Source organism: Eumetopias jubatus, unplaced genomic scaffold, assembly GCF_037043125.1.
Source record: "Eumetopias jubatus isolate StellerSeaLion01/CBP00866 unplaced genomic scaffold, mEumJub1_p1.0 scaffold_8, whole genome shotgun sequence".
Taxonomy (NCBI): Eukaryota; Metazoa; Chordata; class Mammalia; order Carnivora; family Otariidae; genus Eumetopias; species Eumetopias jubatus.
In genome coordinates this window covers 38891120-39035298 of record NW_028274814.1, presented here as the reverse complement: position 1 = coordinate 39035298, position 144179 = coordinate 38891120, and the positions used below count along the sequence as shown (strand labels likewise).

General features: G+C 38.6%; 1 protein-coding gene and 1 pseudogene across 1 annotated transcript; one reads left to right on the top strand and one right to left on the bottom strand.

Moving 5' to 3' along the window:
- Positions 1-43126: 43126 nt before the first annotated feature.
- ADIPOR2 (adiponectin receptor 2) lies at positions 43127-142330 on the top strand. The gene is made up of 8 exons (XM_028121118.1): positions 43127-43303; positions 97267-97520; positions 127681-127800; positions 131770-131941; positions 134674-134860; positions 135128-135315; positions 137474-137667; positions 139463-142330. The coding sequence occupies exons 2-8, from the start codon at positions 97350-97352 to the stop codon at positions 139589-139591; spliced, it is 1161 nt and encodes a 386-aa protein (XP_027976919.1). The 5' UTR covers positions 43127-43303; positions 97267-97349; the 3' UTR covers positions 139592-142330.
- Positions 46927-48500, bottom strand: LOC114222505 (protein SDA1 homolog pseudogene; annotated as a pseudogene).
- Positions 142331-144179: the final 1849 nt, after the last annotated feature.

The window sequence follows — 144179 nt, the reverse complement described above, 5'->3', positions numbered from 1 at the left end:
AATTCTATTCTGGAGTTAAGTTCGTGAGGAGAGGAAATCTGAAAATGTAGATCAACTTTGTCATGATCTAGAAATGGGTGGATGGAGAGCAAAACTGGTGGATATCCTTCCATGGAGCAGGTGCCTAGCTCCAAGAAAATCCACATCTTAGCAGGGATTATTTAAACATCATAGATGACATTAGGCCAAAATTTCAGATTGGTTTTGGACTCCTTAATTCTTCTTTCAAAAAATGTATATAATTTTCAGACATTTGTAAGATATTTTTAAAATTTAAGCACAGATAACAATATAGAAAACACAAATAATACAACAAACCCCTCTCTTCTCACAATCTAAGATTTGTAACTGTTATACTTTTGTCCTATGTGCTTTATCTTTTTTCTTCTGAAGAAATAAAATTATGAATGTAGATAAAAATCTCTTTACCATCTTAGTTCTTTTCCCTCTCCCTCCCCATCCCATGAACATATAAGTTCTTTTTTTCAAATCAATGCCATTTACCGTTCAAGTTGTTTTACAAACTTGTCTTTAGTCCATGCATTTTTGAGATCTCTACACACTACTGAACTGCATGTATCTAGTTTATTCCTTTTAATGACACCACTGTATTACACTGTATGCATATGCCATATTTATATCCATTCATCTACTGATGTGTATTTAGTTTGTTTCCAGTTCTCTTGTTATTCCAGAGAATGTTCCAAAACCATTCCTGTACATGTTTTCTAGTGCACCCCATAGGAGTTGAGCATGTTACTCAGGATCTCCCACCCCCTTTTGAAAAATACGAGAACCTTAGCACCCTTTAATTCTATACAGCACCATCCTATCTTTCTTTAAAAAAGATTTTATTTATTTATTTGACAGAGAGAGAGAGAGAGCACAAGCAGGTGGAGTGGGAGAGGGAGAAGCAGGCTCTCTGCTGAGCAGGGAGCCCGATGTGGGACTTGATCCCAGGACTCTGGGATCATGACCTGAGTTGAAGGCAGATGCTTAACCAACTGAGCCACCCAGGTGCCCACAGCACTGTCCTATCTTACATGCCATTTTTTGAGGCACTTTAGTTCCACTTTCTTTATATATTCATCATCAGTATAATATACACTTAGACAATGAATGCATATTTAGATTTATCTAAAGCTTTATCAGTTTCTTTGCTCACCATTTTTTTTTCCTTTGGAGAGGTCATTTATTTTTTCTTTTGTATGCATATGTATGTGTGTGAGAAATAGATCATGCAAATAAAACTATACAAAAATGTGCAAGTACTACAGCCTTTATGTATGAATAATATATGTGAGATACCCTTCAAAATAACCTGGGAGGGGAGAAAGTTGGTGATGCTGTAGATGAAGTAAGATTGGTTGTGTACTGAAGATTATTAAAGTTGGGTTATGGATATAGGGAGATTATGCTATTTGCTCTATTTTTGTGTATAACTGAAAATTTTCATATATGTTAAAGAGCTAAAAATTTTTTTTTAAGATTTTATTTATTTGTTTGACAGAGAGACACAGCGAGAGAGAGAGCACAAGCAGGGGGAGTGGGAGAGGGAGAAGCAAGTTTCCCGCTGGGCAGGGAGCCCGACACGGGGCTCGATCCCAGGACCCTGGGATCATGACCTGAGCCGAAGGCAGATGCTTAACGACTGAGCCACCCAGGCACCCCTATGTTAAAGCATTTAGAAAATAGAAAAAGCACTATGCTGGCAGCAAAGGTCCTGGGCTCCCAAACTCATTCTGCAGCTGACTAGCTGTGTCACTTTTTATAATTCCCTTCCCTCCTCTGGGCCTCAAGTTTCTTCTTTCTAAAATAAGAGTTAAACCAGATGATATTTAAAATCCCTTCCTGCTTGGATATGGTAAAAGACACCATAAATCTTTTTCATTTTGCTATTTTTTGTATTTTTATTGAGATATAATTCCCATACCATACAATTCACCATTAAAAACATTTTTTTTTGATGTAGTGTTCCATGATTCATTGTTTGCATCTAACACCCAGTGCTCCATTCAATACGTGCCCTCCTTAATACCCATCACCAGGCTAACCCATCTCCCTACCCTCCTCTCCTCTAGAACCCTCAGTTTGTTTCTCAGAGTCCACAGTCTCTTATGGTTCATCTCCCCCTCCGATTCCCCCCCTTCACTTTTCCCTTCCTGCTATCTTCCTCTTCTTCTTCTTCTTCTTTTTTTTTTTTTAACATACAATGTATTATTTGTTTCAGAGGTACAGGTCTGTGATTCAATAGTCTTACACAATTCACAGCGCTCACCATACCACACACCCTCCCCAATGTCTATCACCCAGCCACTGCATCCCTCCCAGCCCCCACCACTCCAGCAACCCTCAGTTTGTTTCCTGAGATTAATAATTCCTCTATCAGTGAGATCATATGATACATGTCTTTCTCTGGGATTGACTTATTTAGCTCAGCATAATACCCTCTAGTTCCATCCACGTCGTTGCAAATGGCAAGATGTCATTCTTTTTGATGGCTGCATAATATTCCATGGTATATATATACCTCATCTGCTTTATCCATTCATCTGTCGATGGACATCTTGGCTCTTTCCACAGTTTGGCTATTGTGGACATTGCTGCTATAAATATTGGGGTGCACGTACCCCTTCGGGTCCCTACATTTGTATCTTTGGGGTAAATACCCAGTAGTGCAATGGCTGGATCATAGGGTAGCTCTATTTTCAACTGTTTGAGGAACCTCCATACTGTTTTCCAGAGTGGCTGCACCAGCTTGCATTCCCACCAACAGTGTAGGAGGGTTCCCCTTTCTCTGCATCCCCGCCAACATCTGTCGTTTCCTGACTTGTTAATTTTACCCATTCTGATTGGTGTGAGGTGGTATCTCATTGAGGTTTTGATTTGGATTTCCCTGATGCCGAGCGATGTTGAACACTTTTTCGTGTGTCTGTTGGCCATTTGGATGTCTTCTTTGGAAAAATGTCTGTTCATGTCTTCTACCCATTTCTTGATTGGATTATTTGTTCTTTGGGTGTTGAGTTGGATAAGTTCTTTATAGATTTTGGATACTAGCCCTTTATCTGATATGTCATTTGCAAATACCTTCTCCCATTCTGTCGGTTGTCTTTTGGTTTTGTTGACTGTTTCCTTTGCTATGCAAAAGCTTTTTATCTTGATGAAGTCCCAATAGTTCATTTTTGCAATTCACCATTTTTTTAAAAGATTTTATTTATTTATTTGACAGGGAGAGACACAGCGAGAGAGGGAACACAAGCAGGGGGAGTGGGAGAGAGAGAAGCAGGCTTCCTGCTGAGCAGGGAGCCCAATGTAGGGCTCGATTCCAGGACCCAGGGATCACAACCTGAGCAAAGGCAGATGCTTAATGACTGAGCCACCCAGGCGCCCCAATAAATACAAATCTTCAAAAAAAAGAAAGCTATAAAGTGTACCTAAGCCATGATATAGAACATTATTATACTTCAAAAGCCACTTGTATGCCACTCCTTGATCAAATTTTCTCATCATTTCTTTGCTGTCTCTTTTTTTTTTAGAGCGGACTGTTTATCTATCCCAAAACAGTACATTAGTTAGTTTTGCCTATTTTTAAACTTTTGTATAAGTGAAATCATATTGTATGTACTTTACTGTGACTTGCTTATTTCAAAATACATTATGTTTTGCAATTCACTTATGCTAATGTAGCTTTTTAAAATTGAAGTATAGTTGACACACGACAGCATATTAGTTTTCAGGTGTACAACATGATTTGAAATTTGTGTACATTGCAAAATGATCGCCACAATGTCTAGTTACCATCTGCCAAAAAATCTTTTGCAGTAATTGGTATATTCAGATTTTTTTTTTCCTGCATGGATCAGTATTGGAAGACTATATGTTTCTAGCAACTTACCTATTTTTTTCTAGGCTGTCAAATTTGTTGGCATATAATTGTTCATAGTAGTCTCTTATGATACCTTGTATTTCTTTTATATCAGATGCGAAATGTGAAAAGTTATGGGGAGGTGTAAAAATGTAGAGTGTTAGAATGCATTCAAATTTGTTATCAACTTAAAATAGACTGCATTTGATGTCACAATTTACATCTTTTTATTTTGTACATCCCTTAACTAATCATTGTGGTTATAGTTATTTTTGCTACTTTTGCCTTTTAACCTTCATACTAGCTTTACAAATGATTAACCCACTACATTTACTATATGTTTACCATTGAGATTTTTACTCTCCATATGTTTTCTTCTTACTAATTTGTGCCCTCCTTTTCTTTTCTTTTCTTTTTTTTTTAGCTTAAAGAAATTCCTTTAACATTTCTTGTAGGGCCAATTTAGTGGTGACGAACTAATCCTTTAGGTTTTGTTTGTCTGGAAATCTCTTTATCTCTTCTTTAATTCTGAATGATAACCTTGACAAATAGAGTGCTCCAGGTTGGAAATTTTTCCTCTTCAGCACTTTGAATATATCATGACACTTTATTCTGGCCTGAAATGTTTCTCTTTTACATAATGATTTGTTTTACTCTTGCTGCTTTTAAGACTTTCTCTTCATCTTTAACTCTTGATATTTTAATTATAATGTGTCTTGGTGTGGGTCTCTCTGGGTTTATTTTTTTCAGAATTCTTTGGCCTTCCTGAATCTGGATGTCTGTTTCCTTTCCCACATTAGGGTAGTTTTCAGCCATTATTTTCTCAAATAAATTTTCTGCTCCTTTCATCTCTCTCTTCTCCTTTTGGGACCCCTCTAATGTAGATGTTATTCTGTGTGATGTTATCTCACTTTTAAAAATTATTTTTTCTTTTTGCTGCTCTGATTGGGTGAGCTCCACTTCCCTCTTTTCCAGCTCACTGATTCTTTCTTCTGCTTCATTGAGTCTGCTGTTGAACCCCACTAAGGTATTTTTTCAGTGCAATTATTGTATTCTTTAGTTCTTTAACTTCTGTTTAGTACTTTTTATATTTTCTATCTCTGTGTTGAAGTTCTCGCTATGTTCCTCCATTCTTCTCCCGAGTTCAGTGAGCATCTTTATGACCATTATCCTGAACTCTTTATCAGGTGTATCTCTTATCTTTGTTTCTTTTCTTTCTTTCTTTTTTTTTAAGATTTTATTTTTATTTATGTGATATATATATAGAGAGAGCACAAGCAGGGGGAGCAGCAGGCAGAGGGAGAAGCAGACTCCCCGCTGAGCAAGGATCCTGATGCAGGGCTTGATCCCAGGACCCTTGGATCATGACCTGAGCTGAAGGCAGACGCTTAAACAACTTAGCCACCCAGGTGCCCCCTTATCTTTGTTTCATTAAAGTTTTTCCTCCCTTGGGTTTTATCTTGTTCTTTTGTTTGGGACATACCCCATCTCCTTATTTTGCTTGACTCTCTGTTTCTACACATTAAGTGAAATAGCTATCTCCTCCAGTCTTGAAGGAGTGGCCTTCTGTAGGAGAGAGAGCTTATCATTTAACCTTGCCTTAGCTCTTGGTTGTTTCTCAAACTTTAGTGATTGTCTAAGTAACCTGATTTATTCCTGATAGGTCCCAGTTATTGAGAGACGTCCAGTTCCAGAGGGAAGGGTCTCAGCCCCTAGATTCAGGCTGATTGGAAAGTAGACCCTCAGGCAGCAGCTTTTAAGGTATGTACAGTCCTGTGGTACCATAATTGTAAACCCTGCAGGCCTCCAGACCAGGCAATCTGGAGGTGTCTCCTTGGAGACAGTTGCAAAAATTGGGGCTCCAGATAAGTCCTTTCTGCGAGGCACAGAAAGTTTTAGCAAGGCCAAGGGAAAGTACAAAGTTGCCATCCCCTAGGCTATATTCATTTCCTGAGAGCATCTCTGTAGCCTCTGGATGTAGTAAACCCAAAATGTGCCCCTCAGGTTGAAGCTCCAGTACAAGTAAATAGGCCTTTTTCACAGAAAGACTGGAGATGTGTTTTGGTCTGATGTCTGTGAAGTGCCCTGGGTGTGGTAGCCTGCTAAGAACTGTGTCTTCAATTATTTCAGGCCTGTGAGGCTCAGAAACACAATCCTCCCTGGCCACCAGAGCCAGGCAATCAAGGGGCTTCCCCTATGAGGCTGAACACATCTGCTGGCTCTGGTAGAGCCAGTGCGCAGCACTCAGCAACCCTGCTCTGGCAAGGCCACACAGGTGGTGTGGGGTGGGGTGTACCCACCAGTACTAGCTGGTTAGAGGGACAGTGCAAAGATGTTGCCTGCCTGTGCCTGCATCCCTGCAGAGAGAGTCCTAAGAGGCTCCGGTCCATCCAACATATGCTTGAAGATGAGCAAATAAATCTAGTACACATATCTTGGAACTTTTCGAACTGCTACTTTTGTGCTGGGTCCCAAGGTGAGTGAGTCTGCATACAAGCCTTTTAAGAGTAGCTCTGTTCCCTATAGCCCTATGCTTCTCTTGGATATAAGCCCTGTTGGTTTTCTTTTCTTTTTTTTTTTTAAAGATTTCATTTATTTATTTATTTGAGAGAGAGAGAATGAGAGAGAGGGAGCACAAGAGGGAAGAGGGTCAGAGGGAGAAGCAGACTCTCCACTGAGCAGGGAGCCCGATGTGGGACTCGATCCCAGGACTCCAGGATCATGATCTGAGCTGAAGGCAGTCGCTTAACCAGGTGAGCCACCCAGGCGCCCAGCCCTGTTGGTTTTCAAAGCCAGACATTTTGGGGGCTCATCTCTCCATGCAGATCCCAAGGCATGAGGTGCCTGACGTGGTGCATAAACTCCTCACTCCTCAGGGAGAAACTCTGTATTTGTGAGATCCCTCCTGATTGTGGGTCACTGCAGAGACCATATCTCTGCCCCTCCTACCTATCTCCATGTGGCCTTTTTGTCTGTTGTGGAGGAGGTGCTCAGCTATCTTTCAGGTCTTTATCAGAGGGAGTTATTTTATATGTAGCTGTAGATTTCTGTGTCCAGGTGAAGAATTAAGTTCAGGATCTTCCTAGCCCACCATCTTGAACTGCCTCCTTCTTGTAGCTCTTGTTTATTAATTAATTTTTCACAGTTTGTTCTATTATGCAAATATACAGGACCTTATTTATCCATTTGGGTTGTTCCCATGTTTTTGTTATAATAACACATGATGCTATATATTCCTGTATGTCTTCTAGTACACACGTATTAAGTGTTACTATACCTAGCAATGGAATTTCTGGGTCATAGGATATTTGAATATTAAACTTTACTTAGTAATCCAAGCAGTTCTCCAAAGTGGTTATACAACTTGACACTGTCACCTGAAGTAGGTGAGAATTCTCACCACTGTCTTTTACATTTTATTCCTTCCCTCTGGGTTCAGTATCCTTCTCCTTGAAGAATACATTTTAGTTGTTTGTGTTTTTTCTTTTTTTTTAAGATTTTATTTATTTATTTGAGAGAGAGAATGAGATAGAGAGAGAGAGAGAGAGCATGAGAGGGAAGAGGGTCAGAGGGAGAAGCAGACTCACTGCTGAGCAGGGAGCCCGACGTGGGACTCGATCCCGGGACTCCAGGATCATGACCTGAGCCGAAGGCAGTTGCTTAACCAACTGAGCCACCCAGGCGCCCAGTTGTTTGTGTTTTTTCTAATAGAAATTCTGCAAATGTTAAGCTCTCCTGGTATTTATTTTATTGAAAATGTTTCTGTTTTATCTGCACTGTTGAATGAGAATTTATCTGAACATAAAATTCTATATAGACAATGGTTTTTGTTTTTTGCTCATCATCTTTGGGCCTTTGTTGTTCCATCTATTTGCAATTCCTGTCTTCTGTCTCTGGTAGATTTTAAGATCTTTGTGCTACCTACAGTTTTGCCATGATGTGTCTAGGTGTGCATTTCTTGTTTGTTTATTCTACTTGGCACTTATTTTGATCCCTGAATCAGAGGATTCATAGCTTTCATCAGTTCTGAGAAATTATCAGTGGTTATCTCTTTGAGTTTTGACGCTCCCCCATTTTCTCCCTTTTCTCCTTTTTTTTAAATTTAAATTTTAATCTTATTTTATTTATTTTCTAAAAGTTTTAATTTTAATTTACCAGGGCTCATCACAACAAGTGCTCTCCTTAATCCACATTCCGGATTTCACCCAAACCCACCTACTTCCCCTCTGGTAACTATCAGTTTGTTCTGTATAGTTAAGAGTCTGTTTCTTGATTTGTCTCTCTCTTTTTTTCCCCTATGATCTTTTATTTTCTTTCTTTTTTTTTTTAAAAATTTATTTATTTATTTGAGAGAGAGAGCACGAGCTGGGAGAGTGGGAGAGAGAGAGAGAGAGGGACCCCTGTTTTCTTTCTTAAATTTCACATATGAGTGAAATCATATGGTATTTGTGCTTCTCTGACTGACTTATTTCTCTTAGCTTTATACTCTCTATCTCCATCCATGTCACTGCAAATGGCAAGATTTCATTCTTTTTTTTTTTAAGATTTTATTTATTTATTTGAGAGAGAGAATGAGATAGAGAGAGAGCATGAGAGGGGAGAGGGTCAGAGGGAGAAGCAGACTCCCTGCCGAGCAGGGAGCCCAATGCGGGACCCGATCCCGGGACTCCAGGATCATGACCTGAGCCGAAAGCAGTCGCTTAACCAACTGAGCCACCCAAGCGCCCCAAGATTTCATTCTTTTTTATGGCTGAATAATATTCCATTGTATCTATACCACATCTTTATCTATTCATCTATCCATAGATACCTGGGCTGCTTCTATAGTTTGGCTATTGTACATAACACTGCAATAAACATAAGGGTGCATGTATCCCTTTGAATTAGTGTTTTTGTATTTTTTGGATACATACCCAGTATGTGATTGCGGGATCATAAGGTAGTTCTATTCTTAACTTTTTGTGGAAACTCCATACTGTTTTCCACAATGGCTGTACCAGTTTGCATTCCCACCAACAGTACAACATCCTTGTCAACACCTGTTGTTGTTTGGTGTTGTTGAATTTTAGCCATTCTCACAGGTGTGTGGTGATATCTCACTGAAGTTTTTTTTTTAAGGTTTTATTTTTAAGTAGTCTCTACACCCAAGGTGGGCCTCAAACTCACAACCCTGAGACCAAGAGTCACATGCTCCCCCAACTGAGGCAACCAGGCAGCTCCTCATTATAGTTTTGATTTGCATTTCCCTGATCATAAGTGATGATGAGCATCTTTTCATGTGTCTGTTGGCCATTTGTATGTCTTCTTTGGAGAAATGTCTATTCATGTCTTCTGCTCATTTTTTAATTGGATTATTTGTTTTTTGGGTGTTGCATTTTACATATTCTTTATATATTTTGGATACTAACCCTTTTTTGGATATGTCATTTGCAAGTATCTTCTCCCGTTTAAAAGGTTGTCTTTTAGTTTTGTTGATTGTTTCCTTCCCTGTGCAGAAGCTTTATAGTTTTGCTATCATCTCAATAGTTTGTTACTGCTTTTGTTTCCTTTGCCTCAGGGGACCTATCTAGAAAAAAGTTGCTAAGGCCAGCACAGTCTGTGCTCTCTTCGAGGATTTTTGTGGTTTCAGGTCTTCACATTGAGGTGTTTAATCCATTTTGAATTTCTTTTTGTGTATGGTATAAGAAAATGGTTCAGTTTCATTCTTTTGCATGTTGCTGTCCAGTTTTCCCAATACCATTTGTTGAAGAGACATTCTTTTTCCGATTGGATATTCTTTCCTGCCTTGTTGAAGATTAATTGACCATATAATTGTGGCTTCATTTCTGGGTTTTCTATTCTGTTCCATTAAGCTATGTGTCTGTGTTTGTGCCAGTACCATAATATTTTGATTACTTCTGCTTTGTAATATAACTTGAAATTCAGAATTGTGATGCCTTCAGCTTTGTTTTTCTTTTTCAAGATTGCTTTGGCTATTCAGGGCCTTTTATGGTTCCATATAAAGTTTAGGATTGTTTGTTCTAGTTCTGTGAAAAATGCTGTTGATATTTTGATAGGGATTGCATTAAATGTGTAGATTGCTTTGGGTAATACAGACATTTTAACAATATTTGTTCTTCCATTCCATGAACATGCAATGTCTTTCCATTTCTTTGTGCCATCTTCAATTTCTTTCATCAGTGCTTTATAGTTTTCAGAGGTCAGGCCTTTGGTTAGGCTTATTCCTAGATATCTTATTATTTTTTTGGTGCAATTATAAATGGGATTGTTTTCTTTCTATTTTTTTTTATAAAGGCGATTTTAGAAAAGATTTATTTATTTATTTAGAGAGCGTGAGCAGGGGAAAGGGCAGAGGAAGAGGGAGAAAGAATCTCAAGCCGACTCCACATTGAGCTTGAGCTCATGATCCCGAGATATGATCTGAGCCAAGAGTCGGACACTTAACCAACTGAGCCACCCAGTTGCCTCTTGGGATTGTTTTCTTAATTTCTCTTTCTACTTCTTCATTACAGGTGTATAGAAATGCAACAGATTTCTGTAGATTGATTTTGTACCCTGTGAATTTACCGAATTTGTTTATCAGTTCTAGCAGTTTGGTGGAGTCTTTGGGGTTTACTTTCTTTTTTCTTTTCTTTAAGATTTTATTTATTTGTTTGACAGAGAGAGACATAGTGAGAGAAGAAACACAAGTAGGGGGAGTAGGAGAGGGAGAAGCAGGCTTCCCCACGGAGCAGGGAGCCCGATGTGGGGCTCAATCCCAGGACCCTGGGATCATGACCTGAGCCGAAGGCAGACGCTTAACGACTGAGCCACCCAGGCACCCTGGGGTTTTCTATATATAGTATCATGCCATTTGCAAATAGTGAAACTTTTACTTCTTCCTTACCAATTTGGATGCCTTTTATTTCTTTTTTGTTGTCTGATTGCTGTGGCTTCTGGTACTGTGTGGAGTAACTGTGGTGAGAGTGGACATCCTTGTCTTGTTCCTGACTTTAGGGGAAAGGCTCTCAGTTTTTCCCCACTGAGGATGATGTTAGCTGTGGGTTTTTCCTAGATGGTCTTTATTATGTTGAGGTGTGTTACCTCTAAACCTACTTTATTGAGGGTTTTTACCATGAATGGATATTGTATTTTGTCAAATGTTTTTCCTGCATCTATTGAAACATTCATATGATTCTTATCCTTTCTCTTATTGATGTGATGTATCACATTGTTTGATTTGCAAATATTGAACCACCCTTGCAATCCAGGGATAAATCCACTTGACTGTGATGAATGATTTTTTTAATGTATTGTTGGATTTGGTTTGCTAGCATTTTGTTGAGGAATTTTGCATCTATGTTCATCAGAGATATTGGCCTGTATTGTTCTTTTTTTGTGGTGTCTTTATCTGGCTTTGGTATCAGGGTAATGCTGGACTCATAGAATGAATTTGGAAGTTTTCCTTTTTTTTTTTTAATCTATTTTTTTTGGAATAGTTTGAGAAGAATAAGGATTAACTCTTCTTTACATGTTTGGTAGAATTCACCTGTGAAGTCATCTGATCCTAGACTTTTGTTTGTTGGGAATTTTTAAATTACTGATTTCTTAATTTCTTTGCTAGTAATTGGTCTGTTCAAAATTTTTATTTATTCCTTTTCATTTTGATAGTGTATATGTTTCAAGGAATTTATCCATTTCTTCCAGGTTGTCCAATTTGTTAGCATACAGTTTTTCATAATATTCTCTTACAATTGTTTGTATTTCTGTGGTGTTGGTTGTTTTCTCTCCTCTCTCATTTGTGATTTTATTTACTTGGGTCTTTTCTCTCTTTTTTTTTTTTTTAAAGATTTTATTTATTTATTTGACAGAGAGAGACATAGCGAGAGCAGGAACACAAGCAGGGGGAGTGGGAGAGGGAGAAGCAGGCTTCCTGCAGAGCAGGGAGCCCGATGCAGGACTCGATCCCAGGACCCTGGGATCATGACCTGAGCCGAAGGCAGACACTCAACGACTGAGCCACCCAGGGCCCTCTTTTTTTCTTGATAAGTCTGGCTAGTGGTTTATCAATTTTATTCACTTTTTTTTTTTTTAAAGAACCAGCTCCTGGTTTCATTGATCTGTTCTATTGTGTTTTTAGTTTCTATATCATTCATTTTTGCTCTAGTCTTTATTATTTCCTTCCTTCTGCTGGTTTTGGGTTTTGTTTGTTGTTCTAACTCCTTTAGGTGTAAGTTTAGATTTTTTATTTGAAATTTTTCTTGCTTCTTAAGGTAGGCCTACATTGTTATAATCTTCCCTGTTAGAACCACTTTTGCTGCATCCCAAAGGTTTCAAACTGTTGTGTTTTCATTTTCATTTGTTTCCATGTATTTTTTCATTTCTTCTTTTATTTCCTGGTTGACTCATTCGTTGTTTAGTAGCATGTTATTTAACGTTTCTAGATATTTTCTTATGGTTGATTTCTAGTTTCATAGCACTGTGGTCAGAAAAGATGCATGGTATGACTTTAATCTCTTTAAATTTGTTGAGGCTTGGGACACCTGGGTGGCTCATTCAGTTAAGCATCTGCCTTCAGCTCAGGTAATGATTCCAGCATCCTGGGATAGAGCCCCACATCAGACTTCTTGCTCAGCAAGGAGCCTGCTTCTTCCTCTGCCTACCACTCTCCCTGCTTGTGCTTGTTTGCTCTTTCTCTCTCTGATTGATAAATAAATAAATAAATAAATAAATAAATAAATAAATAAATAAATTTGTTGAGGCTTATCTTGTGGCCTTATATGGGATCTCTTCTGGAGAATGTTCCATGTGCACTTGAAAAGAATGTGTATTCTGCTGTTTTAGGATAGAATGTTCTGAATGTATCTGTTAAATCCATCTGGTCTACTGCGTCATTCAAAACCATTGTTTCCTTGTTGATTTTCTGTTTGGATGATCTATAGGTGGGGCGTTAATGACCCCTACTACTATTATATTGTTATTGATTAGTTTGTTATTAACTGTTTTATGTATTTGGGTGCTCCTATGTTGGGTGCATAAATATTTACAATTGTTATATCTTGTTGGATTGTCCCCTTTATTATTATATAGTGTCCTTCTTTGTCTCTTGTTACAGCTTTTGTTTTAAAGTCTATCTTGATAAAAGTATTGCTATTCTGGCTTTCTTGTGACATCCATTTGCATGATCAATTTTCTCTATTCCCTCCCTTTCAATCTGCAGGTGTCTTTAGTAGGTAGCATATAGATGGGTCTTGTTTTTTAGCCATTCTGTCATCTTACGTCTTTTGATCAGAGCATCTAGTCCATTTACATTCAAAGTGATGATAAATATGTATTTATTGCTGTTTTATTCCTTGTTTTGTGGTTGTTTCTCAAGGTTTTCCCTGATCCTTTCTTGTCTTTTCTTCATGGTTTGCCGGTTTTCTTTAGTGATATATTTGGATTTTTTCTCTTTATTCTTTGCATATTTATTAGTGGTTTTTGATTTGTGGTTACAATTTAGTTTGTATATAACATCTTCTGCATATAGCAGTCTATATTATGTTGATGGTCATTTTTTTTAAGATTTTATTTATTTATTTGACAGAGAGATACACAGAGAGAGAGGGAACACAAGCAGGGGGAGTGGGAGAGGGAGAGGCAGGCTCCCCCACTGAGCAGGAAGCCTGATGCAGGGCTCAATCCTAGGACCATGGGATCATGACCTGAGCCAAAGGCAGACGGTTAACGACTGAGCCACCCAGGCGCCCAAGTTGATGGTCATTCTTTACTCCTCTCCTCCCCATGTTTTAGGTATATGGTGTCATATTGTACATCCTTTTATTTTGTGATTTCTTTGACTGATTTTTCACAGAAATATTAATTTTTACTGCTTTTGTGTTTCTTATCTTCATATGGTCATTTTTGGTCTTTCCTTTACACTCAAGAATCCCCGTTAGTATTTCTTTTTTCTTTTCTTTAAGAGGAAGGTCTTTTTTTTTTTTTTTAAGATTTTATTCATTCATTTCACAGTGAGAGAGAGAACACAAGTAGGGGGAGTGGGAGAGGGAGAAGCAGGCTTTCCTGATGCGGGGCTCGATCCCTCATGACCTGAGCTGAAGGCAGATGCTTAATGACTGAGCCACCCAGGCGCACACCTCCCCCAACCCCCCGTTGGTATTTCTTGCAAGGCTAGTTTAATGTTCATAAACTCCTTTAGTTTTTGTTTGTCTGGGAAATTCTTTATCTCTCCTTTTCTGAATGATAGCCTTGCTGGATAGAGTATTCTTGGCTGCAGGTTTTTCCCTTTCAGCACTTTGAATATATCGGGCCAGTCCTTTCTGGCTTGGAAAGTTTCTGCTGAAAAATCCACTGATAGCCTCATGGGGTTTCCTTTGTATGTAACTTTCTTTTTATTGTAGCTTTTAATACTTTTAAAAATCATTATATTTTGCCATTTTAATTACAATATATGTGGGTGTGGATCTGTTTTGGTTGATTTTGTTGGGGGTCCTCTGTGACTCTTTGATCTGGATATCTATTTCTTACTCCAGATTAGGAAAGTTTACAGCTATTATTTCTTCAAATAAATTCTCTGACTGCTTTTCTCTCTCTTCTTCTGGGACTCCTGTAATACAAATGTTATTAGATAAGTCTAATTTCGTTTTGCATAATTCCTTTTTTTCTCTTTTGTCCACTTGATTACTTTCCTCCACTCTGTCTTCTAAGTCATTAATTTGTTCCTCTGCTTCTTCCAGCCTGTAGTTCATTCCATCAAGTGTGTTTCTCATTTCATTTATTGAGTCCTTTGTGTCTGCTATGTTATTCCTTATTTCTGTGTTAAAGGTCTCACTCATGTCCTCCAATCTTCTCAATTCCAGTGAGTATCCTTGGGATGATTGCTTTAAATTTTCCATCAGGCATGTTCTTTATATCTGTTTTGCCTAGATGTCTGGCCATGGCCTTGTCTTGTTCTTTCTTTGTGGACAAATTCTTCTGTCTTCTCTTTTTGTCTAAGTCTCTGTGCCTGTTTCTCTGTGTTAGGAAAGTCAGCTATGTTTCCTGTTCTTGAGGGTAATGGCTTTGTGAAGAAGCGGTCTGTAGTGCCTGCAGCATAGTGTCCTTTGTTCTCCAGGGCCTGGCACTTCCAGGAATGTCTCCAATGTGTGCTGCATGTGCTCTGCTGTTGTGTCTTGGTCACTTTAACCTTTAGGCCAGTTGTCTGCCGAGGCTCTCTTTGCCTGTTGTGGGCAGTGTTTGGTCCCTGGCCTGCATGTGGTGAGTTTTAACTATGTGTGCTCTGGTCTGCTTGTGAAATGAGACCCATCACCACCACCACCAGAACCAAGGCCTCAAATAACTCTTGGGTCAGGATACACGGTGTTGGGAATGGTCTAGGCTGGTCTTCTGGGGGAGGGGCCCACTGCATTGTGACTGAGGTAAGTATGACTGAGAAGGGTGGTTCTTCTGAAGTGTGTGTGTGTGGGGTGGGGTTTGGGGTAAGCAAGTTAGATGGTGAATGTGGGCGCTGTGCTGGTTCCCACAGGTGGTTCTGTGCTTATGCTGAGTGGTGGGGGAGGGAAATGGCACCAGCTAGCTCCTTTGTTTCTGAAGAGGTCTCTCCATGTATGATGCCTCTCTGGGACATGCTCCAAGATGAGCAACTAACCTCATTACTGTGTGCCCCAGGCATTCTTCAGATCAGTTTCCATGCTGTATGTCCATGAGTTGTTTGCTTGTCTTCTCTCCAAGAGCAGTCCCAATGGCCTCTGAGCTCTCCTAGAATCAAGCATACTGACCTTTAAAACTCCAGGCTTTAAGTCCCACTGGCTGTAAGGACTCACAACATTTGGGCCCTTTTATTTTACAAGACAATTGCTATGGGGATTTGTTTTCCCATGTGCTCCCCTGTATGCTAGTTTGTTTCTCACCGTTTTCTGAGGCCACAGCCCCCTCCCTACTGCAGTGGCCACAATCTGTTTCTCTCCCAAATCATGTCTCTGCACTTCCTACCTTCTTCAATGTGGCCTCTTCATTACCTTTATTTATTTATTTTTTAGTTCTTTCTTTCTTTTTTAAAAATTTTAAAAAGATCTTATTTATTTATTTGACAGAGAGAGACACAGTGAGAGAGGGAACACAAGCAGGGGGAGTGGGAGAGCGAGAAGCAAGCTTCCTGCGGAGCAGGGAGTCCAATGTGGGGCTCGATCCCAGGACTCTGGGATCATGACCTGAGCCGAAGGTAGATGCTTAACAACTGAGCCACCCAGGCGCCCCTCTTTCTTTATTTTTAAAAAAATACTTTATTTATTTGAGAGAGAGAGTGAGAGAGAGAGACCACAAGCAAGGAGGTGGGGTAGAGGGAGAGGGAGAAGCAGGATCCCCGCCGAGCAGGGAACCTGATGTGGGACTCAATCTCAGGACCCCGGGATCATGGCCCAAGCCGAAGGCAGATGCTTAAACGACTGAGCCACTCAGGCACCCCTTAGTTCTTTATTTAAATTCAATTTAGTTAACATATTCTGTATTATTAGAATTTAGTGATTCATCAGTTGCATATAACACCCAGTTCTCATTACATCAAATGCCCTCTTTAATGCCCCATCACCCAATTACCCCTACCCCCCACCACCTACCTCCCCTCCAGCAACCCTCTGTTTCTTGGAGTTCAGTGTCTCTTATGGTTTGCCTCCCTCTATTTTCATCTTATTTTATTTTTCCTTCCCTTCCCCTATGTTCATCTGTTGTGTTTCTTAAATTCCACATATAAGTGAAATCATATGGTATTTGTCTTCCTCTGACTGACTTATTTTGTTTAGCATAATACCCTCTAGTTCCATCCACATCATTGCACATGGCAAGATTTCATTCTTTTTAATGGCTGAGTAATATTCCATCTCTTAACTACCTTTAGTTGTGGATTTTGTTCTGCCTGTCTGCAGGTCAATTTCTGGAGTACTTAAGATGACTTGGTAGTTATCTAGTTGTATTCATGGGATGAGGTGAGCCTGGGGTCCTCCTACTCTACTCCTATCTTCCCTTCTCCCTTTTCTCCTAGATCACCTATTATTAGAGTTAGAGTGAACATATTTTCCTCTTTTCTCTAAATCTCTATTTTTTCTCTTTCATTCTGTGATGCCTTCTGGGTTAATCCAGTCGGTCTCTTGATTTTTCTCTTTAGTTATAGCTAATCTACTGTTCAATTTATTCATTAAATTTTTATTTATAATTTTTAGAATTTTGTTTTGCATTTCTACTTGTTCTTGTTTCATTTATTCTTGTTCTTTTAGAGAGTTTATAATTTTAATGAAATTTTTTTTTATTTTTTTTAAAGATTTTATTTATTTAATTGACAGAGAGAGACAGAGAGAGAGGGAACACAAGCAGGGGGAGTGGGAGAGGGAGAAGCAGGCTTCCCGCCGAGCAGGGAGCCTGATGCGGGGCTCGATCCCAGGACCCTGAGACCATGACCGGAGCTGAAGGCAGTTGCTTAACCAACTGAGCCACCCAGGCACCCCGAGAGTTTATAATTTTAAAATACCTATTTTTTCACCTCAATAATATTGTTCTACATTTAAATCCTAGGCTTATATGGTTATTGCAAGGTTATTAATTCTTCAGTGACTGCTTTTTTCTTTCCCCTCTTCCCTATCTTCAGGGGCAAATGAAGCTTTAATTCACATTTACTACAGTGGTTTTCTTTTTCTTTCTTTCTTTCTCTCTCTGTCTTTTTTTAAGATTTCTAAATTATTTATTTATTTATTTGAGAGAGAGAGAGAGAGAGAGAGAGCACAATCAGGGGGAGTGGCAGAGGGAGAGGGAGAAGCAGACCCCATGTTGAGCAGGGAGCCTGACATGGTACTTGATCCCAGGACCCTGGGATCATAACCTGAGCCCAAGGCAGACGCTTAACAACTGAGCCACTCAGGCGCCCCTACAGTGGTTTTCATTCCCTTTGTGTTTCTGAAACCTGACAATTTAACTTTCTTTCTTGAGTATTCAGCTTTACATTTAAAACAAAGCTTTTAAATTTATTCAGCAGTTCTAGGTGTTTATCACAAGAGAATTTTCAGGTTATCTGGTCTGTCAACTTGCCAAACTTGAAGGTTATTAATTAACTTTGTGTGTGTGTGTATGTGTTTTAATTTAAAGGATTTTTAAATTGTGGTAAAACACAGACCATACAATTTATTAATTAGCTTTTAATAGGGTGAATAAAACTGCAAAAAGAATCCCCATTTTTAGTTGCAGTATTAGAAAGGACTTCTTAGTACATTAGTAGGAAGTGAAGGTTTTCCAAGGGAATGAGAGACAGAGAGGCAGAGATTGGAGGACATATTCTGGGAATGGTAAATAATTGGTTTGGCTGGGTGGTAGTACATGGTATCTGGAATGATGTGAACAATTTTCTGGAATAGTAAATTAGGGACAGACTGTGGAGGGCCTTGGCTTTCTGCTTAAGGGAATTTGGACTTTGAAATTCTGAAGTTTTCAAAATTAGTTGTTTTTTTTTTAAGATTTTATTTACTTATTTATTTGAGAGAGAGAGAGGAGACCAGGGGGCGGAGAAGAGGGAGAGGGACAAGCAGACTCCGTGTGGAGCACAGAGCCCGACACTGGGCTCAATCTCATGACTCTGAGATCATGACCTAAGCCAAAATAAAAAGTTAAGCGCTTAACTGACTGAGCCACCCAGGCACCCCTCGAACTTAGTTCAATTTGAAGGTTAGTGTTGGTAGCAGTATATAGAATGATTTAGAGGGTGGTGAGATTGATGTCAGAGACCAATTAGGAACTTATTGCAGTAGCCCAAGAAGTTATGAAGACACATAATAGGGTAAGGCCTGACAAAGGCTCAGAGTTGTTGAAATGACCAAAGCATAATTGTAGTTATTAACCAAATTGGGGTAGAGAAAAGATACTGATATAGCCATATGACAGCATTCTCTAGAGCTAAGTTGCTTCCGAATGGAGTAGCATTATGAACTCTTAGAGATGCTATTTATAAAATGTCTGCTCATTAGTCTGTTGTGCTAGTTAGGGCTTTCCTGTGATTGAACCCAGGCTTGAAAAGCATGCATCAGTATAGTTTTAAAAATGGTTTTAAGACAGGGAGTGTCAAGTAAAACAGAATGATCCATAGCTCTACATAGTATAAACAACTGTTCTTAGCATCATCAGTAAGAGTTATAAGTGGTCTCTCATTGTTTGCTTCTGGTGTTAACAAGATCTTCTGAAATCATTGATCTGGACTTTCTATCACCAAATGTCTTAACAGGCCAAATTGATCACCTGTTTCTACTGGGACATATGTCCAGTTGGCATGATGGCAACCCAAATTGTCTTCATTTGAGCTTGTTTTCTTTTTTTTTTAAATAAAGGTTTTATTTTATTTACTTGAGAGAGAGAGAGAGAGCACAAGAGGGGGTAGGGTCATAGGGAGAAGCAGACTCCCAGTCGAGCAGGGAGCCCAATGTGGGACTCGATCCCATGACTCTGGGATCATGACCTGAGCCGAAGACAGTCGCTTAACCAACTGAGCCACCCAGGCGCCCCTGAGCTTGTTTTCTTATTACTCTGGTATGTTCTAAGGTGATTTTCTTATATGTCCTGAGTGGGAGTCTCACTTTCCCAAACTGTTGTGGGTTGTTTTCTAACTTGTTTCTTAATTGGCTAAATTTTAATGAACACCAGCTATTTAGAAATGCCACATTTAATATTTAATGAATGAATAAACTGATGAAAAGCAATAAAATTATGAAGCTAAGAAGTTTATTGGAGAGGAACTCAAATAACTTAATTTTGAGAATGAGTTGTTAAGGTGTGGGTGTGGACAGAGGAAAGAAAGAACCTGGGAAGTAAAGGCAAATATTGATGCTCCCTCACCAAATTTGCAACATCTATATAGATTTTGCTTTCAACCTTTATATATTCCTTTATGTGTTTCTCTAATTGCTAGTTTTTTTTCATCATGTGACAACTTGCATTTCACGTATTTCACGTTTTGGTGTGTTTGTTCCACAGTGCCTTTTGAATTCATGCCCTTGATGCCTACCATGGTTTTATTACATAACAAATATTCAACAAATCTTGTTATATAAATGATTGAATGGGTGAATGCTATTAAAAAGAAGTTGAGGGGCACTTGGTTCGCTCAGCTGGTAGAGCATGTGACTCTCGATCTCTGGGTTGTGAGTTCCAGCCCCACACTGGGTGTAGAGAGTACTTAAAAGATAAAAAAATTAAAAAAAATTAAAAAACAGAAGTTGAATGATATTTTGGAATCACAGTTACTACACTACTAAAGAACATCAGGATACCTTTACATTCCTTTTCTGCCTTTTGAACTTCTATCAACATTTGTTGAGCACTCAGTACAGGTAAGCACCATGTTACATGCTGGAAATTACAGTGATTTGTTCTTTCATCTTGAAATAGTTTGGCAGTTGATGAAAAGCTTTAAAGTTTGTTATTTAAAGGGGCACCTGGGTGACTCAGTCGGTTAAGCGTCTGCCTTCGGCTCGGGTCATGATCCCGGGGTCCTGAGACTGAGTCCCAGGTCGGGGTTCTTGATCAGCGAGTAGTCTGCTTCTCTCTCTCTGCCCCTCCCCCCTGCTTGTGTTTTTTTTCTCTCTCTCTCTCTCTGACAAATAAATAAATTAAATCGGGCGCCTGGGTGGCTCAGTTGTTAAACGTCTGCCTTCGGCTCAGGTCATGATCCCAGGTCCTGGGATCAAGCCCTGCATCAGGCTCCCTGTTCAGCGGGAAGCCTCCTTCTCCCTCTCCCACTCCCCTTGCTTGTGTTCCCTCTCTTGCTGTGTATCTCTCTGTCAAATATATAAATAAAATCTTAAAAAAAAAACTATTAAAAATAAATAAAATCTTTGAAAAAAAAAGTTTGTTATTTAAAAATAGCCAGTTCTTGGATTTGATGACATGGTACAGGTACAAGTGTAAGGCTTACAGTTTTACTATTGTTCTGGGTCTTCACTTCACAGAGCCATTAGATTTAAAAAATTTTTTTGTCTTTGGTAATGACAACTATTTTACAATTTTAAGTGATTAGTGTCTGGAGTAGGCATTTGTAGCCTGAGATTGAGTCATAAAGGTAAACGTATGGTCTTGGAGGAACAAAGGCAGTCCTGTGGCAGTTTGTAAAGATGTGGTGTATATATTTATTTTTCTGAGGGATATAGATTCTCAGAGGACTTCATAACCCCAAAAATGTTAAGAGCAATTCTGTTTACCTTGTTTCATTACGCTCTCTTTTCTACATTGTCTAGAGGTTAAGTGCTTGGGTAATGTAGTCATAGTCTCTGTGTTTGAATCTTCGCTCTGCTACGTAATAGCTGTGTGACCACAGACAAGTCACTTAACCTCTTTGTGCATCAGTTTCCTCATCAGTAAAGCGGAGATAACGATAGTACTATGTCATAAGTTAATATATGTATAAATAACTCAAAAATGTTTAGCACATAGTATATATTCTATATATATTAGCTACTATTATTATAATTATTACATAGATGTGGCATTGGTGATAATGATGGTGAAAATCATGATGACTTATACCTTCCCGAAACCACTTAAGAGTGAATGAAAATAAGCAATCATAAGAAATGTTGCATAACCAGCTGCCATTCTGGGTAAAGCTAAGAACAGCTTTTCTCTTCTTGTTCTACTGTAAGGATAGCCAGCCTCTTAAGCCTGGGTAATCTGTTTCAAATGTTGAGATGAGTATATTCAAGTTGAATTACAGTGGCAAAAGCAGTTTGCCTCTTAGATTTAACCAGCATGTATACTGGTTCTTTTTTTTTTTTTTTAAGATTTTATTTATTTATTTGGGGAGAGGGGCAGAAAAGAGGGAGAAGCAGGCTCCCTGCTGAGCGTGGAGCCTTCACACAGGGATCGATTCCAGGACCCTGGGTTCATGACCTGAACTAAAGGCAGATGCTTAACCGACTGAGCCACCCAGGCGCCCCTATACTGATTCTATTTTTTAGCTTGGGATGGAACTGACTCATTGCTATGGTTCTGTGTTTTACCCCATGGAATGTGCAATGGTGATGCTTTACCAATGACAAACAATGCATAGGGAAATGGGAACCTTTGAGTAGCTGTCCTAAAGCTTTTTGGTTCCAGTTCTCCCACAAAATACTGTTACAAACTGGCAAACATTTTCTTGAAGTCCCCATCTCCACCCACTGACCTCTACTGCTGAAAGGGTTAGTCAAATTAGGTCTTCAACTATTTCTAGCTTATAATGACCAAAGTTTTCTTTAAATAATTGAATTTCAGGGTTATCTTTTTACCTTTGTTGGGTCAATTTTGTCTCCCTTCAAATGCCTGAGAGTGATTTTTTCCCCGTGTATTGTTTTTGAGGTCTCTATTTTTTTCTCCCTTCCTTGCACAAATAATTTCCAATTCCTAACAACTGCCCCCAAGAGGGCGCCTGGGTGGCTCAGTTGGTTGGGCAACTGCCTTCGGCTCAGGTCATGGTCCTGGAGTCCCGGAATCGAGTCCCGCATCGGGCTCCCTGCTCAGCGGGGAGTCTGCTTCTCCCTCTGACCCTCTTCCCTCTCGTGCTCTCTATCTCTCATTCTCTCTCTCTCAAATAAATAAATAAAATCTTTAAAAAAAAAAAACTGCCCCCAAGAATTTGCTTCCTGTCATGATGGCTCCTTCTCTCCCTGGGCTCTACCTCTTGAAACAATCCCACTTAGGAACCCTGGATCCAAAACTGCCAAGTAGAAATTGTGTAAAGTGGTTTTATTCAGATGCTGGGTATCTATCATATGTAAAATCTAATATATCTATAGATAATTGCCTGGATAGTTTCAGTAGTGAAAGCTTGAAGCCTAAGATCTAACCCCTATTGTATTGTTTTCCAAAGTGTGGTCCATGGGGACAGGACCAGTTACATAATTTTCAAGACATATCATAAAATGAACACTGCTGGGAGGAGGGTCTCTTGTTCAAAAGGTAAGAATTTCAACAGCTGCAAGAGAGCATTAAACCCAAGTGAAGAGTCCTTTTGAGCACACAGCCCTGTGTCAAGGCACAGGACTTAGGTCCATGAGGCCAAGCGTGTGTGGAATCTGACTGGTAAATCTGTATCTGGGGACTTCCAGAGAGTTAATGAATTAGAATCTCTGGAGATAGTGTTTGTGAATCATTATTCTTAACAAGCTCTCCAATGTTAATTTTGTACAGTTGATAACCTCTCACCTATTTCTTTCATTTGCTTGGGAAGAAAAAGCAATTTTTTAAAAAAGATTTTATTTATTTGACAGAGAGAGAGAGAGCGAGAGAGCGAGAGTGGGAACACAAGCAGGGGGAGTGGGAGAGGGAGAAGCAGGCTTCCCGCTGAGCAAGGAGCCTGATGTGGGATTCGATCCCAGGACGCTGGGATCATGACCTGAGCCGAAGGCAGACGCTTAATGACTGAGCCACTCAGGTGCCCAAAAAATGCAATTCTATCTTTTAAAAGTGTGTGGCTTGCCTCCCTTGATAGCTACCTGAGGCAGCTACCTTGTACCACATTCAGCTTTTCTTTTTTCTTTCTTTCTTTCTTTATTCTCTTTCTTCCCTTTCCTCTTCTAGTCTACATTTGTTTGTGACCTGTCAGTAGTATGCCAGACTTGGCTAAAGTTGGCTGATGACACCCAAGGCATACGAAAATATTAAACAAAGAAAATTTGAGAGGAGGTGATAAGACTTTCAGTGGTCTAGGCACTTTTTCTGTAGGGATTATGGTGTGTTTTATTTTGTTTTTGCCAGAGCCAAGTTTGCTTTTATTTCTAAAAAAAACAGAAAAGGGAAAAAATCAGAGAAACAATGTGAGAGCACCCCATTCCCACACCCCCCTCCCTATTTGGTCACATTCATTGTAGTTCGATTTGAGATCAGTCCATTTGCTCCACAGTAAATGCCTGTCAGTTCTTGGAATTTATTTCTACAAACTGTCTCTTCACTAAATTGTAACCCCAAGGGCTCAGGAATTCATCCTGGGTAACTTCATGAGAGAATTCTTATCAAATTATCTTGAATACTTTGTTTTAAGTTCTGAGTTTAACTGTACATCATCAGAATAACTCAAGTTTAATAAACCTCTTTATATTATGGACCTCAATGTTTAGCACAACAAATGCTCTTTTTTTTTCTTTTTGGCTCACAGTTTTCTCTGTGTGGGTGACTGCTTAAGTAGTCACTAAGCAGAACAGATGCTGTCTTGAATTTTTGCTTAATAAAAAGCTGACAGATTTTTACTAACAGGTGCTTCTAAAGTCCTTTTGAAAATACTTTCTTCTTTATTGATTTTCACCTCTATTTCCTGTTTTTTTCTTAGCACTTGTAGTTTTTTAACACAGAGCTTTATTACTCTCCGTTTTTAAAGTAATGTAAACTTTTGTGTTTCTATTTCTATTCTCAAAGCAAATGAGAGACTAAATGAAAACAACTCTTCATGGGGCGCCTGGGTGGCTCAGTTGGTTAAGCGACTGCCTTCAGCTCAGGTCATGATCCTGGAGTCCCGGGATCGAGTCCCGCATCGGGCTTCCTGCTCGGCGGGGAGTCTGCTTCTCCCTCTGACCCTCTTCCCTCTCGTGCTTTCTATATCTCATTGCCTCTCTCTCTCAAATAAATAAATAAAATCTTTAAAAAAAATATTAAAGAAAACAACTCTTCATAACTTTGAAATATTATGTAACCCTGATGTTCTTTTTTTAAAGATTATTTATTTTAGAGAGAGAGAGAGAGCAAGCACACATGAGTGGGAGAAGGGGCAAAGGGAGAGAATCTCAAGCAGATCCCACTGAATGTGGAGCCCGAATTGGGGCTTGATCTCATGACCCACGAGATCATGACCTAAGCCAAAACCAAGAGTCAGACACTTAACTGACTGAGCCATCCAGGTTCCCCCTATAACACTGAAGTTCTTAAAAAATATTTCCTGCTTGTTTTTTATTCTCACAAAGGACTTCTATGCAAGAATATGTAAAGAACTCTTACAAATCAATAAGAAGGGAAACAATTCACTTTAAAAAATAGGCAAAAAATTGGAATAGACATATTACAAAAGAAAATATAAGAATGCTGTACATCAATAACAAGACAGAAGAAAGAGAAATTAAGGGATTGATCCCATTTACAATTGCACCCAAAACCATAAGATACCTAGGAATAAATCTAACCAAAAAGGCAAAAGATCTGTACTCAGAAAACTATAGAATACTCATGAAAGAAATTGAGGAAGACACAAAGAAATGGAAACACGTTTCATGCTCATGGATTGGAAGAACAAATATTGTGAAAATGTCTATGCTACCTAGAGCAATCTACACATTTAATGCAATCCCTATCCAAATACCATCCACTTTTTTCAAAGAAATGGAACAAATAATCCTAAAATTTGTATGGAACCAGAAGAGACCCCGAATAGCCAGAGGAATGTTGAAAAAGAAAAGCAAAGCTGGTGGCATCACAATTCCGGACTTCAAGCTCTATTACAAAGCTGTAATCATCAAGACAGTATGGTACTGGAACAAAAACAGACACATAGATCAATGGAACAGAATAGAGAACCCAGAAATGGACTCTGAGCTCTATGGTCAACTAATCTTTGACAAAGCAGGAAAAGAATGTCCAATGGAAAAAAGACAGTCTCTTCAACAAATGGTGTTGGGAAAATTGGACAGCCACATGCAGAAGAACGAAACTGGACCATTTCCTTACACCACACATAAAAATAGACTCAAAATGGATGAAAGACCTAAAGGTGAGACAGGAATCCATCAAAATCCTTGAGGAGAACACAGGCAGCAATCTCTTCAACCTCAGCTGCAGCAACTTCTTCCTAGAAACATCGGTGAAGGCAGGGGAAGCAAGGGCAAAAATGAACTATTGGTACTTCATCAATATAAAAGGCTTTTGCACAGCAAAGGAAACAGTCCACAAAACCAAAAGACAACTGACAAAATGGGAGAAGATATTTGCAAATGACATATCAGATAAAGGGCTAGTATCCAAAATCTATAAGAACTTGTCAAACTCAACACCCAAAGAACAAATGATCCAATCAAGAAAGGGGCAGAAGACATGAACAGACATTTCTGCAAAGAAGACATCCAAATGGCCAACAGACACACGAAAAAGTGCTCAACATCGCTCGGCATCAGGGAAATCCAAATCAAAACCTCAATGAGATACCACCTCACACCAGTTAGAATGGCTAAAATTAACAAGTCAGGAAACGACAGATGTTGGTGGGGGTGCAGAGAAAAGGGAACCCTCCCACACTGTTGGTGGGAATGCACGCTGGTGCAGCCACTCTGGAAAACAGTATGGAGGTTCCTCAAAAAGTTGAAAATAGAGCTACTGTATGACCCAGCAATTGCACTACTGGGTATTTACCCCAAGGGTACAAATATAGTGATCTGAAGGGGCATATGCACCCCAGTGTTTATAGCAGCAATGTCCACGATAGTCAAACTGTGGAAAGAACCAAGATGTCCATCAACAGATGAATGGATAAAGAAGATGTGGTATATATATACAATGGGATATTATGCAGCCATCAAAAAAATGAAATCTTGCCATTTGCAACAACATGGATGGAACTAGAAGGTATTATGCTGAGCAAAATAAGTCAATCAGAGAAAGACAGTATCATGTGATCTCACTGATATGAGGAATTTGAGAAACAAGACAGAGGCTCTTAGGGGAAGGGAGGGAAAAATGAAACAAGACGAAACCAGAGAGGGAGACAAACCATAAGAGACTCTTCATCTCAGGAAACAAATTGAGGGTTGCTGGAGTGGAGGGGGGTGAGAGGGATGGGGTGGCTGGATGATGGATATTGCGGAGGGTAAGTACTATGGTGAGCACTGTGAATTGTGTAAGACTGATGAATCATAGACCTGTACCCTTGAAACAAATAATACATTATATGTTTATAAAAAAATTAAAAAAAAAAGAAAATATAAGAATGGCCAAGAAGCACATGAAAAAGTTTCAGTGTCATTTGTCATCAGAGAAAGGCAAATTACAATAAGCTAATACTAACATAGCCACTAGAACAGCTAAAATAAAAATATCTGACCAAACCAAGTGTTGTCAAGGATGTGGAGCAACTAGGAATCTCATACATTGCTGGTGAGAGTGTAAAATGATTCAGTTATGTTGAGAAACAATTTGGCAGTTTCTCATAAACATGAGTTTAAATATAAAGTTACCATATAACCCAACTATTTCATTCCTAGGTATTAACCCAAAAGAAATGAAAATATATGTCTTCTCAAAGATTTATACATGAATGTTCATAGCAGCTTTATTCACAGCAATCAAGAACTGGAAATTACCCATAAATTCATCAATGAGTGAATAGATGAAACTGTGATATATGCACACTACTTAGCAATAGAAAGGAATGAACTACTGATATGTGCAGTAACATGAATGAATCTGAAAAATATTATGCTGAGGGGCATCTGGGTGGCTCAGTCAGTTAAGTGTCTACCTTTGGTTCAGGTCATGATCCCAGATCTCCCTCTACCTGCCGCTCCCCCTTGCTTGGGCTCTCTCTCTGTCTCTTTGTCAAATAAATAAATAAAATCTTTAAATTAAACAAAACAAAACAGAAACATTATGCTGAGAGAAAGAAGCCAGACTCAAAAGTAATACATATTGCAATAATTCCATTGATTTGGATTCTAGAAGAGGCAAAACTAATCTGCAGTGACAGAAGATCAGTGCTTGCCTGGGGCCAGGCTTGGGAGGGGGCTATTGAACTCCAAAAGGGCATGAGGGAATTTTGGGGGGGTGTTGGGAACTTTCAATATTTAAAAAAATTTTTTTAAATATTTTTTAAATTTTTATTTATTTAATTATTTGAGAGAGAGAGAGAGAGAGAGCATGAGCAGTAGGGAGAGGGAGAAGCAAGCTTCCTGCTGAGCAGGGAGCCCAATATGGGGCTCAATCCCAGGACGCTGGCATTATGACCTAAGCTGAAGGCAGATGCTTAACCAACTGAGCCATTCAGGCGCCCCTGGAAACATTCTATATTTTGATTGAAGTGATGCTTCCATGAGTGTATACCTTTGTCAAAACTCATTTGAACTGGAAGGCTCCTGAACTCCCCTCCTCTCATGGACACACTAAATACATAGCTACACACAGAGCAATACCTCAGAAAGAAATCCAGAGACTACCTACACATTGGGTAAATGAGAATATATCCATATTAGAATGTGTAGGAAAGGGTGAAACACACTCACCATAAATCCCACCCCCAGCAGGGCATCATACAATTGGGAGGGAACTCCCAACTCCCAGCCTCTCCATGAGGAGCAAAGGATTTGGATTTCACATTTAGTACCCCAACTTTTAAGATTCCCACCTAAGGGATGGGATCCCAAAACACGTAGCTCTGAAAGCGAATGAGGTTTGCATCCACAAGACCCACAAGAGTATAGCAAACAAAGAAGCAGTTGTTAACTGGCATTCAGTACTCACAAAATGGCTATCCCCCTAGGCTCAGAGCAGAGAGAGTTGGCAGAAATGTTCATATATCAATCTTTCCCTGAAAGGGGTCCATTTGTTTACTTTGAAAGCCTCTTCCTGAGGGTCAGGCTTCTAATTTAGCACACATCTAGGGGCTGGCTGTGACTTCCTTAGGGACAAAGGAAACTGGTGGACGCCTCCCCCACTATCTCTCTCCAGATTACTCCAAGTTGCCAGTATCTCCTTTGAGTGACTGTGTACACACTGTGCTCCAGCTTTTGCAGCTGTTGCCCAAAGGAAAGGTTTCTGGATCACCTGTCTCTCTTAGACAATGGGACTTCCATTCATGAGTCCCATAGGACTACAGCAAACAAGAAGTAGTTCTTAATGGGTACAAGAGCATGTCCTTGTAACTTTAGACCTGGGCCCAGGGCAGAAGGAGCAAACAAAAACATCCATCTCCTAGTTTCTTCCTGGAAGGGGATTAACTGCATACATTTCTAACTGCTGCCTGAGGGTCTGGCTTCCAATCAGCCCTTATCTAGGTGCTGAATGAGATCCTTCCCTTTGGGACACTGATGGGTCTTGGCACACTCTCAACTACTGGAAGCCACTAAGAACAAAGAAGGTGGCTTGAATAATCACAAAGGTTTGGGAGACAACCAGGAGCTCAGGCTGGGCTGATTGACAAGTTTGACGTCCTACATGGGACCACTCTGTCAAAACTGGAAGAGGTGGCTGTTTTATCTAAGATGCAGAAACCAACACAGAGTCAAGGAAAATGAAGAAACAAAGAAATTTGTTTTAAAAAAGAGACAAATTTCCAGAAAAATATGTAAATGACACAGAGATAAGTGTTTTATCTGGTTGAGAGTTCAAAATAATGGTGATAAAGATGCTCGTCAAGGTCAGGAGAGTAATGCATGATCAAAGTGAGAATTTTAACAAAGAGTTTGAAAATATTAAAAAGTACCAAACATGGGTGCCTGGCTGGCTTAGTCAGAAGAACATGTGATTCTTGATCTTGGGGTCATGAGTTCAAGCCCCATGATGGGTGTAGAGATTACTAAAAAAATAAACTTAAAAAAATATAGAGCTGAAGAATACAATAACTGAACTGGAAATTTCAGTGGAGGGGTTTGACAGAAGACTACATTGAACAGAAGAAAAGTATCAGCAAACTAGAAGGCAGGGCAGTGGAATTCATCCAGTCAGAAAAGCAAAAAGAAAAAGGAATGAAAAAAAGTAAATATTCTTTAAAGAACTTAATAGATAGCATCAAGCAGATCTATATATACATTATAGGTCTCCCAGGAGAAGAGACACAGAAAAAGGCAGAAAGCTTATTCAAAGAAATAATGGCTAAAAACTTCTTTAATCTGGAGAAAGACACAGACATCCAGATCCAGAGCATTCCAAAAAGATAAACCAAAGAGACCCACACCAACTGACATTGTAAGGAAACTGTCTAAAGTTAAAGACAAGGAGAGAATCTTAAAGACAGCAAGAGAAAAACAAGTTTTTAGGAACAATGGAGCCCCCATGTGACTATCAGTAGATTTTTCAGCAGAAACTTTGCAAGTCAGAAGACAGTGGCATGATACATTCAAAGGGCTGAAAGAAAAAAACTGCCAACCAAGGATACTTTACCTAGCAAAGTTGTCCTTCAGAATCAAAGTAGTTATAAAGTTTTCCAGACAAAGAAAAACTGAAGGAGTTCATCACCACTAGGCCAGCCTTATAAGAAATGTTAAAAGGAGCTCTTTAAGCTGAATTAAAAGGACCCTAACTAGTAACAGGAAAACATACAAAAGTATAACACTCACTGGTAAAAGTAAATATACAGTTGACCCTTGAACAACATGGGTTGAATTGTACAGATCCACTTATAAGTGGATTTTTTCAATAAATACAGTACAGTACCATAAATGTATTTTCTGTTCCTCATGATTTTCTTAAAAGCATTTCCTTTCTCTAGCTTAGTTATTATAATAGATTATATAATACATATAACATACAAATACATGTGTTAATTGACTATGTTACTGGAAAGGCTTTCAGTTAATAGTATGCTATTAGTAGTTCATTTGTTGGAGTCAAAAATTATACATGGATATTTTCCTGCATGAGGACTTGGTGCCTCTAACTCCCATGTTGTTCAAAGATCAACTGTAGAGTTAAATTCAGAATGCTCTAATGTTATAATTGTTGTGGATAAATTTCTTATACTCTAGTTGGATTATTAAAAGACAAAAGTATTAAAAATAACTGTACTACAATAATTTGCAAATGGATAAAGATGTAAATTGTGACACAGCATGGGTTTCACAAAATGGGGGGAGTGTATAATAATGTAGAGCTTTTGCATGTGTTTGAAGTTGTTATCAGCTATAAAATAGACTTTTATAAAGATAAGAGTTTTATGTAAGCCACATGATAACCACAAAGCAAAAACCTACAGTAAATACACAAAAGATAAAGAGAAATGACTCAGAGCATACTACCATAGAAAATAATTATACCACATGTACACCTGAAAACTCACATAACATTGTGTGTCAACTATATTTCAATAAAAAAAGAAAAAAAGAAATTCATTAAAACATGAAGGAAGGGACAAACAAAATAAAAGAAATACAAAACAACCAGAAAACAATGGACAAAATGGTAATAGTAAGTTCATATCTTTCAACAGTTACTTTAAATGTAAATGGATTAGATTCTCCAATCAAAAGACAGAATGGCTGAATGGATAAAAACAAGACCCAGCTATGTCCTGCCTACAAGAGACTCATTTCAACTTTAAAGAAAAAAAAGATTTTATTTGTTTATTTATTTATTTGAAAGAGAGAGAGAGAACAGGAGCAGGAGGAGGGGCAGAGCAAGAGAGAGAGAGAGAGAATCTCAAGCAGACTCCCTGCTGAGTGCAGAGCCCAACTAAGGGCTTGATTTCAGGACCTTGAGATCATGACCTGAGCAGAAATCAAGAGTTGGATGCTCAACCAACTTAGCCACCCAGGTGCCCCTCATTTCAGCTTTAAAGACACACAGCCTGAAAGTGAAGAGATGGAAAAAGATAGTCCATGCAAATGAAAACCTAAAGAAAGCAGAGTTAACTATACTTACGACAGAAAACAGACTTTAAGGCAAAGACAGTAGCAAGAGACAAAAGCCATTATATAAAGGAGTCAATTCATCAAGATGATATAACATAAGGAATATTTATGCTCCCAACATAGGAGAACTTAAATATATAAAGCAAATGTTAACAGATTGATAGGGAAAAATAGACAGCAATACAATAATAGTAGGGAACTTCAAAACCCCATTTTTAACAATGGATAGAGCATCCAGACAGAAAATCAATATGGAAACATTGGATTTAAACTACATATTTGATCAGATGGATCTAACAGGCATTTTATAAAACATTCCATTGAATAGCAGTGGAATATACAGTCTTCTCCAGCACACATGGAACATTCTCCAGGATAGATTTTGTTTTAGGCCACAAAACAAGTATTTATTTTTTTATTTTTTTAAAGATTTTATTTACTTATTTGACAGAGAGAGACAGCAAGAGAAGGAATACAAGCAGGGGGAGTGGGAGAGGGAGAAGCAGGCTCCCTGCTGAGCAGGGAGCCCGATGTGGGGCTCAATCCCAGGACCCTGGGATCATGACCTGAACCAAAGGCAGATGACTAACAACTGAGCCACCCAGGTGCCCCCACAAAAAAAGCCTTAATAACTTCAAGAAGATTTAAATGATGTCAAACATCTTTTTTGATAATAATGGTATAAAACTGCAAATCAATTACAAGAAGAAAACTGAATAATTAACCTAATATGTGGAGATTAAACTATATGCTACTGAATAATCCATGGGTCAAATAAACCCAAAGAGAAAAAAATATCTTGAGACAAATGAAAATGGAAATAAACTTACTAAAACTTATGGGATGCAGCAAAAGCAGTTCTAAGAAGGAAGTTCATAGGGGCGCCTGGGTGGCTCAGTTGGTTAAGCAACTGCCTTCGGCTCAGGTCATGATCCTGGAGTCCCGGGATCGAGTCCCACATCAGGCTCCCTGCTCGGCAAGGAGTCTGCTTCTCCCTCTGACCCTCTTCCCACTCGTGCTCTCTATCTCTCATTCTCTCTTTCTCTCTCAAATAAATAAATAAAATCTTTAAAAAAAAAAAAAAAGAAGGAAGTTCATAGTGATAAATGCCTACATTAAGAAAAAGAAAGGTCTCAATTAAACAATCTAACTTTACACTTTAAGGCATTAGAAAAGGAAGCACAAATGAAGATCAAAGCTAGTAGAAGGAAGAAAACAATAAAGATCACAGTGAAAATAAATAGAGACTGAAAAGACAATAGAAAATGTAAATGAAACTGAGAGCGTTTTTTTTTTTTGGAAAAGATAAACAAGATACACAAACTTTTATTTTTTTATTTTTATTTTTTAAAGATTTTATTTAATTGACACAGAGAGAGAGAGAGAGACAGAGAGAGAGGGAACACAAGCGGGGGGAGTGGGAGAGGGAGAAGCAGGCTTCCTGCTGAGCAGGGAGCCCAATGTGGGGCTCGATCCCAGGACCCTGGGATCATGACTTGAGCCGAAGGCAGTCGCTTAACCAACTGAAGCACCCAGGCGCCCCAAGATACACAAACTTTTAGCTAGATTTACCAAAAAAACCCAGAAAGAGAATGCAAACAAATAAAATTACAAATAAAAGTGGAGAAGTTACAACTGATACCAAACAAATATGAAGGATCATAAAAGACTGGTATGAACAATTATATGTCAACAAATTAGACAACCTAGAAGAAATGGATAAATTCCTAGAAATATACAACCTACCGAGACTGAATCATAAAGAAATAGAAAAATCTGAAGAGATCAATTATTAGTAAGGAGATCGAATCTGTAATCAAATACCTGGGGTACCTGGGTGGCTCAGTTGGTTGGGCGACTGCCTTCAGCTCAGGTCATGATCCCGGAGTCCTGGGATCGAGTCCCGCATCGGGCTCCCGGCTCAGCGGGGAGCCTGCTTCTCCCTCTGGCCCTCTCCCCTCTCATGCTGTTTCTCTCTCTCTCTCAAATAAATAAATAAAGATAAAAAATCTTAAAAAAAATAAAAAAAACCAAATACCTGACAATAAACAAAAGTCCAGGGTGAAATGGCTTTACTGGTGCATTCTACCAAACATTTAAAGAAGAATAATACCAATCCTTCTCAAAGTCTTCCAAAAAATACAGGAGGAAACACTTCCCTCATTTGAGGCAGCTAGCATTACTTTGATACCAAAACCAGACAAGGGCACTGCATGAAAAGAAAATTAGAGGCATGGGGCACCCGGGTGGCTAAGTTGGTTAAGCGTCTGCCTTAGGCTCAGGTCATGATCCCAGGGTCCTGAGACTGAGCCCTGCATTGGGCTCCCTGCTCGGTGGGGAGCCTGGTTCTCCTCCCTCTGCCTGCCACTCTGCCTACTTGTTCTCTCTCTCTTTCTCTGTCAAATAAATAAATAAAGTCCTTAAAAAAAAAGAAAGAAAAGAAAATTAGAGGCCAATATCACTAAAGAACATAGATGCAAAAATCCTGAACAAATACTAGCAAACCAAATTTGACAGTACATTGAAAGGATCAAACTCCATGATCAAGTGGGATTTATTCTAGAGATACAAGAATGGTTCAACATCCATAAATCAATCAATGTGATATACTACATTAATAAAAGGAAGGATAAAAATCATATGATCATCTCAATAGATGCAGGAAAAACATTTGACAAAACTCTCAATAAACTTGGTATAGAAGGTATGTACTTCATCATAATAAAGACCATTGTATCAAGCCCACAGCTAACATCACACTCAATGGTAAAAAAGCTGAAAGCTTTTCCTCTAAGATCAGACAAAATCTGCTAGAACTAATTAATGAATTCAGCAAATTTACAGGATAAAAAAATCAGTATACAAAAATCAATTGCATTTTTATACATTAATGATAAACTATCTGGGAGAGGAATAAAAAAATCTCATTTACGGCGCCTGGGTGGTTCAGTTGGTTGGGCGACTGCCTTCGGCTCGGGTGGTGATCCTGGAGTCCTGGGATCGAGTCCCACATCGGGCTCCCTGCTCAGCGGGGAGTCTGCTTCTCCCTCTGACCCTCCCCCGTCTCATACTCTCTCTCTCTATCTCATTCTCTCTCTCAAATAAATAAATAAAATCTTTAAAAAAAAAATCTCATTTACTATAGCATCAAAAATAATAAAATACTTAGGAATAAATTTTTTAAAAGATTTTATTTATTTACTTGTCAGAAAGAGAAGGAGAGAGACAACACAAGCAAGGGGAGTGGCAGGCAGAGGGAGAGGAAGAAGCAGGCTCCCCATTGAGCAAGGAGCTGACATGAGACTTGATCCTAGGACCCCGGGATCATGACCCGAGCCAAAGGCAGATGCTTAACGAACTGAGCCACCCAGGCATCCCCACTTAGGAATAAATTTAACTAAGGAGGTAAAAGTTCTGTATGTTGAAAACTATGTCATTGCTGAAAAAAATGGAAGAAGACACAAATAAATGGAAAGATGTTTCATGTTTATGGATTGGAAGAATTAATATTGTTAAAATGTGCATACTATCCAAAGTGATCGGCAGATTAAATGTAATCTCTATCAAAAATTTTTTAAGATTTTATTTATTTATTTGAGAGAGAAGGAGAGGCAGAGGGAGAGGCAGAGGGAGAGGGAGAAACAGGCTCCCCAATGAGCAAGGAGCCCGATGTGGAGCTCGAACCCAGGACCCTGGGATCATCAACTGAGCTGAAGGCAAACGCTTAATCGACTGAGCCACCCAGGCACCCCTCTATCAAATTTTCAATGACATTTTTCACAGGATTAGAAAAACAATCTTAAAGTTTATAAGAAATCACAAAAGACACTGAATAGCCAAACAACCTTGAGGAAGAAAAACAAAGCTGGAGGGATCATGCTTCCTGATTTCAAACTATATTATAAAGCTATACAGTATTGTATAGTTTTGGCATAAAAAGAGACACAATAATCAAAAGAACAGAATAGAGAGCAGAGAAAAAACCCCATGCATATGGTAAATTAATTTTTGACAAAGAAGCCAAGAATATACAATGAGAAAAGGATAGTCTCTTTAATAAATGGTGTTGGAAAAATTGGATATCAATATGCAAAGGAAGGAAACTGGACCATTATCTCATATGATATACAAAAATCAACTCCAAATGTATTAAAGACTTGACCATAAGACCTGAAATCATAGAATTCCTAGGAAGAAAACATAGAGAATAAGCTCCTTGACATTGGTCTTGGCAATGAATGTTTGGATTTGACACCAAAAGCAAAAATAAGCAAGTCCACTACCTCAAATTAAAAAGCTTCTGCTCAGCAAATGAAACCATCAACAACAAAATGAAAAGGAAACCTATGAAATGGCATAAAATATTGGAAACCACATATCTGATAAGTGGTTAATATCCAAAATATAGAAGGAACTCCTAAAAAAAAGTAACTCAATTTCAAAATGGCCAAAGGACCCAAATATACATTTTTCCAAAGAAAACATACAAATATCCAACAAATACATAAAAATCTCAACATCACTAATCTTCAGGGAAATGTAAATAAAAACTTATTTAACCTCACACCTGTTAGGATGGTTATTATAAAAAATACAGGAGCTAACAAATTCTATCAAGAATGTGGAGAAAAGGGGTGCCCGTGTGGCTCAGATCGTTAAGCATCTGTCTTCGGCTCGGGTCATGATCCCAGGGTCCTGGTATCGAGCTCCACATCGGGCTCCCTGCTTGGCGGGGAGCCTACTTCTCCCTCTCCCTCTCCTGTTCTCCCTGCTTGTGCTTTCTTGCTCTCTCCGTCAAATAAATAAAGTCTTAAAAAAAAAAAAGAATGTGGAGAAAAGGAGGCAATTGGTTAAGTGTCCAACTTGATCTCACCTTGGGTCTTGATCTCAGGGTCGTGAGTTCAAACCCCGGTTTGGGTTCCACACTAGGCACCGGGCTCCACGCTGAAAAAAAAAGAGAGAGAGAAGGTGGAGAAAAGGGAACCCGTATATGCTGCTGGTAGCAATATAAATCAGGATAGATGTTCATCAAGAAATTAAAAGTAGAACTACTGGGGCACCTGGCTGGCCTAGTTGGTAGAGCATGTATCTCTTAATCTTAGGGTCATGAGTTTGAGCCCCACACTGGGTGTAAAGTTTACTTAAAAAAAAAAAAAGTAGAACTACCATATGATCCAGCTATCCCACTTCTGGATATGTATCCAAAGGAAACAAAACCATTGTTTTGAAGAGATATTTACACTCCTGTGTTCACTGAAGAATTATTCACAACAGCCAAGGTGTAGAAACAGCTTAAGTGTCCATCAATGCCTGAATGGATCAAGGAAATGTGCCATATATATATAATGGAATATTATCATCCTTAAAAAGAAGAAAATCTTGGGATTCCTGGGTGGCTTGGTGTGTTAAGCATCTGACTTCAGCTCAGGTCATGATCCTGGAGTCCTGGGATCGAGTTACCCACCAGGCTCCCTGCTCAGTGAGGAGCCTGCTTCTCCCTCTGCCTGCCACTCCCCGTGCTTGTACTCTCTCTCTCTGACAAATAAATAAATAAAAATATTTTAAAAAACGAAGAAGAAGATCTTTTTATTTGCTACAACATGGACGAAGCTGGCGTTCATTATGCTAAATGAAATAAGCTAGACAGAGAAATACAAATACTACTGCATGGTATCACTTACATGTGCAATCTAAAAAAAAAAAAGTTGAACTTGTAGAACCATAGTGTGGAAAAGAGGTTGCCAAGGACTACAGGGTAGGGGAAAGAGGGAGAAGTTGGTAAAAGGGTACAAACTTTCAGTTATATGATGAGTAAGCTCTGAGGATCTAAGTTATAAAATGGTGACCATGTTTGATAACACTGTATTTTATCATTGAAACTTGCTAAGAGAGTAGGACTTAAATGTTTTCACCAACACACACAAAAGTAAATATGTGAGGTGACATATGTATTAATTAACTTTCTGGTGGAGGCAATCCTTTCACAATGTACATGTATATCAAATCTTCATGTTGTAAACTTTAAATGTCTTACAATTTTGTTTGTTATACATCAATATAGCTGAGAAAAACCTGTTATTTGAACTGTGCACAAAAAATCGTGTACTTCAATGAAGTTGATTTTTACAAACCACAAAAAAAAAAAAAAAATGTTTAGAGAACGGACCCCTAGGTGGCTCAGTCCATTAAGTGTCTGATTCTTGACTTTGGCTCAGGTCAGAGTCGTGAGATTGGGCCCTGCATCAGGCTTTGCACTGGGCGTGGAGCCTGCTTAAGATTCCTAAGGTTCTTTCTTTCCCTCTGCCCTTCCCTACCCCATCCCCTGTCTAAAAAGATAAAATAAAATAAAATAAAATAAAATAAAATAAAATAAAATGCCTCTTAACTCAAAAGTGTGTTTAAAAAAAATGTTTGGAGAAGACTCTAACACACATCCATGTACACATCACCCAGGATTAATAAATGTCAAGCATTTGTCATTTGCTTTATCTGTCTTCATAGAGTGGAAATGAACTATTACCAATGAAGGTGAATTCTTAGTTCCCAGACCTATTTTCCACCCCTTCCCACTTCAAGTACATTCATAACGTTATGTGTTTCTTTTCTCTGTCCTTTCAAAAAAATGTATTAATAGACATCTTCATTTCATTGATGAAGATACCAAAGCTTTACAGGAACTGTGCATCGGTCACAGTTGTACAGTGAGTCCGTTAGCAGCACAGCCAGGATGTTTGTCTTCTGCTCATTCCCCAGGGCTATGTTACTTAACCTGTGTTTGTGGAACTGGTATTCTAATTTATGTAATTATGAGAATGTTTATACTGTTCTTTATCCTCAGTTTTATTTATTTTTCAAAGATTCCATCCATTTATTTGAGAGAGAGAGAGACAGAGATAGTAAGAGAGAGCAAGAGCATGGAGGAGAGGGAGAAACAGGCTCCTTGTTGAGGAGGGAGTCAGATGTGGAACTCGATCCCAGGACCCTGAGATAATTACCTGCGCCTAAGGCAGACACTTAACCGACTGAGCCACCTAGGTGCCCCATCCTCAGTTTTAAACATTACTGAAATGTGGCCCAAATGGAAATTTAGTGTGTCATGATGTTTCTCTAAGTGGTTTTTTTTTTTAAGATTTTATTTATTTATTTGACAGAGAGACACAGCAAGAGAGGGAACACAAGCAGGGGGAACGGGAGAGGGAGAAGCAGGCTTCCCACTGAGCAGGGAGCCCAATGTGGGGCTCAATGTGGGGTTCGATGTGGGGCTGGGTCCCAGGACCATGGGATCAGGACCTGAGCTGAAGGCAGATGCTTAACGACTGAAGCACCCAGGCCCCTCTCTCTAAGTGTTTAAAATGGCCTCCTCGAAAACTTTCAAATCTAAGACTAATGTGATATCTATCAATATATATTTGATATCATTGTAATTGCAATTAAGCCAGAATAGAGATATTTATGTTTTTCACTGTGCTATATAGATTACTAGATTATTTTTAAAGCAACTAATACCTTTGAATCCCTATGCTTCAAAATCCAGTTAGCTGGCTGCATTTGACTGTTTTACATTGAAGGGGTTCAGAACGTGCCATCCCAAAATATGACACTTTCGCATGTTGATTATTTTGAACTGAGAGCACTTGAGAAACAGCAGATGCATGAAGGGCTCTCTACCCTTCCCCTTTCTATCTAAAAACAGGTCATAAAATTTCCCATGAGAAAGGTACCCTTTCTGTGCCAGGAAGAGAACATTATTTTTTTTTCCCTCCCAGTTTTATTGTGATATAATTGACATTTAATATTGTATGAGTTTAAGGTGTACAACATAATGATGGGATATATGTATATGTTGCTAAATGATCACCACAATAAGTTTAGTTGACATCCATCCCTTGAGATGAACATTCATATTAGCAGAGATTGGGATTCAATGCTAAAATAGACATGTACAAACAAACCTACTAAAGTAACTCTTAGTTTCCCCAGTATAGTTCCTAGTCATTGCCCCACAATTTACTGTTCTTAGCAGAAGTCCCTTTGTCTTGTCACATAACTACAGTTTTTCATTTTTTGTATAAAAAGTTTATAAGCTTTTCTGTCTACAGTCTTCCTCAGGGACCCCTGGGTGGCTCAGTCAGTCAAGCATCTGCCTTCAGCTCAGGTCATGATCCCGGGATCCTGTGACTGAGTCCATGTATGGGTCCTTGGTCAGCGGGGAGTCTGCTTCTCCCTCTCTCCTGCTGCTCCCCCTGCTTGCACTCTCTCTCTCTCTGACAAATAAATAAATAAAATCTTCAAAAAACAATAAAGTCTTCCTCAGGTCTTCATTTTCTTTCTGAAGATACTTGAATACACATAAAAATATTAAATACATTTGCATGCTTTTCTCCTCTTAATCTGTCTTCTGTCAGTTTAATTCATAGGCCAGCCATGGAACATACGGGGATAAGAGTTTCTCCTCTCCTACAACATATATATGAGAAAGATTCCTTGCTTTTTCTTTTGCTTTATCTTTTTTTATGGTCCGACTTCTATATTGTCCAGATTTTTCCTTCAGTTCTAATGTTTATATTTCAAACGTTTTTTTTTTTAAGATTTTATTTATTTGACAATGAGAGAGGAGCACAAGTAGGTGGAACAGTAGAGGGAGAGCAGGCTCCCCGCTGATCAGGGAGCCTGATGTGGGGCTCGACACGGGCCTTGATCCCAGGACCCTGGGATCATGACCTTCATAATCTGAAGGCTGATGCTTAACAACTGAGCCACCCAGGCGCCCCTCAAAAGCTTATAGATATTGGCAAAGAAAAGAAGAGTTTAGGGGCCTTTAAGTATGTTGTAGTAATGAAGCTGATTTCCCTTTGTAATCTTTTGGGGGAAAGTCATGGAAACAATTCAAAGAAGACTACTAATTTGGTTTTCTCTAGCAGATAATTTGGCTTTTTTTTCTTCTTGAAAATAGCAATTGTTCTGATTAGAAAAATAATGAATGGGACAATTCTTCTGCTCTTTATAGAAGTAACAAAAACCAGTTGTGGACTCAGTTTAAGTTCACAATGGAGTCCAGAGGGCTTTTTTTTTTTTTAACCCTTTAGAATTTGAAAGCTGCACCTTCATTTGCTTGTTTTAGATACATCTTCAACTCCCATTGGCTATTGACTTGCATATCACAATGGAAGCTAAGTCTGTTCCTAGAACAAAGTCCAATATTACCATTTCAGCAACATACTGTAATGTCACTGAAGCCTCATTCCAGGATGGCCGCAACTAGATTATGAATGTTACTCATCCAGTGATGCATTCTCCTTGTCAACAGCATCTGATAATTGTGGAGATGACTACATCAGACTAGCTGTGCCACAGGGCACTGTTGTGTCACTGGTGACTAGTATGGGGTGTAGGGGTAGAAGGGACTCTTGTCTTGGTGCTGCAGAAGATGAAGAACTACACTCTCCTGTGGGGAAGTGTGACACGATAAGAATGGAGAGAGCAGAGATTCTAAAGATCCACAGCTGACACTGGAGGATACAGAATTTTACTGAATTCTCTTTGGGTTTTGGACAGCTAGTCATAGGATAATATATATAAGGATTATTAACTGAAGTACAGCCTGGGAGAGAGGCCTGAGAAATCTGCTTTGGAACATTTAATGGTGACATTTGGGTAAGGGACGTGGATGAAGCCAGCATAGACATCTGACATGTATGGGAAGTATGGTGGCAATATCCTCATCAGCTGAGAAGGTGTGAGCATTTTGAAGAAATAATGTGGTTTATTTTATCATTGAAAGCATCAGGAATTGGCAATAGTGATCTGGGAATGGGATCAAGGTGACAGAGAATGAGAGGTAAAATCTTGGTGGGAAAATGAGAACAATCTTTCTCACATGTTTTAGCATATAAAGTACTGTTCCAGAGGAAGTTTCTTAGAGGAAAGCACTTTGTCAAAGCAAATCATTAAGAGACAAGGATGATTTGAGAAAAGATTTGAGATCTTCGAACAATCTCTTTTTAAATTATCTTTCTTATATGGCTCTGTCACCTCTACCAGACCTTTTATCAAGCCTGAGGCTCTTGTTCTTCTCATCTTTTTGCTATGTGAGTTGGTATACTGGGTCAAATTTGCTATCCAAAGGTGCCTGTGTTTTGTTTCTGATGTGCTGTGGAAGTGTATGAATGTCTTCCTTGATTTCAATCTCAAAAGCTTTATGTCTTTACGTCTGGAAAAATAGAAGTCATTATTGCTATATCTTTACAAATTACTGCAAACTTAAAAAAAGGTAATTTATATTTTCAATGTAAATCACTCCTTGAAGGGAATTTCGTCCTTTACATTTAATTTCTATAATTTAATTTGTATTAATTTTATGTCTTGCAAGCTTAACTGGGTGGTCTAAAGTATTAGTATTAAGATCATCTTATTCATGCTTTTTGTGATTTTAGTAACTTTAATCACTTCTAGGATTTACATTTCCAGGGTTGAAGAGTTCTCTATTTTTGGGGGGAGGGGTGTTTCCCTCATACATTAGACTCTAGGCCTTTTGATATGAGATCTGTGAAACTTTTTCCAGAATTCTTTGTTTTCTCTTGTTGTGGATCAAGGGAAGGACAAACAAGGTATGCACATAAGCGTTCTTGAAAGCTTATGGATTTTCTCTAATCATTAACAAGAGTTTTTACTATTAAGGCAATAACCTGTTCAGAGGGTGATAAATTCATCTTAGAGCTGAACGTGAGGAAAACACTTTTATATTCCAACCAATTTTTATCCAGGTTTCACCCGGCTATCCGAAAATACAGCGCGTTCTTATGAAGCCTTTCTCAAGCTCAGGCGAAAGGCAAAAAACAATTACCATTTTGGAAAAGCGGAAAATTCCCTCTTTGTAAATCTTTCGGTTAGTGAAAAACCGAACTTTTGGATGGGGGGTTGAGGGCTTGTACTTCCTTTTCTTATAGAAATAGTATGTAACCAAACCATTCTTTGATTTCTAAGAAGTTAGAGCTCCGTTGAAACCTCAAAGGTAGAAAATCACTCACCCTGGGAAATGGACACAGTATTTAATGCTGAATTAGTTTCTGACCTGCTATTACATTAAAAACATTTTACAAACCATTCTGAATTATATGTATTCTAAGAGTGAGTGGGTTCACATTTGTTTTTGAGGAGTAGGGCATAAATCATAATACCTTAACAAGGTAATAAAAGGCAAACGCTACTGTTTTGTACAAGACTTGGCTAATGCTTTCGGATTTATTTCGAAAGCTTTCACAGACGACGCCTAGCAATATATTGGCTGTTGGCAGAAACACGATCCAGCCTAAATCCCTAAATTTTGGCTTCCGCCCAAGGTGTGTAGCCCGTATCCATAGAGACCGGAAAAAGCGTCCCCAAGCTGGGGCGGGCCCCTGACTCTTCTGATCGAAACTGCTTCCGCTCTTGGTGGGAGAAAAAAAAAAAACGAAGGGGATTTGTGTGCGCTCCCATGGAGCACTCTTTCTTTCGGTCCGTTGATGCTCAGTACTGTTTTCGTTGAGTTCCTGGTCGAACCACAACTCCCAGGATGCATCCACGTTCTAGAGCGGTCAGAAGAGCAGTTTCCGGTTTGGCCCAGTGCGCCTGCGCACAAACTGTGGTCTTATTGGTTCGAACCGCCTCGTGCGATGCGCGTCACGGCGACGTGCAGTCGTGGGGGCGGGAAGACGCGGCGGCGGCTGTCGCGGCGGCTCTAGCAGGATTTCAGACGCGGTATCGCGGCGGCGGCAGCGGCGCGGCTCCACCGGGTCCCCTCCCTCCTCCGCTCCCCTTTCCTCCCCTTCCCCTCCGCCGTGGTTCCCGAGGAGTCCGAGACCTGCGACGAGGCGGCGACAAGCTCTGGGTGAGGGTCTTTGGAGTGTTAGCTCTGTTTCCCGGGCGAAGGGAGAGACCCCGGGGTCGAGGAGGAGGTGAGGGGCTGAGGCGGAGAGTGTCCCCGGCGCGGGCCGGGGAGCGCGCGCTCGTCCCAGCCTTCAACTTGGCCTCCTTCTTACCTGACCCGCCGCGGGGCACAGCGCGCAGTGCAGTGGCCCCAGGGGCCGACCGTGAGGGGCCTGGATCCGCTCTCCTTTCAACTGCTGTCTGTAGCGCCTGACGCCCCCCACCCGCCTCGCCCCTCCCGGCACGGGGTCCGGAGCCCTCTCTCAGCTCTTCTTTCGCGTGCACTTGCCCTTCCTTATTGCCCAGCGAGAGACTGCCCTCCCTTTCTTCATTTCCGTCTCTTTTATTAGTTCTAGGAATTTCTTTGGTGGCAGGCTTCGAATGGGTTCTGCTTGGTACTACTTTTATAGTCCCTGGGGTAGGAAGATTTTCCTTCCTTACCTTTTCTTCGGTGGCGCTCCAGGCAACCTACTTGGGATAGAACCTTGGGCCCTTGTTTCCTAAGTCTGTCACTGTTTGCTTCTTTTAAAACTGATGGTAACACGGTTTAAGTCAATCCTAGGGGTCTCTGAGAGAGGTCGGATTGGAAACTAATAGGTAACTTCTTTTCTCCCTCTGGCTTTTGACAGTAAATATAAATGTTTGCCTCTGGAATTTGACAACTTCATGAGACGGCCCAACTGTGACTTTTGGTAGAAAGATTCAAATGTCCGACCGGAATTTTACTAGCTATGGTGACTTTAGTGCAGGTTCTTGGCATTTTTTTTTTTTTTTTTTTTTTTTTAGTAGCATGGCCTTTTAATATTTTATTCGTAGATTCTGGATTTCTCAGCCTTATGTTAATCCATTAGATCTCTTCCAAAACAGCCCCCCCCACCCCCAAGAAACCGTTTAAAACTTGAAGAAATCTGTTATAACATTTAAAATCATTTGATCACAAAACTCACTGAAGTGTTAAAAACAATTTCCTTCAACCCAAAGCTTTAATTTTGGAGGGGAGATCTTAAACTGTCATTTCTGAAGTTTGAAGTGTTCTCTTAACAAAGGCCACCCATTGTTTCCTTTCACCACCCTCTCACTCTCAATCTGTTAGAATTTGATAGATTTTTTCAGTCCTAGTTTTTTCATTTCATAGAAATTTAAGATTTTCATTTGCTGACTGACAGTTTGTAACTAAAATAATTTCATCACTAGTTGGGACTTCCACTCATGTGGTGGCAGCTGCTTGGTGGTGAATTATTATAAACTTTGAAAAAAATTCAGATTGGTATAAATATGAAAGACATTTCTTTTAGCTTCTATTTGTAACTGCATATCCACCAGTATATGTTCATATCTATACTTTACAGGCTACTTAGTAGCAAATTTTCTCTTATCTGAACACTAATGATGAGATTTCCAGAGCCTAAAAGAGAGTTTGTGTTTTTCTACCCCTAGACTAATACAAATAATAAACGGATGAATCTTTTTCCACCGGTAGCATCAATTTAGCCAATGCACTGTCTTTAGTATAAATCACATCTTGTGTTCCAAAATGAAAATAGTTTTATTCGTTATCTCAGGGGCTTCAAACTTTATAGCTTGTGGGGCAAGTTTTGTCTGCTTTTGTAAGTTAAGTTTTTATCGAGAGAGAGCCATTTGTATTCATTTTGGTGTTTGTGGTTGCTTTTGCAGTGCAAGGTAGAATTGAGTAGTGGGGCCAGAGACTCATATGGCCTACAAAGCCTAAAATATTTACTATCTGGCCCGAAATTGAAAAAGTTTGCTGACTCCTACTTTATTTTATTAACAATCATGCATATGTAATGTAGAAAGTTAAAATGAGTCAGAAAAGTATAAAGAAGAAAGTTAAAATTGTCCAGAATCACACCACTCCGAGGGGTTTGTTTGTGTGATTATTACAGAATCTGTTAGCGATTGCTTTTGTATAAATGGGCTCATACTGTTAAGTTGTGGTTTGTAATCTTTTTTTTTTTAATTTTATTTTTTTAAGGTAATTTCTACACCGAACGTGGGTCTTGAACTCATGACCCTGAGAGCATGGGTTGCAAGGCCTGAGCCAGCTGGGCACCCCTGTTTGTAATCTGCTTTAAAAAAACCTCAGATTATTGTTATTTGGCTACTAGAAAGGAGCTTGATGAGCCAAGTTTTCCTGATTTGTCTTACCAGTTAAGATTAAAAAAAAAAATCAGGAATAATAGATGCTTGATGGTAGTGGTGAACACCATTTATTGAGCACTTACTGTGTGCTAGGTAGTGTTTCAATACTTTACATGTATTAAGTTATTTAATACCTGCAGCAGCTCTGTGGATACACATACTAGTATCCATATTTAAAGATGAAACTGAGGCACAGAGAAATTAATTGCGCAAGTTCATCAGCTCGTTAATGGTGCAGTTGGGGTTTGAATCCATGCAGTCTGGCTTCAGGACACAGGCTCCCAATATGTCACAGAGCCTCTCATTAGAGCCCTGCTCAGTGTAGGAAAGTTGAGACAGTCCAGAGTTTTTGATGTAAAGATTCGTCCTTATGCCCTTCTTTCCAGTTCACTCTCTGTAGAAATCCACTGTTGTTTGATGTAGAGATTTCCAGCTCTTTGTCTGCTTATACAAAGGTTTATTCACAAATCTGTCTATACATGCAGGTTTTAAAAAAATTAATAGACTTGATTTTTTGGTCAGTTTTAGGTTTACAAAAATTTTGTGTGGATAGTATAGAAGTTCCTATATCACCTACTCTCTATTTTCTATTATTAATAGCATGCATTAATGTGGTATATTTGTTACACTTGATGAACCATTGTTACATAGTCATTAATTAAAATCTATATTTTATAATAGGGCTTCTTTTTATGTTGCAGAGTTTTTTTTTTTTTTTTTAAGATTTTATTTATTTATTTAGCAGAGAGGCACAGCGAGAGAGGGAACCCAAGCAGGGGGAGTGGGAGAGGGAAAAGTAGGCTTCCTGCTGAGTGGGGAGCCCGATGCGGGAGATGCGATGGGAGATGCGATGCGGGAGATGCGGGACTCCGTCCCAGGACCCTGGGGTCATGACCTGAGCCACCCAGGCGCCCCGCAGAATTGTTTTTTAAAAAGAGATCCAACCAGTCACAGTGGTGTGCTTTTTTTGGGTGGTTTTTAAAATGTAGTGTGTCTGGACTTTTTTTTTTTTAAAGATTTTATTTATTTATTTGACAGACACAGCAAGAGAGGTAACCCAAGCAGGGGGAGTGAGCTAGGGAGAAGCAGGCTTCCCGCCGAGCAGGGAGCAGGGAGCCTGACGCAGGGCCAGATTCCAGGACCCAGGCGCCCCTGTTTCTGACTTTTTAATGCCCCCCCCAAAAAATACTGTTAATTCACTAATTTTCAGACTAATAACACAAATTTAACAGTCGTGTGGAATGGAAAAGTTGTTAGGAAGTTATTTGATTCTTTTTTACTTTTTCATAAGTTTATATAGTAGGGCCAGTTGCTTTTCTTGGAAGGACTGCTTATTTTTTGACTGGACATTCTGGCTCCTTGAAGTTGTTCGGTTTCTTGGAATTTTTCTTGCTGTTCTTTATTGGAAGAGTGATGGACATCAACCTAGTTACTACCATTAACATCCTCCTCATCGAGACAGATACTTCCCCACCCATCTTTTTTGTTCTTAGCATTCTCTTCCTCTTTCTCAATCTCTAGCACTTCCATTCCTAGAATGTAAACTTCAGCATCTAATTTTCTGTATTTTTGTACTCTTGATTTTATCTAGTCTTAACCCTGGAATTTCTTAATCTGAGGGATTTAATGTTTGGAAGAACTGAGTCAAAGTTCTGGCAGACATTGTCACTTTCTTAACGTTGTGTGTTTTATACTGGGCCAGGCCTTAAGGAAGTTCTTAAGTCATTAAACTGTTACCTCTTTCATAGAATCTTTTTCATTGATTCCTACTGTCATGATTTCCCCAGAGTTCTTGTCCATAACAAAATGGGTGGCCATAATCATGAGTGACTGAATGATCTCTGGGACTGTACCAGGTGATGAGATGTTTGTGTGTTTATGCACCAAACGGAAGGATCTTACTAATTCTCTTTGGTGCTGCTGTAGAAACCTTTGCACAAAGGGATAGAAGTTAGAAAACGCTCATAAATTCCCACCAGTCTAGAGATAAGTTTCTAGAGCATCATATTCACTTCAGATATCTCTTTAGAGCTCTTCAGCTGCAGTAGTAGTTTTTCTGCAAAATCTTGGAGAATCATGAATCGGATAACTGAGAAGTTAAACACCTTTTTTTTTTGTTTGTTTCTAAGCACTTTCATAACCTTTTCGACCTTTACTTGTGTTTGGAGCCTCTTTTCCCTGTGGCATGCTGCACTAACATTCTTAGTTGCTGTCTTGTTTCTCTTGTTCATCTTTTCCTAGGGAGAAGGTCAGGGCAGCAACTAATACTTGGGTGACCTCAGAGAAGCGTGAATTGCGATAACATTGACAGTCATTGGCATCATTTCAGTTGTTTCTTCTGAAGAGTTCAGTCATCACTTTCAAAGATATCTTGGCTGCAGTTGCATTGCTGTCTCTTAACATGCACATGAAATTCTGTAATACTTTATTCATTTTCTTGTATTTTGCACTTTTATTCTAATGAGTCACAAAATGAGTGTATTGCTTGTATGGCAATGTAGAAGTTCAAAGAAGAGCAATAGCAAACTTGAGGGATTGATGAGATTCTTCTCCCAGAGATCAAAGCTTTGCAAAATGTTATTGGAAGATCTACATTCAAGACAGTGTAATTGTAGGAGAGCAGCTCTTTCAGCTCTTGAGGAAAGTTGTCTAGCTGTTTTGGGTAGCAGTGACCATAAACATCACCAGCTTTGCCAGTTTTTTGCTAGGTTTATTTGGTTGCAATTTGAAAATCTCCACTTGGATTTGTAGTGAATATTCTAATGCTGTAGAAACTCTCAGCATAGGCAGAGGGTCCACTTTATTAATTCTGCAACTGCTGCAGGTTGCTGGGCAGCTAGTGTTTGTTTCTGCTGGACGTGATGGGTGCATATTGGCTGGCGATAAGCAGCTCTCAGAAAACCTACACCTGACACTAGCCAACCCTTCTCAGCTGTGGCTTGGAATCATGCTTCTGGGTGTGACTAGAAATAGCCTTGGAGCTCGGCAGGTGGCGCCATCTTGGCTCATAGTAGTGTGCTTTAAAAATTAATATTCACAGTAGATTCCCACATCAGTACATCTGCATCTACTCTGTTCTTTTAAGTAGTTCTTTAGTATTTTATTAAATGGGTGAGTCATAATAGTGTTTCTGTTACTGGATATTTAGATTGTTTTATTGTATTATGTACATACACATTGTACAATTGTTGATGCTAATGACTCTGTAGGATAACTTTTTAAGAGTCTGGTTACTGAGTTGAAGGAAGTACATGTTTTTTATTATTTTTTTTACATTTTTATTTAAATTTTAGTTAGTTAACATACAATGCAGCATGGGTTTCATTTTGATATGTGTTACCAGAATGCCATCCAGAAAGGTCACAGCAATGTAAACGCTCACCACAAATGTGGCTGAGGTCTAGTTTCTCCATGCCATTGCCAACTTTTTAAAAAAATCTTTATCTAATTATCAGTTAAATGTTCCTTGCAGTGTATTATGTCTCTCTCACTGGGAGATGTGTTTCGTTGTGATGGCATTCTTTTGAAGTTGATTTAGAATTATTTTAGATGGAGCTTACATTCTGTAGTTCTTCTAGTACTTTTTAAAGATCTGTTCATCTATTTAGATTCCCTACCCAGTCCTTGAAAGCAGTATGATTTTGCCACGCCTGTTAAAAGAGTCTGAGGGATGGCCCAGTAGACTATATATTTTTTGAGAGTAAGGAGAGTGTAGTTTTCTTTATATTGAACAGCAATCCTGGCATATAGCAAGTGGGGAGTAAATGGTCTTTTTAAAACCTAAATTGGATTATGCTCTTGTGCTGAGTGAAGTGCTTTAATTTTGTTAAAAATAACCTTTTCAAAGTCTTTGTGAAATATAAACTTGAAAAATTACAGCATAAAATTGTCATCTTGGGTGTGTTGTCTGTTTCATCCTTTAATTCTAAAATGAGGTAAATAAGGAATATCCTAGGACCTGTTTGCTAGGAATAATTAACCTATTTAACATGTAACATTTGGTATTCAGTTTTGGAAGTTAAGGAATGGATTGAATAGGGGATTTGTTTCATGTAACCCATGGTTTTGATTTTTCTGTATTGCAGTATACCATGTGTTAGAGGGGATGTATGCTGGCTAAATGATTTTATAGCCTGGCTTAATTAGACATAACAGTCCAGAGAGAAGGAAAAATGAAGCTAAATTCTGGAAACTGCCAGAATATCTTCAGGCATAGGGACAATACCTGTTGGAAAAGACATTTGAAGTTTTTAATGGAAAAGCGCAGAAAAATAGAATTTTTTTTATAGCTGATTTATAGTATTACACGTTCTTATTAAAATTTTTTAAAGATTTTATTCATTTGAGATGCAGAGATAGAGCATGAGCAGGGGAAGTGGCAGAGAGAGAGGGAGAAGCAGGCTTCCCACTGAGCCAGGAGCCCGATGTGGGGCTCAATCCCAGGACCTTGGGATCACGACCTGAGCCGAAGGCAGACGCTTAACCATCTGAGCCACCCAGGTGCTCCATATTCTTTTTTTGAAAACAAATTTTATCTTTCTATTTTAAAAATTTTGTTTTAGAGACAGAGCAAGGATGCAAGCATGGGGGGGGGCAGAGGGAGAGGGGAAACAGACTCCCCACTGAGCAGGGAGCCCGACGCGGGGCTAGGACCCTGAGATTGTGACCTGAGCTGAAGGCAGATGCTTAACCGACAGCCACCCAGACGCCCCAGTATTACATATTCATATTGGATTTATGTATTTTCTGCAGTATCCTTGTACTAGAAAACAAAGCATATAAAGCATATGGTCTTTTTTTTTTTTTAAAGATTTTATTTGTTTGACACAGAGAGACACAGTGAGAGAGGGAACACAAGCAGGGGGAGTGGGAGAGGGAGAAGCAGGCTTCCCGCGGAGCAGGGAGCCCGATGCGGGGCTCGATTCCAGGACCCTGGGATCACGACCCGAGCCGAAGGCAGACATTTAACAACTGAGCCACCCAGGTGCCCCTATAAAGCATATAAAGAAACAAACTTAGCTTATTAAATTTTGGCCATCTAGGCCTTTTGTTTGCATTTCTTTGTTAGTATATTAGCTAATTATTTTTCTCTGGCAGCATATTCACTTTAATCCTGTATGCCCTGAAATCTTAGTTTAGTGAGCATATTATGTATAATTGTATCTATACACTCATTCCTTTGATCATGGAAGAAAGGGGTGTGGTGAAAACTCTTTAGCATGGTGGAACATGCAGGTTACTTCTTATTTGCTTGGAATTTATTTATATCCTGTGTCATCCAGAAGTGTAATAAAATATAAGGAGGAAAGGAGGAAAAGAAAGAAGCATAATTCAATGACTAAGAATAAAATTTGGATTTGAGTTTTCTTGGCAGCAAAGGTAAAGATGGAAATATGGTAAAATACAGAGCACTAAACTGGGAGGAGGAACAAGACCCAATTTTCCAGGGGTAAATCTTTTCTTGACAGATTTTAAAGAACTGTTCAAGTTGGGAAGTACATAAAAGCTGTTTTTGTTTTGTTTTGTTTGTTTTTGCTGGAGGCCTTAGATAAAGGGTGAGGACTAATCATTAACATTTCAAGCCAGTGAAAGAAATTTTGCATGGGGGTTTGGTTTGAGTTCAGGCTGCGGATGTGTTTTATTTGGGTAATAGGTTTTTTTCCTTAAAATATTTCAAACATTCAGGAGACTACAGAGACCAATATAATTAACATTCACATATCCACCATACACCTTTATCACATCTTAGCATTTTCTCATACTTTCCATTTTTTTATTTTTATTTTTATTTTTTTTTTAAAGATTTTATTTATTTGAGAGAGAGAGAATGAGAGATAGAGAGCACGAGAGGGAAGAGAGTCAGAGGGAGAAGCAGACTCCCCGCTGAGCAGGGAGCCCGATGCGGGACTCGATCCCGGGACTCCAGGATCATGACCCGAGCCGAAGGCAGTCGCTTAACCAACTGAGCCACCCAGGCGCCCTCCATTTTTTTTTTTTTTTTTTTTTAGAAAAAATTGCACATATACTTGAAGCACCTTCTTGGATTGCATTTCACTTTGTTTCCAGAACTAAACACTATCGTGAATTTGGTGTTGATCATTGCTAATGCCTGATTTATGTAATAGAAATACATTCATAAGCAAATCATAATATTGTTTTGCATATTTTCAAACTTGATGTAAACAGTATTCTACCTATTCTGTAACTTGTTTTTTTTTGAAACACGTATTTTTGATTCATATGAAATTCCTGATACATTACCATTTTTGACCTACAAAAATGACAGTTTCATATGGTTCAAACTAATTATACACATCACTTTTATCTGGGGTACAGTTACATTAAAATACAGGTGTTTTTAATTTATCATCATGTTGGTAGGTATTTAGGTGGTTTCCAAATTTTTCTCTTAAAAAACAATGCTACATTGAACATTCCTGATTAGGAATCCCTGTGCACATATTTAAGATCTGTGGCAAGTTTTTTATACTGCATGTTGGAAGCCATTAATGAATGGGTTGTGAAATCAGTTTAGGAATTAAAATAGGATAGAAAGTATCAGTTTGTATTGTAGGCAGTATGGATAAAATGTTTTGTGAAATTGCCACGTATGTGGCTACTAACTTTGTTTTTTGTAAGTTTATTTATTTTTAAGTAATCTCTGTACCCAACATGGGGCTTGAACTCACGACTCCAAGAATCCGGAGTCACACGCTGTTCTGAGTCAGTCAGGCCCCCTATGATTGATTACTAAGTGTGAAATGAAATTCTGTAGTGAAAATTACCCAGAGGTGAAGTTAATGGGTTAGAGGTTATAGATATTATGAGAACTTTTAACTGATATTGCCAAATTACCCTCCAAAATTGTGTCACTTTGTTTTAGCAAGAGAGTATGAGAATCTGCTGTTTCTAAATCCTGTGATCCATGGCATTGTCAGAATTTTTACATGTTTACAAATCAGATGAGGTTTAAGATGATATCACATCATCTTAATTTTTTTTTTAAGATTTTATTTATTTATTTGAGAGAGAATGAGAGAGAGAGAGAGAATGAGAGAGAGAGAGAGAGAGAGCATGAGAGAGGGGAGGGTCAGAGGGAGAAGCAGACTCCCCGCTGAGCAGGGAGCCCGATGTGGGAAAGTCCCGCGACTTCAGGATCATGACCTGAGCCGAAGGCAGTCGCCTAACCAACTGAGCCACCCAGGTGCCCCCATCATCTTAATTTTTAATTAAGATTTTTCTTGAGTAATTATGAAATTGAGCATTTTTTCTTTTTTTTTTTAAAGATTTTATTTATTTGGCGGGGAGAGAGAGAGACAGAGAGTGCACACAAGCAGGGGGAGTGGCAGAGGCAGAGGCAGAAGCAGGCTCCCCGCAGAGCAGGGGGGCCTGATTTGGGACTTGATCCCAGGACCCCGGGATCATGACCTGAGCTGAAGGCATTCGCTTAACCAACTGAGCCACCCAGGCACCCAGAATTGAGCATTTTTTCAAATGTTGAGTGAGTGTTCAGGTTTCCATTTCTTGAATTGACTATCTGCTACAGCTCCCCTCCACCATGCCCATTGCTTTATCTTTTTTTTTTAGAGAGAGAGGTAGAGAGTGTGCATGTTTGTGCTGCCAGCAGGGCAGGGGTGAGGGTGTGGGAGTCTGTGGGGGGGGGGAAGGGAGAGAGAGAGACTCCCAAGCAGGTTCCACACCAAGCGCAGAGCCCCACATGGGCCCGATCTCATAACCGTGAGATCATGACCTGAGCCCAAATCCAGTCAGATGCCTAACCAGCTGAGCCACCTAGGCACCCTTGCTTTGTGTTTTTAAATTGATTTTAGGAGTTTATTACATGTTTTGGTTATGTCTGTTAAGTGAATTGCAAATATTTTCTTCTAGTGTATGTCGTGTATCAGTTAACTTTTCATATGATTTTGTTGAATAGAAGTGATTATTAAATCTATCACTATTTTCCTTACTCATTTGTGTCTTTTGTGTCTTAAGAAATCTACTCCATACCCCAAGGTCATTAAGCGTCTCCCATATTTTTTTCAAAAAGTTTTTGAAGGGGGGGTGCCTGGGTGGCTCATTTGGTTAAGCATCTGACTCTTGGTTTCGGCTCAGGTCATGATCTTGAGGTTGTGGGCTAGAGCCCCCACGTTGGGCTCTTTGCTCAGTGCAGGGTCTGCCTCAGATTCTCTCTTGTGTAAGTAAGTAAAATCTTTAAGAAAAAATAAAAAAGTTTTTTTTTTTTTTTTTTTTTTTTTACATTTAGGTTTTGATTCTGCCTGGAAGAAAAATTTTCTTTTGTGTATGATGGTGAGGCAGGGATCTAATTTAATTTTTTATATGCGTAGCCAGTTACGACAGCACTGTTTAACAGAGTGTGTTTTAAAATTTGAATTGTTAATCTTTTAAGCAGTTTTTGGTTCAACACAGTAACAGCCTTTTTGTCTTTCCTCAGGCTGCTTCACATGTTAAAGTTTGTGACTTCTGCGCAAGAGTAATGTGATCGGGTGATTGTTTGATTCAGAAATATATCTTAGAGGAGCAGACAGATACAGAGCACATTTTGTAGATCTCACCCAAATGTCATTTCTCTCAACCACTTTTGTAATAGAAGCTGGGTTGCAGATAGTTTGAGGCTACACTTTGGTGAGGAAACAGTTTGCTGGTTTTTTGTATTGCTGGTTAACATCTTTGGAACTTTGGACTTTGGAAACTAGATAAGCAGGTGTTCGATTGATTTTTTTTTTTTAAGATTTTATTTATTTATTAGAGAGAGCATGAGCAGGGAGGAGAGGGAGAAGCAGGCTCCCTCCTGAGCAGGGAACCCGACGTGGGGCTTGATCCCAGGATCCTGGGATCATGACCTGAGCCAAAGGCAGATACTTAACCAGCTGAGCCACCCATGTACCCCTCAATTGACATCTTGTTACTTGAACCTTCAGAATACAGTTGACCCTTGAACAACACGGGTTTGAACTGTGCAGGTCTACTTATACACAGATTTTTTACAGTACAGTACTTTAAGTGTATTTTATGATTTTCTTAAAAAGCTTCTCTAGCTTAACTTTATATTATAATGCAGTATATATAGAGTGCCTGGGTGGCTCAGTTGGTTAAGCATCTGCCTTTGGCTCAGATCGGGGTCCTGGGATGGAGCCCTTATCGGGCTCCCTGCTCAGCAGAGGGGGTCTGCTTCTTTTCTCTCTGCCCCTGCTCCTGCTTGTGTTCTCTCCCCCCCCACCTGAAATAAATAAATCTTTTATAAAAATACAGTATATATAATATATGTAAGTCCAGTGTCTTCCCTCCATCTCTTTGTTTTTTAAATCCTTAGAACTTGACTTTATATTTTGGGGATTTGATAAAATAAATTCAGATTTTTACTGAGGACTAAAAATTTTTTTTTGTCATGTTTATGGTATTTATCAGCTTTTTACAAAGTCAAATTTATTGAGTATAGTTTACACTCAGTAAAATTCACCCTTTTTTAGATGTCCAGTTCTGTGAATTTTTACAAACATTACTGAAGGATTTTTAAGTGGCCAAAGTGGACTTGATAACTAGTGGAAAGGCCTAACGTAGCAGCTCAGCACATAACAATTTGGCATCTGTTCATCACTTTGGAAATCTTTATAGGAAGATCTGCATTAGGCATAACAAGAGACCAGTTGTGTGGTCAGCTCCACTGGCTTTTCCCACAACTCTGCTTCATGTGATGATACTTGTCTGTTTTTTCCTTAGGAAAGTTGGTCAGTGTGATGTGGCAGTTAGAACAGGTTCCATGTGATTTTACTTAAAAGTTGGCCTACATGCTAGGGGAAAAAAATAGTGTAAATGATACAAATGTTGCCTGTGTTTGTATATCCAATATAATTTTTTAAAGATTTATTTATTTATTTGAGAGAGCGAGAATGAGAGAGAGAGAGAGCACATGAGAGGGGGGAGGGTCAGAGGGAGAAGCAGATTCCCTGCTTAGCAGGGAGCCCGATGTGGGACTCGATCCCGGGACTCCAGGATCATGACCTGAGCCGAAGGCAGTCGCTTAACCAACTGAGCCACCCAGGCGCACTATCCAATATAATTTTTTAAAACCAAACTGATTTGACGTGTTTTTTTGTGTTTTTAGCAGTTAAGATATTATGAACATGAAGGCTTGAGAAAAATTGAGGTGTTGCCTCTTAGTTATCAACTGTATCATTTTCTTAAGGGCTGTATCAGTAACATATGTTGGGAACTTTGCCCATTTTATCAGGGTTTTTTTTTCAGTTTTGTTTTATTGACATTTTTCTACTCAGAAGTGTTCTGAGTGTTTGGGGAAGAATTCCAATTTTAATCAATTGCTTTATTGCCTCCAATATGTAGCAAGGCTCTATGTTCTACCCCATTTTTTGACTGTTTCATATTTTCAACATTGTTGTAAAGTATGATCTGTTATCAGTGTTGAAACTCCTGTATTTGGCATTTAAGTAGTATCGTGCATTTATTTGAGTACAGCTTACAGTTCACAGAAACAGAGTTGTGAATGAGAGCATTGACTTGGGTGTTAGGCAGAGTAGGTTGATTAGGTAGATTAGTTTGCCACTTATAAATATAGTTAACTCAGGCAAATTATTTATAACTTCCCTGGATGTTTTGTCATTTCTTTTTTTTTTTTTTTTAAAGATTTTATTTATTTATTCATGAGAGACAGAGAGAGAGAAGCAGAGGGAGAAGCAGGCTCCCAAGGAGCAGGGAGCCTGATGTGGGACTCGATCCCAGGACCCTGGGATCATGACCTGAGCTGAAGGCAGACGCTCAACCATCTGAGCCACCCAGGCGCCCTGTTTTGTCATTTCTAAAATGTAGGAAATAATTTTACCTGTCTCCCAGGATTATTGTAAAGATTAAAGAGGGAATTCACGGGAAATGTTCTTTGCATATAGTAAGTACTCAGTGCATGTTAGCTGTTCTCCTCCTCCACACCCACCAAAGGTTTTTGAGCTCCTACTTTGCGTCCAAACCATCCTTGGTGTTGTGATCCAAAAATGGATTCTAAAGGCTTCCTGACCCTAAGAAGTTTCACTGTTCAAGAGGGGAAGACAGGCATGTAAACAGATAAATGCAGTAAATTGTGACAGGTACAGTAATAAAAACATTAATAAGTGAGAAGAATAAAGGAGTCAGTGTCAGGAGCCTGGGGAAGTCAGGGCAATTATTTTCTGCCTCTGAACTTCTTAAAAAGTGTGAGTAGTAATTCCCCATTCATTTATTTGGCTAATACCTTATTGAATATAGCTACTGTGTGCCAGTTGCTATTTTAGGTGCTGGGAATATAGGAGTAAAGAAGGCAGTGTCTCTTTCAGAAGCTTTCATTTTAGTGGAAAAGACCAATAGTAAACAAAGAAAAAAAATCGTGGACAAAGAGATTAAAAGGTCATGTGATAAGGAGTGAGTTGTGTTTAGGTGCTTTGGATTGTGTCGACGGAGGAGGATTCTTTGAGTAGATAACCTTGAAGTTGAGATCGGCCTGTGGAGAGGGAGCCTGTAGTGGGTGATTATCAGAGGGATGAGCATTCCAGGCTTTGGGAAACCAGGTGACATAAAGCCATTGAGCTTTTGGAGTGTTAGGAGGAGCAGACAGGTCAGTGTGCCTGGAATGTAGTGTGCAAGGGGGAGAGTGGTATAAGATGAGGCCAGAGGAAGGGTTAAGTTATTTAAGTTTTGTAAGCCAGAGTGAGGGTTTTCTAGTTATAAAAGAGAAAGTTATTGGAGGGCTCAAAGCAAGCGAGTACCTTTCGATAAAGATCACTGTGACTGCTGTGTGGGGACTGGATTCTGGATTCTGAGGATAAGGAGTTGGGGTAATTGGGTAACAAAGATGAAACCAAGGAGACCTTTGTAGGCTATTGTATTTAGGACAGGTGAGAGAGATCTTATTTTTTGGCTTGAACCAGAAAGTATAATAGTGGAGAGAAATGGGTAGATTTGGGCCCTGTTTTGAAGACTGAATTAGTAGGACTTCCTGACTGAATTATGACCAGTGAGAGAAATCCTAGAACTTAAGCAATTAGAAGATTGATAGTGCAGTTTACTGAAATGGGTAAGTCTGGAGGGGAGAAGAGGTTTTGTGGGAAATCATGGGTTCTGTTTGGTTAAGTTTGAGGTGCCAATTAGATAGCCATGTAGAGGTGTAGAGATTTTTATACTTGGTGATGGGTTATAATAATTATAGGTTATGGAGTTAAGTGAGAGATAAATATTTGGCAATCACTGACTTGTATCTGCTAGATTTGGTGAGAAAGATTTCAGTGATGACCTTGTTAAGTGTGGCCTCTGGGAATAGAAGATAGGTCATAGAGAGGTATCAGGTGAGGGATGGAGTGAGAACGTGAGGTTAGCGAATGAGGACGGCAACCATAGACTCCTCTTTGAGAAATTTTCTGGTGGAAGGGAAGCAGAAGAATAGTTGTATCTATAAATAAGGCCTAGACTTGAGTCTTGTTTTTATATTTGCCTGGATGCAGTTATTATTTGAGTGCATTCTAGAGATTAAGTTACTTTATGTACCTTATCCAGTCATCTCTATAGTATTGAGGTAAATGGTATTTTTCCTCTTGTATCATGAGAGATTTTAGTCTAGGAAAGTTAAATGACAGTTCAGGAATTTACAAGACAGTGGAACCTGTATTTGTACTCACTTACTTTTTTATCTCATACAGAGTACTTTTCGATATACCAAAATGCCCTTTAAACTTTTATGACTTTGGTTAAGTCCCGTCTACCTTAGAGTTTTTGAAAAGACTACAAGATGAGAGATGTGAAAATTCTTTTTAAGCTGTAAATTGTCACAGAATCCTTGGGAGAATCTTTACTTTTCTTGATTTCCTCTTTTGTAAAATGAGAAACTTCTGTAGGTAACAGAATACAAATCATGTAGCTAATTGTTATTTAAAACAAAAAAACTGATTCATTATAGTTGTTAATAAGATTATACAAAGAACAGTTCAGAAATTTAGCAGAAACTTTATTATAGGAATGCTCTTTGATGCTTAAATACTAATGTGTTATAGGTGTATGTTACATATCACATGGTAATAATTGTAATTATTATGTAAACATTTTATTAATATTGTATCTAATTTTGAGATTAAAAAATTTAAATTTTTAAAAAACTTTAAAAAAATTTTTTTTTAATTTTGAGCTTCTTATGCAAGATAGGATATGAAAAGATTGTGTAGACTCTAGTAAAGTCTCTAGGAAATGATCACAACTTAGAAAATGGATCCTTTATGGAAAAGTTTAATGAATAAGAATTACTATTTTTTTTCAGATTTTATTTTATTTATTTATTTTTAAAGATTTTATTTATTTATTTGAGAGAGAGAGAATGAGAGATAGCACGAGAGGGAAGAGGGTCAGAGGGAGAAGCAGACTCCCCGCTGAGCAGGGAGCCCGATGTGGGACTCGATCCCGGGACTCCAGGAGCATGACCTGAGCCGAAGGCAGTCGCTTAACCAACTGAGTCACCCAGGCACCCCTCAGATTTTATTTTTAAGCAATCTGTACACCCGGTGTTGGGCTTGAACTTAATAACGCCAAGATCAACCAAGTGAGCCAGCCAGGCGCCCCTGAATAAGAATTATTTAACCTGGATTAGTCAAAGTTGAGTTAATAATAAGGATTTGCAGAAAGTGTTGGATACTACCATTGTGGAGAACAAAAATAGATGATGTCTTTTGACGTTCACTGTAAATACAATTGACTTCTAGACCTTAAGGACTATCAGACATTTAAAGAAACCCTTGTAGGAGATCCCCATCCGTGGACACGTTTTAAGAATGTATTGAGGGCGCCTGAGTGGCTCAGTTGGTTAAGTGACTGCCTTCGGCTCAGGTCATGATCCTGGAGTCCTGGGATCGAGTCCCGCATTGGACTCCCTGCTCGGTGGGGAGTCTGCTTCTCCCTTGGACCCTCCCCCCTCTCATGCTCTCTCTCTCTCTCTCATGCTCTCTCAAATAAATAAATAAAATCTTAAAAAAAAAAGAATATTGAATGATTTTCACTTGGTAATATAAAGAATTGAAACCATCGTATATTTTGAAATCTTGTATTTTGTTTGATTCTTTGTATTGCTTAATGAAAGAAGATTAGATATTGGTTATTTATTGTATTTCCATACTTTTCCAGTTTATCATACGATTAGGAGCTAGGGCCTCAGCCATTTATTTTGTTTTATTTTTTTATTTTATGATATATACATATTTTAAAGATTTTATTTGAGAGTGAGAATGAGATAGAGCATGAGAGCGGGGAGGGTCAGAGGGAGAAGCAGACTCCCCGCTGAGCAGGGAGCCGGATGCGGGACTTGATCCCGGGACTCCAGGATCATGACCTGAGCCGAATGCAGTCGCTTAACCAACTGAGCCACCCAGGCGCCCGATTTTATTTTATTTTTTTTAAAGATTTTATTTATTTATTTATTTGACAGAGAGAGAAAGACAGTGAGAGAGGAAACACAAGCAGGGGGAGTGGGAGAGGGAGAAATAGGCATCCCGCTGAGCAGGGATCCTGATGTGGGGCTCGATCCCAGGACCCTGGGATCATGACCTGAGCCGAAGGCAGATGCTTAATGACTGAGCCACCCATGCACCCCATCAGCCATTTATTTTTAAAAGTTAAATTTATACTTAGCTAATTCTTCCTTATACTGTGGGTACCCCATCTTCCAAATAAAAAATGGCAAGGGGAAATGCAGAAATTGAGGATGAAATAATATTAAAGTGGCTTTTTTTTCCTGAGTTATTAGACTTGTGCATTTGTCTACTGAGATATCATAAAGACAACTCAAAACGAACGGGTCCTAAATCAAACTCATGATCATTATCCTAGAAAGCTGGCCTTCCATTTACATTTTTTTTCCACTTCCATTTCTTTTTTTAAAAAATTTTTTATTGCTATGTTAATCACCATACATTACATCATTAGTTTTTGATGTAGTGTTCCATGATTCATTGTTTGTGCATAACACCCACTGCTCCACGCAGAATGTGCCCTCTTTAATACCCATCACCAGGCTAACCCATCCCTCAACCCCCTCCCCTCTAGAACCCTCAGTTTGTTTTTCAGAGTCCATCGTCTCTCATGGTTCGTCTCCCCCTCCGACTTACTCCCCTTCGTTCTTCCCTTCTGCTATCTTTTTTTTTTTTCTTAACATATATTGCATTATTTGTTTCAGAAGTACAGATCTGTGATTCAACAGTTTAAAGTGGCTTTTTAATGCTTATTAGTGTTTGTTGTGATCAGAAACTTCAGAATTTTCAAGTATGACTACCACTACTGGGTGTGTGGTATTTGGCTAGGTCTTCTCACTAGTGGTCCTAGTCTATCACCAACCTCACAAGGCATGATTTAAATTAATTCTTGGTGCTTTGCCTCTGTTAGCCTATTCTTAACCTATAACTCTTTACAGGTTTTCCTGTCTGCTATGGACCTTTGAGGTTGTTAACAATTAGGATATTAAATTTTCACATTCTGAGGGCCAGTAGTGCAGTGTCTCTTTGTATTAGTCGGGACACGGTGAGTAGGGTGTGGTAGTTGAAATCTAGTGACATCACTTTCTAGTTTTGGTTTGTTTTTGGTGCAAAATGGTGGTTTTATTAAAGCATGGGGGCAGGAGCCCATCACTTTCTAGTTCTATAATTAAATTATTCAGTGGTAGAGGACGGGCTGCAAAATATGTTCCAGGGTTTTGTTGGCTTTCTCTAAGGTGAAAGTAGCCAATTTCACAGTGACTTGAAAGTTGTATACGGAAACAATTCTAGTGTGGTCTGTCATTCTGTATTGAGGTATGCCTTTGAAGTTCGTGCAGGGTTAATGAGATTTCTGATAGCAAGTTCATGCGTTTCCTTCATTGGAAACCTGAGTGGTACAAAATGTTCTACATGGAAGTAGTGGTATCTTGTATCCCTCATTACCTCTTTCTGACTTCAATGTGAAGTGAAATATAGTGGATACAAATCTGAACAACTAGTGGAATGGGATTTTTTTTTAGGATGTAATAGTTTATTTCATCAGTGGGACCAGCAAGGATAGTAAACGTACCAGATTTTCTTTTGAACATTAGCTTTTTTTTTCTTTTTTAATCACTATCAATCAAAATACTAGATGTATGTTCCATGACTGGCTTAAGTCCTTACAGAATTGGGATGGGAGATTTCTCTCATATTAACTGGCAAGGAAAGTGGTTGATCCTTAGTATTAATACTTAAGGGACACCTGGGTGGCTCAGTCAGGCAGGCATCTGCCTTTGGCTCAGGTCATGATCCCAGGGTCCTGGGATCGAGCCCTGAGTCAGGCTCCCTGTTCAGCGGGGAGCCTGCTTCTCCCTCTCCCTCTCCCTCTCCCTCTCCTTCTGCCTGCTGCTCCTCCTGCTTGTGCTCTCTCACTCTCACAGTCAAATAAATAAGTTCTTAAAAAAAAAAAAAGGTACGGTGATGGGGGTAGGGGTCACCTGGATACTAGAATGTTGTTTCTTGCTGGTTACACGCTTTTATACTTTGTGTTCTTTGTGAACTTTGCTTTCTTGAATGTATTTTTTATATCAAAAGTTTATTAGACAAAGAGGCAGTGTAGTACTGTAGTATATTTTCCTGAATTGTAGCCTTGATTATCATACTTCACAGTTCTTAAAACTTTAATTTGTTACCTTTTTCTTTATTTTGTAAGCTGTGAACTTTATGGGCTCTAAGCTGAGCATGTTTTTTTGAAATGTATTTCTGTTTTCTTTATTCATCCAGTTTTTTTTTTTTTAAGATTTTGTTTATTTTTGTTAGAGTGTACAAGCAGGGGGGAAGCAGCAGGCAGAGGGAGAGGGAGAAGTAGGCTCCCTGCTTAGCAGGGAGCTGATATGGGGCTCGATCCCAGGACCGCGGGATCATGACCCGAGCTGAAGACAGAAGAGCTGAAGGCAGATGCCTAACCGTCTTAGCTACCCAGGCGCCCCTATTCATCCAATTTTTTTAAAAAAGATTTTATTTATTTATTTGACAGAGAGAGACACAGTGAGAGAGGAAACACACGCGGGGGAGTGGGAGAGGGAGAAGCAGGCTTCCCGCAGAGCGGGGAGCCCGATGCGAGGCTCGATCCCAGGACGTTGGGATCATGACCCGAGCCGAAGGCAGATGCCTAACAACTGGAGCCACCCAGGAGCCCCAAAAGTAAAAATTTTTTTAAATGTCAAATTACCATTAAAAATTGGATAAGAGGGGGGCGCCTGGGTGGCTCAGTCGTTAGGCGCCTGCCTTCGGCTCAGGTCATGATCCCAACGTCCTGGGATCGAGCCCCGCATCGGGCTCCCCGCTCTGCGGGAAGCCTGCTTCTCCCTCTCCCACTCCCCCGCGTGTGTTTACTCTCTCCTGCCTCTCTCTCTCTCTCTCTCTCTCTCTCTCTCTCTGTCAAATGAATAAAATCTTAAAAAAATATTTTTTTTTATTTTTCATTTATTCCCCAAATAAGGATCAATGAATTGAGCTTTTCTTTGCTGATATTAATCATTTATTAATAAAGTTACAGGAGTAGCATAGGTTAAGAATACCAGGAGTGAGGCTGAGTAGATTCAAATTCTAGCTCACCAGTTACTGATTGTATGTTAGTTATACAGACTGTCTTGCTTTATTTCCTCGTCTATGAAGTGGGGATAGTACCCATCTAACAGGGTTTTAACTGAGTTAATTCTTATATATTATTTGAAAGACAGTGCCTGGCATACAGTAAAGCACTAAATAAGTTATAGTTGCTATTACCATTTTTCTTATTGTGAAAAAATACACATAAGAAACTTACCATTTTGACCGTTTTTAAGTTTACACTTCAGTAGCATTAAATACTACATTCAGTGTTTTGTAGCCATCACTAGCATCCCAGAACTTCTCTATCACCTAAAACAAAATTAACCATTAGCAATAACTCTCCTTTACTCCCTCCCACTAGCCCTGATAACCTATGTTTTACCTGTGATCATTCTGTAGCATGAATCTGAACTTCATTCTCTTTTGTTATTATTAATAGCTTAATATGTCATTGTATGTTTATACCACATTTTGTTTATCCATTCATCCATGGATGCTAGTAGAGTTTCCATGTTTTGGCTCTTGGGAGTGTTGGTGTATAAGTATCTGTTTGAATGCCTGCTTTCAGTTATTTTGGCTATATATCTAGGAATGGAATTGCTGAATCACTGTAATTCTGTGTTTAACTCTTTGAGGAACTTGTCACTGTTGTTTTTATTATCATTATCATCATTTGGTAAAATGTATGGATGAGCTTTTTTTTTTTTTTGAAATTAGTTTTATTACCTGGGTGCTATTAGTGTTGTGGTATGCATGTTTATTGGAAGCTTTGTGTGTAATTTTTCATTCCTTGGATTGAAATTTCTGGTGTGGAGAATTACATTTAAAACTGTGGAGTTGGGCTTGCCTGTTCTCTCTCTCTCTCCCTCTCTCTTCTCCACGCCTAGCGTGGAGTCCAATGCAGGGCTCAGATGACCCTGAGATCACAACCTGAGCTGAAAGTAGGAGTCAGTCGCTCAACCAACTGAGCCACCCAGGCACCCTAGAATTTCCTTTCTTTTTGAGGCTAAGTAGTATTTTATTGTATGTATGGATTACATTATTGACTCATCCACTAGAGAAGCTTGGGTTGCTTCCGTATATTAGCTGTTGTAAGTAATGCTGTTATGCACATGAGTGTATAAATGTCTCTTCCAGACCCTGTTTTCAGTTCTTTTGTATATATACCCAGAAATAGAATTGCTAGATCGTATAGTAATTCTCTTTTTAATTTTTTTGTGGAACTACCATCCTGTTTTCTACATTTTGCCTGCTCTTTTAAAATTGAGGGCAAAATCAAAATCAAAATTACAAAATAGGTGAAGTAATATATTGTACTAATATAATCTATCTTGACAAGCCCAACTGAACTATGATTAAATATAAATAATTTTATTTTATTTATTTATTTTTTTAAAGATTTTATTTATTTATTTGAGAGAGAGAGAGAAAGAGATAGAAAGCACGAGAGGGAAGAGGGTCAGAGGGAGAAGCAGACTCCCTGCTGAGCAGGAAGCCCGATGCGGGACTCGATCCCAGGACTCCAGGATCATGACCTGAGCTGAAGGCAGTCGTTTAACCAACTGAGCCACCCAGGCGCCCTAAATATAAATAATTTTAATTCCTTTTCTTCTTTTGTTCCCCTGGAGAATGGGACATTCATTCATTCATTCATTCAAGCAACCTATATTGAATGTCTGCTGTATATCTGTTGCAATTTGGGTTTCAGCAGTGAACAAAACAGAAATCCTTGCCCTCATGGAACATGCAAACTATTGGTTTTCTAAAAATACTTTTAGTAGAATAGAGTTATAGAGCTGAAGTGTCAATTAAGTTAGCAATTTCTTCAGGTAGAAAAAATTGCTTTTGAGGTATGTTTAAGTAACTGGTGCTTTTAGGCAATGTAATAACTTTATGCAGTGTTATTTGAAGGGAAAGTAATGTCTAAGAGGTGGGAATTTAAAATTTCCCATTGCTTTCCCATTAGAAGCAACCTGGTATTAGTACATTTGACTGGAGTCAAGAGATGTATGTTCTAGTCCTGACTTTATCATGTAATATATGGTATTCCTGAAGTCTTCACTTTCGTTTTTGTCCCTCTTCACTTCTTTATATAACTAGTTTTTTAAAGTTCTGCACCCAGCATGTAGCCTAATGCGGTGCTTGAACTCAACAATCAATCGTGAGATCAAGACCTGAACTGAGATTTAAGAGTCAGATGTTTAACTGACTGAGCCACCCAGCTGCTCCATACTCTTTTTTTTTTTTTTTAAAGGATTTTGACTGTTGTTAGGCTAGTAACTATTTCAGTGCCACTTTTTATACTGGTAATATCCAGTACTATTTTCAAGCTTATTCTCTTAATTTGTGTTTCCTGATGTCAGCTGAATATTTGTCACTTCAAACTTCATTTCCAAAAACAAATTCATTCTTTTTGTTTTTTTAAAGATTTTATTTCTTTGAGGAGGGGGGAAGTGCGAACAAGCAGGGGGAGTGGCAGAGGGAGAGGGAGAAGTAGGCTCCCCGCCGAGCAGGGAGCCTGATGTGGGGCTGAATCCCAAGACCCTGGGATCATGACCTGAACTGAAGGCAGACGCTTAACGGACTGAGCCATCTAGGCGCCCCCAAACAAATTCATTCTTGTTCTATATTGTTGTCCCCTTTATCATCCCTTCATCTCAGTGAATGCCACCCTCAGGCCTAAGGAAAAGGATCATAGGATCCTCAGCCTAAGCAAAAAACCTGAGTCATCTGATTTTCTATTCTTTGATCTTTATTTAATCAGTCATCCAGATGTTGATTTTTCTCTACCTAGTATATCTTGAATCTGTCCCTTGTTCTCTAATTTCTGAACAGACCTTTCTGTCCTTGTTTGTATATGCTATTTTCTTTGTACAGAATACCTTTCATCTCTTGTGATTGGCAAACCCCCTCTATAAAACCTTCATCTCTTTTGGGCAGAATTAGTGACTCCTGGGTCTCTGCTCCTAGAGCACATGAGATCTAGTCTCTACTGTATGTCTGTAGTTCTGTAGTTTCATATTTGATTATCCATAGAACAGACTCTTTTTACTGTGTCTTCTGGGAACATAGCCTTAGCAAATTTAAAAGTAAGTCTGTGCCTACAGGTAAATTGGTTTGTGAGAACGTATCTCTCTCTCTCTCTTTTTTTTAAGATTTTATTTATTTATTTGACAGAGACAGAACGAGAGAACACAAGCAGGGGGAGCGGCAGAGGGAGAGAGAGGCTCCCGGCTGAGCAGGGACCCTGATGCAGGGCTCAATCCCAGGACCTGAGCTGAAGGCAGACGCTTAACTGACTGAGCCACCCAGGCGCCCGAGAACGTATTCCCTAAAAAGAAAAGTAGTAGAATGTGTGCTTGAACGATTTTATACAGAAAATGAGTTTCTTTTCCAACAAACATTGTAAGCATAATAATTCACTCAATAAGAGGATATTTAATCTAGATATTGGGAAAGGGGGCCTTGCAATATGAGGAGGAGGTGTAGGATTTGAAAAACTAGGGGTATTTTCTTTCTCTCCTCATCATCACTTCCTGGCCACCCAGTGATTTTCAAAGACCCTAGATCTGCTCTTCTTGCTGAAAATGCAGTGGCCAGATTTGTATAGGATATCTGCACCTATTCATAGACTCAGAGTACCTCTTAGTTGTTTATTTCTACCAGCTATTTTCTGTCTGTATTGTTTTTTTTTTTAGTTCTTTGTAATGCAGCACAGTATTCATAGAATCTTGATGAGTGAAAATTTTCTGTGTAAGTAGAATAAAGGTTAACTCTTCTGATTGACAGATACTCAGAAGTCTTCCTTTCCATCTCCCGTATTACTCCTCTTTACTGTTAAGACTCTTAGAGCAAATTAAAGCCTAGTTTCAAATACTTTTCCTATTTTTTATTCTTCCTCACTAGGCAGTCATTTGTTTAATGGTGGGGCAGTTCATTGTTTTAATATTTTTGTTCTCTGTGCCTTATCTAAATCCTTTTTCTCCTCCACCCATAATTTCTTTTTGAAACTTGCAGTAGATGATCATGATATTACACCTCAGGACTATTTGTCCCATTATCCCTCGAATGTGCTGGAGGCCATGAGGCTGAGGTTAGTTTTTGATTCCTAATATTATACTATAATAAATATTTGAACATTGGCTTTTGTGTATTGTTTGAGTATTACTTAGTTTTTGGAGAAAGTAAAAGTTCTTAGATTTTCTTTGACTTGGAACGTTTTTCCTTTATTAATAGTTTAAAAATAATTATTGGGCAATCTTTTTTTATAGTTTTTTTTCTTTAGAATGACAAGCACAGGAAAGGGATATACATTACCATATGCTTTTTAGTTTTTTGAGTAATGTTTGCTTTTAATAGCTTCTAATTATTTTCTTATCCTACCCTGAATAGTTCGTCTTTAAATTAGTTTCCATTCTCCCCAAAACCTGCGTATATTTTGTTATTTTGCTATGTATTCTATTATTTCTACTTATTTCTTAGGAGAAAGAAGTGTCATCTATATAACTAGTTCTTGCGTTGTAGTAAAACTATAGTAAGAAAGCAGGGGAAAAGCACAAAACTTGGCATTTAGTAAATTTTGTTTGAAGAAATGAGTGAGTGCATGAATGAATATGGAATAAAGCTAAACTCACACACTAGGAAGCAGCCTTGTTTAGTGGTACTGTTTATCCTAGGATCCTTAGCTTACTAAGGCACATTGGAAATGAACAAACAAAAAAAATGTGGAGGAAAAAGTATGTATTTCTTAAGCAACTACCTTATGCCACTATACAGTATGTCCCCATTTCTGAAAGTGCATTGTGATTCTCATTTACATTTTAAGCTAATTTAGTTGTTTGGGAGAATTCTGAAGCATCTCTAGAGATAATTGGATATACCTCTAGGACCTTACATAATCATAATTGCTGCAGTTATGGGTATTAAAGTATTCTTACCAAAGCTTAGGCAGAAAAAGTTATGCTTAGTAGGTTTTTACTCTTAGTAGTGAATTTTACTCAAAATCCTAGGAGACAGATTTTTTGAAAGGACTGTTTATTTTGTTTATTTTTTTTAAGATTTTATACATTTTTTGACAGAGACACAGCGAGAGAGGGAACACAAGCAGAGAGAGTGGGAGAGGGAGAAAAAGGCTTCCCGCTGAGCAGGGAGCCTGACGTGGGGCTCAATCCTAGGACCCTGGGATCATGACCTGAGCTGAAGGCAGATGCTTAACTGACTGAGCCACCCAGGCACCCTGAAAGGACTGTTTAATCAATACGGTTTTAGCAGAAACACTTGAAGAGCCCATTATATTGTTTATGGCTAACCTTTGATTACCTGGGTTTTAGATTATCTAAATTCTTAGCATTTTGTTTCTTTACAAAATTTCTTGGTCAATTTGCTGATGATTAGCACCTCTACATGGAAACAAGCACAGAGTGGAAGAGTGTAAATTATAACTTTAAAAGATTTTATTTGAGGGCGCCTGGTTGGCTCAGTTGGTTAAGCGACTGCCTTCGGCTCAGGTCATGATCCCGGAGTCCGGGATCGAGTCCCACATCGGGCTCCCTGCTCGGTGGGGAGTCTGCTCCTCCCTCTGACCCTCTTCCCTCTCGTGCTCTCTATCTCTCATTCTCTCTCTCTCAAATAAATAAATAAAATCTTAAAAAAAAAAAAGATTTTATTTGACCTTAATTAAAGGTTTAGGGGAGAAGCAAGTTAAAACTGTGGCTAACTTTTTAGAGATTTCAATGATTAGTCCTCTTATTATTATATATAATACCATAGATTTTAAGTTTTTTTATATACTGTAACAAGTAAATTATGCTTATCTTATTAAAAATTAGTTTATACCACATGTATTTGAAGGGAAATTGTACCTTGATAAAGCTAACAGTAAAGCATTACACATTTTAATATTCTAGATTCCTTTTTTAAAATTGTGGAAAAATCAGCCCCCCTTTTTTTTTTTGAAGTAGTCTCAGCACCCAACTGGTAATGGAGTGGGGCTTGAACTCACAACTCTGAGATTGAGACCTGAGCTGAGATCAAGAGTTGACAAATAACCGACTGAACCACCCAGGTGCCCCACAATTCACTGTTTTAAAGTGTACAATTCATTGACATTAAGTACATTCACGGTGTTGTGCAACCATCACCACAGCCCAGTTCCAGAACATTTTTATTTTTTTTTATTTTTTTAAAGATTTTATTTATTTATTCATGAGAGACAGGGAGAGAGAGAGAGAGAGAGAGAAGCAGAGGGAGAAGCAGGCTCCCAAGGAGCAGGGAGCCCGATGCGGGACTCGATCCCAGGACCCCGGGATCATGACCTGAGCCGAAGGCAGACGCTTAACCATCTGAGCCACCCAGGCGCCCCAGAACATTTTTTATCACCCCAAAAGGAAACCCCCATACCTATCAAGCAGTTACTCCCATTTTCCCTGCAATCCAGCTCCTGGCAGCCAATAATCTTGCTTTCTGTTCATATGGACTTAGCTATTCTGGATATTTCATATAGATGGAATCATAAGATAATATGGCCTTTTGTACTTGATGTCTTTCACTTAGCAGATGTTTTTAAGATTCATCCATGTTGTAGAATGTATCAGTACTTCATTTTTTTATTGTAAAAAATATATATCATAAAATTTACATCTTATCCATTTTTATGTGTATAGTTCATTGGTATTAAATACATTTGCAGTGTTGTGTAACCATCACTGCTATTTCCCGAACTTTTTCATCATTCCAAAAAGAAAATACATGCAATTAAACAGTAACTTTCCACCCCATCCTTCCCCCACGTCCTGGTTACCTCTGTTTTACTTTCAGTCTATGAATTTGCCTATTCTAGTAACCTCATGTAAGTGGAATCATACAGTATTTGTCTTTTTGTGTCTGGTTTATTCAATATATAGCATATAGCATAATGTTTATGGCATTCATTCATGTTGTAGCATGTATTAGAATTTCATTTCTTTCTATGGCTGAATATTCTATATTATGATTATACCACATTTTGTTTATCCATTCATCTGTTCTTTAAGCTTTTTGGCCATTGTGAATAGTGCTGCTATGTAGATTCCTTCCTGCCCTCTCTAGCTTTACTGGGGTTTAAGTGACAAAAAATTATACATAATTTAGGAGAATAGGATGATTTGATTGATATATATATATATATATATGCACATATGTATGTATATGCATATAGTGAAGTGGGTACTACAATCAGATAATTAACATATCTAGTACCTCACATAACATATCCTCACCTCCCCCCCCCCCTTTTTTTTTAAAGATTTTATTTATTTATTCATGAGAGACAGGGAGAGAGAAAGAGAGGCAGAGGAAGAAGCAGGCTCTCAAGGATCAGGGAGCCCGATGCGGGACTCAATCCCAGGACCCTGGGATCATGACCTGAGCCGAAGGCAGACGCTTAACCATCTGAGCCACCCAGGCGCCCTCTCACCTCCCTTTTTATTTGGTCCTGAAAACACTTAAGATTTACTCTTTTAGTAGATAGCAAGTATACAGTATAGCATTATTAACTGCAGTCACCATGCTGTATATTACATCTCCAGAACTTATTCATCCTGCATAACTGAAACTTTGTACCCTTTGATTAAAGTCTATGTCCCACACTACCCAGCCCCTGGCAACTGCCATTTTACTTTCTGTTTTTATGAGTTTGACTTTTTTAGATGCCGCATATAAGTGAGTTCATGCGATATTTGTCAGTCTGTGGCTCATTATACTTAGCATAACATCCTCCAGTTTCATCCATGTTGTTGCAAATGGCAGGATTTCCTTCTTTTAATGCTGTGTGTGTGTGTGTGTCTGTGTGTGTGTAAGTAATGGAATATTACATATCCTAATTTCTTTATTCATTCATCTGACAGTGGACACTCCATTTTTTCCCATATGTATATTGTGAATAATGCTTCAAATGAACATGGAGTGCAGACATCTTTTTGAGATCCTGATATCTTTTCATTTTCTTGGTTATATACCCAGAAGTGGGATTGGTAGATCATCCTCATCAGCTCATGTTATCTTGTGTCTTCTTTTTTTTTTTTTTAAGATTTTATTTATTTATTTGACAGAGAGAGAGAGAGACAGCGAGAGAGGGAACACAAACGGGGAGCTGGAGAGGGAGAAGCAGGCTTCCCGCTGAGCAGGGAGCGGGATGCAGGGCTTGATCCCAGGCCCCTGGGATCATGAACTGAGCTGAAGGCAGTCGCTTAATGACTGAGCCACCCAGGAGCCCTTGTCTTTTTGATAATAGCTGTTCTAACACCTGTGAGGTGATACCTCCTGGTTTTGATTTGCTCTTTCCTGATGACTAGTGATGTTGAGTACCTTTTCACATATCTGTTGCCATTTGTATGTTTTCTCTGGAGATGTGTCTACTCAGGTCCTTTGCCCATTTTTTAGTTGGGTTATTTGTTTTTTAGCTGTTGAGTTGTTTGAGTTAATTTGTGTATTTTGAATATTAGCCCCTTACCATACGTATTATTTGCAAATATTTTCTGTCTTTCCATAGGTTGTCTCTTCACTCTGCTGATTGTTTTCTTTGCTGTGCAGAAACTTTTTAGTTTAATGTAATTCCACCATTTTTTTGCTTTGATTACCTTTGCTTTTGGGGTCCTATCCAAAAAAATCATTTCCCAGGCTAATGTCAAGAAGTTTCCCCCCGTTTTCTTCTAATAGTTTTACAGTTTCAGGTCTTCCATTTAAGTCTAATTTATTTTGAATTGATTTTTGTATATGGTGTGAGATACTGGTCCAGTTCCATTCTTTTGCATATGGATATCCAGTTTTCATAACACCATTTATTGAAGAGACTCTTTCCTCATTGTATGTTTTTGGCACTGTTGTTGAAGATCAGTTGATTGTAGTTGCTTGGGTTTATTTCTGGGCTCTATTTTGTTCCATTAGTCTATGTCTGTTTTTATGCCAATACCATATGTTTTCATTACTGTAGCTTTGTAATGTATTTTGAAATCAGGAAGTATGATGCCTTCAGCTTTGTTCTTTTAGCTCAAGATTGCTTTGACTACTTGGAGTTCATTTTGGTACCATATGGATCTTCAGATATTTTTTTCCTATTTCTGTGAAAAATGCCACTGGAATTTTGGTAAGGATTGCCTTGAGTTTGTAGATTGCTTTGGGTAGTATGCACATTTAACAGTGTTAATTCTTCTAATCCATGAACATGGACTAACTTGCCATTTATTTGTGTCTCTTTCAATTTCTTTCATCAATATCATAAGAGTTTTCAGTGTATAGATCTTTCACCCTCCTCGTTTAAATTTATTCCTAAATATTTCATCCTTCTAAAGCTATTGTAAATGAGATTTTCTTTCCTTCTTTTTTTAAAAGATTTTATTTATTTGACAGAGAGACACAGTGAGAGAGGGAACACAAGCAGGGGGAGTGGGAGAGGGAGAAGCAGGCTTCCCGCCAAGTGGGGAGCCCGATGCAGGACTCGACACCAGGACCCTGGGATCATGACCTGAGCCGAAGGCAGCGCTTTAAGGACTGAGCCACCCAGGCACCCCAATGAGATTGTTTTCTTAATATATATTTTTTTGATGATTCAGTGCAATTAATTGATTTTTGTATATTGGTTTATATCCTGCAAATTTATTGACTTTGTTTATTCTAACACTTTTTGGCGGAGTTTTCTTTTTTTTAAGATTTTATCTGTTTGGTCTAGAGAAGAGAGCACCGCAGGGAGAGGGGCAGAGGGAGAAGGAGAAGCAGACTCCCAGCTGAGCAGGGAGCCTGACATGCCCCCGGATCATGACCTGAGCTGAAGGCTTAACTGACTGAGCCACCCACGCACCCCTTTGGTGTTTTTTCTATATAAGATCATGTCATCTACAGATAGAGATTTTACTTCTTTTCCAATTTGGATGCCTTTTATTTCTTTTTTTCTTTCTTTTTTTTTTTTTTTTTTGCCTAAGTGCTCTGACTAGGACTTCCAATGCCATACTGAATAGAAGGGGTGAGAATGGGCATCTTTGTCTTGTTCCTGATCTTAGATGTAAAGCTTTTCAGCTTTTTACCGTTGAATAAGATATTAACTTGTCATTAGCTATTGAGATGTTAGCTGTTGAGATGATCATATGAACTGTGATAATATTGATCCTGTTAATGTGGTATAATACATTTGTTGATTTGTATATGTTGAATCATCTCTTGCATCCCAGGGATAAATTTGACTTGATCATGGTATATGATTGTTTAAATGAGCTATTGAATTAGGTTTCCTCGTATTTTGCTGAGGGCTTTTGCATCTGTGTTCATCAGGGATATTAGCCTGTAATTGTCTTAACTTGTAGTGTCCTTGTCGGGCTTTGGTATTGGGGTAATGCTGGCTTTGTAAAATGAATTTGGAAGTGCTCCTTCCTCTTCAGTTTTTTGGAAGAGCTTGACAAGAATTGGCATTAATTCTTCTTTAAATTATTGATAGAATTTACCAATGAAGGTCATGGACTTTTCTTTGTTTAAAGATGTTTGATTACTGTTTCAGTCTTCTTACTTTTTTGTTACTGATTCAGATTTTTTATCTTTTTCATGATTGAGTCTTGGTAGGTTGTATGATTATAGTTTATCCATTTCTTCCAGATTATTTAATTTCTCAGAGTGTAATTGTTCATAGTAGTATTTTATGATCTTTTCCATTTCTTAAGTATTAGTTGTAATATCTCTTATGTCATTATTTTATTTAGTTGAATCTTTTTGCTTGATTAGCCTAGCCAAAGGTTTGTCAATTTTGTTTATCGTAAAAAAAAAACCAAAAACCAAAAAACAGCCCCACATCCTAGTGTCATTGGTTTTTAAAATTGTTTTTCTAGTCTCTATTTTATTTCTGTTGTAATCTTATTATTTCCTTCTGCTAACTTTGGGCTTAGTTTGTTCTTTTTCTGGCTACTTGAAGTGTTAAGTTAGATTGTTTATTTGAGATTTTTCTTTTTTCTCAGTGTAGATATTTATTGGCTTAAACTTCCCTCTTAGAACCCCTTTTGCTGCATCCCAGAAGTTTTGACATTTTTTTTTCCAGCTTTGTCTCAAAGTATTCTTTTTGTTTCTCTTTTGATTTTTGCTTTGACTCATTGGTTGTTGAGGAGCGTGTCATTTAATTTCCATATTTTTGTGAATGTTCCCGTTTTCTTCCTGATACTGATTTCTAGTTTCATACCATTGTGGTTGGAAAAGATACTAGGTATACTTTTAGTCCTCTTAATTTGCTTGAGAAGAATGTGTATTTTGCTGCTGTTGGATGGAATGTTCTATATATCTGTTAGGTCTGTTTGGTCTGAAGTTTTCAAGGCCGGTATTTCCTTACTGTTTTTGTGTTGGGATGATGTATCCATTCTTGAAAGTAGGTATTGCTGGGCGCCTGGGTGGCTCAGTTGGTTAAGCGGCTGCCTTCGGCTCAGGTCATGATCCTGGAGTCCTGGGATCGAGTCCTGCAGGACATAAATATACAAAAGCAATATAAAATGGGAAAATCTATATGCACAAAAATATTAATTTTTATTTAAATTCTAGTTAGTTGGGACGTCTGGGTGGCTCAGTCATTTAAGCGTCTGACTCTTGATTTCCTCTCAGGTCATGATCTCAGGGTTGTGAGATCAAGCCCCGAATCGGGCTTTGCACTCAACATGGAGTGTGCCTGAGATTCTCTGTCCCTCTGCTCCTTGCCCTGCTTGTGTGCGCAATCTCTCTCTAAATAAATAAATAAAATCTTAATAAAAATAAATTCTAGTTTGTTAACATATATGGTAGAATTGGTTTCAGGTGTAGAATTTAGTGATTCATCGCTTAATATAACACCCAGTGCTCATCAGAGGTGCCCTCCTTAATATCCATCACCCATCTAGCCCATCCCCCACTCACCTCCTTCCGTCAACCCTTAGTTTGTTCTCTGTAGTTAAGAGTCTCTTAAGATTTCCTTCCCTCTCTCTTTTTCTCCTCCTTCCTCTATGTTCATCTGTTTTGTTTCTTAAATTCCACATAAGAGTGAAATCGTGGTATTTGTCTTTCTCTGGCTGACTTATTTCACTTAGCATAATACACTCTAGCTTTATCCACGTTGTTGCAAATGGCAAGATTTCATTCTTTTTGATGGCTGAGTAATATCCTGCTCTCTTTCCTTTACTATTTGCATGGAATATCTTTTTCCATCTCTTTGTTTTCAGCCTGTGTGTCCTTATAGCTAAAGTGAATCTCTTGTAGTGAACATATTGTTGGATCTTGTTTTTTAATCCACTCACATACTCTTACATCTTTCATTGGAGAATCAAATCCATTAACATTTAAACTGTTATTGATACATAAGGACTTACTGTTGCCATTTTACTGTTTTCTGACTTTTTTATTTCCTTTGTTCCATTCTTCCTCTTTTACTGTCTTTCTTCATGATTTAATGATTTTTAAATAGTGGTATGCATTGAATTTTTTATCTTTTATGTATCTACTTGAGCAATCTTCTTTTTGGTTGCCATGAGGCTTACATAAAAACATAATAACACCTTATTTTAAGCTGATAACATATTCAGCACTTTTACCCCATCCCATCTTTTATATTATTGATGTCACAATTTACATATTTTTATATTGTGTATTCATTAGCAAAATATTGTAGCTATAGGTATTTAAAAATTTTTTTAATTTATTTTATTTATTTTTCTAAGATTTTATTTATTTATTTGACAGAGACACAGTGAGAGAGGGAACACAAGCAGGGGGAGAGGGAGAGGGAGAAGCAGGCTTCCGTGGAGCGAGGAGCCCGATGGTGGGGCTCGATCCCAGGACCCTGGGATCATGACCTGAGCCGAAGGCAGACGCTTAGCATCTGAGCCAGCCAGGCGCCCCCCAATTTTTTTTTTAAGATTTTATTCATTTGAGAGAGAGCATGTGCACAAGAGTGGGGTGAGGGGTAGAAGGAGAGTGAGAAGCAGACTCTCCACTGAGCAGGTAGCCCAACACAGGGCTTGATCCCAGAACCCTGAAATCATGACCTGAGCTGAAGGCAGATGCCCAACCGACTGAGCCACCCAGGTGCCTGTAGCTATAGTTATTTTTAATAGTTTTGTTTTTTAACTTTTATACTAAAGTTGAAAGTGATGGGCACACCATCAGTACAGTATTAGTCTGTATTTGGATATATACTTGCCTTTGTCAGTGAGTGTTATAATTTCATATGTTTTCATGTTATTAGTATACTTTCATTTCATTTTTGAAGAACTCTCTTTAGCAATTCTTGTAAGGCAGGTGTGGTAGTAACTCCCTCAGCTTTTGTTTGGGAACGTATCTCTTGGTTTTGAAAGTTTATTTCTTTTTTAAAAAATTAATACCTTTTTTTTTAAAGATTTTATTTATTTATTTTCCAGAGAGCACAAGTAGGCAGAGCGGCAGGCAGTGGGAGAGGGAGAAGCAGGCTCTCTGATGAGCAGGGAGCCCGAAGTGGGGCTCGATTCCAGGACCCTGGGATCATGACCTGAGCTGAAGGCAGATGCTTAACAGACTGAGCCACCTAGGCACCCCAATACTTGGTTTTTTTGAGCAATTTTAAGTTGTCAGAAAAATTGAGTGGAAAGTACAGAGTTCCCATATACCCTCTCTCATTCCCTCCAGTTTCCTATAGTATTGATATCTTTCATTAGTGTAGTATATTTGTTATGGTTGATGTGCCAATATTGATATATTATTATTGACAAAATTCCATAGTTTACAATAGGGTTTATTCTTTGTGTGGGTTGTGAGAAATGTATAATTATATGTATCCACCATTACAGCATCATACAGAATAGTTTCACTGCCCTAAAAATATCCTGTGTTCCCCCTTTTCATCTCTCTCTTTCCGCTGAACTCCTGTTAATCACTGATCTTTTTACTGTCTCCCTAATTTTGCCTTTTCCAGAATGTCGTATAGTTGAAATCATATGTATATAGCCTTTCAGATTGGCATCTTTCCATTAGCAATATTCATGTAAATTTTCTCTGTGTAAGTTTTTTTGCATGGTTTGATAGCTTGTTTCTTTTTATTACTGAATAATATTTTGTTGTGTCAGTGTATCACAGTTTATCCATTCACCTATGGAAGAATATCTTGCTTCCAACTTCTGGTAATCATGAATAAAGCTACCATAAACATTGGTGCAACTTTTTGTGTGGCCCTAAGTTTTCAACTCATTTAGGTAAATTGCCTTTTTAACTCTTATATTTAGGCACACACATTTTTATATAGCTGTAAAGCTTATTTTTATCTGTTGTAATAAGCATTTTGTCTTGCTCCTTAATTTTAAGATACCATAAACAAACCATTTGTACATTTTCTAAATGTACTTAATACCTAATGAAAAAAATGAATGTAGTTTACCTCTCTTTTGTTACTGGTTAACTACTACTTTTTTTTTCTCCCTAAAATAAATACTTTTGTGCATATGGATTTTCCCATTTTATATCGCTTTAGTTATAAATTTCAAGGAGAAATTCCAAAAAGTAGGGTTATTAGGTCAAGGAGTCAAGGCCATTTTTAGGTAGTTCTTTATGTACTAGGACTGCAGATCCTGTTCTGTGTATATACTGGAGATTTACTACAGTTTATATTGCTATCCAGAAAGGAGTAATACCAGTTATATGTATAATTCTAAGGTCTTTTTTGTTTTTAAGCTTCTCAATGGTTTCAGTTAAGAAAGTGGTGGTATTGTTTTTTTTTGTTCAGAAATTAATGTTTGTCATCTGGATCTTCTGTTCTTGATTACTTCAGAACTTTATGTAATAATTTATTGAAGGTTTTAGATACAGTTTTAATACATGCCTAAGTTTCTCTTATTATCGTGTAGTCTGAATGTGCATCTGGTGTAGTTAAATAAGATTCTTTCACAAATACTTCTTTTTATAGCGGGGAAACAGGCTTTCCTTGAGACAGCATGCTCTTGGATATAACCCTAAGAGTAATAATTAAACTCTTGAGACCTGCAGTAACTTCTTTTTTTTCAAGTTAAATATCAATAGAATTACTGGATCAATTTTTTGTAGGTCATTAAATTGGATTTTTTGAAGGTATATTTCAAATATAGAAATTTAAAGTTAGGAAAATATATTTCTCGCTAAACCATGTACCCTTATTTTTGGTACAAAAAATTTGGTCAGAGTTACTGTGCATATTTTTGGCCTATTTTCATTTCTACTTAGGACATCATGGCTTGAGTGGAGAAAGTGTGACCTGAGTTTGAATTCTGTTCTTCTCCTTGCCAGCTGGGAGACTTTGAGTTACCTGCTCAACCTGTTCAGCCTAAGGTTCCTCAGCTGTAGAAGGGAAGTATTGAGTACTTACAGTTGTTGTGAAGACTAAATCAGATAATGTGTACTTGACAGCATGTGTTTATATTAAATAATATGTATTTCTGTTTGGAATTGTGCTCTCCTTTTGTTAGATATTCAGTGCCTGAATACTTGTTCTTTAGACAAATTGTTTAGGTATATTTCAGTGCACTTTTCATAGTTGGAGGTTTTTTTTTTTCCAAAAGAGTGTTATTAATTTGTCGTGTAGAAAATATATGTTTGTTACCAGGCTTTAGGTTTTCTGCTGAATTGTGTTTCAAAACCAGTCAGTTCCTTCTGGAGTTGGTACCTAGTTGTCTTATGATGTTATTTATAATTTCCAAGTTTACCAGATAGAAAGATGGGTCCTTAAAGAAATGTTGGAAAAGGAGTACACCAGTGAGTTGTTCATTAGTCTTCCTGTAATGCAAGAAACACAGTTTGTTATACAAACCGGCCTGCCTTCCTTCCTTCTTTCTTTCCTTCCTTCCTTCCGATTTTATTATTATTTGCCAGAGAGAGAGAGAGAGAGAGAGAGAGAGAGAGCGCACAAGCAGGGGGAGCAGCAGGCTGAGCAAGGAGCCTAGTGTGGGACTTGATCCCAGGACCCTGGGATCATGACATGAGAAAAAAGCAGATGCTTAACGACTGAGCCACCCAGGCATCCCAGACTTTTTATTTATTTCTTACTTTATTTTATTTTACTTTATTTTTTTTAGAGAGAAAGAGAGGGAGTGCATGCACACAGGGCTTGGGGATGCAGCGGGGAGGGGTAGAGGGGAGAGGGAGAGAGAATCTTAAGCAGGCTCCCTGAGATCGTGACCTGAGCCAAAATCAAGAGTCAAATGCTTTAATCAACTGAGCCACCCAGGTGCCCCCACAAACTGACTTTTAATGACAGCATTACCCCCATCCTTTCCAAATTCTTACTTGGAATTTATGATTTGGTCAGTGTCGTCTTAAGAGTTGCCATATGTCAGATTCACTTTTTTTGATAATTTATTTTTTCTATTCAGGGGTAGAATTAAATGTTAGAATATTATCAATACTTGATTTTAATGTGTTATTCCCTTATGGTCACACTTTAAAAAGTTTTATTATTTTCTGTTTTATTTATAAATTGAATTTAGTTTTTCATGTTGAGCCAAAAACTCTAATTCTGTCATTTCTTGTTTTAGAGAAAACCAAAACTCGTTTTTCCCTCCCTAGGGAGTTCATATTTTTGTTCCCTCTTATTTTTTTTTAAAGATTTTATTTATTTATTTGAGAGAGAGAATGAGGGTGGGAGGCTCAGAGGGAGAAGCAGGCTTCCTGTTGAGCAGGGAGCCCGATGCGGGACTTGATCCCGGAACTCCAGGATCATGACCTGAGCTGAAGGCAGTTGCCTAACCAACTGAGCCACCCAGGTGCCCTCCCTCTCATTTTTTTTCTTTAAAGAGTGTCTGGGAGAATTCCAGAGCCTAAAGGAATAAAATACCGACTAAGTAAGTGAATTCTCCAGCCTGCAGAAATCATTTTATCTCAAATTGGTAGTTATGCTGGTCTCTCCTATCTCCCCAAGGGATGATCTTTTGGGGATGGATGAACTCTGCTACTCAAAACTATCTGGCAGCTTCATAAGCATGTTTTTTAATGGAGTGGGTACAGTTAAGAGATTTTCTTCTGTGTTGATTGATGAAGCCATTTTCGTGGATATTTTTCTCTTTTGATCAGGGACTAAATTTTTATATTCATATTCTTTTGAAGAGCAAAGGAATACTTCTCTTAAAAATGGAAATTAATAGTTGCATTAATAACAAAAAGTCCATCTTTGTTAAGTATATTTGGGGGCTGGTCACCTTAAAGAGTAACTGAGATATTCTCTTCAACGCAAGATTTCTTTTTTAATTTTATACTGCCATAAAAATTCTTTTTGGGGGGATGACTGGCTTTTGGGGGGGCAGTAATAGAGTTGAAAGGAAAAAAATTTTTAAGATTTTATTTATTTGAGAGAGTATAAGTTGGGGGAGGGGCAGAGGAAGAAGCAGACTTCCTGATGAGCAGGGAGCCCAACACAGGGCTCGATTCCTGGACCCTGAGATCATGACCTGAGCCAAAGGCAGACGCTTAACTCACCGAGTCACCCAGGCGCCCCAGAGTTGAAAGGACGATCTTAAGTTAGAGAACCTGAATTCCTTTAGAAGACATTTGAAAATTTACTGTGTGCCAAGAAGTGTACTTGGCTGTGGATTTAAAAGATGATTAAAGTACTGCTCTCTGTTTTTATACTTCTGCTTGTACTCTAGTGGGAACAATAGGTAAGTCAGGAAACAGTGGGTTGATGCAGACGAAACCATGATAACACACAGGGGTTATTACCCTACCTTAGGATGCTTCCTGGAGGAGAGGGGAATACCTGACCGGAGTTCTGAAAAATGAGAAAGTTAGCAAAATGAAAGTGGAGGTGGTTCCAGACTGAATGTAATATGGAGGACACCTGGAGAGAAGAGGTAGCCAAGTACATTGAGTAGTCTAGAATTTAGTGTACCTGAAGTGGCTTTCTGGTAAGGAGAAGAAGATTGGATGCCTTTTGTGTTGCACTGAGAAGTTTTTACTTTATTCTACAAGCTGTGAGCATTCATTTAAAGATTTTAAGTAGGGATGAGACATTACCTTGTTTTAATTTGAGCTAAACTAAATGGTTTTAAAAATTACAAATACAAAAATACAGATTTGTCTTGACATGGTGAGAGACTAGATGAAAACTTAACCAAAATCACACTCTACTATCTTAGTTAATTTCTTGTCTGCTGTAGGCTTTTAGCTCAGGGGTTAGCAAACTTTTGGTCTCAGGGCTCCTTTATACTCTTAAACATCGAGGACTTAATTCCATGTACAACCTTAATTCTCCTTTGGACATGTTTCATAACATATTCACAGGTTCCAGGGATTAAGATGTAGACATTTTTGGTGGTGTGGGGCATTATTCTGCTTTACCATAATTTACTTACCTCTTTTTAAAAAAATTAATTAATTGAGCAAGGCAGAGGGAGACAGAGAGAATCCCAAGCAGACTCCACAATGAGTGTGGAACCTGATGAGGGGCTCGATCCCACACCCTGAGATCATGACCTGAGCTGAAATCAAGAGTTGGACACTTAACCTACTGAGCCACCCAGGTGTCCCTTTTAAAAAGAAAGGAAATTTTAGGCATAAGTTTCAGGTCTGACTTGGTTGCCAGTCTTACCTCTAGGTTGAAAATTTTCTTTTGAAGAAATACTCTTTTTAACTTTTTAAAAAGAAGATAATTTAAGCTACCCTTTTCTGATATCCCAGTAGCCATTTTCTTACTGGCGAGGATTCTTCTCAATGCTTTTTGTGTTTTCCATTCACCTAAGCTTGAAAAGAGGCAAAAAATTTTTTGAAGAGTTAAAAAATAAAGGTTACCATGTTGTGGTCATTGTTTAATGCAACGAAAGAAGGCACCTGGAAACAGAATTGTGACCTTGTTCGTTATGGGTCACTTTTCCATTTTAGAAAATCTTTATTAAACTAGAATTTAATGGTGTGTTTTTCTATATCTTGTTTCTGGTACTTAACTAGCCATTGTTAGGTTAATAATGGGACATGTCATTTGATCTGTCAATTTATATAATTTTTTTTTTTTTAAGATTTTATTATTTATTCGACAGAGACATAGCGAGAGAGCGAGCACAAGCAGGGGGAGTGGGAGAGGGAGAAGCAGGCTTCCCGCAGAGCAAGGAGCCCGATGCGGGGCTCCATCCCAGGACCCTGGGACCATGACCTGAGCCGAAGGCAGACGCTTAACAACTGAGCCACCCAGGCGCCCTATAATTTTTTTTTTCAATTCCTTCATGGGGTGAGAAGAAATATAACTTAAGGAAGACTAATGATTTTTTTAGGTTTAGTAAAGACAGAGTTCTTCAGGATAGAAAAAACCCAAATTGTGACACCTTTTTGTTCTGCTCTTTGTATAGTTTTGTAGACAGAAATAGATGAACATACTTGCCATCTAGGCATTGGGATGCTATGTTAATCATTGCTCTGTAGGGAAACCTGGAGATTTCTTAATCTATAAAATGGAGGTAATAAAGTAAACTTACTGTTTTAGGGTAGGGTTGGTGAAATGTAGCCTCCAGGCTTTTGCCTTTTTTTTGTATGGCTCATGAGCTAAGAGTGGTTTTTACATTTTTAAATAGTTTTAAAGAAGTTGTTTTGTGACATATGAATGTAAATGATACGACGTGTAAATTTCAGTGTCTATAAATAAAACTTCATTGGTATACAGCCACACCCATTCACTTACGTACTAAGGCCAATTTTACACTACAGTGTCAGAGTTAAGTAGCTGTACCAGATACCTTTTATGGCCTTCAAAGTCTAAAATGTAAGGCCTGCAAAGTCTAAAATGTTTACTGTCAGGACTTTTACAGAAAAAGTTTGTTGATCCTGCCTGAGTGTCCTGAACACTGACTAGTTATTGTATGCTCTTGAATCGGTTTCCCCAAACTGCTTATTAAGTGGTTAAAAATTAAATGGTAAATGATTAAAGGGCCATGATGACGTCTTCTACTAGAGATAAACATTGAGATGTAATTAATTTTCATTTATTTCTGAAGAAACGTGCTACTATTGAAAGGCAGGTGTATTCGTTTGCTAGGGCTTCCATAAAATACCACAGACTGGGTGGCTTAAACAACAGAAATTTATTTTCCCACAATTATGGAGGCTAGAGGCCCAACACCAAGGTGTTGGCAGTTTTGGTTTCTCCTGCGATCTCTCTTCTTGGGCTCGCGGACAGTTGCCTTCTTGCTATGTCCTCACATGGCCTTTTTTCTATGCATGTGCATCTCTGGTATCTTCCTCTTTTTATAAGAATACCAGTCATATTTGATAAGGGCCCTACCATTATGAATTTAATTACCTCCTTAATAGCCCTATCTTCAAATATAGTCATATTCTAAAGTACTTGGAGTTAGGGTTTTAACATGAATTTTGGGGGACAGAGTTCAGTCTGTGGACTGAAGGGATTTCTTTTTTTTTTTTAATTTGAGAGGGTGTGTGCACATGACGGGGGTGGGAGGGGCAGAGGGAGAGGGAGAAGCAGACTTCCTGCTGAGCAGGGAGCCCAATGTGGGGCTCGATCCCAGGACCCTGAGATAATGGCCTGAGCTGAAGGTAGATGTTTAACCTACTGAGCCACCCAGGTGTCCCAATACCAAGGAATATCTAGTGGAGGTTCATTTAATCATTAGGTAAAATTTGAGGGTGTACTACATGACAGGCACTGTTAGAGGTATGTGTGGTGAACAGGACAGAAAGGTTTGCACTTTTGGAACTGATGGTTTAGTGGGGGAAGATAGATAATAAAAAAGGAAACAAGTAAAAATACGATTTCAGAGAGTGGGAAGTGTTATGAAGGAAATGAACAGTGTAAAGTGCTATCAGGACTGGTATGGAGGGTGGGGTAATGCTGTGTTAGGTAAGGATGGTCATGTAAGTGTTTTTGGAAAAGGTGACTTTAGGGACCAGGTCTTTCTCCAGGTCTTGATGACTATTAGGATTGGTATAGACAAGGATCAGAAGAATAACTAAATAGGTTAGGGAGCTTTATGAGGTAAATTGGAGAGGTTGACAGGGACCAAATCATGAAGGGCCTTGTGGAGATTATGGAAAAGATTTTGGTTTTCTTTTGCACAAGGAATAAAATGTACCAGAGGTATTTTAGCACGGTAATTGGTATGATTTTTGTGTTTGAAAGAACACTTTGGCTGTTGTATAGACTGCAGGTTTGAGAATAGAGACAAGGAGACCTATTAGGGGATTATCAAAAGTATTCTTGGTCAGAGATATTGATAACCTGGCCTAAGAAAGGAAAAGGAAAAGAAATGGAAAGAATTTGAGAGGTATTTTGGAGGTAAAATCTATAGCATTTGCTAATGGATATAGGGATTTGGGATAAGGGAGGAATATCTTTAGCAATAATGTTGTGTAATACTGTCCACTAAGGCAAGTAAATCTGTATTGTTAGCAAATTGTTGTGTGAGCAAGTTGGAGAATATAACTTGGAAAGGTAAAGCCTTAAATCATTAAGTAGGAAAACATAAAGCAAATAAACAATGGTTTGGTTTAATTCAATGTCCAACAGACAGGCTTATAACTATTAGAAAACATGTAGGGAATTCATAGTTTGCCAGAAAGTGTGCCTTTGGGACAGATAACTTGTCTGGAACTAAAAAGCCTTGGAGACTCTTAGAATAAATGTCAGGTTTGATGGAGTGACTGTGAATGCCATTAAGTGATTTTCTTTAGAGCTAGAGCTCTTTATTCCAAGGTAAATGTTTTTGTTTTTATTATTTTTTATTTTTATTTTTAAAGATTTTATTTATTTATTTGAGAGAGAGAGAATGAGAGATAGAGAGCACGAGAGGGAAGAGGGTCAGAGGGAGAAGCAGACTCCCTGCTGAGCAGGGAGCCCGATGCGGGACTCGATCCCAGGACTCCAGGATCATGACCTGAGCTGAAGGCAGTTGCTTAACCAACTGAGCCACCCAGGCGCCCCTCCAAGGTAAATGTTTTTAAAGTGGAGCAGCCCTTAGGTGAAAGTAGGTATGATATATTAATATGATGACAGGTAAAGAAGAACTTTAATAGGTGAAGACTGTCTTTTTGGGACTTTAAACGTTCTCTACCAACAATTTGAACTCAGTGGGGAGTTGGAGTTACGAAATCTGGACCTGATTTTTGCTAATTTTTGTGGTTAGATCTCCACCTCTGAGGCTCAGGTCCTCTGTCCATAAGACAGGCACCTAATAGAAGAAAGCATTCTGGGACACAGTAATTCAGGGTTCTGAAAAATGGAACGTGCAAAAGTAACGCTAATATAATAGCAACCTTTTTTATTTCAAGAGTACCAAGTTTTGTTTTCCTTGTGAAGAGTTGGAAATTAAAGGGTTTAGTAGTAGTACTTATTTAGGGAAATTATAGCAATTCTAAAGGCATTTGCAAAGTACAGCTCTTTTTTTTTTTTAATTTTATTTATTTATTTGAGATAGAGAGAGAAAGAAACAGCATGAGAGGGGAAAGGGTCAGAGGGAGAAGCAGGCTCCCCGCTGAGCCGGGAGCCCGATGTGGGACTCGATCCCAGGACTCCGGGATCATGACCTGAGCCGAAGGCAGTCGCTTAACCAACTGAGCCACCCAGGCGCCCAAAGTACAGCTCTTTGAGAATCATTAAAAAGAGTTGCTTGTGGAAAGAGATTTTATTTTTTTTAAAAAACATTTATTTGAGAGAGAGAGAGTGAGAGAGAGTGCAAGCAAAGGGGCAGGGGGAGCAGGGAGAGGGAGAAGCAGGCTCCCCGCCGAGCAGGGAGTCTGACACAGGACTTGATCATGACTCGACTTGATGATGACCCCAGCCTGACCCCAGCCGGAGGTAGACAGTTAACTGACTGAGCCACCCAGGTGTCCTGGAAAGAGATTTTATGACAGTCCAAAATTTGTCAAGTGACATTGGCAAACAATAGCTCATATTCTGTGAGACATGTAACTCAGATATCCACATACTGTTGATATGAGTTATTTTGAATTGTTAAAACTAAAAATAATTTTTGGTGATTTCTGTCTGTATAAAGGTCTGGCTTAAAAGAGCTGTATGTGATAAACAGGCTATACTATATATAAGAACTATATATATAAAATATTTTAACTCCTTTATTACATTAAAAATGTGACTTTTTGGAGTTATCATTTCATGATCAGTCTTTTAATTTTTTTTCAGACTGTCATTGTGTATGTATGAGGGCTGAGACCACTACTCATGTTACTTAAATTAATGTTAAGAGGTAATAGGACACTATATTAAAATGCAGAAAGGAATATTTAATTTCCTGTTTTGTTCCAAATTCTTGGGAATTTTTAAAAGGTGCTTATACTTAATGATTTTGGTAATAAAACACTATATTCAGTGCTTGGGATTAATTTCATTGTTAATCTTTAGATTTATTAAATTTATCTTGGAATAGATACATGAAGTACAAAATTCTGATCTTAGAGAAGTTTTCACTCTTTATTATTGAGTTTGATGTTTGCTGTGTTTTTTTTCCATATATGACTTCTCTGAAGGTTTCCTTCTATTCCTATTTTACTAAGTGTTTTTATCATGAGAGGGCGTTGAATTTTGTCAGATGCGTTTTCTGCATCATTTGTGATGTGCATGTTTTTTTCCCTTCATTTTGTTGATGTGGTATTTTACATTGATAGATTTTTCTGTGTTGAACTATTCTTGCATTCCAGGAATAAATCAGATTGTTATGGTGTATAATCTTAATATGCCCCTGAAGTTTTGGTAGTATTTTCTTGTGGATTTTTGCATCAGTGTTCACAAGGGAGATTGGTCTGTAGTTTTCTTGTAGTGTTTTGTCTGGCTTTGTAATCAGGGTTATGCTGGCCTTGTAGAATTAGTTAGGAAGTGTTCAGTTTTTGTTTTTGTTTTTGTTTTTTTTTTTTTTTTTGGAAAAGTTTGAGAATTGGTATTCGTTCTTTAAATGTTTGGTGGAATTCAAGAGTAAAGCCATTAGGTCTGGTGCTTTTCTTTGTTGGAAAATTTTTTATTACTGATTAAGTTTCCTTACCAGTTACAGGACTATAAGGTCAGATTTTCTATTTTTTCATAATTTAAGGCTTGGTAGGTTTTGTTTTTTAGAAGTTTGTTCATTTCATCTAGCTTTTCTCATTTTTTGATAGTTGTTCATAGTGTTCTCTTATAATCCTTTTAATTTCTGTAGGATTGGTAGTAATATTCTCAGGTTCATTTCTAATGTTAGTAATTTGAATCTTCTCTTTTTCTTATTACATCTAGCGAAAGGTTTATGTCAATTTTGTTGATCTTTTGGAGAACCATTTTTTGGTTTCATTGATTTTTCTTCCCTCTGTTCCCTTTGTCTCTGCTCTAATCTTCATTATTTCCCTCCTTCTAGCTTTAGAGTTAGTTTTTTAAAAAATTTTTTATTGTTATGTTAATCACCATACATTACATCATTAGTTTTTGATGTAGTGTTCCATGATTCATTGTTTGTTTATAACACCCAGTGCTCCACGCAGAATGCGCCCTCTTTAATACCCATCACCAGGCTAACCCATCCCCCCACCCTCCTCCCCTCTAGAACCCTCAGTTTGTTTTTCAGAGTCCATCGTCTCTCATGGTTTGTCTCCCCCTCCGACTTACTCCCCTTTATTCTTCCCCTCCTGCTATCTTCTTCTCTAGTTCTTTAAGTTGTAAAGTTAGGTTGTTGATTTGAGATCTGGTCTTTTTTAGTGTAAACATTTATAGCTATAAATTCCCCCCCCCTCCCCGCACCATTTGTGTTGTCTTGTAAATTTTGATATGTTGTCGTTTTCATTCATCTGTGATTTCATCTTTGATCCATCAGTTGCTTAAAAGTATGTTAATTTGTACTAAATTGTCAATTTTCCAGTTTTCTTTTAAGTGTACTGATTTGTAAGTTTATTCTGTTGTGAGATTTTTAATGTATTGAGATTTAATTTGTGGCCTAACATATGGTCTGTCCCATATGTGCCTGAGAATATGTGTGTTGTTGAGTAAAGTGGTTCTGTATATGTCTGTTAGATACAGTATATAGTTGGTTTAAGGGGCACCTGGGTGGCTCAGTCATTAAGCGTCTGCCTTTGGCTCAGGTCATGATCCCAGGGTCCTGGGAATGAGCCCCGCATCGGGCTCCCTGCTCAGCGGGAAGCCTGCTTCTCCCTCTCCCATTCCCCCTGCTTGTGTTCCCTCTCTCACTGTCTCTCTCTTGTCAAATTAATAAATAAAATCTTAAAAAAAGATATAGTTGGTTTATTGTGTTAAGTCCTCTGTTTCCTCCTCCTCTTTTTTTTTTTTTTTTTTTAAAGATTTTATTTATTTGACAGAGATAGAGACAGCGAGAGAGGAAATACAAGCAGGGGGAGTGGGAGAGAGAGAAGCAGGCTTCCCGCTGAGCAGGGAGCCCAATGCGGGGCTCTATCCCAGGACCCTGGGATCATGATCTGAGCCGAAGGCAGACACTTAATGACTGGGCCACCCAGGTGCCCCTGTTTCCTTACTTTTGTTTGGTGGTTCTCTCCATTATTGTGAGCTGGGTATTGAAGCCCTCCCCTATTTTTGTAGAACTACTTTTCCCTTTAATTCCATCAGTTTTTGCTTCATATATTTTGATGGTCTATTATTAGGTGCCTAAATGTTTCTGATTGTTGTATTTTCTTTTTTGAAACTTTTGTTAGTATATGATGTCCTTCTTTATCTTTTTTTTTTTTTTAAAGATTTTATTTATTTATTTGACAGAGATAGAGAGAGAGCACAAGCAGGCAGAGAGGCAGGCAGAGGGAGAGGGAGAAGCAGGCTCTCCACCGAGCCGGAGCCCGATGCGGGACTCGATCTTGGGACTCCAGGATCATGACCTAAGCCGAAGGCAGTCGCTTAACCAACTGAGCCACCCAGTCACCCTCTGTTTTTTTTTTTTAAACATATTTATTCATGAGAGACACAGAGAGAGAGAGAGGCAGAGGGAGAAGAAAGCTCCCTGTGGGGCAAGGAGCCTGATGCGGGACTGGATCCCAGGACCACAGGATCACAACCTGAGCTGAAGGCAGATGCTCAACCAACTGAGTCACCCAGGCGTCCCATCCTTCTTTATCTCTTAAAATCTTTTTTTTTGATGTAAAGTCTGTTCTGTCTAATATCAGTACAGCCATTCCTGAACTCTTTTGGTTACTATTTGCATGGAGTATCTTTTCCCATCCTTTCACTTTCAGCCTGTTTATACTATTTTCCATATGCCCAATAGCTTTTTTGTCCCTTCCTGCATTCCTGTGTTTGTTGATTAACAAACAAACAAACAAAAAACCACGCAGTGTTTTGTAGGGCATTGTTTAAATTCCTTAATGTCCTTTTTTGTATATTCTATAGCTATTTTGTGTGTGTGTGTGTGTGTGTGTGTGTGTGTGTGTGTGTGAGTGGTTTTCATGGGGTTACCTTTAACATTTTATAGTTACAGTAACTTCAAGAATGGGCAAAATCTGCTCTTTTACAGCTCTGTTCCCACTTATTTTTATTGTTGTCACAGAATTATATCTTTATATGTTGTTTGTCCCCAAACATAAGTAATAATTCTTTTAAATGCATCAGTCTCATAAATTATGTAGAAAACAAGATTGGAGTTACAAAGGTACAGTAGTACTAGCTGTTACACTAATAATAGTTTTTTCCTTTAAATGTCTTAGTTTCTTGGGGCACGTGGGTGGCTCAGTTGGTTGGGCATCTGGCTTTTGATTTTGGCTCAGGTCATGATCCTTGGGGTCCTGGGATTGAGCCCCGCATTGGGCTCCATGCTCACTGGGGAGTTTGCTTGGGGCTTCTCTCCCTCTCCTTTTGTTCTTCCCGCTCGTGAGCACGCACATGCTCTCTCTCTCTAAAATAAATCAATCTTAAGAAAAAAAATGGATTAGTCTCTTAAATCACATAGAAAATGAATACAGTTATAAACCATTGTTACAGCTTTTATAATTATTTATTTATAATTCTTTATTTCTCTGGTTTCAGGGTATTGTCTAGTTCCTTTTCATTTCACCTTGTAGAATTCCCTTGAGCATTTCTTGCAGGGCAGGTCTAGTGGTCACAAACCACTTCAGCTTTTGTTTATCTGTAAATGTCTTGATTTCTCCCTCACTTTTGAAGGGTAGTTTTGCTTGATTTAGGATTCTTGCTTTACAGTTTTTAGGAGATGGTAATTAAGAGGACATGACCAGTGGTTGACCTGTAAGCCGAACCCGGGCATTTGGAGGTTTCTCACCTCCTGTCCTGTCCTTAAAGCCTTCATGGTTTCTGGAATACCTTTGAGGGTCTCTTCATTTTACTACCTTTTTTTCTTTGTCTTTGGTTTGCATAAGGTCTTATCTTTGTCCAAGTGTGCTTATTTTTTCTTCTGCAATTCTGTTGAGCCCATCTAATGACTTTTAAGTTTGTTATTCTACTTTTTAATGCCATAATTTCTGTTGGATTCTTTTTTCTAATTTGTCTCTATTGATACTTTCTATCTGATGTGACATTGTCGTTAAGTTTTTATTTACTTAAGTAATCTCTATGCCCGGTGTTGGGCTCAAACTCACGATCCCTGAGATCAAGAATCACATGCTCCTCCAACTGAGCTCCCTGATGTGACATTATCGTGAGCCATAGTTTCCTTTAGTTGTGTGAACATGTTTATAATAGCTACATTATAGTATTTATTTGATAAATCTGACATCTAGTCTCTCTCACAGATACTTTCTCTAGCCTGTTTTTTCCCCCCACGTAGTGATGAAAACTTTTTCCTTTTGATGAGAACTTTGAAGATTTATTCTTTTACCTTTTCCTTGTGTTGAAAACTTTGAAGATTTACCCTTTTAGCAACTTTAAAAGGTACGATACAGTTTTATTAACTCTAGTCACCATCTGTACATTATATCCCCAGGACTTATTTTACAAGTGGAAGTCTGCACCTTTTGACCACCTTTGTTACCCATTTTTTTTTTCTCTTTTCTTTCTTCCCAGTGTATGGATATACTTTCCTGTTTCTTTGCATGCCTCCTAACTTTTTATTGGATACTGGTCCTTTTAGATAATGTAGCAACTCTAGGCACAGGTACTGGGCTGCCTCTTCCAGTGTTTGTTATTTGCTTGTTAACTTGCATAGTGACTGATTGGATTGTTTTAGTTGAGTCTTTTCCCCCATTAGTGTTCAGCTTCTGATACTGTTTCTCAGGGAGGTGTAATTTTGGATATGCTCCCAGTTACCCAGGGTGATAATGGTTTAGATTGGGCTCTCTTTTTTTGTTTCCCTGAGACCACACTCAGCTGTTAAAAACTTCATTAATTGCCAGCTGATTGCCCTCATGATTTTAAGAATGCCCTGGACTGTAATCGTTCTGCAGACTAATCCCATCAAATTCTAGCTCCTTTGAAGGAATGGTTTCTGAGTTTGGTGTTTCATTTTTGTTAGACACTAGGAGAACTATCAGTTCTCTTATTCTCTGGTACTCTTGCAAACTAACCTGCGTAGAGTTTAACCTGTATCTTTAAAAAAATTTTTTTTTTTTTGGAGGCAGGGACAGGCAGAGGGAGAGGAGAGAGAATCTTAAGCAGGCTCCATGCCCAGTGCAGAGTCTGAGGTGGGTGGGCTTCAATCTCACAATCCTGAGATCATTACCTGAGCTGAAATCAAGAGTCCGATGCTTAGGACGCCTCGGTGGTGCTCAGTCAGTTAAGAATCTGCCTTCATCTCAGGTCATGATCCCAGGGTCCTGAGATCGAGTCCCACGTTGGACTCCTTGCTCAGCAAGTGGGAGCCTGCTTCTCCCACTGCCTGCTGCTCCCCCTGCTTGTGCGCCCCGCCCCCCCAACAAAGAAATAAAATCTTAAAAAAAAAAAGTCTATGCTTAACTGACTGAGCCATCCAGGTACCCCTAGTTTAGTCTATATCTTGAATCTGCTGCCAGTACTTCCGCTGTTCTTAGAATGCCTTTAGACTTCTTCACCCTGTGTTGCAAATAAAGTTAAGCCTTTTGGGAAGAGATTAGACCTCCCTGCTTACCCCCTTCCTGCTTCTTCCCCCCAGGCAAAATCTCTGAACCAGGGCTCTAGGGATATGGGGATGGGGACAATGACAAGTTCTCTCTGAGTAATAGCCACACTCTAAGAGATAAGTGCTTGGTGGGCCAGTGGGCATTGGTCTTGGGTCCTCTCAGCTTGCTTCTCCTGGTGTAGGACCTCCACCTCATGAGCTGGGTCAAGAATGATCAGTGCCCTGGTATTCTCAGCATAACATGGTCAAGTTGCAGTTGCCTCAATTCCACAAGTAGGGCTGGCTGGTAGGAGGAAGAGAGCCCCTACTGTAAACTGTTTATCTGGGATTAGACTTGGCAATAGTTACCCAAGGCAGAATGAGAAATACTGATGTCCTCCTGTTCCTCCCGATTGCATCTGGGTGCTGGAGGCCAAGGGGTCCTGTGTTTTTGACTGCAAAAGTCTGGAGTAGATTCTCTGCTCCTCTGAGTTGGGATGGGAGGAAGAGAGACATCTTGGTTCAGATACCATAGACTTTTTGCTTTTCTTACTGAATTTTCATAGGTAATCTTGAATGTTTCTTTATTTGCTGTTTACTTTTAGGACTGTTTCCAGAGGCTTTTAATGTTTTGTTTTGGTTTTTATCATTTTCATTGGGGAGCAGATCAGCAGAGCTCCTCACACTGTCATGCCAGAAGTCATTCTCCTGTTCATAGTGTTTTATTTTAACCATTCTGATTAGGTTTGTGATGATAGCTCATTTTGGTTTTAATTTGCATTTCTGTGATGGCTAATGACATTGAACATCTTTTCTTGTGATTATTTGCCATTTGTACATCCTCTTTGGGGAAACACCTGTTCCTGTCATTTGTCCATTTTCTAGTTGGAGTATTTTTTTTTTTGTACTGTTGAATTTTTGAGTTCTTTACATAGTTTAGATAATAGTTGTTGGATATGTGATTTACAAATATTTTCTCTCAGTCTACAACTTGTCTTTTTAACTTCTTAGTAGAGTGCTTCACAGAAAAGTTAATTTTGATGAAGTCCAATTTTTCATTTTTTTTCCTATTATGGATCTTTTGGTGTCAAGTCTCAATACTCTGTGCATAGCTCTAGATTATGAAGGTTTTCTCTTGTGTTTTTTATACAAGTTTGCATTTTACATTTAAGTCCATTATCCATTTTGAGTTAACTTTTGTTTAACATGTAAGGTTTAGGTTGAAGTCCTCTCTTTTAGTGGGGGGGCTATCACCTTTGTGATTCACCATTAAATTGCTTTTGCCGGGGATGCCTGGGTTGCTTAGTCAGTTAAGCGCCTGCGTTCGGCTCAGGTCATGATCCCAGGGCCCTGAGATCGAGTCCTGCATTGAGCTCCTTGCTCTGTGTGGAGTCTGCTTCTCCCTCTGCCTGCTGCTCCCCTTGCTTGTGTGTGCTCATGCGTGCTCTCTCTCTCTCTCTCTGACAAATAAATATAATAATTATAAAGAAATAAATTGCTTTTGCATATCTTTAAAATAAGAGTTTGGCATATTTGTGTGTGTACATTTTGGATCTCTGATTTGTTCCATCAGTCTGTGTGTCTTTTCCTCTGCCATTACCACACTTGACTGCTGTAGCTGTATAATAGGCCTTTACATTAGATAGAGGGATTTTTGGTAGATTGTTTTGGTAGGCCTTGTGCCTTCCATATAAATTTTAGAGTAAGCTTGCCATTTATTTTGTTTCTATGCTAAGATCTTGATAGGAATTGCATTTAAACCTGTAGAAAATTTGGGGAGAATTGACATCTTTATTGAGTCTTCCAGTACATGAATATGGTATGTTGCTGTTTTTGTTCATCAGCATTTTGTAATTTTTGGCAAACAGATCCTGTGCATACTTTGTTAAGTGTATACTTAAGTATTTAATTTTCTTGGGAGTAATTTTAAACAGTATTTTTCTAAGTTTCACTTTCTACATGTTTATTTTTAGTATATAAAAAGTGATATTTGAGTGTCGATATTCTGTCAACATTGCTGAACTCATTTATTAGTCCCAGTTTTCGTAGATCTTCATTAGCATTTTAAGGTTTGCTTTGAAGCATTTTATCCTTTTTTCCCCTATTGTGTTATATTAGTTTATTCCATAGTAACTAAATATTATGGGCTTTTAGGATGCAGGCTGTTAATATCCATATGTCAATTTTATACCCAGTCATTTGATAATTTTTTATTATAATTTTTCCCAGTTGATTCTGTTGGGTTTTTAGCTAAAGTATCATATAATCTGTAAGTAGTTATAGTTTTCAACCCTCATTTTCACCTCTTATTTTAATTGTCTAAAACCTCCAAGACAAGAGTTCAATAATGGTGATTAAGGACATCTTTACCTTAATTGTAATTTTACCTTAGACTTTTAGTATCAATGCTTTTGATTTCAAAGCATTGCATCCAGGAGCAATTCATTTTATCATTAGGTAGAATGCAAATAAACTAAAATGTATAGTACATTACAGTTGTTGAGTGTTTAGGATTGGGATGTTTTATTAAGTCTTCAGGAACCGGAGGGCTGACAAATGCTTTTTCCTTCGATAATTTTATTGTTGAAACTAAAATAATGTGGTAGGCCTTCTTGCTTTGTATGTATAAATTAGTGAATAGAACTAAATTTTTTTGATTGAAAATTTTACAGTGCCTTATTTTGTTCATTTATTTTACTTGTAAATTTAGAAAACATTGTTGATAGGAATGTATATTGATCTCTCAGGCCTTTCCTGGAAATTGATTTTCTTCTTTTTATTTTAAGATGAATCCTTTACAAATTCTTTGGGAAAACTTATTTCTTGTTATTTGCTTTCTTTTTCTTAGTTGCGGATTACAAAACAATTCTAACTAATAGAATATTCCATTAACATTCTCATAAATGAGCAACACTCCTCCATATATAGCTCTGGCTTATGAGAAGTTTGGTGTGGTCATTTGGCTGCTTTGCAGAAAGCTTTATTTTACTTGCTACAATTTGAGAATAAAGATTCTGATTCTGTAGTTTACTTGCCACGTAAGCCAAGTGCCTTTAGGGTTCAAATTTTTATCTTTTCTTCCCCAGTCTTAATCATTGGGTAGTAGAAAGAACATGAACATCATGAGGCCAGAAAGACCTGGGTGTAAATTCCAGCTGCTCCTCTTTATTTGTATTGACTAATGGTCTTGAATAAATTAATCTCCCAAGTTTCAGTTTCCACATCTATAAAATGGGGGATAAAACACCTCAGGGGGGTGGCTATATGTTAGTATTATGTGAGATACCACATGTAAATTCTCTGGTACAGAATTTAGCTTTGTGGAATCGTTGATCCACAATAAATGTTAGCTTCCTTTTCCCTGAAACAAAATGAAATAATGGGTGTGAAATAGTTTTCTGAGCTGCACATAAATAAGTGTAAGTCATTAGCATTGCTTTCTCTTTTAGAATTGGGCATTAATAGCATGGTTTATAATCTCAGTATTATTAATATGCTTGCTGAGGCCCTTAAGTGATAGGCACATGCTAAGGTTTGGTGATCCTTAAAGATTTGTGTTTGTTCTTGCTCCAGAAACTTTGAAAGCCCTTAGAGAAATCCTGCAGCAAACTCACATGATTGTATGAAACAGTTGGCTGATTTTTAGTCTTAATTCGAATTCTCGGGCAGATTCTTAGTCTTAGTACCCATATATATATGAAAACCACATACCCATTTTACCTTCTTTTTATGCTATCCAGGCCCTCCCACTTTGCCGTACTCCTCCTTTCCTCTAGGAAGAACTTTGAATCTCACGGGATTTTATGAGCATAACACATACCCTGGCTTCTTCTGTTTCTGTTTCTAGTTGGATTGTCTGTGATAATGACCTTATTAGTAGATGTAACTACATGTCTAAATTAAGCTTTTGTACTGTGAGTTTAGGACATGAAATAATTGAACTCCGAGGACTAGAGAGTGATGATTTCTGAAAGTTTTTACCACTCAAGAACATTTAAATATTATCTGTCAAATATTCATTAAATATTTATGTGCATAGCACTTTCTAGGAACTCAAGGGATGTAAAAGAAGTATGCTCTAGTCCTGAGTTTCTTGCCTTCCAGGTTAGTCTAGTTAGAATTCAAAACAACTCAAATATTGAAATGTCAGACGTTTAAGGAACTTAAATGCAAAACATTACCAATGATATGTGCTATGAAAGAGACTTTGTCCTATTTATTTCCATACAAAATGTTATGAATTTTGGTTTCCTCAACTGAAAAGCAGATACACAAATATACCCTTTGAGGTCATTGTGATGTTTAAATGAGACTGGATATATAAGACCCAGTTATTATACATAAAATCCACATATTCTTTCTGCAGTTTGGTCTGGTTTTAATGAAAAAGTGATGTATTGTAAAATGGTATATTTGAAGTAAGTAAGTAAGAATTGCATGTTGTAAAATGATATATTGTAAAAAAAAAAATGCAGGCAGAACAAAATGAAAAGTTTTCTCACTTGAGACCTTAGATTCTTCCCTATGTACTTCAGTACCAAGAGTACAGTTTTTAATATTTTCTAGTAATTATTCTGTGTGTATACAATTATACTTTTATAACTTCTGGGAACATATACATGTCTTGTATTCTGATTTTTTAAAAAAAATTGATTTTGACCATCTTTCCTGTTAGCAAATACAGATATTTTATACATTGTTTTATTCTTTTTTTTTTTTTTAAGATTTTATTTATTTATTTGACAGAGAGACACACTGAGAGAGGGAACACAAACTGGGGGAGTGGGAGAGGGAGATGCAGGCTTCCCCCTGAGCAGGGAGCCTGATGCGGGGTCAATCCCAGGACCCTGGGATCATGACCTGAGCTAAAGGCAGATGCTTAACGACTGAGCCGCCCAGGCGCCCCTCTTTTTTTTTTTTTTTTTTTTAAAGATTTTATTTATTTATTTGAGAGAGAGTACGTGTGTGCACAGGCGCACACATGAACTGGGGAATGGACAAAGGGAGAGGGAGTAGCAGGCTCCCCACTGAGCAGGGAGTCCCAGGACTCTGGGATCATGACTTGAGCTGAAGGCAGCCACTCAACGCACTGAGCCATCCAGGCGCCCTATTTTATTATTTTTAATGATTGCTGGGTATTCTATTGTTTGAGCGTATAATAATACAACCTTTGTCTTCCCTCAGCACTCATTTAATGTGTTTATTTAAAATATGTTAATTCACAACTTTCCTCTCCTTAGGGTCAACTCACTATCCAGAAAGTCCATCCTCCCCAGAAGGGACAGAAAGGAAGACCTCTTTGTAAGAAAGGCTTGGGTATCCCATGAACCAGACAGCAGAAAACCGATTGGGGTGCAGCAGGACTCCAGAGCCAGATATAAGGCTCAGAAAAGGGCACCAGCTGGATGGTACAAGGAGAGGTGATAATGACAGCCACCAAGGAAATTTGGAACCTGTTTTAGGGGCATCTGTTCTTTCTTCCCACCATAAAAAAGTAAGTTAAAGGGGAAGGATGGTAAGTAAAACAATGTTTATGGGAATGTGGTTGGAGGGAAGATATTTAGAGAAAAAAAAAAAGTATGGGGATGTTGCTGGAGAGAGGATGGGTTTTGAAAAGGAATATTGAGCACATTTGTAAGTTTTTGTTCAGGACAAATAAAGTCTCATTTTTAAATTAGCTAGGTGTTATTTGATTTTATAGTTAATCCTTTTCTGCTGACCCTGAAATCATACTTAATCTGCTTTATCTTGTTTGAGAAAGGAAATGGATTTTTTTTTTAAGACTTTATTTATGGGCGCCTGGGTGGCTCAGTTGGTTAAGCAACTGCCTTCAGCTCAGGTCATGATCCTGGAGTCCTGGGATCGAGTCCTGCATCGGGCTCCCTGCTCAGCAGGGAGTCTGCTTCTCCCTCTGACCCTCTTCCCTCTCATGCTTTCTATCTCTCATTCTCTCTCTCTCTCAAATAAATAAATAAAATCTTTAAAAAAAAAAAAAGACTTTATTTATTTATTTGACAGAGAGCACAGCAGGGGGAGTGGCAGGCTCCCTGCAGAGCAGGGGGAGCCTGATGTGGGACTCGATCCCAGGACCCTGGGATCATGACCTGAGCCAAAGGCAGTCACTTAACCAACTGAGCCACCCAGGCGCCCGAGAAAGGAAATGGATTTTTGTAGTTACTATTTAATCTTTATAATTCAACCATGTTTTAGTTATGACATATTATCATTTATATTTTCGGAGAAATTCTAACTCTGTGCTAGAACTACTCCAAATATGGTTTATCTCTAGTGTCTACCTTGGGAGTCACTAGAATTCTGGGAACAGAAGGCAGATTTTCATCTTTCCTTTTACTTCCTAGAGAAAAGAGCAGCTTTTAAATTATTTAAGCAACTATGCCTAGAGAGCAAAGGTATAAGTATCTATGAACAGCATCAGAAAGTCATTGTTTTATACATTTTGTTATGTGCTTTGTATCCTTGGAATTCTGTAGCATGTGTTCACTGTTGTGACTCTAGTACAATGTTTCTCAAACTGTAGGTTGTTTCCATTAGTGGTTTGTAAAATTGATTTTGGTACTACAAGTAGTGTTTAAAAAATTAAATAGCAAGAGAACAGTGAGGTGCATGTATGTAGTAATATACATTTAAATTATTTGTTGAAATTGTTTAGTTTTATATAAATGAATAATATATACATTTCTTAATGTGGGTTGTAGTTAAGACATTTTGAAAGCCTCTACTCCAAACTGTATCTTTACCATCCTAAGAGATATGTTTATTGTGTGGGTAATAGTGGTGTTGGTTTGAACTCCAGAGGGTTTTCTTGTCTTTTCAGACCTATTACAAGAATTTCATCAGAGCACTGTAGCAATATAGGTACAATATAGGAAATTTAAGGTAGTTCTTCTATTCTTAAGCCAACTTTATCTTCTTGGCTAGATCGTGCTATAGTGAAAGATTTGCATGCATGCGTGTGTATGTGCCCACACATACAGAGGACAGGTCAGTAGGATTAAAAAAGCACCTATTTGCCTATAGTAAGTATAATATTATTTGGTCTTTAAACCAGCATTATTACTGTTTAGAGAGAAGTTTAACAGATATCTGGGGTAAGAACTTCCGTCTACAGTTAAGACCTTGCTTTCTTGCTGCCATTTTATAGTAATGTGTACTAGTACCTAAGACTTTCCTATCTAAGCTCAGCAAGCTCTTTCTCTCATTTGCTACTAAGGCCTAAATAGTTGTTATTTTACTTGGATGAGTGACTGGAGGTGTTTTGTTTTATTTTCCTTTTTATTACTCTAAACACAACATGAATTATTGCTAACTATATGTCCATTAGATCTCTAGAACTTTTACAGCTTGCATGACTGAAAACCTCCCGTTTTCTCTGCCCCTGCTAGCCCTTGGCAGCTGCCATTGTGCTTTCTGCTTTTATGAGTCTGACTGCTTTAGATATCTCATGTAGGTGGAATCATGCAGTATCTCTCCTTCTATTACTGGCTTATTTCACTTAGCATAATATTCTCAAGGTTTGCACATGTTGTAGCATATATCAAGACTTCTTTTTTAAGGCTAAATACTATTCCATTATGGGTATATACCGCCTTGTCTTAGCCATTTATCCACTGATGAACGTTTAGGTTGTTTGTACCTCTTGGCCATTATGAATACTGTCAATACTGTTCTCAGTTTTTTTTTTTTGTATATACCCAGAAGTAGGATTACTGGATCATATGACAGTTCTATTTTTAGTTTTTTTGAGGAACCTCCATACTGTTTTCCATAGGAGCTGCATCGTTTTACATTCCCATCAATAGTGCACAAGGGTTCTCATTTTCTCCACATCCTCGCCAACACATACTGTTTTCTTTTTTGATAATGGCTATCCTAACAGATGTGATGTGGTACCTCACTGTAGTTTTGCTTTGCATTTTTTGGATGATTAGTGATGTTGAGCATTCTTTTCCTCTACTTGTATACTTGGAGAAATGTCTGTTCACATCTTTTGCCCATTTTTTAAATCCATTTATAAACCAATTGAGTTGTTTTTTCTTCTTTTTTTCTGTTGAGTTTTAGGAGTTCCTTTTATATTTTGGATATTAACTCATCAGATATATGGTTTGCAAATATTTTCTCCTACTCCATAGGTTACCTTTTCATTCTGTTGATTGTTTTCTTTGCTATGCAGGAGCTATTTAGGTGACATAGTCTCACTTGTCTAATTTGCTTTTATTATTTGTGCTTTTGATGTCATATCCAAGAAATCACTACCAAAACCAGTGTTGTAAAACTTAACTTTTCCTCTGTATTTTCTTCTAGGAGATTTATAGTTTTAGGTTTTTACATTTAGGTTTTTTTGAGTTAAGTCATTTTGAATTGATTTTTGTGTATTATGTAAGGGTCCATTTTTACTCTTTTGCGCGTGGGTATCCAGTTTTCTAGTACCATTTATTGGAGAGACTCTGTAGTCTCTTTCCCATTATATAAGTCTTGCTCTTCTTGCCGAAGATCACTTGACTATATATGCTGAGTTTATTTCTGGGCTCATGATTCTGTTCCATTGGTCTGTATGTCTTCCTGCCAGTACCATACAATTTTGGTTACTGTCCTTTTGTAATATGTTTTGAAGGAAGTGGGATATTTCCAGCATTGTTGTTCTTTCTCTAGACTATTTTGACTAGGGGAGCCTGGGTGACTCAATCGGTTAAATGTCTGCCTTTGGCTCAGGTCATGATCTCAGGGTCCTGGGATCGAGCCCCATGTCGGGCTCGCTGCTCAGTGGGGATTCTGCTTCTCCCTCTCCCTCTGCCCCTCCCATCCCCCACTTGTGCTCTCTCTCAAATAAATAAAATCTTAAAAAAACATACTGTTTTGACTATTCGAGGCCCTTTGTCATCCATATGAATTTAGGGATTTTTTTTTTTAAATGATTGAGGTTATCTTAAAGAAAATGGAGATGTAGTAAACAGAATTGGAAGAGGGTTGACTAAGTTATTGAACACACGGTCAGGAGACCCATCATCTACCCTTGTTAAATATAAAAAGTTAACTTAATTATCCTTGATTTGTATTTGTCATAGATGATACCTGTGTTCCTTTCCAGTTATGATAGGACTCTACATTTTTAAAAAAGATTTTATTTATTTGAGTGAGAGAGTGCACGCACATGCATGTACAGAGGGACAGTAAGAGGGAGAAGCAGACTCCCTGCTGAGCAAGGAGCCCAATGCAGGGCTTGATCCCAGGACCCTGTGATCATGACCTGAGCCAAAGGCAGACGCTTAACTGACTGAGCCACCTAGCTACCCCAGGATCCTACATTTTTATCAATTTTCTGATACTAAGAAATGTTCAAGGGTTTCCAGAATGTACACATTGAACTATTTTTTTTTTTTTTAAGATTTTGTTTTTAAGTAATCTCTACACCCAATGTGGGGCTTGAACTCACAACCCCAAGATCAAGAGTTGCATGCTTTACTGACTGAGCCAGCCAGGTGCCTCACATTGAATTATTCTGAAATATACTAATATCCTATTTAAAGAACTGAACTGATGGTGATTATTAGTACCGCTGGCAGTTTCTAGAAGTGATTGTGTAAATGAATGCTTAGTAATGATTGATGGAAAATTGGGGAAGAGGAAAGGAGGAAGTGTGTACAGGGCATTTTAATTAATAGTAGTGTGTGCAAGGTCCTGAATCTGAAAAGAACTTGGCATATTTAAGTGTGGTCGGTGGGTAGGGGGAGGATAGTAAGAAATGAGGAAAAAAAATTTAGGTAAGAACCTTTGTAGACCATGGTATGGAGAAAGTATATTGGAGGTTATTGGAAAGTTTTAGCAAAGGACTGGTAAGATTTTATTTGCATTCTAGAAAGATCACTTTGGGCTCTTATGTGAAGACAGCAGATTTTGGGGGCTGTTGGTCGGGAGAGAAACTTGGAGATGAGTCAGAAGGCTGCTACAGAAATTCATGAGAGTTGCTTATTCTGGGTTGATGGTGATAGTTGAGTTGGCAAGAAGTGGATACATTTGAGCTGTGCTTTGGAGGTAGAGTTGACAGAATTTGCTGGTAGATTGGATATGATGGGTTAAGGGAGAAGGGAAGGAAATGACAATGAGTCTGAGGTATGACATGAATACTTGGGATTGCTGGGGTATGATTCTGTATTCTGAGATGGGAAAAACTAGACGGTAAGTTTGGAGGTGAAGTTAAGTTTAGGTGGGAGGATCAAGAGCTTGCTTTTGGTTGTGTTAAATATAAAATGCACGTGAGACATCTTAGTGGATGCGTCTAAAAGTTAGTTGGCTAAGAGTGTGGCATTCCTAAGAGTGGCCTGGGCTGGAAGTAATTTATTTAGGAACTAGCTGCAATGTAGATATGATACTTAAAACCATTCAGTGGTTAAGGTTACTTAAGAGAGGAAGAGAGAAGAGAGGGAAAAGAGAAGGGCCTAGGATCCAGCCTGAAGGACGCCACCATTCTCAGGGCATTTCAAGGAGAGAGAGTAAGTAGGTAAGGTAGGAGGAAAACCCTGGAAAGTGTTACATCACAAAAACCCGGAAAGTCTTTCAAGAAGGAGGGGAGGGAGCAGTAGCAGTGATTGGTTTGTTTCTAGTGCTGCTAAAGGGATCACGGACAAAAAGGATAGACCAGTGACCATTGGTTCTGGAAACATGGTGTTCCTAGGTGAACTTAACAAGAGCTATTTTGGTGGAGGAGTGGGAATAGAAGCCAGACCTTGGAGTAGATCTAATTGTGAATAGCAGGTGGTAAGTATTCACGGCATGTGTAATAAGCAGTTCTTTCTCTGTCATGTAAAAAAGATGTTTCAAACAAACAAGTGAACTTTTTTTCCAAGTGTGTTTCTCATGCACTGAAATTATTTTAAACTTTCTGGTTTCCCACACAGAATAATAATAAATAATAATAAAATTAGAATTACATAAAACCTTTAATTTTTTGCTTATTCCTTTTATAAATGAGTATATTTTGCCCTCTATGGACAGCAAACGTGTAGATATAAGCCCCTTATTTTTTAGGTGTTTTTGGACTATAAAAGAACACTTACTGAGACTGAATTGGAGGACACCAAGGCCTACTATATATATACATATTTTTTTTTTTTAAAGATTTTATTTATTTGTTTGACAGAGACACCGCGAGAGAGGGAACACAAGCAGGGGGAGTGGGAGAGGGAGAAGCAGGCTTCCTGCTGAGCAGGGAGCCCGATGCAGGGCTCGATCCCAGGACCCTGGGATCATGACCTGAGCCTAAGGCAGACGCTTAATGACTGAGCCACCCAGGCGCCCCGGCCTACTATATTCTTTATTTTTAAAGATTTTATTTATTTGTCAGAGAAAGAGAGCGTGCGCGCATGCATAATAAGGGAGAGTGGCAGGCAGAGGGAGAAGCAGGCTCCCTGCTGAGTAAGGAGCCCAATGCAGGACTTGATCCCAGGACCCTGAGATCATGACCTGAGCCAAAGGCAGATGCTTAACCGACTGAGCCACCTAGGCGTCCCAGGCCTACTATATTCTAACTCTAGATTTGTGAAGAATCTTTCCTGGATTCTTTGGACCTATACTTGGAATCTGTACTTTGCTTATTTTTGTGGTATTGGAATATCAAAATGTGAATTTGAGAATTGTAACACAACTATCTTCAGTGCAGAAAGATGTTCTGGTAATTTTTTAATCTAAAAATGTTCATAACATGCATATTGAATGTTAAAGAAAAGCAGAAGGTAAGATTGTGTGTGTGTGTGTAGAGAAAGAGAGCAAGAGAGAGAGAACAACTTATAAGGTCATACACACTGAAATTTATAGTTATGTAAATATTTTAATGTTTGTGCACCAAAAAAGTACATCCCTGCGTTAGTCAGCTTTTGCTGCAGGAACTAAATAGTCTAAACGCTCAATGACTTAGAACAATAGAAACATACATGAGGGCTGTGGGTCAAGTGTGACTGCTCTAGGTTGCCATTCTGTTGTGGGTCAGCTCCATGAGTATTCTTACTCTGGGACCCAGGCTGAAGGAGGCTGTCTGGGACATGTTCTTGTGGCAGATTGCAAAAGTCCCAGAGAACAAATCAAATCACACATTTGCCTTCAAAGTTTCTGCCCATATGTGATGTATGTCACATTTGCTTATGTTCCATTGGCCAAAGCAGTTATGTGGCCAGGTCCAAAGATAATGGGATGGGGTTCTATTTCTCTATGGGAAAGGAGTGAGTGAATAATTGAAAACTTTAATATATAATCTGCCACAGTTTGTAAGGAAAAAGCCATTCCCTATCCCAGCATCTTTATGTAGGTTACTGTACTTCATAAAATAAATTTTCAGTGCTAGGGGTGCCTGGATGGCTAAGTTGGTTAAGTGTCCAACTCTTGATTTTGGCTCAGGTCATGATCTCAGGGTCATGGGATCAAGCTCCATATTGGGGCTTGTCCTTCCTCTGCCCCCCCCCCCCCAATAAATAAATAAAATCTTTAAAAAAAAAAACACAAATTTTCAGTGCTGCATCAGATGCTGGAGAGAATTTTCTTATACCACAGAATACCGGAATGACATTTGGAAGATGTAGATTCTTCTGTTTATCTGACTCCTGGTTATAACTTTGCAGAACTTTTCAGTGCATCAGTTTCTCTGAGAAAAGAGCAAAAAGAACATTGTGTATGTCTTCTGTATGCATATTATATGAATAATGTGAGAATTTGTGAAAATTCTTCTAGTTTTTAGATTTGATGCTTGCTTTTCTGTTCCGGACTGTTGCCCTGAATTTTAATAATGAGCATTGTGTTAAAACAAAACAAAACTTAGTAGTGTAAATATCCAGAGGTTACCTAAGATGATGTAAACGAGTATGTGCAGTTGAACTGACTATTCTATGATATGTTGGGTCTCTATGTGTTATAGATGAGAAAACTTAGACAGTGAATGCTTAAGCGACCATTCCAGCCTCCCAGGAATTTCCAGTGTCTGGAGACATTTTTGGTTGTCAAAACTAGGGTAGTTGTGCTACTGGCATCTTGTGGGTAGAGGCCAAGGTTGCTGATAAAGATCCTATAATGCACAGACAGCTCCCATAACAAAGAAGTATCTAGCCAAGTATGTCAGTAAGTACCCAGGTTGAGAAAGCTAATATATGTACTGACTACCTCAGTAGCCCATTGTCACAATAGCATATCTAGAACTATTATGTCTTCTATTAATGGAAGTATTGTAGGAATGTATTTTTTCAGATCCAGGTCTGTCATTTTGCAAATCTCCAAGAGATTTCATCAAATCATAATCTTTATAAATGATTCATTTTAAGTTGTGCTGTGCACAGCCTACAGGGTGGAACATAGTGGCCCTGTTTGCCTGCTCTGGGCCAGGTGCGTTTCTAAGTGCTAGGAGTATGTGATGGGTAAGAGCCACGATTTTTGCCTGCATGGTGCAAGTGCAGAGGTGAAGACACACGATAAAACCCTGAACACATAAATGAATAAACTAATTACAGATGGTGATAATTGCTATGAGGAGAAAAGTATGCTAAAGTAATGAGGTAAGAGAATTTTGAAGACATTTATTTCTTACTGTTTTTTTTTTAGAGCAGTTTTTAGGTTCACAGAAAAATTGAGGAGAAAATATAGAGATTTTCTGCATACTCCCTGCCCTCACATATGCATAGTCTCCCCCACTGTGAACATCCCCGACCAGAGTGCTATCTTTGTTACAATTCATGAGCCTATATGGACACATCGTAATTACCCAAAGTTCATAGTTTACAGTTTACTCATGATGTTGTATATACTATGGGTTTGGACAAATGTATGACATATATCCATCATTATGGTATTATGCAGAGTGCTTTTAGTGCCCTAAAAATCCTCTGTGCTCCGTCAACCCCCCCACCCCCCCAAGTTCTTTAGCTATAGTTAAGAAAAGCATGTTTGAGGTGAGGCCTGAGTGATGAGGAACCAGCAAAGAGCTTAGGGGAAGAGTATTTCCAGGTGGAGGAAGCAAGCTAGTATAGGGGGCCAGAGGTGGAATAAGCTTTTTCCCCTCTGCTGTTTCTGTCTCCTCCTGTCTCCTCCTCCCCACCCCCTTTTTTCCCCCTTGAGGACTGAAAGAAGGCCAGTGCAATTAGAGCATGAGGAACAAGAAGAAAGAGTGAAATGAGATGAGGTCAGTAGGCCAGGGAGGGACCAGATCATATAATATGGTGTACAGAAGGAGTTTAGATTTTATTTTAATAAAATCTGCTAAAAAGTGAAGAGCCTTTGGGGTGTTTAAACAGGAGGGCGGGATTGTGATTTTTAAAAGATCACTTTGGATGTGGAGAAGGAACTGTGAGAAGACAGAATGGAAGGACAGGAACCTGTAGAATATTCTACGTGAGAGAAGATGTTGGCTTGAAACAGGGTGGTAGTAGCCGCAGAAATGGAGGGAAGTGGAGGGATTCCCAGTATATCTTGGAGGGCAAGCCAGCAGGACTTCCTGATGGATTCGATGTGGAGAGTGAGGAAAAGAGGGTAATCAAGGGTGATTGCTGGATATTTTAACTGCACAAAAACTGGGATTGGTAAGGTGGGGGAGGCAGGCTTAAAAAGGGGGAATCAAGAGTTTTGTTTTAAAATGTGAGATTTGAGATTCTCTTTAGTCTAATTGAATAGGTATTAACTATTGCTATATGATTTTTAATGTGCCACTGTTTTTTAACTATATTCAAAACTGACACGATTATTGAAGCTAAAGACTTATTAAAGCTAGAAGGAATTTCAGACTAGCCAATTTGAGATTAACAATGGCAACAAAGTTATGTTTATAATATTAGTTAATGAGACAGTAAAGTGTTTTTAGAATTTAGAATTTATCCATCCAGTCCCTTTTGTGTCAGATTCACAGTGTTTCATTTTATACTATGTATTTTTATTTATCATTTTCACTTGATAGAGTGGTATCTTCTAAATACAACGTTTGTGCTCTTTGTTTCACTAACAAATAATTGAGCGAATGTGATTTTTTTCATCCTTATGAATGAACTCATTATATTGCCTTGAAAACCTGTATTTGATTTTCCTTTAATCGTAGAGTTAACTCAGAAGCCAAAATCCTGAACAAAAGAACCATTTCTCTCTTCACATCTCTTTTAACATTTTCTGTGAGGAATCTTGGAGTGAGAGAATGAGATCCTTAGATTGTGGAATGTTAGAGTTGAAAAGACTCTCTGAAACCATCTTGTTTACTTTCCTCAATTACTAAAGAGGAAATTACGTGTTTTTGTTCCTAATGAAAATTTGTCCCTTCTGTATTGTTTCTCTTTGGAGTGGAAGTTCTTTGCTGAAAATGAGAAGGTGGTTTATGGAGAGACCAGTGTCTCTGTATGTACTACCTACCTGGGAGGTGGTTTAAGTAAGAAAACTTACTGGATCATTGAAGCAACGAAAACTTTTCTACTGCTCTGGTTTTCCCTTGCCCCTCCTCTTCATTCATGACGTTCTATATTTAATCTGTATACAGTACTGTCCCTTGCTGTTAATTTCAGAGTTGTTAGTATAGAATAATGATAGGAGAGAAAAGAAGGAAGATAGAGTTACAGAAAACTATGTAATTTTGAGACTGAAATTAAAGACAAGATACTAACTTAATATCTTCCAGGGGTGTAATGAGTTCCATACACTGATTTTTTTTTGTTTGTTTTTGGAGGAAGGATTCATTTCTTGAAATTTCCAGTTTTGAAGTGGAAGTATGTGAACTGTTAGCAAATAGAGTGTATCCATCTGAATAATTCTAATAGTGCCTTAAATTTGTACGTAGCACTCTCACAGACGTGATCTCATTTGCCTCTCAAAATTGCAGTCTGAAATAGGAAGACCAGATATCTCTTTTTAAAAGTGGATGAAAGTGAGATTTAGAAAGCTTAGAGTAATGTGCCCAAAGTCACATGGCTAAATGAGAACATGTGCTAGGTCTTCTGACTGCACTTTCTGCTGAACAACGATGCCTTGATGAAAATTGGCAGCAGGCTGGCTTCATGTTCCTCATTTCCAAACTCTGCCTCTGAGTATTTATGTTGAGCCCAGAGGTTAGATTCAACCATTGGTACTTGTTTTTTGACAGAATTTTTGTGCATACCTGATTTTCTTTTAGGCCAGAAGCATTTTAACTTTTCAGTGGATTTTTTGTTTATTTTGAAAAGAAATAAACCTAACGTTATCATGATGTGTTCTTTCACATTTCTAATGATTTTGCATCATTTTCTTTGAGTATTTGTTCCCTCTTTTTATATTTATTAGTTTTTAAAAGGATTTTATTTATTTGAGAGAGAACAAGTGAGCTTGCACGAATTGGAGGGGAGGGGCAGAGGGAGAAGCAGACTCTCCGCTGAGCAGGAAGCCCAGCATGGGACTCGATCCTGGACCCCAGGATCATGACCTGAGCCAAAGGCAGATGCTTAACCGACTGAGCCACCCAGGCACGCCTTTTCCCTCTTTTTAAAATAGAGAACTTAATGTAAATTGCATAGGCTTTTAAAAAAATGTGGTAGTTTCTCTTAGATTCTCTAGCTACATTAAATGCCAGTTGTGCATAAGGATAAAAATGTAATAGGAAAAGCAAGAGAGAGAGGTGTCTTTTTTTTAAAATAAAAAACAAGTTAAATGAAATTCTAAATTTATAAAAATAAGGTTTAAAGGTAGTTGTATCCATTACAGAGTGATACGTCTTTTTGTGCAGGTGTTTATTAGGTTTATTAGCAGATTCCTTTAAATCAGTGGATCTGTTTTGGAATGCTTATCTGATCACTTATGGCCCTTTAAGGAAAATAAACACAAATGCCAGGATTTAATCCTAACCTACTAAATCAGAATCTTTGGGTCCTGGATGAATGTATTTTTTAAAATATACACAAGTGACTAAGATGCTCACTGTTGTTTAAAAATTAGTGCCTAGAGTTATAGTTCTTTTTTTTTTTTTAAAGATTTTATTTATTTGAGAGAGAGATAATGAGAGATAGCACGAGAGGGAAGAGGGCCAGAGGGAGAAGCAGACTCCCTGCTGAGCAGGGAGCCCGATGTGGGACTTGATCCCGGGACTCCAGGATCATGACCTGAGCCGAAGGCAGTCGCTTAACCAACTGAGCCACCCAGGCGCCCTCTTTTTTTTTTTTTTTTAAAAGATTTTTATTTTTAGAGAGAGAGCACACAAGAGGGAGGGTTGAGGGAGAAAGGAGAGAGAATCTCAAGCTGATTTCATGCCTAGTACCAGAGTCTGACATGGGGCTCGATCTCACCATCCTGAGATCATCCCCTGAGCCGAAACCAAGAGTTAGATGCTTAAACAGCTGTGCCATCCAGGCGCCCCTATAGTTCTTTTATTTACAATAATGTATTAAAAACTTCTCAGGAGCATGGTTTGCAAAAAGGCAAATCTCTGTGTGTCCTCTGAGGAATATTTGGGAAATCGTTAGATTTTTTGCTGTTTGTTAAAGGAAAATGTCACTATTTTTAAAAATATTGAGATAATTCATATATAAAGTTCACCTGTTTATAAAGTGTTGTACAATTCAAAAGTTTTAGTTGTGCAACCATCACAACACTCTAATTTAGAACATTTTTTTTATTATCTCTAAAAGAAACCTCTTTTACCCATTAGCTATCATTCCTATCCCCACGCTTTAACTCTAGGCAGCTGATTTCCAGTCTCCTTTCTGTCTCTATGGATTTTCCTCTTGTAGATTTTTTATATAATGGAGTCATGGGATGTGTGGTGTTTTATGACCAGCTCTTTTACTTAGCATAATGTTTTGAAGGTTCGTTTGTGTTGTATCACCTATCAGAACTTCATTTTCTTTTATGGCTGAGTAATATTCCATTGTATGGTTGTACCATACTTCATTGAAAAAATGTTGCTATGAACATTGATGTACAAGTTTTTGTGTACCGATATGGTTTCATTTCTTATGCACAGGAGTGATTTTTCTGGATCATGTGTTAACTATGTTTGTAACATTTTGAGGAACCGCCAGCCTGCTTTCTCTGCTTTCTGTAGCAGCTGTACCATTTTACATCCCCACTAGCAGTGTTTGAGGGTTCCACTTTTTCCATGTCCTGGCTGGCACTTAGTTTGGTCTGTCTTTATTATTTTTTTAAACATATATATGTATATTTAAAGATTTTATTTATTTGACAGAGCATGAGCAAGGGGAGAGGGAGAAGCAGAAGCAGGCTTCCTGCTGAGCAGGGAGCCCAATGCTAGACTTGATCCCAGGACTTTGGGAACATGACCTGAGCCAAAGGCAGATGTTTAACCGATTGAGCCACCCATGCGTCCCTTGCCTGTCTTTTTGAATATAGCCATCCGAGTGGGTGTGAAGTGGTATCTCATTGTGGTTACAGTTGACTCGAGTTTTTTTTCTTTTTAAAGATTTTATTTATTTGAGAGAGAGCACAAGCAGAGGGAGTGGCGGGCAGAGCGAGAAGCAGGTTACCTGCTGAGCAAGGAGCCCAATGTGAGGCTCCATCCCAGGGCCCTGGGATCATGACCTGAGCCAAAGGCAGATACTTAACTGACTGAGCCACCCAGGCGTCCCTGACTCTTGAGTTTTTTTTTTTATATTTTTATTTTTTAAAGATTTTATTTATTTGACAGAGACACAGTGAGAGAGGGAACACAAGCAGGGGGAGAGAAAGAGGGAGAAGCAGGCTTCCCGCTGAGCAGGGAGCCTGATGCGGGCCTCCATCCCAGGACGCTGGGAGCTTGACCTGAGCCCAAGGCAGACGCATAACTACTGAGCCACCCAGGCACCCCTACTCTTGAGTTTTTATCAGGAGATCTACCTAGGTTAGCTGTGGCTGAAGATTTTAATTATTTAACCTCTTGAAGACTCTGGAAATAGCAATTAAATTCAAACCTATTAAAAACTCAAGTTGTGTCTGTTCAACTTCTAATGGTTTGGTTCTTTTTGTCTATACTGTTAAACTACTTTAACCTACTATCATCTCCCATCTGGAATATTGGGCTAGATCTCCTGATAGGGCTTTCTGTTTTGTTTCTTGTTTTTGTCCAATGTATTCCTCACACAGTTGCTAAAGAGAATTCTTAAAAAATGCAGAGTTTTGTTAGCCATTTCCATTTAAAAAAAATCATTTGCTTCCCATTGCACTTAGGACAAAATCCCCACTCTTGTCCATAATCTACAGGACTCTGATGATCTCACCTCTCTGGTTGTCTGAATTCATTTCAGGACGTTCTCTTTTTTGGTCAGTGAGCCTTAACCACATTGGCCTTATTTCCTTAAACAGGCTAAGTTCTCTTCAGCCAGAGAGCCTTCAAAAGTGGTTATTTTCTCTGCCCGGGGTGTTGTTAGATCCACACTTCTGGCTAACCGCTGCTTATTCTTTAGTACTTAAATTAAATATCACTTCCGTAGAAAAACCTTTCACAAATTCTCTATCTCCACTTCATTCTATTTCATCTTTCCTATTTTTAAAGCATACCATTTATATTTCATCACAATACACACCATAACTTGTAATTATATATTTATATGGTTAGATGTTAATAATTATTTTTGCTTGTAGACTATGTTCCATGGTGGAACAAATCTTGCCTTTTGTCACCCCATCCTCAGATTCTAGCCCAGTCTTTCTGATTCATGGTGAATGTATAACACATAGATGTTGAATGAATTTATCAGTAGCCAATATAGTGTTCTAGGTCTAAATTGTCTCAGGTAGTTTCCATAAAAAGATGTATAGAAGGAGAATATTGGGGCATGCTGTTTTGATGTTCAGGGAAAATTAGTCAACATACTTATTTAATCTGTGATGAATAAGTATATTTTTATTATTTATCAGAAGAATGATAGCTCATATTTATTGGGCCTGTACAATGTATGAGACAACTTTCTAAGCTCTTTTGCACATATCATCTCATTCATTCCTGGAGTAGCCTTATAGAGTAGGTATTAGTAGTATTTGTTTTACAGATGAGGAAACTAAGGTTCCATTGAATTTATGTGAGTGATACACTGGGACTCTTATTGGAGGATTTAATATACTACTTCTCTACATGGGGTTGGATTTTCCTTTCATTGATTTATTGTCAAAAGTGTGATTTGGCAGTTTGAATGGTTATTTGTCTCTAATATAATACATTTTAAAGGACACTGTTTTCATAGATGGTCAAAATTGTGGAAAAAGAGACTCTGTGATAGATGGTAGTGATCCGTTGTAATTGTGGAATTGACTCTTAAGTAGCTTCAAATGAAATAGTGCACAATTACATTCATTTCCCTGTGTGTGAGGGTCCTTTATTTGAGGCAATGGAGAGGTTAATTTACTTTATTCCTTAAGAAGCAAAATGGTTTTTTTGTTTGTTTTTAAGAGGACTAGAAATCAAATACAGTTGACCCTTGAATGATACAGGTTTAAACTGCATGGGTCTACCTATGTGGATTTTTTTTTTGAAATATGAAGTACCAGTACTGTAAATGTATATTCTCTTATTTATGATTTTTTTAAAAGATTTTATTTATTTGAGGGAGAGAGAATGGGAGATAGAGAGCATGAGAGGGAAGAGGGTCAGAGGGAGAAGCAGACTCCCTGCTGAGCAGGGAGCCCGATGTGGGACTCGATCCCGGGACTGCAGGATCATGACCTGAGCCGAAGGCAGTCGCTTAACCAACTGAACCACCCAGGCGCCCTCTTATTTATGATTTTTTAGTAACATTTTCTTTAGCCTACTTCATTATAAGAATATAGTATATAACATACAAAATATGTATGAATCAACTGTTTACGTAATTGGTAAGGCTTCTGGTCCATAGTAGACAATTAGTAGTTAAGTTTGTGAGGAATCAAAAGTTATACGTGGATTTTTGACTACATGGGGGGTCAGTGCCCCATCCCTTGGTTGTTCAAGGGTTAACTGTACTTACAAAATTAAAGTCTCTGGACTAGGAGTCTGTTTTTTATAAGCTCCCTCATATGATTCTGGGACACACTTAAAATTTGAGAACTAGTGATTATAGCCTTCTCCTTTTCTCATGATGCATATGTATATGTTCTAGACTGATGGAACTTCAGCAGGGTAGGTCCAGAGTAGCTGCATGTGTCCTTATCCATAAGTGGAGTATTTGATAGTATGTACTTTGTCTCGTAGTGTGGTAGTGAGAATGATGCCTGGTATATAGAGAGTACTTACAAATGTTGGATATGATACATTGTTGGAGGCCTGTATTTTTGTCAGAAAAGATCTGCTTAAATTTCACTGTAGAAAGGCAGACTGTTCTATCCAAAAGACAGGGCATAATCTATTGGATATTGCTCATATTAGACTTCGTAATCATCTTAAAAGGTTGACTTTGTTATTATCTGTTTTTGCTAATCTAAACATAATGCCTATCCCCAACACTTAAAATAGTTTGGAGTGTTGTATTTGCTCAATAAATAAGGAAAGGAATGAGTGAATGATTGAACCTAAGTTTTAGCCCTGGTCCACTGCTAGCCAGCGGTGTGATTTTGGCCAATTTTCTTTATTTCTTTGGACCTCATTTTCTTAATATTGGAATTAAGTTGTTGGAACCAGGTGATAGCTAAGGTTTTCTCAACCTCCACATTTCTGTGGTCCCCCCACTATAGTTTTAACTCTTGTTTGTTAGAGGATAAAAGATGAATGAGGGTCATAATTAGTTTTTCATGGATTGGTCTAATTAGGTGTCTTTGCTTAATAACTCTATCTAATAGCTACTTTTATCAAGTTTGTTTTTATTTAGTGAAGCCATTTCTGTACTTCAGTAGATAATCTCAAAGGAAGCAGTTTGGTAAGAGGAAAAAAAAAAAAGCATAGTTTTGGGTTCAGCAAGACCTGGATTTGAATCTTGATCTCTTCTACATCATTATTTCCCAACATTTTTGAGAAAAAACAACAGAAAACCTTACTGAAGTATAATATGCATGCAGAAAAGTACGTATATCGTAAATGGATAGTGTGATAAATTTGTATAAACTGGGCACCACCTGTGTAACCAGTACCCCTAGAGGTCCCCTTAATGCCTTCCCTCCTCCATAGTGATGCCTGTCTCTTTCCCAGAGGTAACCATTGTCCTGACTTCTAATGGTATAGATTAGTTTTCCTGTTTTTGTACTTTATGTCATCGGAACCATTCAGTATGTACTCTTATATCTGGCTTCTTTCACTCAGTATCATGTTTGTGAAATTCATTTGTACTTTGTGTAGCTGTAGTTTGTTCATTTTAACTTTCTTTGTGTGACTATAACATATTTATTAATGAAGGCTAGTGGGTTGTTTCAAGTTTTGGGCTATTATAAAAAGTATTTCTATGAATATTCAAGTACTTGTCTTCTGGTGAATGTATAGAAGCATTTCTGTTAGCTCTATACCTAGGAGTGGAATTGGCTGGGTCAGGGATGACCCCTTTCCTCCTTTAAACATCAAAAACATTTAACAGATGCTTACATGATGGTCATATTTTTAATATTAGTTTGAAAAAAATGCCTGTAGAAATTGACCAGGAATTTAGTTCATTTATGTAAGATACTGTCGTTAGGTTGGGAATCAAGGTACCACTCAGAGCTGTGTAACTTCCCTTAGATTGCATTTCTTTATTTACCCTGCTAGATCTGGATTTCCACATCATAAAATGGGGATAAAAATACTCATCTCAGAAGGTTGTTGAGGATTTGATCATTTAATTTGTAAAAGCAGTACAGTGTCTGGCATGTTAAAGTTAGTGCACAATAAATAAGAATTCTGTTACCCCATCCTTCTTTGTAATAGTACTCAAGTAATTGCAATAAATCCTGGTAATCACATCCTGAACTTATTCTTACATCTCAGCCACCCTTGACTTCAACAGTTTTTTTTCCACAGAGGTAGTTTTCTAAATCTATCATCTTAGTACTGACCCCTTTATCGGACCTTTAACTGCTTTAAAATGAATTAATTTAGCCTGCTCCCTCCCCCATAAGCTTTTCCTTCTGATGTCCTGGTTTCTATTAAATAGTCCCAGCTTTCTTCCAAGTATCCAAACCTGGTTCCTAGAATGTCAGAGTGGAGGGAAAACTAAGAGTCATTTAGTTTAGTAAAGATGCATGCGTGCATTTATTCTTTCTGCAGATTTTTTAGGTGTTTTTAAAAAAAGATTTTATTTATTTATTTTTAGAGAGTACAAGTGTGGGGGAGTGGGCAGGGACAAGCAGACTCCACACTCTGCGAGGAGCCCAACACAGGGCTCAGTCTCATGACCCAAGATCATGACCTGAGCCGAAACCAAGAAAGAGTTGGATGGCTTAACCAACTGAGCCACCCAGGACCCCGGTGTTTTTTTAAGTATGTATTGGCACTCTGGGAATACAAAGATAAAACATAGTTTCTGCCCTTAAGCAGCTAACAGTCCAGTTAGAGGGACAGACAAGGAAATCACTACATTTGTGGTAAGGGATGTACGATTGTGCAGGATACTATAGGAGTAACTGTACTTTAAGCTGGGGGTCTAGGGAGGCAAAACTTGAGTTTCAGAGTTAACTAAGAGAAAAGACTAAGGGCATTCTAGGCAGAGGGAACAGCAGATATGAAGACACAAGTAAGAAATAGTATGATGCTTTTAGGGAATAGTACCAATAATAGCTAGCATGTATTGAATATACATTGGTATGTACTGGTGTCTAAGCCTGGAAAGTGTTCAGCATAGCTAGAATGAAAGATCAAGAGTGCAAGGTAGCAGAAGGTTTGGTAGCAAGCAAGCCTAGACAATTGAGGCCTAAAATCCAGATTTCTAGACTCCTAGGTGCAGTATTCTTCATCATCCAGAATTCTTCTTGAAATGTATAATGTGGTTTGTTGGTTGAAATGCATAGGTCATTTCTTCCAGGCCTCTGACTCCGAAACCTGGATTCTTTTAACTATATTTGCTGAAGTATATAGTTTAGCGTTTTGTAAGCTTCCTTAGACAAAACCACAAAAGAGGCATTTGAAACCAGGTTGCCCTGATCTTTACGCGTTTTCTTCACATCTTTGAGTTTTCAAGGTACTAAGTCAAAGAGAGCAGCCTTTATGGTTGTCCTACTTTACTTCTGCTCCAGATTCTTCTTCATAAATGGGGGGATGAGGGCCAACATTTACTCATTTCACCTAGGAATTATTTATTGAGCAGTTTTACTTTAACCAAACTCATAAGAATGCCACTGTATATTAATTTATCCTAGGAAAGCTATCTTGTAAATAGGCTCTCGTGTGCTGATCCTACATTTTCTTTTCCAGAGGGAAATGTATTTAGGACATTCAGTTAAGATTAGATAGAGTTGCTATGTGACAATAAAAAAAAAAATTGGATGATTTTAAAGATCTTTTCTGTTTAGCTTTAGAGATAACTAGTCTGTACAGGCTAAGAGTATATATATTTTTAGGCAGCCCAAAATGAATGTTTTATATTAGATATTGTACTTATTTTACTGGACAATTCAAGAGACACATTCATCAGTGCCTTTTCTCTTTCAGCTTTTATTTTTTTGTACACACCTTAATTTCCATTAACCTATGGGTTTGTCTTCATTAGCTATATCAGCTTACTACCTTACTACACATTTCAGATTTCTAAATTTAAGCTGGATTCAGCCTGTCAGCTTTCCAAAAAGACTATTAAATAACCTGTTGCTCAAACTAAGCCAGGTTTATTACTTGCTGCAGTAAGAGTGCATTCCACATAAAGCATCCTAGTAGTATTTTACAAAGGAGAGGTCATGAATAGATATTTATAGGGTTTGGGGGTCTGGGTCCTAGTGGTTTAAGTCAGGTCTTTGAATACAGCAGTCATGGGGTGCCTGGGTGGCTCAGTCAGTTGAGCGTCCAGTTCCTGATTTCGGCTCAGGTCATGATCTCGGCTCTCAGTGCAGAGTCTGTTTGAGATCCCCCTCCCTCCCTTGCTCTCTCTCTAAAATAAATAAAATCTTTAAAAAAATGAATACAGGGGTGGCTGGGTGGCATAGTCTGTTAAGTGTCAGACTCTTGGTTTCAGCTCAGGTCGTGATCTCAGGGTGATGAGATCAAGCCCCACATTGGACTCTGTGCTTAGGGCACAGTCTGCTTAGAGTTTCTCTCTCCCTGTCCCTCTGCCCCGCTCCCCCGCGCGCGTGTTGTGTGTACGTGTACGCACGTGTGCGCGCGCGTGCTCCCTCTCAAATAAATCTTAAAAAAAAATAACAGTCATATTGGTGTTGCACAGAGTTTGTGATTTGATATTTTAGGATTGGTGAAGCAAGTCTCAATGAACAAATGTTTGATTAAGTGAGCAGATTTGCCCAGTTGAACAATTGATTGTACTAAGGAGCTGATTGAGCAGTCTGTTGTTTAGTTAAATGAATTTTTGAGAAGTTTCTAAAGCTGATAATGAAGTTATTTATTGGCTGGTATTCTTAACCTTCCTGGGCAGGAATTCCCTGGAGCAGATGATAAAAATAGGGGCCTTTAGATCTTAGTCCTCGTAATTAAGCTATCTGTGAATGCAGAAGATCTCAGTTCTCAATGACATCTATAAAAGCAGACAAATTTTAACCAAGGATTTACTGTTCTCTGCCCTGGGTATTTTACCATTTCCTTGACCTTTATTTTCTAACTGTGGAAGGTATTATGATTGTGGATCTGTGTGGCATTTTGTCTAATGGTCTACTGACTTCAACTAATATTTACATTTATAATTTATGTCTTGCTACTCTCCTGAATGCATCGTTAGTTTCAGTTGAACTGAATGGGTCTCTTGTCCTCAAAGTGGTACTTTTGCTTTTTTCCCCTCTTGATTATTTTCTTTTATCTTTTCAAAATTCTGTTTTTCATGCAACCTTTTCTGAGCTCCACATCTCCCTACCTTTAATAACTATACCTTATTTCTTTTTTAGTCATTTATATGGCCAAGTCAGACCCTCATTAGGTTGTAAGCCCATGGAAGATGGAGACTATACTTTACTCATCTATTTAAGAATCTTATTAGTAGGGATGCCTGAGTGGCTCAGTCAGTTAAGTGTCTGCCTTCAGCTCAGGTCATGGTCCCAGGGTCCTGGGATCGAGTCCCACCACATCGGGCTCCTTGCTCAGCGGGAAGCCTGCTTCTCCCTCTGCCTGCTGCTCCCCCTGCTTGTGTTCTCTCTCTCTCAGACAAATAAATAAATATATTATTTTATTTTATTTTTTTAAAATTTTATTTATTTATTTGACAGAAGGACAGCGAGAGAGGGAACACAAGCAGGGGGAGAGGGAGAGGGAGAAGCAGGCTTCCTGCCGAGCAGGAAGCCCGATGCGGGGCTTGATCCCAGGACCCTGGGATCATGACATGAGCCGAAGGCAGACACTTAACAACTGAGCCACCCAGGCGCGCCTAAATATTTTTTAAATAAAAGAATCTTTTTAGTAAACATTTGTTAATAACGGTTTGGAACTGAATTGGGCTAAAACAGGTAAATGTCCAAATGAATTCTTTTCATATTAGACTGATCTTAAAGGTCTTTCATCTTTATCACTATGGTTCTCTGTCTTTCCAAAGGCAAAAAATACTCTAGAGAATTGTCATTTTAGGTTGCACTGTGGATAGATCATCAGAGTCAGATACCATTGTATTTTGAAATATAATATGTTTAACTTAGTCTTTTCACAGATGGACTTCACTGAATGTAGGAGAAAAATATTTAAAAGTGTCTTTGTACTTCAGAGCATTGACCTTTAAGTTTAAATATAGTAATTTATTTGTAGAAAGCCTTAGAAAATTAAATTTTATGCCCCCCCCTTTAAGATTATTTATTTGTCAGAGTGAGGGAGCACAAAGCAGGGGGAGTGGCAGGTAGAGGGAGAAGCAGGCTTCCGACTGAGCAGACGCTTAGCTGACTGAGCCACCGAGGTGTCCCAGTATTATGCCATTTTTAAGGCAGCTTTGGTGTTGTTTCATCTTTCACAATATCCTGTTTCTCTTCATAATTTATTTTGATGAGGGTTAGAATATGACAACAAAAACAGAATATAGCATGTATTTAACACTTGTATGTGATCTTTTTTTTTTTTTTAAAGATTTTATTTATTCATGAGAGAGAGAGGCAGAGGGAGAAGCAGGCTCCCCGCGGAGCAGGGAGCCTGATGTGGGACTCGATCCCAGGACCCTGGGATCATGACCTGAGTTGAAGGCAGACGCTTAACCGTCTGAGCCACCCAGGTGCCCCGTGATCATCTTAATATAGATGCTATTTAGTGTAGAAAGAGAGATCTTTGGGTTCTGTGGTTTAGTGCCTGCTAATGGGAAATTGAATGTCATTTCAAATGCTCAATGACAAGGTAGTTCTTTAGAGTTAATATTGGAAGAGATTAGACAAAGACTATTTTTTATACTGTGTGCCCAGGATAGGCTTTCTAAACCATTGTTGTGTGGCATAGCCATGAACTTGCATGTGTACCCTAGCAAAAGCATTTTTTAATCCTGTGTTCTAGCCAATGTTTGACTCTACCATTTTATTCCTTCTTGTTATCCTCTGTCTAACCCAGGGAGTTATATTTACTTCCACTGACTCTATCTAGGGCTCTTAATCAGCATCTCCATAATGCTTGAACACAATATATAGCTCATTATGGGCTAGTATTTTAGATGTTTATTTTTTGAGGACATATTTGTGAGTCTTCTGTTTTAGGAGGGGGAGAATTGGAGACAATACTTGGTAAATTAACAGACAAAGAATACTTTGTACTTCTGAATGAAACATTCTTTTATAAATATTGAGAAATTTTGCTGACATATTGGGATGGATAGAAGTATTTATTTTTACTGGGATATGTATTTCTGACCACTGACCACATTCTGCCTCAAAGCATACACTGGACCACCAGAAATGGAATTATAGTTGACCCTTGAAAAGTGCAGAGGTTAAGGGTGTGTTGACTTTTTTGAAAATCTGTGTATAACTTTTGACTTGCCCCCAAATTTACCTGCTGGTAGCCTGCTGTTGATTGGAAGCCTTACTGATAACATAAAAGTTGATTAACACATATTTTATATGTTCTGTGTATTATGTAGAGTATTATATACTGTGTATTGTATAAGCTAGAGAAAAGAAATGTTACTAAGAAAAGCATAAGGAAGAGAAATACATTTGTGGTACTGTACTGTAAAAAATTCATGTGTACGTGGATCTGTGTTATTCAAACCCGTGTTCATTGTCAGTTGTATTACTGTTGGGGTGGTATTTATTAACAAAACTGACTTAAAAAAATGGATGTAGTTACATATCTTAGAAATGTAATCCACAGTGAAATCCTTGCCTTACGTATAGGCTTGCATTCTGTTAAATTGAAATTAATTTTTTTAGAAGCACTATTTTGGGTAGAAAGGGCAATTGTAAAAGATGAGAAGAGAAAATGTGGACAAGCAGCTTTAATGCTTTGCAAGGTTCCAGTATGCATGAGTTTCAGTTATCATGGGTTAGTTAAATAATACCAGGCTCTCAACAATATGGTTCAAATTTCACTTACTGTGGTATATTTACTGTGTGTAATTGCATAAAGCACAAACTTTTGTGCTAGCTCTTCAGTCTACAATCTGCATATCTACTGTGCAAATAGTAGATAGGCATTGTGATTAGTGACCAGTTTTGTCACTTCTTTGAAAATCTATCATGACTGATTGGTTATCATACATCTGTCATTTCATTTAATGCACAAGACAGCGAAGTATAGGTTGTGTGGTTTCCCAGCGATAAACCCATATGACTTTTTACAAAAATGGATAATCAGAAGGGGGAATTGGCTAACAAAGAAAAATAAAAGCAAAGAAATGAAACTGATAATGCTGCATTTGCAAATCAGATCAAATATAAGTGGCTATAGAAGAAATACCTGATGGGACTGGGAATGTTGACACTGCTACCACTTAAGAGGTTCTAGATGTGCAGCCAGAGGAACATAGTGGAGGCAAACTGGTCAACATAAAGGAGTAAAGCATTTGTGACAAAAAGGATGAAGATGTTCAGAGAAGTGATGCAGGGGAAAAAAGTCAAGTTAAAGGAAATTTTAAAGATATTTCATGAGGTGACAGCACAAAGAATAAAATGTTGAAAGCTGATCCAAACTTAGAGTATGAGACAATTTCCCTAGGCTGAGAAAAGATGCTCACTTTGTATCATAAATTATACAACAAGAGGGCAAGCACTGGGGCACCTGGTTGGCTCAGTTGGTAAAGCAGGCGACTCTTGATCTTAGGGTCATGAGTTCAAGCCCCACATTGGGTGTGGAGCCTATTTAAAAAAAAAAAAGGGCACTGTTCAAATTACTCTTAGTAAGTTTCTTACAAATAAATAAATACTTAATTCTCAATGTTTGTTTTATTTTTTTATTTTATTTTATTTTTTTTTAAAGATTTTATTTATTTATTTGACAGAGAGAGACACAGTGAGAGAAGGAACACAAGCAGGGAGAGTGGGAGAGAGAGAAGCAGGCTTCCCGCCGAGCAAGGAGCCCGATGTGGGGCTTGATCCCAGGACCCTGGGATCATGACCTGAGCCGAAGGCAGATGCTTAACGACTGAGCCACCCAGGCGCCCCATCAATGTTTCTGTTTTAAAATATAGCATACCAAATACTAGTTTTACTATTTTTAAAATTTCCTTATACATTTATAACTGACAGAGTTTTTAGTATTTTAACAATTTTTAAAGGTCTTGAAATAGCCATTTTCCTCATTGGTTATTAAGATTGCTTTACATGATTTTGGCTTGCACAGTCATTTTTACTATCCTGCACTACTAGAAAGCAAGGTCTGCCTGTATGTGTTGTGGCCTTTTGGTCAAATGTCTGTTATCCACAAAGTCAGGCACTTGTATAATTAGAAAACAATGTGAGTGGAAAGAATATAGCATGAACTTTGGAACTTACATGGACCTGAGTTGAACTTCTGACTGGTATTTTCTAGGTGTGACCCTGAGCACATTTAGCCTCCGGTTCCTCATCTGTCAAATGGTAGCTGCTCAAGGAGTACTTTCTAAATTTTTTGAATGAATGGTTACCATTTAGCCATGGCACTAGTAACCACTTATTAGTAAGAAGTGTGAAGTATCTTATAAAAATATTTTTTTTCTTACGTGAACACGTAATACTATAGTAGGTGGATAGATCCTCTCTCATCATTTTCTTTAGATCAGAGTTTCTCAACAACTCTTGACATTTTAACTAGATAGTTCTTTGTTTTGGAGAACTGTCTTTTGCATTGTAGGGTGTGTAACAGCATCCTGCCCCCTACCTACTAGTTGCCTGTATCATTTTCCCCTACTTGTGACAAGTAAAGATGACTATAGATACTGCCAGATGTCCTCTAGGTGGGGGAGCAAAATTGCCCCTAGTTGAGAACAGCTGCTTTAGACTTTGTGTTTTCTTAATTTCTTTCTTTCCTTTCCGTCTCCCTTCTTCAGTCCCGCCTTCTCTCTGTTGCCAGAGTAAGTTTGTAAACACAAATGTTAATTGTGTTCAGCTCGGCCCAACCTCATCATTTAAATGCGCAGCTTTGCCTGCATGATAAAATCTAAAACCCCTTAGTATGAAAAACCTTAAGCACTTCTAGTCCTCTCTCCTGTTTTTTGTTTTTGAAAGCATTTTATTGAGGGATGATTTACACAAACAACGTTTTATTGAGGGATAATTTAAACAGTAAAATACCCAAATCTTAAATATATAGCATCATGACACTACCTATATATTATCACCACAGATCAAGATTCAGATTATTTTCATCATTTCAGAAACTTCTCTCATGCCTTTTTCAAGTCGGTAATCTCTCCCCACCTCTCCTTTATTCCCAGAGAGAACCATTATTCTGACTTCTACCACAATAGATTGTTTGCTTGTTGCTGAACTTAATATAAATGGAATCAAAATATATACTCTCTTTATGATTGGCATCTTTTTGCTACTTACCCATATTCTTTTGTGTGTTAGTTCTTTTTAATTACTGAGTAGTAATCTCTTGTATCTGTTACATGAATATATCACACTTACTTATCCATTTTCTTATTGATAGACAATTGGATTGTTTCTGGTTTTTGACTATTATGAACAATGCTGCTGTGGACACCTGTGTCCTTTAACATTTTTTTTATCATGGTAGAATATATTGTATAAAATTTGCCATTCTAGCCAGTTTTCAGTGTACAACTTAGTGGCACTAATTACATTCACAGTGTTGTACAGCCATCACCACTATTTCCAAAATTTTTCAACATCCCATACAGAAAATCTGTACCTATTGAATTAGAACTTAACCATTCCCTTCTTCCAGTCCAGCCCCTGGTACCCACTCTCTACTTCTAGTTTCTGTGAATTGCCCATTCCAGATTTTTCTTATAAATGGAATTGAACAGTATTTGCTCTTTTGTGTGTGGCATAATTCAGTGTTTATCCATGTGGTAGTACATATTAGAACTTCATTCCTTTTTATGACTGAGTGTAATATTCTGTGTATACCACATTTTATGTATTTGTTGATGGGCATTTGGATTGTTTCTGTACTTAACCTTTTTTTAAATACTTTTTTCCTTAAAGGTTTTATTTATTTATTTATTTAACAGAACACGAGAGAGGGAGAGAGAGAGAGAGCACAAGCAGGGGGAGAGGGAGAAGCAGGCTCCCCACAGAGCAGGGAGCCCAATGTGGGGCTCGATTTCAGGACCCTGGGATCATGACCTGAACTGAAGGCAGATGCTTAACTGACTGAGCCACCCAGGCGTCTCTGTACTAAACCTTTTCTAGTCTCACATCATATTTACTTGTTGCTGAAGCAGGCATGCTAAACTGTATTCTTTGTGTCATGCTTTTTCTTTCCTCTGTGTTTTTGGATACACGCCGTTGCCTTTACCTGTTGTCTTTCCCCTGTCATGCCTGACTCATGAATCTCTTACACATTCTTCAGGTCTTGGTTGATGTTACCTTTCTAGGAAACTTCCTAACAGTGCCAAAGTTAGCTGTTTTCTCTTTTCTGTTTGTGTCAGACCTTTTTCATACAGTTCAATAGCGCCTTGCTGTATTTACTTACATGCATATCTTCTCCCCTAGGTTGTGATACTAACTTTAATGTTCTCAGTACCTAGCCCATCATTATAATAATAAAGACCATTATTTATTGCCTTCTAAGTCCTGGGCCCTATGATAGTTTCTTTTTATTTATTATCTTTTATCCCTAAAACAGATCTGCATTATAGGTATGGTATTGTTAAAATCATTTCACAGATAAGGAAACTGATGCTTAGGGTAAATGTAATCTTGTCAAAGATGACAGAATTTGTCAGTAGTCACAGTTTATCTGACTTCAGACTCACTCTTAATCCATTATGGCAAGCCACCTTTTCCTAAAAAATGTTTGACTAAATGAATAAATAATGTTTTTGGCAACTAGTTGGTGTTTACTCAGACCATACATCCTACATTCTGAATGTACTTGTTTTCTTTCGATAAATGCATATTAGCTCTCAACAGCAATGTTGTTGTTCTTCTTACCTCCTTATGATTGGGAAGTTGAACCATTCATCTCTCTTTTCTGTAGAAAGTGTGAGTACCCATGGAGAGAAGCACCCTATCCTCATTTTTTCTTATCTAAGTCTCCAATTTAAGTGTGTGAAATGCCCTTTATTTTGCCAGGGAATCTGGTTTACCTTTTCCTATCAGTAGTCTTCTATGGATCCAAATGTATTATTAGCCTGATACTCAGAACTACTGACTGTAAGTAATCCCATTGACATTTCAGACCAGTTCTGCAACTTAATTGAGTTTTACTTTAAATGCTCATTTAAGTCCTACTTTATATGCTCATTTATGTGTAGTTTTATTAGAAACTGCTGGCATAATTTATTTGTAAGAAAATCAAGACTGAATCCTCGTTTCTGTTACTCTTTGTGAAGATCAAATACATGTTGAACATGCATAAATATTTAAGCTATTTTACATTTTTTTATTTTTTAAAGATTTTATTTATTTATTTATTTGAGAGAGAGAGAGAGAGAAACAGCTTGAGAGGGGAGAGGGTCAGAGGGAGAAGTAGGCTCCCTGCCGAGCTGGAAGCTCAATGCGCGACTTGATCTCAGGACTCTGGGATCATGACCTGAGCCGAAGGCAGTCGCTCAACCAACTGAGCCACCCAGGCGCCCTGCTCTTTTACATTTCATATACAAATTTGTATTTTAAATTCAGTCTGCTGATCTTTTAAGCTATTGTCTATTTTATGTTTAATTAGGCACCTTTAAATTTTTTGTTGAAAAAATTTTAAAGCATTAATTGAGCTGTAGTGAAGTATATAACATATTATATTACACAGAGCTGTTCTGGGGCCATGGGGAAGAAGACCACATAGACACTTAAAATCTCAGTTAGGAAATGATACACTAAAAAAGTAAAATTATGTCAAACATGAAGTAAAACAGTATAAGTCAATAAAACAAGAGCTGTAAATCAGATATTATATTCGTTGTCAAATGAGGGTTAGAGACTTCAATTGCTAGAAAAGTTCAGGAGAGGAGGCAGTTGCTGTGGGTTAAGTAGGACATACACATTCTCTGGTGAAAATTCCTTCTTGATTGAGAGAGGATTGAAAAACTTAAAATATTACAGTGGTTTGTAGCCCTCCATAGGGCCACAGTACATAAATAGATACACAGTATATTGTGTTAATAAAATTTCCTGGGGATGGAAGAAGCAATCTAAAAATGCTTGGTGGGGGAGGGGAAGGTAGCAATCATGAAAGAAAGGTTGAGAAACTGGGCACTGAAGGACAGACAGGGAAGTTTTAGGGAAGTAAAGAACGGAGGGTGTTTTTTTCTTTTAAACATTTTTAAAATTTAAATTCAATTAATTAGCATATAATGTATTATTGGTTTCAGAGGTACAGACCTGTGATTAATCAGTCGTATATAATACCCAGTGCTCATTACATCACATGCCCTCCTTAATGTCCATCACCCAGTTACTCCATCTCTCCATCCCCTACCCCTCCAACAACCCTCAGTTTGTTTCCAATGATTGAGAGTCTCTTATAGTTTGTCTCCCTCTCTGGTTTCATCTTGTTTTATTTTTACAGAGAGTGTTTTATAAGAATATAGAGTCAAGATAAATTTCTTGGAGAACATGATTTTTTAACAGTTGAGATTGGCTATGTAACATGTTTCAAGTGCTACTTAATACTAAGCCCCTAGTTATCTTGAAAAGTAAAAAATAGGAAAATAAAATCTTAGGATTTCTTTTTAAACATGTTCAAATTCAAGTGCTGTGGTAGATTACTTACTGTGCCTACATGTTCATCCTTACCAGTTTTCTGACTGGAGGTAGAAGGTCATTCATTTCTTCATGCAGTCATGTTAGCCAGTACTGTTTATCTAGCAGACTCTTAGTAGATAAGGAATTCCAGTTCTCTTGTGCTGTCATCTTCACCGAATGGCAGAATCTCAGAATTTTATTTATTTTATTTTATTTTATTTTTTTTTAAAAGATTTTATTTATTTATTAGAGAGAATGAGAGATAGAGAGCATGAGAGGGAAGAGGGTCAGAGGGAGAAGCAGACTCCCCGCCGAGCAGGGAGCCCGATGTGGGACTCGATCCCGGGACTCCAGGATCATGACCTGAGCCGAAGGCAGTCGCTTAACCAACTGAGCCACCCAGGCGCCCCAGAATCTCAGAATTTTAGAGAATAGGGACGACTGTAGAGATTGTTTAGTTTTAAACTTCTTTTAGATAGAAATGAGAAAATTGAGGCACAGGTTGAGAGACCTGTATACGGTTCCATCGATAATAGTGGCAAAACCACACTTAATTACTTAGGTCTCCTGACTTCTGGTCCATTGCCCTTCTCACAGTATCATTCTGTCTCTACTAGTGTGAAGCTTCATCTGGAAACAAATCTTAATTTTAGTGATTCATCCCTTAAGTTCTATCCGGATTGTCTTTTCTTCATTTCATCAAGAATGTGGAAGATTGTGGGTGTGGGAGTTTTCACTTTTTTTTTTTTTTAAACCTTGGGCAACTTATTTTAACCTCTTTGCCTGATGTTCTTTATATGTTAAATGGGGATAAGCATACTTATCTAATAATAGGTGACTGTCAGGATTAAGTTAGATGGCCTGCATAAAGCCCTTTCATTTATGGTTGGCATATATTAAGAATTGAATAAATGTTTTTTTCTCTTGTTGTTTTTTTCTTTCCTTTTTTTTTTTTTTTTACCCTAGAGTACTTACCATATTGTATTACAGTTATTTATTTTATATGTACCAGGTGGGGTTCTTAGAGATTTTCCCCTCAGCAGTTTCTCGACTGTGTAATATACAATAATAATTTGTGATCTGTGAATATAATCTTAAAACAAAAAACGAACCATTCAGGCTACCCCAGGAATTTGCTACTGAAACAAACATGGGAATGCTCTCGTATTTCATTTGTCTGCCAGAGAGAAGAATTGAGTAACTGTTGTTCATTTTTAATACTCATAATTCTATAATAAACTGACAGTACTTCCTATATTGTTACTTATTTGAGGCCTTGCTTTGACCTTGAGAGAATTACTTCATTATAATTTTTTAAGGTTAGTCTATTGATTGTTTCATGTGGCTCCTGGTCTCTGTCCCTGACTGTTTGTATAATTGCCTTACAGATCTCTGAGGAATATGAGTGCAATGATGTAGCTTCTCAGGAAGATGAGGGGTTTATGGGCATGTCCCCTCTTTTACAAGCCCATCATGCTATGGAAAGAATGGAAGAATTTGTTTGTAAGGTAAGATAGTTTCTTATAATTTCTCTGCTATATATTTAACCCTTCCCAAACAGGAACCTTTAAGGAGATTTGCAGTACTTTAGCCTTTGGTTTACTTTGGACATAATCCGTGGCAAAATGGAGACAAACAATCTCATGACTTAAACCCTGTGTAAGACAAAATACATTTGTTTACCTGAAGTAGCCATGATAAAGTTGTGATAAAACTGGAATATCCATCTGGGAAACAAGTGTTTCCTGATGTATGTTAACAGAGTAGATGTTTTGTTGACAGTTTAGATAAAACAGAATGAAAGTAGGGAGTAGTTGATGCCTAGAGATACTAAAATGCCATCTCCAAGTCTTTTGAATCTCTTCTGCTTTGTAACTGTGATGGCAAATGTGTTAATCTTTCTAAGGATTCTGTGGGTAATCAAACTACTCTTTAGATATAAATTTCCCAGTTTTCATGCACATCTAGTATTTCTAGTTTAGCTGGCATGTTTTCTGTCTGTAAGGTTTTTCTTCTAATGCATTATCTGATTCTTTAGGACCTATTGTGGGGATTTTTTTTTTCTTCTTCTTCTAAAATGGTAACTGGAATGGGGGTTGCTTTCTTAGAGAAAAGAGTCAGGGACACCGGTAAATTTATAACTACTTGATAATCTGATCAATAGGGACCCTGGCAGGAATTATCCAAAATCATAAGTCTGTCTGTGTTAGTATGTGTAAATAATTTTATTTGTTAAACATTTCTGGAGAGCTCTTGATTATTTAGAGAGAAATTTTTGTGACTCTCAGCGTTTTTTTTTTTTTTTTTTTAAATAGGTTTCATGGAAGCAAGACTTTTTATGTGTGTGGTCTTAGATCCTGAAAACTAAGTTGGGTTTTCCTGCATTCACAGTGGTGGTAGAAATAATTGGGGGCCAGTTGACTATAGAATACTGTACTTTGGACCAGAGGATGAGAAAACATAATCTGAGTATAGACATCTCTTCTAAGAGAAAAGGGATGGGTAGAGAGTGGTGGGGGAGGGGAACAAATATTTATGGGTCTACTTAGAGCCCAGGAAATTTTCAGTGTTTGAAGATCGGTGAAGAAAAAGCCAAGCAAAACAATAGATTCTTTCTAGTGATTGCTGTCTCAGGAGAATTAACACACAGGGATGTTGAATATTTAGTGTCTGGGCCATTAGGGATTTTTAATATGTATAGATCAGTGGGGTACTGTAGCTAACTTGACTGCCTTTTTATTCTCCTTTTCTGAACTTAAGAGTAAAGAATAAAGCAAATAAAACTTCTAATGTAACAGCTAATGGGAGAAAAACTAGGGCATTTGTTTGCTCCAAACTCTGATTTATTGAAGAAGAATGAGTGGAGCACAAAAATTATTACCGTTCCCATATCATCCTCTAGCAGTGTGTCAGTGAGAGTGGACTAGAGAGGCTTCTTGTGACACAGCATTCTCCACACTTGCTCTGCTGCGGTCATGCGACTGAGTGTACTTGACAACTAGCTGGGTCTAGTGACACACACGGTTTTTTTCTTGGATTGCAAGCAAGTAAACAATTTAAAATGAAGTGTCCTGTGGCCTTGCTGATATACACTCCCTTTTGGAAAAGCTTTTATTATAGGAATAGGGGACATAAAATCATTTAGTCTTTATAGAGTGTCCAATTTGATCATGCTCTCTTTTTTTCCATCCTTCAATTAAAAATAAGTGTTTTGTGCATTAATGATCTAATACAAATCCAGTGGACCATTGCTCAGATGTTTGATTTATGCAGTGCCTTTGTCAAGCTTATAAATAAATAGTATTTGGCCAAGCTGTGATCCTGTTTTTTTTCCCCTGGAGGGGGTGTGGTGGGTAAAAGAGGATGCCTGTTTGGGTTGGCATTTGGATTGACTCCAGGTTGAGGATTGAGGGTGCAGTGTCTGTTGAATATGACACTAACTTCAGTATAATTATGAAAGTATAGCTCCTTGGCTCATTTTAGACTGCTGGAATGTTTAGAAACAATGGAGAAAAATCATTCTGACGTTATATGCAAATATAACTAGTAAGAAACTCAACATATTCTTTCTGACTGCAAAAAGGGAGCATCTTGGCTGTGTGGGGTAACACAATAGCACTTTTCATATGGTCACAGCAGAGCTGTTTGCAGATTGTGAACTGCCTTGAGGATGTAAGGATTGATTTCTCTTTTCCTCTCCCTCTTAGAGAATAAAAATTCTCCCAAAGTAAAACAGAGTAGCATCTTGTAAAGTTAATGTTAACAGTAGCTATCTTTTTTTCAAGTCCAAATTAGAGAAAAGAAATTCAGTTTCCTAGAGTATTCTTTCTCTCCAGAAAGTCCTTTGGAAGATCTCAAACAGCTACTTTACAAGTGGTAATACTGTTATTACCAGTAGACATTATATATCTAGATTAGTCTTTTGGCATTATTGTATTTTTTTGTATGTTACGAACAAGCATGGAATAGCCAGATTATCACAACTACAGGCCTCAGGTTTTGAGTTAGAAGGCGAGAGAGGAAGTGGGGAGGCTAGAGAGAGTGAATTTTAGTAGCGTTAAGAGGGCCACTTCTCTTAAATTGTTAGTTCTCACTTCCTTTGGAGTTACACAGAGGATCAGTTCTTTTACAAGTGTATTTCAATAAGAAGGATTAAGGAGAGCAGAGAACAGGAAGATGTGAAGCAAAATAAATGGGCACAGTAGCTGGCAGTCATTTTGCATTGTGTAGTAGAAATAGCCTAGCCACGTTATTTGTCACAAGAACCCTGAGGGGTAGGAGAGGGGTCATTGTCTCAACCTGAAGTCTATAGGTAGGCGATATACATGGCATTTTTCCTTGTATCTTTCTGATTAGGAGAAGCAAATTAGTTTGGGATTAAGTGATCCTTATGATGTGAGCTCTCCGGGCTGAGAGACATTAAAAGAAACAGTGCAGAGGTTGACAGGTTTTTAAGGACGGGTACCAAATTCCTGATCCCTTTTCTGTTAGAGTCTGTGGGGGAGGGACAGTGAAGAAAAGGGAGAAGGGGGTGGTGGTGATGGGACTTTTGAAGAGCCCTTCACGTTTAAGTTTCTTTGCCATCTCTCCAGCATGAGGAGGGTGGATTAGTCACTAACTCTTAGGTAGGTTAATAGCCTCTGGGAATGGTCAGGGTTACATACCACCTGTGGGGTGGATGCTGGGGCTTGCTAAAACATTTACGAAGTGCTCTGGGTTATTTCATTTGATCCTTACAAAGTAAAGTACTGTCACCCTGTTTTATAAATGAGGAAACTGAGGCTTGGTGATTTTCTGATTAAAGCTCCTTCAACTAGTTAATGGTAGAGATCAAAGATTTTGACTCATGCACTTTTTTTTTTTTTACTTCATGTTTGTTGTGGTAGGAAGAGAAGGGAAAGGGAGAGAATTTAGCAGAAGGCACACAAGTGATTCTATATACGGGTTTGGCCCTTGAATGATACAGGGCTTAAAGGTACTGACTCCTTCGCAGTTGAAAATCCATGCATAACTTTTGACTCCTCCAAAACTTAACTATTAATAGCCTACTGTTGATTGGGAGCCTTACCAATAGTATGAAAAGGCAACATATTTTGTACGTTATATGTATTAAAAACTATATTCTTAAAATAAGCTAGAGAAAAAAGTGTTAGTAACATCATAAGGAAGAGAAAATTCATTTACAGAACTGTATTGGAAAAAATCTGCATATAAGTCGACCCGCACATTTCAAACCCACTTTCAAGGGTCAGCTGTAGTTCTTTTTACACCAACAGAAATGTGAAGTATAAAAACAGTCATATTTAATATCACAGGGACTTTTCAGAGGTAAAGTCGGTTGTGGATGATGAAGGCAAGTCTGTACAGATGGACCCAACCTTTAGCCAGACTGAAACGAAGCTTAAAACCATTCTTTTAGGGCACTCAGTGTTGCTACATTGACAAAACCACAAAGATATTTGATATTCTTCTTCCAGGTATGGGAAGGTCGGTGGCGAGTAATCCCTCATGATGTACTACCAGACTGGCTCAAGGATAACGATTTCCTTTTACATGGACATCGGCCCCCAATGCCTTCTTTCCGGGCCTGTTTTAAGAGCATTTTCAGAATACACACAGAGACAGGTAACATCTGGACACATCTTTTAGGTATGTAATATCAGTGGTGCAGGGGATTAGTGATTCACTTTATTCTTTTTTTTTTCCCCCTGTGTATTTGAGGATAAGGATAAAACAAAAAAATGTATTTGGGATTTGCCATTTTGTTTTTTGGATTTCTAATGATGCAGTTTCTTACTGGTTTATTCTGTGGTTATCCTAGTTTGCACTTTGATTTTATTTGTAGCTAAGTTATAATTTTATATATTAGATTTTCAGACTGTGTTCTTGAACCAGGCCAAGGGAAAGGTGCTGTACAAAATGTGGTATAATGTCTTAATGAACACTGTGAGGAAGGTGCTTATTTAATAGAAATACTGATTTTTCAAAATCATTACTTAGAATATTCACAACTAAATTTTAGTTTTGCTTGAAGTAGAATGTGATGGCTAATATTTTTTTCCATCATGATTGCATATTAAAGGAAGAATACAGTGGGGGAAGAATAGTCTTATCAGCAAATAGTATCGGGGGAAAACTGAGTACATGTAAAAGAATCAAGTTGGATCCCTACCTCATTACAAAAATTAACTCAAAATGGATCAAAGACCTAAACATAAGAACTAAAACCATAAAATCATTAGGTAAAAATACAGATGTAAATCTTTGTGACCTTAGATTACGTGATAATTGACACCTAAGTTTGGTATAAACAACCAAAGAAAAAATAGATAAATTGAACTTTCTCAAAATTAAAAACTTTCGCATGTGAAAGGACATTATCAAGAAAGTAGAAAGATAACCCACAGAATGGGAGAAAATGTTTGCAAATCATCTATCTGATGAGGCTCTAGTAAAGAACTCTTCTACAACTAAACAATAAAAGGACGACCCAGTTTAAAAAATGAGTAAAGCGTCTGAATAGACATTTCTCCAAAGGTCTACAGATGACCAATAAACACATGAAAAAATGCTCAAGTGTCAACTCTATTTCAATTTTTAAAAAGGGGGAAAAGGATGCTCAACATCATTAGTCATTTTGGAGATTGCAATTCAAATACTTTGAAAAATGTAATGAGATACCACTTTACGCTTGCTAGAATGGCTATAATCAAGAAAATGGAAAATAAGTTTTGGCAAGGATGTAGAAAAATTGCAACTCTCATACTTTGCTGGTAGGAATGTAAAATGGCACAGCCTTTATGGAAAACAGTTTTGACAGTTCCTCAGAAAGTTAAACAGAGTTATCAGTAGTTCTGCTCCTTAGTTATGTACTCAAGAGAATTGAAAACATGTTCACACAAAAACATGTATACAAATGTTTTTAGCAACATTATTTATAATAGTTAAAAAGTAGAAACAACCCAAACATCTTTCAGCTGGTGAATGGGTAAATAAAATGTGGCATATCCATACAAAGGAAATATTATTTGGCCATAAAAAGAGATGAAGTACTGATATGTGATGCAACATGGGTGAGCCTTGAAACATTATGCTAAGTGGAACAAGCCAGACACAAAAGGCCACATATTATGTAATCCATATACACGAAATGTCCAGAATGTGAAAATCCGTGGAGACAAAGTAGATTAGTGGTTGTCTAGGGCTGTGGGATAGTGGGGAGGGGGAGACGAATGTAGTAAGTGGGGGCTGCTTTTTGGGGTGATGAAAATATTCTTAAATTAAATAATAGTGATGGTTGCACAACCCCGTGAATATATGAAATCTTTTCTGGTTTACCCCCATTTGACTTGCATTTTGTATCACACATTTGATTTCTGTTGTGTCCACGAATTCCTTTCTACCTGCTAGTGTAGTGAGAATGGAATAGAGCAGCAAAACCAGTTCATTGCTGACTTCTACTCAAGGGTAAAAGTTTTTTAAATAGAACAGTTACTTAGCACATGTTTAACTTCTTAATTTCTGTGCCTTCCTGTGTTAAGTGACCTTTTCTTAAGCGGCAAGAATATGTATTTTACTGTGAAGAAGAGCAGTTTAAAAACTGATTATGAAATAGCATGAATAGGCATTTTATTGTCCTTAACTCTTGAATCTGTTGGGCCAAGTGGTGAGCACCAGAGAAGCATAATGTTCCTTGATGGCTGTTGGTGGAGGAAGGCTGTATTTCTTTTTCTTTTTTTTAAGATTTTATTTATTTATTTGAGAGAGAGAGAGAGAAATAGCTAGAGAGAGAGAGAGAGCCCGAGCGGGGAGGAGAGGGAGAAGCAGACTCCCTGCAGGGAGCCTGATGCGGGACTCAATCCCAGGACCCTGAGATCATGACCTGAGCTGAAGGCAGACGCTTAACCAACCGAGCCACCCAGGTGCCCCAAAAGCTGTATTTCTTGACAGGGTTTGGAGGTATTAGAATTCATTGCAAAAGCGAACACCAAAATGGATCTTTGAAAGCTGGGCTCCAACATATGTGCCAAAAACTTTCTAAATGAAATTCTATACTAGATTTACAGGTAGAAATGGACTAATTTAGCCTTCTAAGGAGTAGCAGCATTGTCTGGTTTCTTTTTGGATTATGCTCTTAGGTAAATAAAATACTATTTCCTATACACTCGGTTTTTGAAGCTGAGGAGTATAAGGTACCAGCAGTGTTTGAAGTAGACCAAAATTTTGGATAAGCTTTAGTTATTTGGAAAATCTTTCTCATGGAACTTTTGATTCAGATATCATTGTGATTGTGAAGGACTGAGAACCTCATCAACACACAACACTGTTTCTTGACAAGGGATCGATCGTCTTTTCTCTTTCTGTACTTACTCTTTTTGTAGGTTGTGTATTTTTCCTGTGCCTGGGGATCTTTTATATGTTTCGCCCAAACATCTCCTTTGTGGCCCCTCTTCAAGAGAAGGTGGTCTTTGGATTATTCTTCTTGGGGGCCATTCTCTGCCTTTCTTTTTCATGGCTCTTCCACACGGTCTACTGCCACTCAGAAGGGGTCTCCCGGCTCTTCTCTAAGTAAGTATCGGAAAGTCTACATTGTAATCAAATATTAGAGTCAGTGGTTAGGGAAGAATATCCAGCAGAATTGGCAGAATTCTTGATACTATCTGATGGGAACTTAAAAAAAGTTTTTTTTTTTTTTTTTTTTTTTTTAAATTAAAGCAAGCATCCCTGTTTGCCTCTTGTCTGTTAGTGCTAGCTCATGTCATAGGGGAGTAATTGGAACCTGTAATGGGTCGTACTTTTTAACATCACATGAATTTTTTTTTTTTCCTATTTTAGACTGGATTACTCTGGTATTGCTCTTCTGATTATGGGAAGTTTTGTTCCATGGCTTTATTATTCTTTCTACTGTAATCCACAACCTTGCTTTATCTACTTAATTGTCATCTGTGTGCTGGGCATTGCGGCCATTATAGTTTCCCAGTGGGACATGTTTGCTACCCCTCAGTATCGAGGAGTAAGAGCAGGTAAGAGATGTGGGGGTTTTACATTGGACATTCATTTATTTACCAGTCATTTATTAAAGGTCTACTTGCCAAGTCCTGTGCTATGTACTTGTGATGCAAAGATAAATAAGTCATAGCTGCTGTTCTTCAGGGGCTTTTAATGTAGTGTAGTGTTTATTAGTTGTCTTAAAGCACAAAGAGTTGAAGGGCATGGGGAGCTTTATGAGTCAGTGTATATATTTTGTAATTCACTTGAATTTATGACCATGTACTGTCCAAAAGGCTGTGGCTCTGTAACCTTTGTAAAAAAAAAAAAAAATCCAAAAACCCACAAAAGAACAATGATTACTCTTTCTCATTCTCAGCTTGGAGTGTACTTTTTTTAGTGATTGGTTCTTTTGGCGTCATTTTTTTTGTTTTGTATTTTTATTCAAAAATGTGTACTGCTTAGGTAAATAAAACTTCATATGATTGTATTCTACTAAAGTAAACACCATACATCTCTTCTAATATAGGGAAAAAGAGGCTTTTTATATTTAGAATGAGGCCTGTCTCGATGGAGATTGTTTGGAAAGCAAAAAACCTCTGGTTGAGCCTTCTTCTATGAGTGGGGAGTTCATGGAGACATGTTTTTGTTTCCCACTGGACTGGGACTCCTTGTGGCCAGGGCCATGTCCTTCAGTGTTCTTTCCTCGGTATCAAACCTGGAGCCTACTGAGAATGAACAAGTAGTAGTAAACCTTTAAAACCTTTGAAACAAAACAAAACAAAAAAACCCCAAAACCATTTCGTATTAAAATCCAAGCCATGGTTCATCTGCAGTTTCCTAGAAGGTTAGAAGTTAGAATTTAACTTCTTGTTAATGACCACTGTTTGCAACAGTCTCCCCATGTCCCTTTTTAAGTGATTATCTGAGCAGAGAAGCAGTGGTCAGGGGTGACTTCCAGCGGTACTTAACTGTGGGGCTAAGCCTTCTTCAGCGTGGGAGATAGAGAGTATGGCTGAACATTCATTCTGCTGTGATACACATCAGAAGAACCGGGCTCCTGAGCTTTTGACTTCCAGAATGGTAGGCAAGACTGCCAGAGCCTCTGTTTAGCATGTGAAACAGGATCGTGACGGTTTCTCTTTAGTGAGGGGTAGAAGTAGGAAAAGGTTTTTTTATTTTGGCCTGCTCGATTCCCTTCTTTTGTGAGATGAGCATTGTCATTTTCCTCTTCTCTTGTAGGTAGGTGCCCATTATTTATCAGGTGTGTGTGTGTGCATGTATTGTTGCATACCAGCAACTTGGTAATGTCCAAAGCAAGTAATAGGCTCCTTGTCTTGTATCTTGAGACTTAAAGGTCATTTCTAACTCTTTGTGTCAAAATGTGGAAGCAGTTATTGGCTCCTGGGTGCGAAGTGTTCTGTGGTTTTCGACTGACATGGATTTGTGTATATACTCATAAATTCACACACATATGACTCAGCTTCTGCAAACTACTACTTAACACTCCATTTGCGACAGTTTGATTTTTATTTCATTGTAGTTCACTAAAAAAAAAATGCTAATCCAGATTCACCTAGGTCATATTCAGAAGTTTGAAAAACACTGCTGTAGATGATTTTGAAGGCACTAGGGCTGTGGTGGAGTGATTCTGATAGATTTCTGTACCCAGATTGGTACTTTTGGGACTGGGAGCTTCCAGGAGCAGTCGTGACCTCCCCCCTAGCCCCCCCCCTCCAGTTGCCACCCCCTGCCTTTCCACTTCACTCCAACCCCAGGGATCCCTGTTGCTTCAAAGGGGGGAGATAAAATAAGTGAAATTGCTCTGTATTGCAATCTGTGTCTATGAAGTGGCAGCATTTAGGAAAGTTTGTTTTAAACAAACTCCTTGAGCTGTCTATTCCTGAAACACTTAACACATTTCTAAGCCTTTTGAGGACTGCTGACTTGTTAAGCTGAGCCTCTCTCAGCAGGAGGCTCCTTGCATTTGTAAATGGATCTCTTTTAGAACAGAGCTGTGCTGTCTGTTGTGGCAGTATCCCAGAGTTTGAAGAACCTTCTTTTTCATTTCAAACAAGAAGCCTCATACTTGAAATACTCAGTTTATAGAATTACTAGTGCTGTGTTGCAATACTGACTTCTTCCTTACTTCTCTTCTGCATTTTTACTTTATTTTATTCTTGTGATTGCCAGGAGTATTTTTGGGCCTTGGCCTGAGTGGAATCATTCCTACCTTGCACTATGTCATCTCGGAGGGATTCCTGAAGGCCGCCACCATAGGGCAGATTGGCTGGCTGATGCTGATGGCCAGCCTTTATATCACAGGCGCCGCCCTCTATGCTGCCCGCATCCCTGAACGCTTTTTTCCTGGCAAGTGTGATATCTGGGTAAGTATGACCAGGGGCAGTTAGTATATATATATACATATCTGTTAGTATGTTACTGGCAGACCGGAAAGTGAAATAATTGAAAAATTTTAGACTCAAAATTGCGAGACCTGTATTTTAGTTGTAACTCTTCCTCATTAGTTGTGTTTCTCTGGTTAAGTACAGTGATGACTAACATTTACTGAGCACTTACTTGGTGGTTGGCATGGTTCTGAGTGAGCACTTTACACACATTACCCCATTTAATACATTGGCCCTCTAAGATATGACAACTATTACTAATGTTTTCATTTTACAGATTAGGAAATGAGGCTTAGGGAGATTAGGTAACATGTCCAGTGTGAGGACAAGTTGCTCCTGGGTGGTAGGAGTGGGATTTGAATCAGGCTAGTCTAATACCCGAGTCTGTGCTCCTCTACTACCCTGAACTGGTAAGACATTCTAGCTTGTTTTGGTTTCCTCCTTTTAGAAAATGAGGGTAGTGGACTAGATTGTTTACCAAAGTCCTTTTTGATACTAAAATCCGATGATTTGTAATGAGAGATTGAGTGTGTATACATGTGTTTTTGGTAGCAAGAGAGGAGGGAGAGCTAACTAGATTGTGGTTAAGAGAGAGGGAAAGAGAAGGGGAAAGAAATGTAAGGGACCAATAGATGGAAAATTTTGTAATTGAAGATGGCCTGAAACATTTTCAATAGGTACAGAATTGAAAAGTTGTTTGATACGAAGTCTGACCTTTGGAATTCTGTTCCTTGACCTGTTGCTGATTATTGTAAACTAAGTTGATCATCTAGTCTTCAGAGTTTTAGTCCTTCATAAAATGAAGGTAATGCTAATTTAGGCAATCTTTTCAGATTCAAATTAGTTAATTTATCTTTTGGAGATTGCCTCATCATCATTTTGACATTGATTATGGGGTTATTCCCCCCCCCCCCCACTTTTTTGGGAGAATGAATCCCCTTTGGTTTCCTAGGAAGCATTTCCTGGGATGTGACTTGTGGCTCCTTCTAGTTTACACCTCTAAAATCATTCTCTTTCTCTTGATGAATACTGTTTTGCAACTGTACTTTTTGAGATGATAATGAGAGAATAGTATAATTTTTGAAATGATGTTCTGTTCACTGAGCAATTGATAGATCCCTTTTAAGAAATGAACTAGCATTCAACAGAACAGATTAAATCAGAAAAAAATGTCATGTGCTTGTAGACCAGTTTCTGATTTGAGAAGGAAGGAAAAGGCCTGGCTTTGCTAGTCTTTTGATAAGGTATGTTGTTCGTGTGATTCCAGAGTCTTAGAGCTGAGGGACGTATGTTTTAATCTTCTACCTAATCCTAGAAATCCCTTCGGTTTTTCTGAGAGAGAGCAACATTTAAATCGGCCATAGCCCTGGTGCCTTATTGAGGCCATGATAAAAACCTCCTTCAGCAAAGAGGAAAACCTCCCCATGTCTAACTGTAGCCCATTGCTGGGCACGGAGGGATTTTTGGGCCTTTGTAGTCTGTTGGCAAGAGTGTGTGTATGCCACTTGCCCAAGTTTACCAGATTCTCCTGTGATATGTGTACACATCTTCATAGTTAGAATTTAGCGGTAGCACCTTGATTTCTTTGGAGACAGCTGGCCTTGAGTTCAGCAGAATGTGATATGCCCTAATGGATGTTCCAAGGTCTGTGGACACCTCGAATTTGAGCTCTGTCACCTCCATTCCCTGCCCTCCTCAGCACAAACAAACCTGAAGACTCTTTAGCAGACTTTAATAATGAATGGGTTTCTCTCTCCTCCCCCCTTCCCTCCAGTTTCACTCTCATCAGCTGTTTCACATCTTTGTGGTTGCTGGCGCTTTTGTTCACTTCCATGGCGTCTCAAACCTCCAGGAGTTCCGTTTCATGATTGGCGGAGGCTGCAGTGAAGAGGATGCACTGTGACACCTTCCAGAAGCTGGGGACTGTGACCCTGAACAGGCCCTGCAGCGTCTGCAGGCCTCCCTTACTGGCCATTGATGCCAGTGCCAGAGGAGCCCCAAAATTTGGACAGCCTCGTGGGCTTTGTGATGCCCCTGGGGCTCCACCTGGTACACGACTGAAAAGAGAAAAGCAAAAATAAATCATACCTCAAAGGATGGAGTGCATCAATTTGGAGAAAAGGAGAAATGGCCCAAACCTTGACTTATAATTGGGATCTACTGATTGAGGGCTCTGCACGACCTTGGCAAACTGGCTTCTGATCCGTGTCACGTTTCTTTGTAGAAGATGGGAACACAGTTTAGCTGGTGGTTCGTTCTTCTCCCTTTCTCTCTCAAATCAGTAATACAAACCAATTTAGGTGAACATTTATATCCTATTAAAGGGTGGGAATGTGATTTTAGATGCTCTTTTGGGAGAACAAAGAAATTAATGTAAATAAGATTTCTAACTTACTGTTTAAAATAAGAATTTATATAAATGTTTAAAACAGGGGTATGGGAGGGAGGGGAATTTTGTATAGAATGAAACATGCAAGTACCACACACTGTTTCAATTTTGCACAAAGTGACTGTAGGAGGATCAGGTGATGGCCCCAGAATGTATAATGCCTTGGTGCACCAAGGTGCCTTCTAAAGGCTGGCATAACTTGGACCCTGTGGGGCAGAAAGTACAGCTCCAGCCCAGTGATCACATGACCACTCTCATGTCTGAGAGCCTTTGGGAGTCCCAAGGTAGAGGGAAGCTGTATGTGTTTTCTCAGTGGAAGCAGCACGTGAATGGCTGACAGGATGTTAGATAAAGGCTCTAGTTAAGGTATCACTCGAGAGGCTGGTTTTCTGTGCTGAGAGTGACCCCTTCTAAAGAGTAGAGCCATTTACTTGGGAAAGTCAATTATGCCAGCAAAGGGGTAGTGGAGACAGTGGGGGGAGCTCTGGAAGTGTTAGCCCAGAGGCTGATCTGATTACTTCCTGGCATCCTATTCAATTTTGTGGTGATTTTTATCTGCAGGGATGTGACAGTTTTCCATATCTTTGCTGTGGAGCTCTGGAACGCCCCAGAAATTTCCTTCTGTTAACAGGCACTGCCCTAACCACCCTTCCCCCCTCTTGGGAATACAAATGGACTTTTCCCTGGCATCAAAGCTCCTGGCACGGAGCCAGCCACAAAAGAGACTCTGACTTGCCCAGGTGCCTCCTGAGCTCATTTACATAGGTTGGGAGAATGCTTCCTTTGGATCAGAAAAGGTGAATTTCACCTCTGGCACCACTGTCTTAGTGAGCCTAGTCGTGACACACATATCAGCTGTCCTTCAACAAGAAAGCCAGTAGAACTCTATTGTAAAGCAAGGTCTGGTACCCACCTTGGAGTCATCAGTATTCCCTGAACCCCAATTTTTGGGGATAGTGTGGTGGGAAGTTGTGAAAGAAAATGGTATGTTATTGCCAGGGAGTCTGGTACAGCTGTATCTTTAAAGAGCTGCTAGAAGTAGAAAAAAGGTTGCTCATGCCCCAGAGGTACCCTGTTATGGTGTCAGGGAAAGTGGTAGGGGAAGGATCTGGTTCATAGAATTCTAATCTTGGCTCACAGACAAACCACCAAAATAGCACTTGAGTCTTAGGTTACTTGCTGTCACCCAAGACTTCAGGTGATTGAGTTACATCTTGGGGATTGTGGGTTTTAGAACTAAACATTGAAGCCCTAAGCGCAGGGGCTGGCACCCTCCAATAGGTGTTTGGTGTATGGGAAGGGTCTCCTATCCAGCAGAGCATTTTCTTGGTTATTAATCTCCTTTCTCTCCCCTTCCAATCTCCAGCGAAAGCTGGGTACCAAGAAGAAGGACTCCATTGTAGAACTGGGGAAGAACTTGAAAGTATTTTGGTTCTGGGTAAGGTCACTGCCTTGGGTGCCAGGGGACCCAGCAAAAGACTTGAGTGGGTGAACTGGTGCAGTGCCTGACAGAATAAAGAACAGTATTACTCCCTTTGAGGGAATAGTCCAGCAGGGCAGTGGCCATCTGGAAGGAAGGACACTTAATCTCATGGAAGCAACAGCACATATCAGAAGCCAGACTTGCTCTTTGGTCATGCACTTTGGGATACAGGGTATAAGATGCAGCCCTGTAACAACAACGACAGAAGTAGTAGTTTCTGGGCCCAGTCACCCCACACCCCAAAGGAGGAGCTGAATCTGGTTCAACATAGCACAAACTGTTAGGAAAAATGAAATTAACATCAGTGATGTGTAATCCAGTAAAAATCTCCCTCTTTAGGGTGTGTGTGCGAGTGTGTGTGTGCGTGCCCCCATTTATATGTGTGTGTCTATGTGCAGCTCACTACCAACAGCCTCACTGTGCACTTGGTCTTCACAGTGCTCGCTGAGAACTCTCACCAGGTTGGCGCCTGAATGCCTTACTCTCAGCATCAGAGGCTTGCTTGCTCTGTGCAGATTTTTAATTTTCTTTGTTGGCCCTAGGCTGGTTAGGACCTCTCGAGCTTCATTCTTTCACCATTAAATAGTGGCCTTTTTCAGTATTTTCCCCCCTTCTCCTTTATAAATTGCTGAAGCCACAAAGCACATTTTGGGGATCATAGAAGGTTGGGGTTCCAGAAAGGCCTCTGTGTGATGGTTCCATTCACCATGGGATTTCTCTTACTTGCTGTATTCTCAACTTCTAATAAAAAGAACCAAATGGAATATGAACATTTGTTGTGTACTGTCTTACTGCCTCGGCTTACCTCCCTTGAAGCCTTAATTTAGACAGTGAAGCTTAAGAAATCGTCAGAGACTTCCCATTCTGAATGCACAAATCAAAGTTATTTATGCCCAACTCACTTTTCCTGACCTTTCTTAAGCTTTCATTACAACTGGGACCAGGTTTAGAATGGAGGGGAGCGCTAACTCCAAGGGGTGGTTCTTAATTTATGATTAAAGTTTATCAGAATAATACCTAAGATACTGGATACTTTAAAAAAAATTTTTTTAAAGATTTTATTTATTTGAGAGAGAGAATGAGATAGAGCATGAGAGGGGGGAGGGTCCGAGGGGGAAGCAGATTCACTGCTGAGCAGGGAGCCCGGTGCGGGACTTGATCCCGGGACTCCAGGATCATGACCTGAGCCGAAGGCAGTCGCTTAACCAACTGAGCCACCCAGGCGCCCAATAATGGATACTTTATGTGAAGGTTTCTGTTGAAGGACTCTTGGTATCTCAGATAATCGTAACCACCTCCCTGTGCACTGATCAGTACTACTCATTTCCTGGGTTGAGTAATACTCAGAAAGGCTAAGTGTGACTTGTGCCAGCACTCTTTACAATAAGAAGACCGTTCGAATTAAATCTCATGTGTTGACCTAAAGGTTTGGGGGTTTGTTAACCCTTTGTGTAATTTAAGAAAGGAGAGAAATTCCAACCCCTTTTCCTTGGGTAAATTGTCTTTGCAGGGGAATTTCCAGTATTTGAATTCTTTTTTTTTTTTTTTTTTAAGATTTACTTATTTTAGAGAGCATGAGCAGGAGGGGCAGAAGGAGAGAGAGAACCTCAAGCAGATGCTGTGCTGAGCTTTTGGAGTCAGATGCGGGGCTCAGTCTCATGACCCTGAGATCATGGCTTCAGCTGAAACCAAGAGTTGGACACTTAACCAACTGCAGCACCCAGGCACCCCAAGTTCTCATTTTTAAGCATAGCTACAAATTTAGGGTTTCCCCATATATTATCTGGATCATTCTCATGGATCTCATTCTGCTTTTTTGAGGGCTTATAAAGAACCATTTGGTTTTTTCCTAGTTTTTTTTTTTTTTTTTTGCTAAAAACTATGCTCCCTTTCTCAGGTGATGATATTGCATGATAATTGCCATGCGTATCGTGAAGGAAATAAAGGACAAGTTTGAATTTTGACTTTGTGGGATGCTAGGGCTCTGGGTTTCCTAAAGAAGCCCTTGGGCAATGTTGCTTTACAATTTATCCTAAAAAAAATATCCTTGTCTCTAGAATATTTTGCTTCAGTTACAGCGTGTTCTGTTTTCCTTCACTCACTGGTTATGAACTACTGACCTCTACTTACTGTGTACTTATGTACGAAGTTTTTCTGCCTTCAGTGATGTGACTTGGAAACAAGGAGGTCCATCTGATTCTTGTAACTTGTGATGGCCTGGAGCAGGGATCGGGGAAACTGAGGAAGCAGGGAATCTAGCCACACGAACATGAAAACCTCTCATAGCCCACCTCCCATCCCTGCCTTGGCTGTCTGACCTAGAACAAGAGGTAGGCTCAGGGTCAGGTTCTGCCATTTGCCAGTGACATGGGCAAGAGGACATTTATTTCCCTAGTGTCCCTTTTCTCACCTTTTGAAATGGGCTTATATTCTTCGCTTCTTTCACTGAGATCAACATTTCTCAAACTTTCCATAGTGATTGGCGGGCATTTCTGCCAAATTCTTCAATTTCTTCCTGTTGTGACCCCCTCCCCCATATTTACTTCTCTCACTTTAAGATGCTTCCATTCCCTTGCCCTCCTGAATCAGAACTTGATATAGCATTGTGAAGTGGTGAAC

What these genes read in the sequence shown, in the direction of transcription:
- ADIPOR2 (XM_028121118.1), top strand. Translation starts at nt 97,350, where the DNA reads ATGAACCAGACAGCAGAAAACCGATTGGGGTGCAGCAGGACTCCAGAG. An exon ending in TTTCTTCCCACCATAAAAAA is followed by an intron (nt 97,521 to 127,680) that starts GTAAGTTAAAGG and finishes ATTGCCTTACAG; the next exon opens with ATCTCTGAGGAATATGAGTG. An exon ending in CTGGCAAGTGTGATATCTGG is followed by an intron (nt 137,668 to 139,462) that starts GTAAGTATGACC and finishes CCTTCCCTCCAG; the next exon opens with TTTCACTCTCATCAGCTGTT.